This window comes from Tympanuchus pallidicinctus, unplaced genomic scaffold (assembly GCF_026119805.1).
Source record: "Tympanuchus pallidicinctus isolate F22 unplaced genomic scaffold, pur_lepc_1.0 scaffold2, whole genome shotgun sequence".
Taxonomy (NCBI): domain Eukaryota; kingdom Metazoa; phylum Chordata; class Aves; order Galliformes; family Phasianidae; genus Tympanuchus; species Tympanuchus pallidicinctus.
The window spans coordinates 51,716,509-51,822,940 of NW_026294721.1; the positions used below are offsets into that span (position 1 = coordinate 51,716,509).

The 106,432-nt window shown below is 37.5% G+C and overlaps 1 protein-coding gene and 2 long non-coding RNA genes across 4 annotated transcripts; all 3 read right to left on the reverse strand.

The window, feature by feature from the left end:
* Nucleotides 1-36,872: 36,872 nt before the first annotated feature.
* PAPSS1 (3'-phosphoadenosine 5'-phosphosulfate synthase 1) lies at nt 36,873-74,576 on the reverse strand. The gene is made up of 12 exons (XM_052681769.1): nt 74,301-74,576; nt 67,282-67,396; nt 65,973-66,208; nt 64,554-64,692; nt 62,731-62,849; nt 55,901-56,014; nt 53,325-53,436; nt 51,333-51,538; nt 49,673-49,808; nt 47,504-47,772; nt 44,956-45,185; nt 36,873-37,723 (listed from the first exon to the last, which is right to left on the reverse strand). Exons 1-12 carry the CDS (start codon nt 74,358-74,360, stop codon nt 37,585-37,587), a joined length of 1,875 nt encoding a protein of 624 aa, XP_052537729.1. The 5' UTR covers nt 74,361-74,576; the 3' UTR covers nt 36,873-37,584.
* Nucleotides 74,577-80,933: 6,357 nt separating this feature from the next.
* Nucleotides 80,934-84,194, reverse strand: LOC128080017 (uncharacterized). Its single transcript, XR_008206441.1, has 2 exons — nt 83,562-84,194; nt 80,934-82,597 (listed from the first exon to the last, which is right to left on the reverse strand). It is a non-coding gene; the product is annotated as an uncharacterized LOC128080017 (long non-coding RNA).
* Nucleotides 84,195-90,138: 5,944 nt separating this feature from the next.
* LOC128080008 (uncharacterized) lies at nt 90,139-94,690 on the reverse strand. Of its 2 annotated transcripts, none has more exons than XR_008206428.1 (3): nt 94,632-94,690; nt 92,463-92,604; nt 90,139-90,207 (listed from the first exon to the last, which is right to left on the reverse strand). It is a non-coding gene; the product is annotated as an uncharacterized LOC128080008 (long non-coding RNA). The 2 variants fall into 2 exon arrangements; XR_008206427.1 differs by having other exon boundaries at nt 90,140-90,207; nt 92,447-92,604.
* Between the last annotated feature and the right edge of the window lie 11,742 nt (nt 94,691-106,432).

Genomic DNA, 106,432 nt, shown 5'->3' on the forward strand with positions numbered 1-106,432 from the left:
TTCTTGGCCACAAAGACGCATGGCTGTCTCATGGTCAACACACTGCCCATCATGATATGAGGACAGCATAGGAGACAGTATAAAAAACTTTTCTGAAGTCAGGTAGACAACATCTACTGCTCTCTACTGCTGTTATCTATGCAACCAGTTGTCCCATCACAGAAAGGACTTCGATTAGTTCAGCATGATTTTCCTTTGATAAATCTGTGCTGACTACTACTGATCATCTCATCTTCCACATGCTTAGAGATGGCCTCCAGATAACTGTTCCACCTCCCTTTCCAGGGACTGAGATGATGCTGACTGGCCTGTAGTCTCAAGTGTCTTCCCACTTGCCCTTTGATGACTAGGGTCACATTTGCTTTCTTCCAACCCTCAGGCATGTCTCCTGACTGCCATTACCTTCTAAAGATGATAGAGAGCAGTCTGGCAATGTAGTTCACCAATTATCTCAGCACTCAAGGATGCATCCTATCAGGGCCCGTGGACTTAAGGATGTCAGAGTACCGGAATTATCTCTAACCCAATCCTTCTTAACCAAGGGAAATTCTTCCTTTCTCCAGACTTTCTTACTAGTCTCTTGGGTCAGGGATTCCTGAGGGCTGGCCTTGGAGGTGAAAACACTCAGTAAGAATATAAGTCTTTAAAAAGGTGCTGGAACTATTACTACTACTGCAGTTATTTATGAACTGAACTTGTTCTACAATATGCTGACGCATTATAAACACAGAATGTTAAAACTCTCGGAAGACAATCATGCTTCAGCAGAAATTATATATCCATCTGGATAGTTCAGTTATATGTGGTAAAATAAACATTCTACAGCTGTTTGTTTATTTTATTGACCAGGTTTTGAATTGAATTTTAATCTGAAATTGTTAGTAGCTGTAAGAAGACAGAGGGATGGCAATGAGATGTCAGTCTGCACTCTAGAGATTATTTTGAGACCAAATATTTTCATAAAACAGATTTCATCCTTCCTCTCAAACCATATTCCTAGGCAATATTAAGAATATCAAACCCCAAAGGAAAAGAAATTATGATACACAGTTTTAAATCAAGATGTAGTACGGTTGTACAGTATATAGGTAAAGCACATCCACATTGTAATAAAAACAAATGACTAAAGCACAATTGTAGACCGCAGGTAGCTGTGAAGAGAAAGAAGATACCATCGGTGCTATTTTTCAGTGGAGAGAAAACACTTTCAAGAGGATATCTATCTGTCAAACTTCACTGCCAGTTAACAATTCATCTTCCCCTATGCTATATAAAAAAGTGGTAGAATTTGTCTCTTCAGAAATGCAGATGAAACTCTTCCAGCCTTGTTAACAACTTACACTATAGCAAACGAGCTGAAGCTTCGCACAGATTACCTTTAGCTTTGCACAGATGAACTTTTCTGTAACATCACATTACTTTCGTAATGCATTTAAGTTAGCGGAACTAGAAAACACTTATCCAAGATTCATCATGATTAAATAAAGCATTTCTAACATTATGACATCAGCTTTCCCTCACTGAGACTCATCATATGAATGCTGTCAAATTAATCACTTATTCTTGGAATGCCTCATTTGTATAATTGACTTCTCACATAAGTGCCAGAACAACTAGATCAGGACTATCTCCACCAGTGTCTACACAGCATTCACCAGACTTTCTCTCCGAAAGTGGAGGGATGAGAAAAATTCCTGAACGTAGCAACTAGTTAAATCCTTTTACCACACACAGTAAAGATGCCAGACTAACAACTCCATAGCCAACAAAGGAAAGAACTTCCTATAAGCCATAATCCAAACACCAAATTTTTGGGGAATTTGAGGGAAGGAAAGCGCCATCCCACTTAAAATGCGTGTTTTGACCATACACAGAAGGAGATATTTATTGTGTCACAACCAGACAAACAAACCATTTTTTAAATTATGAGACACTGAAAAATACAAAGTTTCAGAATGTGGGCAAGTTCCAGTTTTCCCTGTTTGAAAATTACACTCTTATTTTCATTCCTTTTTTTTGCTCCCTTTCTCCTATTTCAAAGGACAAAGAGTACTGGAAATAAAAGCTTCCTATGCAAATAAGTCCTCAATGGGCAAAAGAGGATATTTCCAAAAAATGCATAATAGTTTAGGGATATGTGATACGAATGGAAGAGTCATGCCTCATGCAAATATTTTGTTTGTATTTTACCTGCCTACGCTTAACCTTTCAGAACATATTTACTGACATAAATAGTAGCATTTCAGGTCTGAACAGCTGCTAATCAACTCCTGCATCACTTAAATCCTGGTAACCATTTGGAAACTCAGCATCTTTGAAAAAAAAAAAAAATGCTTCTGTTTGTATGCTTAGGGCCTAATATCAAGTGTGCAATCTATTAATGTTTCGGCATGGAAAAAAATCAGAACATATAACCAGCCACTCAGCTTGTAAATCTCTCAGGTTTTTTTTTCCCCTCAAGAGTCACAGATGGCTCACATGACCAAAACCAACTTTGCAGCCTGTACCTAAGCGGGTAGGCCTAAGCTGGCATGTCCCACTCACAGCCCAACCCAGCTCTCCCCGCAGCCGCCCCTTGCCCCACTGAGCAGCCTGGCCCAGCCCTTCTGCTCAGCATCTATCAAACCTTGGTGTGTGCCCTCGGCACTGTCTAGGTTGGAACCAGGGCACAAGGAGGGCACAGAGCAATGCTAACTCAAGTTATGACAAATACATTTATGCATTGTGATTGATTGGCTAAACACAGTCTCCGTGAACAACAAAAAACACGCAGCCATGCTTTCTGTTGCGATAACGGAATTTGAGAATGGGTTTTAAGGTGAAGGCCAAAAAAATCATAAATATTTTGCTATTTTTGTGACTCCATTTTCAGTTGACATAAATAAGTTACCTACTTATTCTTGCACGGAATGTACACAGTCGCAGATACTCAAAGAAAAATGCAAACATACTTATTTCCCAGACTTGTGTAAGCCCTCTCTTAACAGAGAGAGCTATCCCTCACCTCACCGTCACACCTTACATCATCACTTCTGGCAGTAGATACAGCTGCGAACTACAGTTTTCAAAACTGAATTACAGGAGGAGTAAGATTTCATCAAAAAAAAATGACAAACACTTTGAGACCTCACTAAGAATTGGAGCCACTGCCATCAAACCAGAGCACCGTGTTAGCTTCAGAAAAATAAGGTCAAGTATCACACTGGTGTTACGGCTTTGTTACTTATAGAAATGAATTATATAATTATGTATTTTATATCCAGTCCAAGATGACTCCTCTTCAATCAGTGCAGCCCAGGCAAGCCAAAAGACTCATGGCCTAAGCTCTACAGTTGTCTTACAGACTCTAATGGCAGCTACGACATTTGGTATAACCAGAAGGATTTTAACCTGTAGACACAAGCTGTCCCTTCCTGCTGAGCATTAACCACTACCATTTTGGTGTCTCTGCCAGGCTAGAAAGATCTGATAAGGAAAATGCTTCCTTAACCATATATTCTCAGAGGTGATGCTATTGCCATTTAGATGTGTTTCTTTCTTCTAAATTAGCACATTAGTGATGTGCAATCTACGGAGCTAAAGGGACCGGTGACAAGTTTCAGACAATCAGTCACCTCCCCCCACTTTCCCTCCAATTTCAACAACACAAGAATATCAAGGGAGAAATGTGAAAACTTAAAATGCCCTCACAGTCCATTGCCTCTTAAAATAAATGTGCAACATAATGCTTAACATTGCACATTCCAGAAATAACCTTCTTGCCCTTCTCATTTTGCCCTGCTTCACACTATTGACAAGAACCCTCATAAACCACCACTCAACAGCAGCATCTGGCAATTTTTAAAGTCCTGTAATAAAAACAAGAAAGTGTTGATAAATTTACTTGACACATAAAAATAAATCTAATTCAGCCATGGATTAATAGAATTTTTATACAAAATAAATTTGCAAGCAGAAGTTTTACTAGAATAAAGGCTGACAATCATTTCTAGTGAACTCCTGATGCTAATTTTCATGATAGTTATTGAGATGGTAGTTTACCTACGTTTTTCCTTAGTACTGCAGAATAAAAGAATGTCAGGTATTTGCTTTAGGGTTAGGTGTTTGCCTGGGTTCTGACCATGTGCAATCTATTTCAGGCTTTTTTTAGGCATAAGTTTTGCCAAAAAGCTATAGGCCTCATTAGTTAGGCATGAAATGTGCTCACAGAAGTTGTAAGACCCACAGGTTGTGCCAACAAAGCTTCAGAACTTCTGTGAGGCTTCCAGAACTTTGCTCATGCTGGTTACAAGTAACACGATTTAAGACAGAGTTAAAGAATAACGTATCCCCATCTTTAAAACATACGCCCCTTAAATGCCACAAAAGCTGGAAATTTGTAATCAAGCTTCTCATCTGTGATCCTATGCTTTCACTGTCCCTCTATTTCAAATCTTTTATACCAACTGTCTTTGGTACAAGATTATTCTCTCCTTACATTTGCTTTCTACATCAGTCAGCAGATTACCCTCATTCAGTGCCTTCAAGTATTAAAGAGATCACAGTATCTGGAGGCAGACTTGCTCTGGTGCAACTGGTACACGTGAGAACAGACTACAGTTTGATATCGGACCTTCAATTTGAAGATGCAGTTTTGTGTTGAACTTCCCAAACAGCAGGCATAACACATTTTCAAGATGATAGAGTAAATCTCTGCTTAAATTGCTTGGTGTAGTGGGTCTGGAGTTTTCTTCACAGAAGCTCAAATAGTGTTGTTTTAGAGTTGTGACCAAAACAATGCTGATAACCCATGTCTTAACTATTGCTAAATAGTGTTTACACAGCATCAAGGTCTCTGTTTCTCACTCTGCCCCTCATTGAACAGAGCAGGAGTTCGCTGGAGGTTGAGAGGGGCCATGACTTACTAAGTAACGTTTGCTTCAACACAAAGTTTTCTTGCTTTTACTTTCTTTCTGCTTATTTGAACCTTCTGAGGCTGGCTGGGTAGAATTGAGCAAGCAGCTATGTAGTGCTTATCTGCCTACCAGAGTTATCCTGTAGCACTTGGATATCATGCTCTACACACAGAGAGATTTCAGAGCCAGTAAGATAAAACATGCCAGAGTTCAGTCGGGATAAAACTAGCTACATTACTTATGTAGCTTTTGCCTTTCTCTCTTTACTGCTAGTTGCTACCATTTGGTTTCAGTTACCTTGGGCATTGGTCCATCCAGCTCAAAATTAATTCTAGCAGTGGCCAAAAACATAGGAGACTTCTGTATGAGGTCCCCAGCCTGTTTTGAGAGACCCAGTAGGCTCAGATGAGCATCTGCACTTTTCACTGCTATCCAAACTAGAAAAAAAACCTCTGAATATTTTGAGATTCACACATCACCACTATACTATTATTTCTTAGACACTCAGTGTTGCCAGTATAAATTAAACAAGCTTTGTAACCTACAGTTATGACTACCCATGTAATACAGCATAAAGTACAATGCAGAGAACACAGCTGCACTCACTTTAGTTCCACAGCTCTACAGAGTTTCAACACTGTGATGAACTCTAATTGCATTGAAATACCTTTCTGTCTCTCATGATCAGAAATCTTCCCCTTACGTGCATTTGTCTGTGTAACACTCTGCACCTAGAGGACACAGGGAGGATGACAGCCTCACCTTTTAACCCCATCCATCCCAAGAGCTGAACAATGGCTCATATCACATTGCAAGCAGTTTTATGGAGACAGGGTGACTCCATGGCCTACTGGTAACGTACCATTTACCACAGGTTTCTCAACTATAAACTAAAATGGAAAAAAAAAAAATTATTCTTCATTTTCCACTGGTTTCCCACACTGAAAATAACGTCCTGATTGACATGTGGGACAACGTACCGTACAGCTTCAGTAAGGAATGTTAACACACAAATATAAAACAAAATGTGATGAGTAGGTAGGACACAGATCATGAGGAAGCCTGATCTGGCTGGAGAAAAGTATAGCTGAATAGTCACCAAGTTACTCTTGCCTTAAAACCAGAACAAAACACCAGAAGGACATATAAATAATAAACAACTCGCTAAACCCAATTATGCAGTCTTTCATCTCTTGCCAGCTAAGAGGAGACAAAAGGGTTCCCAGATAGTTAGAAAACCCATCCATACCAAAATGTTTTGGCTTACAGTAGTCTTTTCATTGGCCAACAGCCCTGAAACTGTCCTCTCACTAGCTTCTCTCTTGCACATGGGAGAAAGGTACACCAGCCACAGCAGAGATGATGGTTTGCTCCACTCTCTGCTCTCTGCCCATCCAGAGATGTGGGTACCAAACCTGGGATCTGCATATGTGTTTTGGTTTGGGGGCTGCTCATAAGCTGGTACAGGTAAATAGAAGGCAGCTAATACATGACACGGCCTGAATAACACTTCAGAAGTAAACCAGCAGTTTAAGGGAACTGTAGGGACAACTTTCAGGATCAGGATTATTATTAGTTTAGCGGGCTTCCACACAAATATCATTATATATATTGAAAGCAATAATTTCATGTTCACGTATTAAGTAAGATGGTCTAACGCTGTTGACTCAAAACAGCAGTCAGTTTACACTGACCAAGAACTATGTAAATCTGTTTGTATTAAAATCACAATAGTTTAAGATGCAAATTCCTCCTTTCTTCTTCTGATCTTGTTCTAATGGCTCACTGCTTTCTACTTCAAATATTATCAGTCCAGGGTTGGCTGCTCTCCTTCAAATTCCAACCAAGATGACAAAAGTGACTGAAGTTAGAAGAATATTTTTATAGTAAGTAAACGCAATAGGCTCTGAAAGGTTCTAAAATAAACATCTATAAAAGCAAGGTAGGCATTTCTTTGTCAGTTGAAGTACTCATGGCTCAGAAGTTAACATATATTTTTATGTGTTGGCTTATTGGATCAGACATGGAGACTTTTATTACAGAAAGTGGAAACAGATTGTGGAAAAGAATGTCAAAAACGCAGATGTAAAAAAATTTTACTCTCACTAAAGTTGGAGGCAGTAACTGGTTTGACTCTGAGGTGTTATACGTACAGTGAAAGTGGACTGAAGTGAGATGAGAGTGGTTTAAATTAAAAAAAAAAAAAAAGAACTTGATTGAAGTTGACTTCCACAAAAAGAACTTCATCATAAAAAATAAACAGCTAGAGACTGAACATCATCATGAAAGGAATGTAACGCAACTGTTACAATACATTATGCAGATTTCAGAAACACTTCCTTTCAAAGTCATAACCTTACATTAAATCTTCAGCGAAATTAAATGCACAATAAATAAAATCAAGTACTCGAGGAGGTCTTCGGATTATTTCATTGATCTACTCATTATCAACTTCTGAAAAAAAGTATTTCTAGTTGCAATTCATTCTGCAAAAGCAAAATGCAGAAATTTCTAACTTTAGTGTGTTTTATGTCAGCCTCTCAGATGAGTAATGATAATATAAATAATAAAGCTTATTCTCAGTTTCTCTTGCTCCTCTAAAATAAATGAGAGCATTACATTAGTCTCCTCTGAACTCTGTGGCTGGTGAAAAACCCCATGAGATGTATCTAAAATTTCATTTCTTACAACTGGTGTATGAATAGTACTTCTGTGGTTATAATAAATAACTTTGCCTGAGACAGTTTTAACGAGAATGGATCTCCTTCTGGTTAGCATAACGAAAAAATTCCATCATTCTACGTAGTTTCATTCTCTATGGTGAAAAACTGAATGCTCTATAAAGAAATGAAGACACGTTCCTTCACATACTCACGAGAATAAAAGTTATGGAAGATGTCCAAATAAAAATGTGGAAGTATCTATTTTTCCAGTGGTATTTACAGATACAAATGCACCCACACAGATTGAATTAACAGTATATTCTGCATAATCTGTGTCAGTTAAAATAAACCGTAAAAATCACTGGTATTTCAACTCAGATTTTTTTTTTTTTTTAAACAATAGGATTGCATGCAGTGCCCTGCTCAACTCGTCAGAAACTGGAAAGGAGCAAATATAACAAAAGAACTCCAAGATCATCCAGTCCAGTCACCCACCTACCACCAATATTTCCCCACTAAAACACATCCCTTAACACAACATCCAAACGTTTCTTGAACACCTCCAGGGACAGTGACAATCACAACATAGCAGTAACTTACTAATGATTTATAAGACCTAACTAGCAACAAGCTTTAAAAAAAAAAGTCACAACTAAAACACGTCAGTTATACCTAGGAATTAATTCTTGTTTGTTTTAGAAGGTTGCGGCCCATCCTGAATCTCCATCAAAAGATTGGCCTCCCTTCCCTTTCCTGGAAGAAAGGCTCACTAGCATCAATGGGTTTTTCCCCCAGTATGCACATACATTAAAAAACAAACAAAAAAAAAAAAAAAAAAAAAAAACCTAAAAACCTTTCACAGAACACAAGAAAAAGTGATAAAGTGATAAACGTTCCCAATTTTCAGAGTGTAAGCAGAGCCTAGGAAAGAACAAGCAAACTTGGTTGTCTGAAAAAGAGAAGATAATTCAGATTTTTCTGCATTTTTCACATGGAAAACTTGTAGACTCTTCTAGCAAGGCATCCAGTGCCACTAGTCACTTCGGAAAATCAAAAGCTTTCACACTGCACTCCTCCAGAACAAAAAGAATAGAAAAGAGTACAACTGCAATTAAACTGAGACATGAGGACTGCCCTTTTCAAGACACAACTCTCCAGCCCCATATTTTAGTGGGATTTTTTTTTTTTTTAATTAAATGAGGAAAAACACAATTTTTTCATAACTGGGTTGCAACAATCTGATGAAGACTGCACAGTGGATGCAGAATCAAATATTTATCTGCAATATAATTATACACAAAAATGTTTGTTTCTCAGTGTTCCAGGAGACATAACAAATTCACCCACAGGAAGAAAGCAAATGAAAGTAATTTTTTGGCATTTGAACTTTTTTGGATGTTTACTTACCAGAAATAATGCTTTTTATTTATATGCATACATACATTTTAATTTTGCCAGAACAAACCTTTAAAAAAACAGATGGCCACAGAGAACGCTACACCCCATTTAACCATTATATTTCAATAATAAAGCCACAACATTCAGAGCAATAGCAACAAAGCCAGTGCCTACTTAATAGTTTTACATGGGATTTGAACTAATAAAGTCATGGTGATATTAATATGCCTGCTGCAAACAGACTAAATACCAAGCAACAGAATAAGTCCAAACAGAAATGTATCTTTGTTCACTCACTGTTGGAATGCCGTTTCACTGCTTGGAAAATGGCTCCCAGCATCATCTTGTCTCTGAGTTAAATAAAGGACCTACACTATCAAGTTTATCTCCTCTGCAGAGCCACCTTCTTTGTGCACATAAACATCAATTTATCAAAACATTGTGTGACAAAGTTAAAAAAATAGCCCTTGCAAAGTCCCAACTACAAAGCACATCATTTCCTCACCTCACTGTTTCCTTTCTATCTTGATATTCTTTCAGTCTTTTCTAGTCCGCATCCCTATCTTTTCCCAAAGTTGCATGAACATAAGTTCTAAGATCTCAAAATTTTATGCCAAATAGAATTCTAGCCAGATGTAACAAAGTCACATCTGGAGAAGATAATGCAATGATGTGACTACTAAATTAAAGCAGAAGATACAGCAGAACTGAAGCCTGAGGCATATGGCGATTCACTTCGTAGCTACATCAGAAAGCTGCTGGTGAGGAGAGAGGGAAAGGCTATTAAGTTCTGCCAAAATCATCAGACTTCTCGTTAAAGTCTTTCCTCAAATATGGAAACGTGAACATGAATAAGTGAATGAGCTTTTATGAGATTCTCCTGTGCAAAGATGGAGATGGATTTCACTGCATCCCTTCTCCTTTATCAGAATTCCATCAACAAGATGCCTCTCACTGAGCACTGCAGTCCAAGTTCAGCCTTATCACAGCCATACACTACGTAACAATGATCAAGCTTCACAGATCACACAAGGCCTTCAAGGGTCTTCACGTTAGCAACCATTCAATAGCATTTGCCTCAAATACCACTTTACAAAATTATTTTTAACTACCCTTTCTCTCCATTCTGTGCTAGGATTTTCGGACTTCTCTGTCACACTGAACATGTGTATTCCTTTTCTTTGTATTTATCTGGTTTTGGTTTATATTTTTAAGCCTTTCATTTGCCAAAGACTATAATTTTCAATCTTTATTTCTAATTTCATGGATTCAGGAGAGCTGGCATTTCTAGATTATTTTCAGTTCAGCGTTGTCAAAAACTTCAGTAATTAGATGTTACCACATCTTTTCTAGGTGATTAAGAACTAAAGGCCCAACAAGCTTGACAGAAGTTGCAAAGTCTGATCTTTATCAATTCTTCTCCCAGTTTCTTCTTGTCAGCTTAGCTTCCTTACATTCGAACAGTATCACAAGTTTTACCAGCCCTTAATATAAAAAAAAGGCACTTTATGACAGTTTTCTATGTAATACACTGAAGCCAGGTTGGTAAACACATCTACTGTAGTAAGCGAGACACAAGTAAAGGTGGCATAGCTACTAACATGCAGAACTTCAAATTAAATGGCAACGGTACATAGGGCTTTATTCTCAAAGTACAAGCCCTGAGCAATCCAGCTAAAGGTGAAACCCCTGACAGTTCTGACAACTAAGCAGCTGTAAACAGTCATCCTTCCCTCCTGAAATTCAATAGATTTTCAGTCTCTAATATCAGTAACGCTGTGCTTTTATGAACATCATAAAATAGATTTAGTTATCTATGCAAAGGAGAAAGTGTTTCTTTGTTTAAGTAGTCCCTCAAGCTTTTCAAGGCATTTAATTGGAATACAAGTAATTAAGTTTGGATCCTGAGTGCAAGTGCAAGAAAGACCTTGTAACTGTTTAGATGTGTCTGCATTTTCTTTCCAACTGACCTTACTCAAATTACAGTGTCAAATTTTTTATCCCTCAAACACCACCGGAGTTTTCTAAGAATCTGTGGAAGGTTACAGCCTTTCACTAACAGCACATACCTGGGGAAGGGGGAGAAAGTGTCAGCAAAAACAGCATTGCAGATTTGTACTGTGAACGTTTATATCTGCCTTCTTCATGTGGTTCCCATTCAGCTCTCAAAATGCAACTAAGGAAAAAAATAAAAGATGTGTTTAAAAGTCTTGCTGTTGCTAAACTAAGTCTTATTTGCATCTGCCGACAAAAAGTTTTATTAGCATAACAGTGGAAAGTCAATAAACCAAATAGAAGCAAAAGAGCAAATTCTCTGACAACTTTTGTTAATGACAAACAGAAAGAGCTATGTGAACACTGTCAAACAAACTCTGGGGCAGATCCAACTCATGCTGATGCCTGCTTTTCAGCTTTTGACTTCAGGAACATCGTTACTAGACCTTGAGTTTGTTACACTGGCATGTATTACAATTCCAAAATATAGATATTCTTGGGAGACAACCTGAATGGACAGATGTATTAAAAAAGTTTGACATTATACACCGTTTTCAAATAGGCTTTATCAGAACTCTAGGAGAAATATCATCTAATTCTCATTCTCTCAGTTAACTATGTTTCTAAGAGATTCTGTATCTTCATTTCTATTTTCTTTCTTGCTTAATGCAAACTAAGTAAAGTATATTTTGTGCAAACTTTTCAATGCTACCCCTTAAATTCCTTCTCTCCCTCCTTCATACACATACGTACATCAAGGAAATTTGTGACACAGGCAGAATGTAAAAGCAGACAAGAGCCAGCAGTGTGCCCCCACACACCAGAAAGCCAACCATACTCCATGATGCATCAATAGAATCACAGCCAGCAGGTCAGAGAGCTGATCCTGCCCCTCTGCTCCATGCTGTGAGACCTCACTTGGAGTAACGTGTCCAGATACGGAGTCTTCAGTACAGGAGAGAAATAAACCTGTTGGAATGCATCCAAAGGAGGGTCACAAAAATAACACAAGCAGAGGAACACCTCCCTACGAGGACAGGCTGAGAGAACTGGGGCTGTGCAGCCTGAAGAAGGCTCCAGGGAGACCTGAGAGCAGCCTTTCGTTATCTAAAGGGGGGCTATAAGAAGGAAGGGGAGAGACTCTTTAGCAGGGTCTGCTGTGACAGGACAAAGAAAAATGGTTTCACACCAAAAGAAGGGAGATAGAAGGAAATGAAGTAGACTTTTTGGTTTGGTTTGGTTGTTTTTTTTGTTTTTTTTTTTTGTTTTTTTTTTGTTTTGTTTTGTTTGTTTGTTTTTACAGCAAGAGTGGTAAGGCACTGGAACACGTTGCCAAGAGAGGTGGTGCATGCCTCATGACTTGTTTTACAAAATAAGGCCGGAGGGTCTCTGTGGACGTAATGGAGCTGTAGGTGTCCCTGTTCATTGCAGATGAGTTGGACTACATAGCCTCTTTAAGGTCTCTTCCAAATCAAACAATTCTATGATTCTATATACAGTCACATCAATACTCCATGCAGCAGAGTATACTTTCTCCAAAACTGGAGAAACGATGACAAGGTAACAGTACAAGAAGAGAACAAGTGCATTGTTACTCTGTCCCAGTGCATATTTCCAGCTGCTAAAATTGCTCAATTTCTGATACTTCAAAAGTAGTATCTTCTTAGTATATTGAATTATGGCTTATAGTAAATGACAAAGACTCACTGACTGTGTTGACTATTAGAAGCAATCTTATCTATAACCATGCAAAAAATAAATATTACCCTCTACAGCTTGCATGGTACAGAACACACAGGCATTGCTACAAATACCTTCTTCCACATAAAGGGAGTAAGGTTAATCTCTGGTAGATAACTGCCAAGCAATATGACAACTTAATCAAGTCTGTAATCAGCAGCTTCCAAGGAAACAGAAGAAAAACAAAACAAAAGCAAATCCACGGTCGCAGAAGGTATCACACTGCATAACAATGTTTCACGTCTCAATTACGTATTTAGCAATCTACTTGTCTTTTAAACTGCTAACATCAAGAAGAAAAACACTGAAGACTATATTAATCCAGAACATGTTCTAAACCCCACTAAAGACTGAGAAATAATTTAAAAATGACCTATGCAAGGTCAATGGTGAATTAAAACACATAGGGGAAGAGGGGGATGGTAAACTAGTACAGTACTTTTGAAGAAAAAATAATTCATAAAGCCAGAAGCAGCTTCTTGGAAGAAGAATGTGCTACGTAAGAGAGTTAACGTTACACATATCTGTACCGCAAGAATGCCTGGGAGGCCTGTTTCAGATCATGGCCTTACTGCATTAAGCATTATATAAATCAAAACAAACTTAATAAATAAAAGAGCTAGAGTTCAGTCTCCAAAGTCTCCTCTGACAGCAACAGGACTTAAAGTTACATCACATCACAGACCAAAGTTATGGTTCTGTGCTGTTAATTACGTATGAAGTCACAGCTGTTAACACCTTGTTATTCCCTGTCCTTCACAGTTACACTACTAGAAAAATAGGGTTAAAGAAATTCAAGTTTGAGCATTAAGAATAATTTGAGGCTAATTTACACAGAAAAATTGAGAGAGCTAATTAGTGAAGGTATTTTAATGTTTGATATTAAAAAAAGATCACTTCAAACATTTAGAGTAAAATCCTGGGAATTTGAACTGAAAATAACAGAAGTAGTTTTAAAAGGCAGAGAATTAAAAAGTGTTTAAGCAATATGAATAAGAAGTCATCCTCAAGGGAAAAATTCTACAGTATCAATGTATCAAAAAGCTCAATTTTTGCTTTCTCCTAGCATAACAAGATCAAAACTTCATATTCAAGCGTAGAAAATTATAACCTACTCTACCAAATACGTAACATTTCCTCATGTAGGTTAATCGCTACAGGAAAAAGATCCTTAAAATGCCAGAGTCTCTATCTCATCTTACACTACTGAGAAATGAGGTTCTGTTAATAGAAATTTGCATTTTTAAACCCACGATACACATCCTTGTGAGTATATTTATGTATATTGAAGCAGATAGCAAGAGACTTTGCTTTTAATTTTTTAGGCAAACGTCCTAACTTTAGGAGCTTTGGCTCCTTTGAAAAGACATATTTTGGTTTTAGAATTTTGCTGGCTATAGGTTTAATAACAGAATTTCAGATAAATGTATATTTTGAATTTTACAGCTGTGGTAGCTTTCACCCCTCTTAAGCCAGGCTCTACTTTTTCTGCCAAAATGTGCAAATACTTAATAACTAGCAGAATCTGACTTAAACTTGTATCCTCATTACTGACTTCTCAAGTGGCTATCACAAATGGCCACTGAAGGGCAATTAAACTGACAAGATTGCAGAAAGTGGGAAGCTTGCTTATCTTGTACTTGTCAACATGTACATAGCAGTTGTCCTCTCTGCCAGGAGCCCCTAAAGCTCTGCAAATTGGAACCTCCTGCTTCAGCTGACTGCTTGGCAAGTTGTTCTTGCACTACAGCTGAACACTGATTTTCTGGATGAAGATTTATTTTATTTAAAATTTCTGAAACACAAATCACTGAAATTAATTTTTTAAACATACAATTTTATTGCACTATTGGATAGATAAGCGTTTTATATGCAATTCTATTCCAATAAAAAGAATTTTAAAAATAATTTTGGATCTCAGCTGAATTAAAAAAAAAAAAACATTTTCCAAATTTCCAATGATTCAACAACGGCTCGGTGATGCGCATCCACTAATTGCATCTCTAATAGTACAAATGATCCAACAGAAGCTGCCATGCTCTTACAAGCACGTTATTTTAAGGAAAATCTGGTAGCTGGGCCAACTCTGTAGTCAAAGACTTCCCAGCCCAAGAAACCATTGTAAATACTGTGCAAATACACACCTAGTGAATTAAAGCCACGATATTCTATGATATTACTCTCATCATATACAACACGATATTCTATGGTACTACGAACTGTGATAGAACTATGGTTCTATGATATTACTGTGGTACTGACATACTAAAATAATTCACTAGCATATCATCATTAGTTCAAACTACATAATCGTGCATATTAAAAGTGGTGCAATTTATCCATTGAGGAGACAGGAATAATAAAGTCATTTATCCTCTGCATTAACCCTGCCAGATGTATCTTCTAATTTCACTACATTAAATGACAATTATTTGCATTACGTTATTCGCTAGTAGTTACAAGAGAGTGGGGTCACATTCATGCATAAAGCTGAGCATTTTAATATTAAAAAAAAATTCATTTTATAAGGAGCCAACAGATAATGCAAGGCTAGATACAAGTAAACATGTAGAAGGCAGATGCCTAAGATTCTCCAACAAAGCAGAATCAATAGCTGTGGTAGAAAAGCATGAGCTCTCCATCCTGTCAGACAGCTACCTCCCATTCAGCTAGACACCTCTGAACATCTGCCCACAGAGCCTTGCTCAAGGTTACATAGAATGAGCAGTAAATCCATTTCCTTCAAGATCCCACTAGCTCTTAATCATTAGAGAGCCCTTCCTTTTTTGGTTTCATTCACTAGGTTTAGAATAAGAACAGCATACCCAAAGCAGTACAACACAGGACTGAGGGACATAGATATACCTCTTTTCCCTTGAAGCAGCTGCAATTGCAGTCAAAAGTTTTGGAGCATTCTTGATTTCTGGGGGTAGTTTGGGGTTATTTCTTTGGGGTTTTTTTGGGGGGGAGGAGAGGAGGAGGGAGGGGAAAGGGGAGGCAGGCAGAGGGATGGTTTCAGGCTTAAGCAGGTACAGTAAGATGGTTCCACGCTTCTTATTACCTTATTGCCACAAATTACAAATGATACTTGTTATCAATTAACCCACACAAAACAACCCACTGTACAAGGACCAATTGTGGTAAATAAAGGACATTCACAACACAGACAAAAGTCATTCTGGACAATAACTTTACAAACTATATCTGACTCACTAAATTCTATCTTGTCATTCAATCAGTATTCCCCCATATTACTTGTAAAGTAACATGATACTCCATGCAAATAATGAGGACAGTGGAAAAACAGTTCTAGAAACCTTTCCATTGACTTGAAGGGAGAGTGAAATAAATAGGTTTCCTGGGAAAATATAAAAACAAATGGTTTAATCCCTGCTTTCGTTAGAGTCACTGTGGAACAAGAAAATCTTTCCAAAACAACTTAATAACTTCGTTTACAGCTATTCATCAGCACTAATCCAGAAGGCTTGTTGACATCAATCTATCCCTCACCATTCAGGAAAATTACTTTTTCTTCACTTCCCTTCTCTCTACAACATAATTTAGAAGTAAGAAATCTGAAAAGTTTACCAGCATAACATCTACATTTAAATCCTTCTCCATCAGCAGCATGCTTTCAGTCTCAGTAGAAAGTGGCTAACACTGTCTGCAAAAGCATTCCTAACACATTCTCCTTGGTTCCTCAGTTAATGCCAGAATAACTGATAGCTGAAGTGCTATATGTTCTGTCTTCCTGTGTAATAACAACTCAGTTTTACCTTAGTTTGGGGATGTTAAATACTGAACAGATGGATTTGATGCATTATTCTATTTACTCTCCGACCCACCCAGAAAAAACTCAGCCAGGAAGATGACAGGCATGATATATTGGAAAACCCAAAATAAGGAAGCAACAGCCAAACAAAGCAGGAATAAAATTATTCTGCAAATTCACTTAATCTAACTCCAAGTTTTAAGGTTTCAAGTTTGACCCTCCTCCCAGCATCATTAAAGCCTTGTTTTGTTCCCCCCAAGTATCAATCAGCAGATACATGCTAAAACCATCCCACAGGATGGGATGAGCTCATGCTTGGACTTTGTGCTTCTGCAACATACTTGTCTGAAAATGAACAAGTAGGTTTACTTTTTTCTATAGACACTTCACTATTTGCTGGAAAAAAGCAATAGACATTAAACCTTACATTCTCATTCCTGAAAAGAATCTTTCTAGTTTCCTGTTTCTAGTTCACTTGGTCACCAGACATAATCTGGATGATGAGTGATGCCATGATCATAAATTCTTATCTGACATGAAAACTGATGTTAAAGTCTGCTTTTAGCTTTTGAGCTCCTTGTCTGTGCACTGCAATGCAAGTCTGCTTTTCATAACAAATATAAAGAATCTTGAAAAGGTACATACAACTGTATTTGGAACTGCAGTGTTAGAGCTAATTAATCTATTCATGTTTTTATTAACATTCTCACCTTGTAACTGAAGCATTATTCAACCAAACTGCTCCCGTTTCAAGAGGAATCTCTGTAAACAACATTCAACCTTCAGTTCGCCACCTAGGAAAGAATTATCCACGTGCATTATTTATCTATTTCTGGTAGATCATAGTCAGAGCTGTTTGATTTGTCTTGGAAGCAATCAATTCACATATAACAATAAGTATATAAGGCATTTATTAACGCATGGATGAACTTATTCTTACAGAATAATTATTATTAGTTTTTTTTGTTACAAAACAAAAAAAAGAAAGAAAAATCAATCTATATTATAAGCAGCAAGAAGGAACAGTATTTACAACACAGAACCAGTTTCATTACTCCGAAACCAGTTTCCTCCCACTGACTTTAAGGAATTAAGAAGTTTTAACTTCCAGCTTGCTTACAAAAAAAAAAAAAAAAAAAAAAAAGCAAGTGGAATATTTTCATTATTTAGTTTAAGAAAAAAAAAAGTATTTCTGAGTCTTTGAAATAAACACTGCTCAAATGAGTCAGATAAATTCACATTAAGAAAATAAAATCAAATTAATACTCTTCATGGTATTTTCTTAATTGTTTTTCTATGTGAATACTTTCCGGGTTCCACCCAACATCAGGATCTGGCTAAGATATTGAAGTAAAGCCAGAAAGGACACTTTCATGCTCTTTCCAGCTCACAATAAGCTTCTGGCATGCAACTCATTCAGTTGCCTGTGGAACAAGAAGAAGAAAGTGGCAGGGAAATAAGCATATGCCTGACAGCAGTTAGTCAGAGTCAGCCACCCAATGAGGAAGCAAATTATAGCATTCAAAGAAGCAGAAATAAGTAGGAAAGAAAAGCACATCCAAACGCAGAGTAGTCATCCTCAGATGTGAACTTCCTGTGTTTGTTCCAGGTTCTATAATATGAACGGGCACTTCAATTGTTCATACCACAAATACGTTTATAGTTGACATTTTGAAGATACATTTCTAATGGCCTATGAATCTCTTTATGAGGTTGATTTCCACACTGCTGAGTGCTTCACTAGAAATCAAAAGTGTTCAGTGCTGCTTGGGATTAGATGCTTTTAAGAAACACAAGAAGATAGGGAATTTGTTTGAAAACAGGTAGTAGCCTGACAGCTGCTATGACAACTCATTAGTGGTTTGTGACTGCCCAAACGAAAGTTCATAGATATTTATTTGGAATGGACGCATCTGGAAAATAATCATAAAGGCCCAAAGAAAAATGAAATAAAGCATTTTTAATAGTTATTTAACACACTTGGGCTCTGACATTAAAAACACTTGATTTTCACACCCTGTAAAAATAGTAGAGGTGAAGGGAATTACTGTTCTGTCCCTTCCTGAGTACGAGTTTATAGTGGGAAATAAGAAGCAAAATACTCATTTCTTAATATTTTAGTTACAGGTATATAAACCCATCAGTCCAATAACCAAAGTAAGCCTTCCTCAAATTCTGATTCCATCCTTTGTCCAAAACTCAAGATTCTAAACCACGTCCTACTTCACGGAAACTCTATATGCCGTGTCTCTTCATCATTTCTCATTTACTTCATTCAAAAAGTTTGATTAATCTAATTTTTACCACAGTCATTAAGCTCAAGGCTAGATTTTGCATTTGAGAATATTTTTGCATAAATCACAGGAAGTCTAAGGTCTGCTAACACTGAGCAGTGTTTGACCTCAAAACCTTTCCCCTTCTCCTAGTTCGCAAGGATAACTTTCCTCCTTAAAGTGAAAGACTACAGCAAGGAAAACAACTGAGATCCAATATGTTTTTTTTAAGCATTTCCTGAAGTTGTTGGCTTTCTTTTTTCCCCACAACCGGAAGATGAAGATTAATGAAAAAACAGAAACATATAACTCCCATGGAACAGATATATTCGTTTGTAGAGGAAGCATGTAATACAGTACAAAGATAAATATTTTTTCTTGTCTAACAGGTGGAAAGTCATACATGCAACTTTTTCAGAACAAAGAAAGGAAAGTCATTTCATTCCAAAGCATGTCCTGAAAAAAAAAAAAAAAAAAAAAAAAAAAAAAAAAAAAAAAATCCAAATCCTTCCATGGATGAGTTTTAACATCACAGCAAGCAATCAATTTTCATCCGAGTGATTTTTTTTTTTTTTTTTTTTTAATTAAAACCTTTTGTTCTTCCCTTTTCTCCTCCAAGGTTCATGGAATAATTTAGGATGGAAGGGACCTCCAGAGCACATTTGATTCAATTCCCATTGAAAGCAGTTTATTCAGGACCTTGACTGGTTGCATTCTGATTATCCTAAAGAACAGAGATTCCACCTATTCTCTAGCCAATTATTTCTATTATTTAACTACTCTGACAATATTTTTTTTTCCTAATAACAATTCCCCTTCTTGCAAATGGCTTTGACTCTTATTAATTGCTACGTACCTCCAATAAAAGCCTGCCTTCGTATTCTCCAAATCTCTCATCAGATAGCTGTAGAAAGTAACAAAGTCTCCCTTTAGCTTTCTCTTAAAGGCTGGGGAAAAAAAAAAAAGAAAAAAAAAAAAAGTCAACTCCCTCAACCTCTCCTTACACTTCATGTATTCATTTTCTGACCATCCTTGCAGCCTTCTCCAGGACTTGCTCCAGAATGTTAATACAAGGCCAGATCCCCTGACTCGTGTTTTCCTTGTCCATCAGAAGTGCCAGATCCTTGCTGGAATAGTTGTCCCCTAGCCCTAAACGAATCATCAAAACCAAACCAACCAACCACAAAGAGTTAACTATATTTATAACATTAAGAAGGCATTCTGGTGAGAGTTCCTAGTGTTTTGCTTTACCATTGTCTTAGAACTCTATTGCTTTGTTGTGTTTTTTTGTTGCTTTTTTTCTTTTAAATAAAGAGCTTGAATTTTGACGCAGAGGTCTCACATTGTAAAAAGATGAATGGGCAAAGTTCAAAATCTTACGAATGTCCTTAGAATATACAAGCTACAATTTCAACACTTATGTATGTACTGGGGCTACAGTGCCATTGCGTGACCAATAATGAATCTGGTATCTTTATTTCTCAGCCTAATGTCAGATCTTAATAATCTCATTTTTACAGAAAAATGAATTGACTCAATGTGAGTAATAAATAAAAGCAATTTACAAATAGCCTTGGGTTGAAACCAAACTATTTAAACTGTTGTTTAAAAAGGTCAGCTAACCAATATTTATTATAGTCAAGGGACTCATTAGCTTACATAATACCAAGACACAGGAGGAATTTATAAAGAAACTGTTTTAAAAGAAAAGCCTTCTGGAGAAAGGTTTCAATTGCCCTCATCCAAACTGAAAAAAAAAAAAAAAAAAAAAAAAAAAAAAAAAAAAAAAAGAGAAAGTTTCCATTAGTCATTAAAAAGTTAGAAAGCCCTTACACTGTGCTTTTAAAACCATCTTAATTGTATGAAATTTCTCTATCAGAGAAGACAACGTATTCTGGTTGCTTTTTTAATTTTGCATGTTATAGAACAAAGACATTCTCCAAAACAGCTAATTAACAAAAAACCCTTGCTTTTAATATTAATAGGCCCAGATGCTGTTTATGTAAACCTCTGACCAGCTCCTACAAAGTATGTAGCATTACTTATCAAAATTAAGCAAAACACCTCCTAAGACCTGGCTCCCAGGGTCAGTGACAGTTCAGTCTTCTTTAGAGCACTGAAAGACTAAGGGAATTCAAAAAGCTTATAGTTTTGAAGGCAGGATACCAAACATTCTCAGCATTTATTTTTCATCATAGGATGCCTTATTACCATCATATTTTCTTATCTTGCAGTATCTTGTTCTCCTACTGTACTGAAAATAGAGATGTAAGCTCTTGGCAGAACTCAAAACACAGAATCACAAAATGATTTGGGTTGGAAGGGACCCTATTGATTATCAAGTTGCAACCGCCTAGTTGCCCCCCACCAGATCAGATTGCCCAGGGCCCCGTCCAACCATGCCTTGAACACCTCCATTGAGGGGGCAGCCACAGCTTTCGCAGGCAGCCTGTGCCAGTGTCTCACCACACTCTGATTAAAGAATTTCTTCCCTGCATCTAATTTATATCTACTCTCTTTCAATTTAAATCTGTTATCCTTTGTCTTGTTACTACACTCCCTGCTAAGAGTCCCCCTCCAGCTTTCTAGTAGGCTCCCTTTAGGGGACCTACATTGTACTCATTTTAGCAGGCACGCATGAGGCATGCCAGAACAGAACAGCTATGGAGAATTCTGTAAGTGCTATCATCCTCAACAGATTGACATAGTAACAGCACCTCTCGTGCCATAAAATTTTACATGCCATCTTGAGATGTCAGATATCAGCTTAAAAGCATGAATAGATATAATATCCCATACATCCTGGATGGACATCCTAGCATAGCAAATACAGAAAAGAGATATTAAGTTAACACACTTTATAAACAGCTTACATCAAATTTATTAAAATTTTGATCTTTTTATGTATAAGTTATTATGTATCTATCCTAATATTCTGTATTTCTAAGAAGTCACAGAATATTTTATGCTCAAGTTTAATGATTCCTACAATGAACAGCAGCACATTTGGGCAACTAGCAAGTGTGGGCAACTGCATGGAATGAGATAATTAACACCAATTCAGAACGACAATATGTAGGCAATGATGTGGTACCCACATTCATTAGATAACATCAGTGTGATTTTACACATACTTCATTTTCAACCAGTGAACGATCTATTCTTTAAATAGCAACCCTGTGATTCTGAATGCTTGTGCTAGTCTGAAAGAACTATAAAGGAGCACTCTTAACTCACATTAGCCCTTTTGAAAAAGGGGTAACTTACCACGAAGCAGTATAAGTTAGAACTTGCAAACCAGTAGCTTGCATCAGTGCTTTCTACAACCAGTTTGAGAGTCTGCACCATCGACCTCTGTGAGTGAATCACTTTTTCCACTGGAAGACATTTTGTGTTCAACAAGTCACAGCATGCAGATGCAGAAGCTCCATTTAAAAACATTAGTGTCAAGAATATATTGAGAGGAAGTGACACACTACTTGATATAAAGGATTTTTTTTTTTTTTTTAAAGCCACAATGAGGAATAATCTGCAGTTTACAGGTAAGAACTTGCCAAAAATGAGTGTTCCAAACCTTTCTCCAGCAACAACAACAACAAAATCATAGCATGCCAGCTGCCAGCTCTGGTTGCTAAATTTCAGCTGGGTATAATTAGAAAAACCTCACATGTGGGAACTCAGGAATTAAGTTTGCTTAGCAAAAAATGCAGCAATCCTGCAAACACTTTTCTCTAAAAGGTTTTAAAGTCCCTCACTACCACAGTTGTTTATTTCCATCTTTATAAACTACAACAAACTATTTTTTGTTCTAGACTTCTCTTAACATCCTGTTACAAGGTAGGCTAATAGTCTCAGAGTCATTATTTTGGTCTTTGCAACTGTATCTTTTGTTATGATCAACTTTTGCTTAACTAAAAGCACCTTCCATCTTCATAAGTTCCTCACAGAAATCAAGGTATGCCTTTCCTGAACACTGTTCTTTATTCAATAAAGTTCATCTGACATCCACAGCAACCTACTGGCAGTCAGCAAAAATTACAAGCTATCAGCTCTTCCCAGCACAAAATGAAAGCAATATATTAGGATCACTTTGCATGCATTACGAATTTCTTATTTGCCAGAGAAAGGCATAATTGATACTATCAGTTAATAAAAAACATATGTCCAAGTTTTAATACACTATTAGCAACAATGGTGGGGAAACTGAAAGCTAAATTTAACAGTAGTAAGCAGCATTGTCTTTCGAAATTAATTAAAAGACTTAAAATAGTTTTGGAATTTTAATCATGAAACTGGAGCTTCCACTAGAATTGCCTGCCTGCCAAGAGAATCACAAAGCCTCAACTACTGCTGTTTACGATTTCCATATTCCAATAATTTTTCTGTAATAAAGCCACAAAACCACTAGATATTTATTCCTATTGGCTTTTCCGAAGTTCACAGATCCATCAAGCATCGTCTTCAGGAAATACGTTGTTCGTCTTTGACATCATTAGCCTACTTACGTTCCCTTCAACCTTTTAAGGAAGAAGAATTTGGTTACAAACCAATATGCTTCTGCACGTCACCTTTCTTTGTCATTATAGCATCAGTGCACCATATGCAATCAAGGAACTTGTTCAGGAAAAACCAGAGAGCAAACGAACATATTCTGCAGATGGTCCCTCCTGTGAACCTAGTCCACATGGCGTAAGTCTGCACAGTCCTTCCCTCCCATATATTTCACATGGATACTCCTACATCATACATATGAAAACAAGACAAAGAAACAATCGTTTCTCTAGGTAACTTGTTCTAGTCTACAACCATAACCACTAAGAAATACAGCTGTATATCTCATCTGAATTTCTTTGACTAGTTTTGAGACACTAACTGTAACTATGTCTCTCTCTAGATTAAAGACTTCTGTCCATCACCAACTTAACCTAACTTGGAAGCTTTCTTTCATTATCAATCAAATAACTTATGAAACACCATGCCCTTCTGTAAAATACTTTCCACTTCTAAATTTATTATGATACTATTCTGATTTTTGGCATCACCCCTCTCCTCTGGGGGAAACATAAGACTGAATTTGATGTTAATCTTTCCAGCTCTACAGAAGTTGTAAAGAACCATTCTTTCTCTCTTCCCTGCTGCTGCTCTGTACTTACAAAAATTAGGAAATCTGCTAGCCGTTACAGTTTCAATGTGTACTGCTGTATCCTGAAGGAAAATACAACGATAACAGCAAGGTAGCAAAGTCTTCGGCTGCAACAAATGAGGACAAGCCCAAACACAGTGGCTACAGATACAGAAATGAAGGAAAAAAAGCTGCTTACCTTCAGAAGGCTTCAAGCATGCAGGAATCTTCAGAGCAAGATACCCTTGCTTCCACTGGCAACCATTAAGTGAAGTCTGGGAAGGGGTGGCTCCTGGCTCTACCCATTCTGGTCACTCAGATAGATTGCATGCACCTGAGCTCTGCTGGGTTGGCCCTGCCTTCCCACCAGGTGGTCAATCACTGGTTCAAGCTGTGACTTAGCATTTCTGCTACACCTGCAAATTAAGTCTCAATATTTTTCTCATTACAATGCCATAATACTTTTTAGCTTTCCCACCCTACAGAATTTTCATTTTATATTGGCCTTTTAACTGTTTGAACCACTGCCCTTGACCTACTTCTTGTCCCACACAAAAACAAAGCAAAACAACAACAAAAAAACGATGCCTAAGTGAAGGTACAAAATTTGCTGCTTATCCACTGAACTTGGTAGCTATTAGTTATGAAACACTAAAGCCTATTAAAGTCATTTTCTGTAACAGAAAGATCTTATATTTTGTTATTACTCTTAGTAAATTAAGGCAGATCTACTTTATTTTTTAGAAAGATAAAAATGTAACACAGAGCTATTAAAAAAATTACTAAATCTCATAGTTTTGTCTATCAGATCCACCATAAATGCTCTTTAAGTTGTATTTTTATATAAGTTATATTAAGTTCTATCTTTAAGTTATATTTAATTTATTTTGAAAGACAAAAGGCACATGCATTTCTCTTTCAAATCTCTCCAAGATATCTTGATACAATGGTCAGCATGAGAGAAAACTACAGCAATAGTGTTTGCATTAAAAAAAAAACAAAAACAAAAAAGACCCAAAGCCACTACACCCACCCATATTCGATTCCCTTCCCTATAAAATTTAGCAGTAGGAATTGAATTACTATCTTCTACTCAGTTCCATATTACATTGCCTTGAGCAGTACAGGTGCTCAAAATACAAATTATACTTAGAGATCATCCACGTTTTCAGAGGTCACATGTTTTGGGTTGTTCCTTTCTTCTTCCTTCAAGTAACCTACAAGATTCCTAACTATAAATTGTTCCTTCCAGCAACCACACGCCATGATTTTGCTGGCTATTTTTATTCATTAATACCAGCTGCTTCACAGTGCCTGGAAGTAACAGAAAAAATATGCATATATGTTTTAACCATATGGTAAAATCTGATGAAGGATGGCCTTTTATGTAGGATAATTCATAAACCTGCAGTAAAATTCAGTCTTATGCAAAAGACAGAGCTAAAAGTATGTTCTCCACTTGAACTTTCAAGGACCTGCATCAGTTTAAGTTTCTGAGACAAACTCGGACACCTGAGTTTGCTCTCATAAAGTCAGCAGAGCAATATCTATTTTCCATCATGATGGACTTTCTGATCAAGTGGAAATAGGACTTACAATGACCTTCTGTACAGAGATAGATTTTACCATTGTGCTTGAAGATAGCAAAGCGTCATGCTGCAAACCAAAAGGTTCTCTTCCAACTCCCACTAGTCATGATACACTTCAGTTCCAAAAATATTCTCTTGCCACTATTTGCAGATATTAAGATATAGATAGAAGTTCAAAAGAGATGAGAGCTGCAAAAACTATGTATTCAAATGACATGCCCTAGTAGTCTAAGAGCAAAACAAAATTAAGAACATTACATTCTAGCACTTAATTATGTACATAAGACTTCTTAAGCAAATATTTTTTTCAATGCACATGAAATGTTTCTTACCTCGTAACCACAATAATCCTGAACACAGAATCATAGGACACATCAAAACAAAATAAATCAAAATAGAGAGGGAACTGGGGTTTACAGAAGAGTAACAACAGAAGGTAGAAAAGAGCCACTTATGAATTAGGAAAGTTAGGATCAGAATCTAAACTAATTCCAGGAAACTAATTCTTTTTCCAGAGGTTACAGACCACTGTAACATAAGTGTTATCTTTCCAGGATGATCTGTCAATTCAATTAATAGATTATTTTTAATTTGCTGCATAGCAAAAGAATAGGGCTTTTGTTTGTCCTCCCTCTACTGTTTTTTGTTGATGTTGTTTGTTTGTTTAAGACTATGTGCACCTGTGAATGCTCTTTCACAGCAGTCTCTGGTATTTTCCCTGTTCCCACTTTATTCAAGTTTAACGTATTTTTTCACTAATATAACCACTATATTCTCCAGCATAAGAGAAATGGATGCTCGAAAACTGCAAAGGGCTGAGCATTCATTTCTGCTGTAGCTAAATCAAAAAACTATAAATAGAAAAATATATTTATATCACCTGGAACACAATGTTTTCAAGACTTACCACTGGCTTAAACAGAAAAAAATATATATAAATGTGAAACAAAATTGTATCCAATTGGATGATTAATTGTCATAGAATTCAATTGTCAAACTTCTTAGACAAAAATTGTCAGACTAGAATTAATCTCTTAAAACGACAACAAATTCTATTTCACTAAGTGGTTATTAAAACCACTTAAAAGAACATTAAAACATTAAAAGAGGATTTTTTTCATTATGTTCTCCATGAACATCAAGATCATTTAAACCATGATTTCTCTATTCTTTGTGTATTACAAGAGAAAGAAATGTAACATCTTTAGAAGAGCCTTTGTGAAACCCTGAACAGTAATTACATCTAACAGCAGGGAGAATCTCTTTATCTTTGGCTTAACAATGGTATTAACTACTCTTTCTTTGCTATTGTGCGTGTACACCATTATATTAAAACCATTGCAGTTGTATGTGCACTGATAAGTATTGCAAGGCCACACTGAGCATGCATCTCCGAGTAGGGAAGGTATTATGCTGAATGCTAAAAAGCTTCCTTTATCTGCTATATGTTTACTTTGGAAATATTGCTCATTGATAAAAAACACAGCACACATTAAGTTTTCCCAGCTTTACAAACCCAGAGGTGTGTATTTTTAAGATTACATTAGCCAGCTAATACCATCTCGTAGAGCCACTGAGAAAAAAAAACTTCCTCAGAGGGCAATTCCAAGAAGGCTTCACATTCTGAATCACCTCATAGAGAAACCAGTGCATGTCTCTTGCTCTCTACTGATGGTGTTAAGGTTTGGTAGGGTAACTTTTGTAAGTAACACTGAGTGACCTGAAAGTGCTTACAACAGTATCTTGTATATTGCCTTAATCTCAAAAAAATCCTACATTCTAAGTCTGAAAAAGACTCTATTTGCTCTTCCTCACTGACTTTTGATATACAAAGCTTGGCTGCGTGGTAGAAATGTTTTCCTAACCAACAGCAGACAAAGAATGACACAAGATCTCAAAAATCATGCATTACTTTTGCCAGAGGCTAACACCTGTCCCCTGCACAAAATAACCAAGCTAACTAACCTGAATTAACTTATTAAGTAATATGGCAAAGAGCTCATTTTTCCATATCAGTACTAGCCTGCAATCCCAATCAGGATAATGAAGTGGATTTGTCACTGAAGAAAACAAATGAAAATCAGTGGAAACATATGTTGTGTTTAAGATACTTTCTCTGTTTTCACATTTCTTTATAAGAATATACATGTATTTACAAACAAGAATACTTTAATCTCTCTTGAATGTGAATATTAAACATATATATATATACATGCTTCCCAACTGTCTCCTCAGAACCAGATTTGTTTTCTTTTGAAAGCAGTGTTTTCAAAAAGCTCCTTTGTATTTCATTTAATCTGATTTATGTATTTATTTACATTTAATCCTACAGTTACTTACTCTTAGTACTAGAAATCTGTAGAACTAATGCTGCAGACCAGAAAGGACCAGTAAAAAAAACCTCACCTCCTGATCAGAAGTTAGGAAAAATCTCATCTAGTAAAACAATTTAATCGTATTGAGTCCACTTTTGGATCAGCATCAGGCAACTTGTCCCGTGGACAAAGGCTAGCATTTCTGGTGCACACTCCCTGTGAATGAAAAAATCACCACAACATGAAAAACAAGTACAAATTCAGTTTGAAATTTTTTACTTCTAAAATTGCTGAAAACTTACATGTGTTCTTGATGTGAATTTAACTATTTAAACCACAAATAAAACCATTTATGGATGATGAAATAATTATCTTCTGCGTATAAATCCAAATAATCCAAAAATAACACAGTGATAGAAGTCAGAAGCAACAATTTCTTCTGAGAAGGGATGAAAAACTCAATCTAACAGTAGAAAAATGAACATAATCTTATGTCCCTCAGGCTCTGGTAAAAAAAGAATTCCTTAACATAAAACAGTATTCTATAAAACCAGGTGACTCAGAAAAAAGTAAACCAGTATGCAAAAAAATTTGCTACAGAGTTACAGAGAGAGAAAATTAATCATCTAATTTATTTTCATTATGACAAAGAGTGTGTGGTGCCATTATGCTAAATATTGGCTTCCACCAGAAGGAGATGAACTGAAGGCCAACAAACCAAAAATCAGTGGCTAGTTGCCTCTTTCTTAAAAAGAAAATATGCAGCAGAAGGGACCATGTTTCAGAAGTTTTACTCAGATAAACAAACTCCACAACTGTCTGAGTAAAAGAAAATTTAAATAAGCCTGTAATTAAATCCTATTTGGTTCCTGCTCTTTTATTTGGGCAAAAGATCAGAGCAAATGCAAATAAGTGTGTCACATATGAACAGCAGGACTAGTTGGTATTTAATTTTGACGAAGACTATTACAGTCCTGCTTGTTCAGCAGAACTCTATAAAATGAAGATTTTTATTTTTCCACACACTTTTAAGGACAGCATTCATTCTTATCAAATAGGACAGAAAGAAAAAAAAAAATCCCTCAACAACCACTGAATTTTTCAGGTAATATCTCAATCAAGTCATTCTAATATGTAAGACAGCAAGGCCTGTTTCACAGCATCAGGAAAAGGTCAAGGAGTGACTCCTGCAGTGAAATTGCAATGTCCTTTTTTTTTGTATTTACAAAATGACTTTGCCATGGATGGATTGACCTCAGAATTCAAGAGGGTATCTGCCAGCATTGACTGCTGTAGAAAAAAGGTCCAAATGACTTCAAAGTCTACCGAGGCAAGAATGCACCAAGCTAGCTGTTCCTACAGCAGCCTGTTCTCGTGGAAGCCCACCCTGCATTTTGCATTACACCCATTAAGTTAATCCCAGAGCATGGCAACAAGGGCAGATCCGCCGTTATCCCATTGGGAATGACATCTAATTAGTACAACATCAACTGGCCCAACGAGATGCTGTGAAGGAGCTCACAAACATGCTCATGTGTGATGGTGATCAATCTGCAAGACTTAGCTTTTTATTTTCACACTGGATTGGTACAAGCAAGAAAACTCTAACACAAGAATTTTTCCACTTTCTGATTGTGCTTTCCTGTCCTTCTAAAACTTAGAAGTGCATTTAAAACAAATGTAGCATCTCTTTGATAACGAAATTCAGTTTTAAGATAAGAAATGATGATTATTATAACAAACTTCACCTCACAGTTTTCACATCATCAGCTCTTCAGCAAAGACCCCTGCTTAAGATCAGTAGCAATGAATACAATTAAGTCCTGTAGCCTTTTCTTGTGTTGAAGTTTTTGTGTCCCCCCAGCCCTCTACCCATTAGAGAATTAAAATGTTTCTACTTCAAAAACAGCGGGCTTCCTTTTTGCTCTTTGCTTCTAACAAAGCCTGTAAAAAATATGAATTTTTCTAATATTTCCCAATTTGAGCATCAGTAATGTGGATGTTGTTATAACTGTTCTGAGAACGCTTTGCAAACAAAGTGCTACCAGCAGCAGCTCAGCCCCACTGCAAACAAAGACGCTTTCCCAACTATGATGATTATTTTAAAATTTTCTTTGATATCCTGAAGAATCGCTGCCTATTTCAAACTAGTTTTAATCTCTTTGATCCATATTGCTTGTCATGGAAACAGTAGAGAAAATGAAATACAAAACTAGGGAGATACCAGGTCAAAAGATGAAGTAAGTAACATTAAAAGGGTAATTGTGAGCTCCTCGCTTCTTTCATTTCAGTTCAGAATTTCACTGGCTTCCATGTCACTTTTCCAATGAAAAAGCAAGCAGTGGAACATTAATACTCAACGTGGCTTCTTCTTATACCAAGGAGTTGTAACATTTTGCGTCCATAAGACTACTGCAAGAAAACATTCCACCACACAATGCACTGGCATTTGCCTTGGCTCCAACTCCATATCCATTGCACAAGAGAAGCACTCCCAAGTTTCAGGGTCTCAATTCCTCTTTCACTCCATTTCGTTCACTGAGTCTTCTAAGACTTGATAGGTTTTTGGAGTTGTCATTGCTTTCACTGGGCTCTCCCCCATGTCTGTAGTAGTATACAAACACTGACTGCCAACACCTATCAACTTTCTTCTAGATGATGAGCATAAATTGAGTCTGGACTAAACAAAAATACAGAAACCTCTCAGATTTTGCCTACTCCATCTGTAATTCTATTTTTTTCAATTATTTTCCTTACGCTTCCTTTGAATGCTTCTGTATTTTGTAATTTTGTATAGACAAAATTAATGAGTTCACTAGCTGTTATTCTAGAGCAATAATTTAAAATTTGTGAGTTGCACTTAATGGAAAAGTTCACAAACGGCTGCTAAGGGAACCTCAGAAGACAAGTGAACAACAAGATCATTGGCTAATACTTACTAAAATTAAACAATAGGAAAAAAACCTACACTCATAAACCATAGTAGTCTGCAAACTAAGAAAGACTACGGGCCCATATTATACCAGCCCTGAACAAAATTAGAAACTCCATATATGAGTGGAATGTACTAAGGACACAAATTGTATCAAAATTACACGTGGAGATTTGAGATATTGAAAATTCCGCAGAAACCAGAAAGTAGATAACACACTTGTGCTGCAGAGAGTCCACTACCAGGCTAGAATTGTTTACAGCAGTGCAGGTCTTCCAGTGGAGCACAGGTCTTTGGGTTTCACAGGCAGGCCTTCTTTGACTTTTATCAACAATACTGTCATCCACTGGCTGAAAAGCTTTTATCTCGTGCTTTCATTTACGATCAGCCAAGATTTTTGTTTGAAACTTACATTATCCCATCTCAGGAAACAGTCTACTACCCTTTCCTGTCAAAAAGGAGACTGTGTATTCCAGCAATCACTCACAAACTTTAAAAGGAAAAAAAAGTAGTGCACTCTCACTGCAATCCGATTCATGCTTTCTTGAAAGACAGTGAGATCTTAATTCATTTTTCGAAAGGATTAAAGTTAAGCTGATATCTTCCAGAATTAATTTCACAAAATCGATGTGGAAAAATATCTACTTCCTCAGTAATAGTTCCAAGATCTACAAACATATTAGGATAATAATCAACCAAGAATGATAAAGAGATTGAATTTTCTTTTTAGCAATTACATAGGTATGAGAAAAAACCTGAAACAAAAAGTTGTTTCAAACTAAATAAAGGTGAAAAAAGTCAATTGAGTCGATCTAAGAGAAAAGGCAAGATTGCTTTTTTTAAAGCATCCAGCGTAGAATTGGATTACATAGGCCAGTATTTGCAGTTCATTGCCAATGTTCAACAAAACCTCAAACTGAAAACAGTGCAACTCTTTGAACATCAGAAAACACATTGTTCCTCATGAAGACACATCTTTACGAAAATGGAAAGATCTCAGTGCTTATTTTTATTTAATACACTAAAAGTGTGAGAAGGAATTCACTTTCATCTCTCCAGAAAACAAGTGACCAAAGAACCTTCATCACTTTCTGCATATCTTGTAGACGGAGCAGGCTGCTTTGAATTTCCATTTATATTTCAATAATCATCAAAGAAAAAGCAAGATATTATATTGAAAGAATTGCATGTTACAAGAGATGTGGCTTTTTTATTGTTAGTGCTTGAATAATGCTGTCCTGTGATCGATACTGATGGATTAATCACCTTTCCCTGAAATTATACTTTTCTGTACTCTTATCCAGCACATGAAGTGTGTCACAAGAAGTCATCACAGCATGAAGGATACACCTGAATGAAAAGCTTTTATGAAAAAGTCAGCCATAGCTGTTTTAATATTTCACAAAAATTGTGTACCCAATCTCTACATAAGACTGAGCTGTATAAAACTTTGTTGCTTTTTTTTGTTTGTTTGTTTAAAGAGAGAAAAAACTAATGGTACTGTAGGTAAAATAGCCAAGACCACTTACAGAGAAAAACTTCAATTTAAACCTGTAATACTCTTTGCAAAGAGATTTTGTTGTGGAGCTCACAAGCATGCCTTCCAAAATACTAACTGAAAATAGTATAAATTATGAACAGTGTCATTCTGAGTGTCTCTAACTACCAAGTAAGGCAAAGAAAGAAGCAGTATTTCTTTCCAGAAAGTAGCAGTATCATTCCTTGTAGAAATAAGGAACAAAGGAGTTATAAATAACTATCTCTAATGAAGAAGAGCCAATAGCAGTTTGCATTTTGCATTGTACTTTTGATGTTGACACTGATGGTATGTTTATTGTTCTGCTGTCACATAGCATGACATTTGCTCGCGTGATTATAACACTGTTGGTTTTTTTTTTTTTTAGACTATGCCACATCTTAAATATAAACTATAATAGTGGTAAGTTTTCTCCTGGCAGAAAGTTATGTTTAAACATAAGTGATCTTATCTCAATTGTCTAGGAAAACAAATGAATCGAATGATCAAAACACTGCTTTTTGCAGTTGGTAGAATATTGTGCTCATCAGCTAGAAATAAGGCAGACCTCAGTGACACATTATCAATGCTCTTCCACGGACTGACTGCAGTCTTCCATTCTACAGCAGACAGCTCTTTCGAATCCAATGCTTGAAAGTCAAGGAGTTTCTTCTGTTTCCACACAAAACCTTTGAGAAAACTGTTGATGAAATAAAATTAATAGTACAAAAACCTAAATGTTTTCTTTCTCTGATTAGCACTCTTGAAATCAGAAATGTTTCTAAGTTAGAAGTGATTTGTCCTTCTGAGTGAAATGTCATACTTTTTAATAAGTGCAACAATGCTGTCCAGAGTGTTAACATCTGGATAATGTTTTTTCTCATCTGTCTCATTCTCAGCTATTGCAATAAACTTAAATATCAAATCATTACAGAAATAATTGATGTGTAGCCCACAAAAATTTGGATGAAGGCTATCTGGGTGGAAAGACTGGAGATATGCAGGTGGTCAGAAAGAAAAATAAAAACCCACAACTTAGACTGCAAGCCTTTTACATTCAGGAGATGAAAATAAATGGACGTGGCCAAAATGCTTATTTTCTTCTTATGAGGTGCAGTTGAGACTGATGAGTGTAGGACTCCACAGACAAAATAACTTCACAGAGGATAAAAGAGATTCAGGCACTATTTCCACTCCACTGAAGATTAGGCTGAAAAGGATGTAGGTTGGTTTTTTTTTCCTTTTATATACAGACATTCTGTAGTAGCATTCTGACTAGAGATATACTTCAAAGTGCTGTATAGTTTGATTTCAACATAAAGGTTGGGTGACAGTTCTTATACTGAATCCAAGGCTCCTCAAGTTTTATGATATATTAAAATCTTCACATTCTCGTTTTAACTTGCAGTCATTTATTGTCTAAGAATTCCAGATGTGGCTTTAAAGCACTGTTTCCTAGCTTTCAGGGCAGTTGCCTTCCCTCTTCAGCTTCAAAATTATATCAAGATGAATTTTCTAGGGCAAAAAGTTCTGGAAATGTTGAAAGTATAACTCTGGTCCATGCACATACACACCCTCCCATAATGAAAAAAAGTGATTTTAATAAAAGACTAAATAATGAAAATGGATACAGGTAAAAAATTTCCAATATCAGAAGAGCAGACAGAGATCTTGCAGGAGACACAAAGAAAACTCCTCAATGGACACTTCAAAAGCCTGCTTAAAATCTAGCGCTATATTCATAGTCAAAAAGCTCTTCATAAAAGGAGAGAGCAAATAAAAATGAGGCCCTGTTACTCCAGCCCTCAGGCTTTCTTCAAGGTAAAACAGTACAACTGAGCAGAAACCTTAGCACTGACTTCCTTTAAATCACATGTTTAGCCAACACCTGCTTCGCTGCTGGCAGGAACTCCCATATCCAACAGAACAGATATGGAAAGCTTTAAAGTTACCCTTGGCAACCTATCTTATATTATTAAAACTAAATGTGAAGAAAATTGCACTAACATCACCTTCCTTCACAGCAACTGAAGTAGGAGTTCTGCAACATAAATTTCCAAGATCAATTAATAAATTAGAAACAAAACATTAATTCTGAGCTCCAGTTGTATTAATTGTGACATTCAACTCAGGCAATTCATCCAGCCTATTAAGTCCGTATTATTTTGTGGGTGGCGCTGAAGGATTCTGCGTCAGGTTTCGAGAATAGAACACCATTCCTACACATTTCTTATTACTGTTCAGTCACCACAGTAAATCAGGTTCCTGTAAAAGAATAAGCACAAATCCCTGCATAGAAACTGAATTTTCATTAACTATCTCATTTCTTTTCTTGTCAATTCTCCAACTTCAAGAACAACAACTTCTTTCCCTGCCTTTGGAGTTTGTGCCCTAGATGCAGTAAACTCATCTTTGACTCATAGAGAAACTAACAAATAACAGAGATGAGAGCTTCTTTCTGTGTTCCTATGATTCGTAGCAGAAAAAGGCTCATAACCAGAGATGACAAGGCATACAGTGTGTATAAATGCAGGAGACAAACACGTAACTGTCTTCAAAGCTGTCAGCTTATACTGGGAAAGGAAGTATATTGATTATCTGATAATGTTATACTGATTAGCACTTTTAATCCAAGGGAAGGGAAAAGCATCTAGACTACTGTAAGAATTTTGTCAGGGTTACTGAAGTATTTTTTATTCCTTCTGTAGCACAGAAGGTTTAAACTCTGTGTGACCCACATGTGAAACTTTCTGAAATTAAGGATACACGAAATACAGAAGAGGTCCAAACTCAGCCACATACAGTGGCTTACTGCCTGCATTGCTCATGCTAATTCTGTTCTGTTTCCACCACCAGCCCAAGATATTCACTCACTTCCTCCCACTCCTGACTTCTACTTAATTACTCCAGATGCATGAGCTTGATATCTCCAAACTGTGTCTAGAAAAAAAAATTGTGACCAGATCTACATTTTCCATTTTGTATGTCTAATGTACTACTAAGTCACTAGTGTTTAAAACCCCACTATGGAAATAAACCAGATAAAACCCAAACCCCTCAGTATATAGCCAGTATTTTTCTATTGAGACTCTCGGATTCTTAATTGAAAAGTCTCCCTGAATGAGCATTTATACCAGTCAAACACAGGCATAAAGTGCCTCACATAGGAAAATAGAACAGTCTTCGTGGGACTATACAAACAGCACTGGATAACAGACAAATTACTCTGCACAAGAGCAGCAGGTAAAGAACCATTTGGGAGGTGGAAGGCAAGGGAAATATTTCTTTTAATCACTTCTAGGGTAGCCCTTTCCTGTGGAGTACTTCTTTCATACACAAGAGAGTAAGAAAAGAGAAAAACTTAGAATTCTACAGTGAAAACATGCATGATATGGAAAAAAGTTGTATAGAGCAAGTCCTACCCACAAAGTGACTAGATGTTCTCCTTCTTAATTATGAATTCCTTAGGAATGCCATGGCTGTTACCTTCAAGTTAGAATAAACACGAAGGCTTCATTAACACAAAGCACTGAAAGGAATGTTTTCCAGAAGCACTGTAAAAACAGAGCCTCAGCACTATGCCAGTTGAGTATGAATATTGGATCTGCTTGTTATCACTGCATTAAGTTGTTTATTCCTACTTCTAAATTAATTTTAACGGATGATTCAAATTCTTGCTCACCATTCAAGTTATTTTCCAGACTTCTATAGTTGAAGTAGCACTTGTAAAATATCTACTTCTGTACTTTTCAACCTGTGCTTGCCGTTCTGCTAAAATACACTGTGATGGATGTTATTATTAATAAGAATCATACCTGACAGCAAAAAGTCCAAACTCTAACTTTCAACAGCAAATCCCTTTTTAGCAGCTCATAACTTTTGTTCATCTTTGTAGCTAAGCATGAAGTACTGCACAAACACCTGCACAGAGAGGAAGTAACTTTTTCTTCTGGATTGTGCACAACCTATATATTGATGGGATCTAAAAAAAAAAAACAAAAAAATTTCAAGGCAAGTTTGAAGAAAACACATTTAGTGATTCTAAAATTTTATGCTATCAAAACGCAGTCTCAATAATCATTGTTGTTTCCTGATAAATATGCCTCTTGTTTTTTTTCCAACTTTGCCTTATTTTCTTGCATCTTACAGAAGCATAAATCGCCCTAAACGTTACTATTTACATATTTTCAAGGAGACAGAAGAAGAAAAGAGAAGGAAGACACTCCCAAAGTATCTGTCTTAAAATTACTTCGAACAAGTAAATGAAGACTGCAGTTAGTATTCATCCCACTCATTGCACTGGTCCCTTCACCACAACCACCCACAATCCCCCCGAAAACAATTCTGTATGATCATATGCTTCGTTCAGGTTCAATAGCAGGCCAGTTTCAATGTTCTAAAAACAATTTTTTACTCATTCCTCCTACGTCCAACTTCTGCTAAAGAAGAGACAGTTTCAGTGAGAAGGATATGAGAAGTTCCTATTCAATAGCTAAGAACAGTTTGACTGTTCCTCTGATTACCTACAAACACTGGAAAAGATGCCAACAGATCAGTACTACTGTATGCTTACTGTTGAGTGTAACAGGAACAAAGACCAGTAAGTGAAATCAAATGGGATCAAATGATCCCCACTGACATTCATTGCAACAAGTACACATGAAAATAAATATCTTAGTTTATTAAGAGAAAATTAAGTATTTTGTTTTATTCATTACTTGGTCATCTTTACAGGTCCACAGCAGAAGAAAACTACCGGACAGAGCTCCAAGAACTCTAAAACTAAACAAAGAAAGCAACAGAAGTTAATTATGCTGCATAATTATGCAAAGAACTCTGCTTTTTGATTACATATACTGAAAAGTTAATTTTAAATGCTTCTGGAGATGCTGATGAGAATAAGATAGAGTACACTTTTAAGGTAGTTTAAAACTTATTTACTTTTTTCATTTATAGAGCATCTATCTATAGTTAGGAGTCTAACTATTACATTTTCTCCTACAAACTACTAAAACCAGAAAATATTCAGCAGTTTAAATAATATGAAAAAAGCTGCATCTATTTAACAGCTGCAGAACTCAGAAGACAGAGGCAGTAAAATAATATAAAAAAAAACAGAGTTAAAAATCCCACTGTAAGAATATTAACTGTAATAAAAGAAAAGACATTAAAAACAGCAGCTAGTTAGGTGCCAGGATATAATAGAACCCATAAGGACAGGCAAAGAATGATGCTAAGTTAGAGAGAAAGAGTCTGTTTTCAGAGAAGAACTTCCTGACAGATACCACAACAAAGCGACATGAACGGTGACTGTGTGGTCCCCTTCTCGTAAATAAATCAGGCGTCAAAGGTTGATCTGCAGTTAATAAGAGGCCTAAGCCTTCTCCAAGGATTTGTAGTATTCTGTCAGCACAGTCCAAGCCTTAGGAGCCATGAAGCCTTCTGGTGGGTTTTGTCCTTCTCGAGCCAGCTTGCGCATGCGGGTCCCTGATATAAATTCGAAGTCTTCATGGCTGAGAGATGGGAGTGGGATTAAGGGAAGGGAGGGAGAGGAGAAGGTAGGGGGAAACAAGAAAATGTTTTAAAAAGCAGTATGAGCTGTTCATATTTCTTCTGCCTTTTTTTTTTTTTTTTTTTTTAAATGACATTTAAAAAAAAAAATGACTTCATGAACATGACTTCAATGACATTTCCTCTTGGAATTATAATTCTGGAAAGCAACTGTTATTTCCAGACATTGTACATCGATGACAGTACATCTCCAAAAATACACACCCTCTACAAATATACATTCTGTACAGCAAACAGCTTAGGTAGCTCCTAAGTTTAGCAGCTTAGTCCAACTGATCTCCTGCAGGTTGAATCAAGTCTGTGCTTCCATCTACCTTGGCTTTCTCTTTAAGAAGAAGCAAGGAAACTATATGCTGTTTGTAGGGTATTTCAGTGCTGGCAGAAGATCATTTCAGTTCCACTGCAGAATGTGGAAGAACAACATGGCAGAAAATTGCTTGATGACAGACAGTTTGCAGAACAGAAAGAAATATAGAGGCAGGTGCTACAGATTCAAAATAAAATAATGGAGTTCTATAATACATTTTTTTTAATAGTAAAGTTAGTAAGGCAGTGGCATGGGTTTTTGCATGGAAAGGGGGTGGATACCCTGTCCCTGAAGACAGCCAAGGTCAGACTGGAGGGGCTCTGAGCACCTAATGGAGATGTAGGTGTCCCTGTTCACTGCTGGAAGTGGACCACATGGCCTCTAGAGGTCCCTTCCAACTCAAACAATCCTGTGATTCTATTTTCTATAGCTTTTGCAGCTTGGCCAGTGCAAGCCACATAGCATGCGTGTATATATGTATATATGTATGTATATATATACACATATATATGGAAATACACATGATATATACAGATCCAAAAAAGAAAAAAAGCATAAAATTATCTGGAGGAATAATAAAACTGCCTTCCCATAAACATGTTTTTCCTAAAAAAAAAAAAAGATTTCAATTGGGCAGATAAAAAAAAAAGGAACCCAGATGAGGATTGTTGATTATTGCTGTTAACATGACAATCTAAATTAAAATGAACTTCTCAGGTATGTGGTAATAAGCAGCAAAAGCTCCAGTCAAATTAAACACTATTCCTCATAGAAGTGAAAAAGTATAACCAAGACAAGAATGCCAGAATTCTACCAAATGTTCCATAGAAAAATGATTTATTCTTAAATTAAATATGGCAATTTTACTTACGCCATTTGCTCAATTTGCAACATGTAACCATTACGCACTCTTTACTTGTCTGTTTGAAATAAAAGCCAAGCATTGATCTCAGATGCATTAGACAGAAACAAGAGCCAAGTGTGCGCATCAGAGGGCAGAACTTGGCTTTAAGTGCTGAGCTATGCTCAGCAGGGTATGGAAGTTAGCAAGATGCAGAAAGCATTCCACAGTTTCCTTTCACAAAACCACTAACCCCATAAATTTTTGATTTGGATTGTGTGCATCCACACAGCAGCAATGCCATACATGCTCTTTTCTTATTGCTTCCAATTTAGGACTGTGCATTCTTGAAGTGCAAAGACAAGACAAAAAACCCTACTGCGCTTCAATTTTGCAAAACACAAATGACACAAAAATGCAAACCCTTCAGCTTACGTAAGCCCATGAAAGAGTTATGTCACTACCACGCAGAACACCTGCAAATGTTGTTGCTTGGTAGGGTGATGCCTAGTATTTACTAATGCTGCTTGAAGGGAACTTGATTGTTTTGAAGACAGCTATTTCTACAAAACATACACAACGAAATGCCAAGTCTGGTTATTATTCTTGCAAAAACAAAATATTAAGTCTCCAGACAACTGGGATGGAAGGAGTAAAGCGCTTTCCATGTTTTTCATGATATCAAAAGCCTGAGCATGAAAAACACATTAGCTGATTTATTGACTCCCTGTCTGTTTGTAGAATGAGCCTTCTAAATGCCCTACAAATTTAGTAAGAAATAAAGCTACCAAGAAACTTACATATACCATGTAAGTTTGCTTCAATAAGACCCTCCTTCCTTCAGCTTCCTCCTCCATAGCTGTGCAAGAAGCAGTTCTAAGAATTAGAAAAAACATATACATGCAAAAAAAAAAGAAAGAAAAAAGAAAATCCATAGAAGCCTTAGAAAAAGAAAAATCTATGTGAGGATCAATTAAGAAACTAATTAGGTACAGTGTTACAAAAAATTTCAAGAAATGTTTCAAAAATACTATTTTAAAAAGCACAGAAATACTGGCTGAGGCCCCTTATCTATGTCCCAAAATTCTCTGTCAAAAAATTTTCTTTAAAAACCTCCTAAATTAGTAATCACTAAACTGACTCCTATAAGGCTTTAGTAATGCATACAGAATACTGAAACGGCTCAGTAAATTTTTGCCTTTTTTGTGAATTCCTTCATCACTAATTTTGGTACTTAAGTTTCCAGCTTAATCTCCACATTCATACCTAAAACAGTCTTTCTATAACACCTAAATACTCAATGCCTTTACTAATTGTGAAAACTCAATTTCCAGAGTAACAGAAACTAATATTTCTACTACACAGAAACATGACTTCTTCACTCTGTTGTGACACCAGAGCAACTGCCATGTTCTACTCAGCTGGCAAACTTTCAGATGCAATTAATTCCTTGAGCAATTCACAGGCTTCTTTTTCTCAGGTTCAGTCTTTTAATAGCTCCACTCCTCTAGCTTCATATTCCCTACTGAACAAGATCAGTCAGGAGGTGAAATCCAACCTTTTAACCACTCTCAAAAGGATTTCCATCAAACTAAAATTTGTCTTTGCAGCATGAAACTGTGACTCCACTTAGGTCTTGGGAGCCCTCTGCCATGCTGAGTAAACCAGCTAGTATCACACAGGTTCCAAACCTAGCTGGCTATTAACAAACATCGTGTGAGAGTAGAACATAATCAACATACTTAATATCAACATAAGGAAAGTAAATCCCTTACCTGACACACATTAAACTTCTTTTTGACTAGAAATGTTTAAATCATTTGAGCTGCTGTGATATCTATCCTAAAATATCCTAAATGGTGCACTAATATTTACTATTTCACATAACGAAATGAAGGAGGACAACCAAGTATGTCTTTTTCAGTCTCTTTACTACCACTTTTAAAATCAGACATCACATCAAACAAGTTTGCAAATGCTACACACTTGGTTGAAACAGCTAAGAATGACTTGACAGTATGAAGGTAGCTGTGACAACCGCATTCTGTAGTGTATTCCCAGGACTTTCAAACTTTAAAAGTCACAATCATTCCTACCCTTCAGATACCCATGCTTCATTCACACTTTACAAAAAGCATGAACAGTCTGCTCCAGTAGCCTTATTTATGAGCTTCTTTTAGCTGAAGTGATCTCATTGGTTTTCCTCAAGAACAAAAAAGCTGTTGTTTTTTTTTTTCCAGACATTGCTGAGGAATTTTTTCCCCTTTTATTAATTTATTTATTGCTTGTGCATGTGTGTTGGCTTTTTATTGTTAGTAACTAGACTAATTTCCTTTCTTAACTGAGTTTTTTTCTCACCAGCAGGCTGTGGCTGCATTTTTAGGACTGATCTTCTGCAGAGAATTGGGAATCTCTGCTCGCCCAAACAACTATTAAGCCACCAATACTAAATTACATCTGCCTGTGGTAACTGAGCGGCCTTGCTGGCTGAAGAAACATAGTGACTTCTTCTGAAAGGATTTCAGCATTTGGTGGTAGTTTGTTTTTTTACTTTAGTTGCTTTGGGGTTTGGGGTTTTTTTGGTTGTCATTTTGTTTTTTTTTTTTGCGGTGTTTTGTTGTTGTTGTTTGTGTTTTGTTTTTTTTACACTTCAGCCTGAACCACTTCAGTAGTTCTCAGATCAGACATTTGTTTGAAAGTTCTCCATTATAACAACAATTCCTTCTGTGCACTTCTTCAAATCATGTTTGGACTTACTCAATTATTGATCCCCTTTCAATTTTCTCTTCCGGGAGCGTTTGAACTTAGGCTACTGAAGTGCAAAGGGTTTCTTCTGACTCCTTTTTTTGTTCTTACAGACGTTTCTATTTCAGAATGCTGTTGGTGGCCTTCTAACATCTGTTCCATTGATTTATTGACACTGTGCAAGTCATACAATGAACAGAACAATGGCAAAAATGGCAAAGAAATGACGGAACTTAAGCCTCTTGTTTGCAGTTACCAGTGCACATGCCACATGTCGTCCAAAGGAACTTCCTTGGTCACTGCTTAGCTGGAAAGTGATGTGGCCCCATGGATGACTGGTGAAAAGTAGGTACAGCCACTAGAGGAAGCTAGCAGGGCAGCACCTCAGATTTCAAGGCATGAGCATAACTGCTCTTGCTTGTAGGACAAGAACTGCAAAATCAGAAGACTAAAGTCTCCCAGATCAGAATCTAGGATTTAAATATCTATAGCGGTTTTCCAATGTTGTATCATAAAACGTACCTGCTGTTGTAAAATTAAGAAGCCCTAGGGGCAGCAGCTAAGAGAGATACAGCTCAGATACAGCTTAGTCTCAAGAACACTCATGTAATACCTGCTTGGCATAACCTTCCATACCTCTGTTAGTGTTGCAAATTTTTTAACTGGCTATTGGCTGTGAAGCTTCCAAGCCTCAAGCAGTTAAATAAGATGCAACAGAAATCAAGTTATCCAATTCTAAAATAGGTCAGAGTAGCGCTTTTTTGCAAACGAATGCCTTCTCCGCATTTTCAAGTTGTGTTTTTCATGAGTTAAGTAGTGTGCTAAGAAAAGACTTTCATGAGGAGTCAAGTCGTTACTTTATTCCTGAGGTCCTCCACCAGTACTGACCCTCTCACATTTCCACACAACTCTCTACTCCCTACCATCCTTCTTGCAGAGTTGAAACACCACTTGGTCCAGGAATCTGACAGGTTTTTGGCATTACATCGAATACCCTGAAATACAGCCAGCTGCACCCACCCAAGCTCTGTCTGTAGCCTACCACAGTGTTCTGGCTACGGTGAGTAGGAACAATACTGGCTTTCTCTTTAGGGAGCTTGCATGCAGCTGCATTGCCATCTAGAGGATTGCTGTCACACTCTAGTTTATCCCACAGTTAGCAAACAACATCTAGAGGATGAGACAAGTAGTCCTGCATTCAAACAGAAGAAAGGTAAAGCTTCATGCTAACAGCAGCATTAACTTTTTTCCAAGATAGTGGCAGAAATAGAAAAAGCTCCTGTTGTGGTTTAACCCAGCAGGTAGTTAATTATATATATATATATATAAAATAAAATTAAAAAAAGACACAGTCACTTGCACCTTTCCCCTTCCCAGTGGGATGGGGGAGAGAACAGAAAGGAAAGAAAAGAAAGAAGTATAACTTACAGGTTCAGATAAAACTATTTACTAAGACAGAGAAAGGAAAAAAGATAGTAATTATGACAATTTTTTATACATATATGTGTATATTTACACACACACACACAGACACACAAATGTATACCTAAATGTATATAACAAGTGAGGCACAAGCGATTACTCACCATCCCCCAACTGATGCCCAGCCACCTCAAGTGGCAGAAGAGAGTGAGATTAATTCCCATTTCTTTCAAAACTGCTTCTGCTTGATGCCATACAGTATGGAACGTCCCTTTGGCCAGTTTAAGTCAGCTGTCCTAACTCTGTTCTATCCTAGCTCCTTGGGCCCTTCAGTGAGAATAGCCTTGGCTCTGTACAGCACCGCTTAGTAGCAACTATATACATTGGTATTTTATCAACAGTGCTTTTCTCCTAGTAGCAAAAACATGGAACCATAGCATCATACTAGACACTCTGAAGAAAACAATTCCATCCCAGCTGAAACTAAGACAACTCCAACTCAAGGGTGCATACAGATATCACAAAAGGATAAGAGTACACATTCCACAGTCTGTGATCTAAGGCAAAACTTGTTACAAGGGGTTTTGTTGGGTTTGGGTTTGGGTTTGTTTTTTGTGGGTTTTTTTGTTTGTTTGTTTGTTTTTGTTTTTAATTAAATCATCTGGTCCAACTAATGACAGAGATAAAAATTTAATTCCCCTCAATCTAAATCAAACCTATCCTGCCAAGAGTACAGTATTAATAATCACAATCAATATACTATACAATTTTCCTGTTCTGTGCAGTGAGAATTCTTGTGTCTGGTATCGTTAACCCTATTCCAACATAGTAGAAAGTGACACACCGTTAGACCTATTCCATTTTGATCATGGTGTGCTTATCTTTCAAAACAAACATGTTGAATCACTTGAATAACAAACAAATAGGACAAATACCCATTGAATCCAATACAACAGCCTTTTGACTCTTACGTATAAAACATACAAGTTATAACAAAGCCAGCAAAATTTACATCACAGTTTAATTACTGTGCACAGCAATGAGAATTTCTAGGTGCATCTCAGATAACAAATTGCACACACACACACACACACTTCACTCAAGTGTTCACGAGCTAGCTGTCTAAGTGGTAATAAGCACAGGAACAGATTTTAATGTCCTATATGCTAGAAGAATGCTTCCTTCTGATGTTATTCCTTCAAGTAAAAGTATCATTATGTAGGTCTGGTCTGATGCTACTGTTGCTTCATTTACAAAAAAAAAGAAATCATGCTGCAGTGCTATCCAAAGAGATACTTCGGAGCATTGAGGAGAGCCTCATGCTGGACTGCTGCCTAGATGGGAGTTAAGGAAGAGCAAACTGCAAACTACAAACTTCCTTGACTAACTTCTATTTCAAAACATCTGCAGTACAGCAAATCATCAAGTTTCTAATCACCTATGAACACTGTAGAGTAATACACAGTGAAGCTCCATGAATTCTTACCAGGTTTCAACACATTTGCCATTGTCCTTCCACTCATCATTTCCAAGGACGCAAGAACATAACATAAGATTAGATTTAGTTATGCAAAAGACAATAATACTTTATAGCTTTCAAAAACAAGAGCAGGTCAACTCAGGTGCTTGGAATTTAAACACAGGAGCTTCCAGTAGTAATTAAAGTTGGATCAAATAAGTTGTGCTGTGAAACTACACCCAAATCATCACTGAAGTCAAGTTGCATTAGTGATCTAAAAATGTCTCTAAAAACTGATATATTGTAGCAATATTCATCTAATACTTCTTTTTCCTTGAGGAGTCAGGGCAGGAGAAGACAGCTGTTGTTTAAAATGTTTTAGAACTAAAATACGACTTACTGCTCAGAGTCATAGTAGTCCATGGACTTCTTTTTCTTATTATAAGCCGCAACCCTGAAGGGTACAATTTCCAGTGCTCGGAGGCCTGGGGCCATTGTCAACACTTTGGCACCATGAGTTGGTTCATACAGATCTTTCCCAGTACCAGGGTGCGGCATCCCTGCAGGATCTCGGCCTACAATGTAGAAGTTAGCTCCTGCAACCATCCGCGACCTGCAGTGCCACTGAACCTAGAACACAGACAAGGTAAAAAGTTAAAAGAAAACAGTTAAAAATACAATCCTTAAAACATGAGCACTTTCCACCCCCCAGCCAAACAAACATTCTTTTCACTACAGAGTCACACCCAACCAATTATATGAATCACCAAACATACAGCTAAGACACACCATTCCCTGTGTCATTCGCACAGCAGAATGCTATAAAAAAGACTTCAGTACAGAGTTTGGAATAACATCTTCTGAGGATTTAGGTCCAGCCTAAAGCTGTCTCAAAACTAAATTATTAATAATGGTTTAGTAAGAATTTTAAACCATGAAACGTCTTGATTCTTACATTCTTGCTTGGGAGACCACGGTACAGCTGTTCTTAGGAAAAGCAGCTACATTTTTCTACTGCAAATAATTCATATAAAACAAAATCACGATCTTTCATATGTTGTTCTAACTTAATTTTAGGTAAGGAGCTCTAAAAACGATATCTCAAAAGAGAAATTCTTGTTCTAGTCATTTAAAGTTCTATAGCTAGTTGTTAGAAAGACATCAAGCAGGATAGTTTACAATCAGTTTGAAGATTCCTTTAAACCAGTACACATATAATGGAATTAGGAAGCAGCCATAAGTAATGAAGCTACTGGTATCAGTTTTTGCTTGGACCACATCCAGATGCTACACCTGATGGACTCAACTGCTATTCAAACATCTGAGTTTTATAGATGCCGATAGATGCATTAACTACTTCAGTATTTATGTCACAGGCACAGAATGGGCCAATCTCACCAAATGCCAACAAACCACAACAGTAGGTTTTCCAAAACAATCCTACTACAGTTTCAGAATTTAAATTTCATGTTGTCATTTGGGTAACAGAATGGAGTTCTTAAATGATGCTGTTTGACTAACTTTAAGAAAATTTAGAGCAATGCAAATCACGTTTTTGAGATACAAACAGCTTGTCCATTGCTCTGTGCTACTACAGAACACATTTACTTTCTTATACAGCTGAGCTCACTGCAGTCTGATACAGGATTTTTTCTTTCTGCTTTCTTTCAAAGTAGTTATTAGGAAAGTTAAAAACAGGAGAAAAAAAAACAGGAAAAACACTAAATTCACACTCATGAAACATATGCATCAAAATCCTACAAATTGAAAGGTGATATCCACCCTATTGATAACCATGCTGACTCAACAGCAGCTTGTATTCCTGTAAATAATGCATGCTACTGAAATAAATCTGTATGTATGCCTTTTAAATGACCTACAGAAAACCATTAGAGGAAGAATCTCTTATTTCCTGGCTACAGATGTTATTGTCAGTTTGTATTCTGAAATTATTGGCAACATATTAAGAAAAATTCTTACTCTATTCAGAATAAAATTTAGGGATTTAATTTCTTCTTGTACGCTTGTGAGTATGAAATTGAAGTATAATGTTTCTATTAATTCCCACAGGAGGTCTACAGGGAACACTGAAGATTCCTTACAGTAACTCAGTTACATACCTCATCTGGATCTGGACTACAGTTCTGGGTTGAAAAGTAATGCAAGCACTGTTTGACCAGTCAAACAATCACTAGAAAAAAGTGCCAACTATCTACTTTCTTCTCACCTAAGGTATCTCCCCTTTCTATCAAAAAGCTACCACAGAGTTAACCACTTGAACCTGGTCAGAATCCTGTGACTCACAAAAGAAAAAAAAATTTATGAGGTGGAAAAACAATGCTGCCTAAATGAATTGCCCTCAAGCAATAGCATTTGTTTTTCCCATTGCTTCCCTCAACCTATGCGAGTTTTAACTCAAATCTTGGTTTCTAAATAAAGCATTCCCAAATAATTATTTCACATAGAAGCCTCAAAACAATTCTAAATTAAGCTTGCAAAAGTAAAAACAACAAAGCCTTTTCTTCTGAATTTGTCTAACTCTCCAATATACACATTTTTTGCTTAATAGCAAAAGCTTAAGATACTTAACATTCAGGATATCTAATTCTCGTGCTAATTGATCTTTTGAAAAAGGTTGTAAAAAAGGAGGAAAGATTAATTCACTATTACACCCTTAAAACTCTTAAGAAAAACGAGCACACAAAAACCATATTGTCTCCTTTCCATAAAAATTCTGCACTGTAGAGGTCTCTTCAATGGATATCATTTTCATTGATGATGGAGAGATCCTTTAAAACCTGTTTGAACAAAGGAAATTAGCTTCTCTGCCCTCTAAAAAAACCACAACCCACAGGAATAACATGAAATATTTCAGTGCACTACTAATTTAAGTATGTTCTGGTTTTGTTGCTGCCATTACTGTTGATTTGAACTCCTGACATGCTTACCTCTGTTGGTCCAGCATACATCATGGGGGAAGGGAATATGGCCACTACGGTTGTTTCTGGATTCAAGACTCCCTCTTCCAGTACTGCAGCATGCTGTTTCATGCGCCACATGAGAGGGACATCATCCTCCTTTGTCCAGCCTCCAAGTGGGTGCAACAGCAAAACTGGACGCCTGTAGCCACGTTCCAAAAGCTGCTTATGAGTATCCTGCATTAAAAGTGCATGGCCGTTGTGCACTGGGTTGCGTAACTGGAATGCAAAGACAGCATCTATGGAGAGGAGAAAAAAAACAAACAATAGAAGACAAACAATAAGGAAGGCAACTTATTTCATCAGAAGTTGTACAACCAAAGAAAAATCTTCAAATGGTACAATATTTCCTCTGAACTTCATTAAACAAGTGTAACAGTAGCAGTCACAGGTCATTATTCTCAATAAGCAAATCTAATAAAAAACAAACTAAAACATTTACCTGCTTCCTTCATTTCTGAGATTTCAGTACAATTACTTCAGTTTCTCCAACAGCAATAACCTCTTTTTCTAACTGCATGAGCACATAATACAGACCTAAATTAAATTGTAAGAGGAAAACAAACTACGCTACCTATCCAGTAACTAGCAGTATCCCCAGGAGGTCAAAACTCAGTCCAATCCTGTTTAATATCCTTCACTAATGAGATGGATAATAAGGCAGAATACACTCAGTAAGCTTGCAGATAACACAAAACTGGGAAGAGTGAGTAGTATCACAGGAGAGCTGTGCTGTCATTCAGAGGGAACTCAACAGGCTGGAAAAAACGGGCTTAGAGGAACCTCGTGAAGTTAAACAACAGGATACACAAAGTCCTGCATCTGAGCAACAGCTTTGTACCAAGCTGGAAAGCCACTCTGCAAAACAGGATCTGGGTGTCCAACTGGACACCAAGTTGAATGCGAGACAACAGCGTGCTCTTATAGTAGAGGCACCTAGAGGCACCTATAGAGGCGTACCCTAGGCTACACTAGGTAAAGCAGCAGCATGAGGGAGGTGATCCTTTCCCTCTCATTGCTCAGCAGTGATGAGGCTACAGAGAGCTGGGTTCCTTGGCACAAAAGACTGGAGAAACTCTCCAGTGAGGACAGGCTGAAAGAGCTGGGGGTCATCAACTTAGACAGGGCTCAGGGGGGAATCTTATCAATACGTATAAATATCTGAAGGAGGGTACAAAGAGGATGGAGAAAGACTCCTTTCAGAGGCACCCAGTGACACAACAAAAAGCAGTGGACACAAACTGAAACAAAGGTGAATCCACTTGAACAGCAGAAAAGATTTTTATTGTGAGAGTGAGCAAACACTGACATAGGTTCACAGGGAGATTGTTGATTATCTCTCCAGATAACAGCAGCCATCTGGATGTGGTCCTAGGCAACCAGTTCTAGGTGGCCCTGCTTCAGTGGGAGGGAGTGGATAAGGTGACCTCCACAAGTCACTTAAAACCTCAACCGCTCAGTGAAATATAAATAGTAAGCTTTTTTACAGGTATCAAACGTGTTCATTTGGGGAACAGTTAAGACCAAGACTGGTATATCTCAAACCTGAAGATCACAGTAATACTGACAATACTGAAAAAAAACAGGATCTCAAGACCAATCTCTTTGCATTCTTCATGCACTTTTGCAGCCTGTGTTCTCTTCTTTCACACTTCAAGCGCTTTGTAGCTGTCTGCTAGTTGCTGGATTTAGCTGGCTGTTTGTGATACTTAATATCCATTTATTTACAAAGCCATCATAAGCTTTACTCCCACAAGCAGCATGTAGCAGACTTAAAAACAGAAGAGCATAAAAGCCCAGCAATCAGCGTACCTCCACACTTCTAGTCAAATCTGATGATTTTTAAATCATGCTCTACCACATTTTAACGTTATCTTTTCTTGCATTAATAATATGTTGAGCGCGCATGGAAAAAACAAATTCAGAAACTTAAGGGTTACCAGCTTCTCTTCTCATTCAGGCAAGGCAAAGCAAAGCCTGAACTTATAAAAATAAATACCAGCAAAAGGCAAAGAACACCACTTAAAAGAGGGTTCAAAATTAATATCCCTGAAACAAGGCTTGTCCTTGCAGTATCAAGGCAGTAGGTATTTGGATAAACCTTTGTATAAAGAAACAAAACAATAAAAAGTTACTTACCAGCATTCATTTCTTTGAACTTCTGTCTTAGTTCAGCTGGAGTGAGACGGTACTGATCAAGTCCATCATTCCAATAAATACGATCAAGGACCTGTAGATCTCCACCTACAAGCCAGTTCCCTTGCTCCATAACCATCTAGGAGAAATAAGGAAAAACAGCGTGTTTTGAGCATTTAGACTACTGCAAAGGACACGATCTTCACAAAGGAGAGAGTTCCAGGTTCATTGCATTTGATATTCTGAAGCCAAGCACCAATGTTAAAAAAATAAGAAAAAAATTATGAGCTGCTGGGGTTCAGTGGTACTGCATTCACCATACCTCTCCCCAAGTAAATGTCAGATTTCACATCTCAAATAGGAGGAAGGGGAAGGCATAAGACAGATAATGAAACTGAGAAAACTCACCACTATGTAAGCTCTGAGGCACCCAAAGATTTCTGACAATTTCAGAAGGGCCACCAGATGGATGCAGTGTCATGAAACTACAACACACACGTTCATATGCTGTTGTGCTACTACTATACATGCCAATATAGACACCAGAACATGGTTTCTCATCTTCTACGTGAATTTCAGTAGTGACATTCTGTAACTGTTAATATATTGTAACAAGTCACCCAAATCTTTTCTGCCCGAGATTTTCTCAGCATTTCTTATATTTGTGTTACTTTTTCAGTAAAACAAAAATCTTACATTCATCAGCACAGAACACACTGAGGACACACCTTTCTCAACACTCTTAATTGTATCTAGCAGATGTCCTTTCCAGATACATTCCTAACTGCATAGTTGGTGTTGTGTAACTTTATTCAGTAAAATTATGTGATTACACGTTAATAAGAAAAACAACTAAGATGTCAAAAAAAAAAACCAACCATTTTTCACATACGTATAACTATTGGTCATACAGATGCTTTTAGAACACACAGAAGGCTTTATCTTTCCATAGGGAAATAATAACTGGAGTTTTGTTTGATTCCTTTCTATCTGATTTTAAATCATATAGTAAACAAAAAGATACTATAAAGAGAAATAGGAAGAGTAATACATTGATGGCTCTTCAGAGCTATAATGTAACATTTACATCAGCTTTCAAAACCAACTGCAGCATTGCTTTGAGTATGTTATGATTAAAATATTTCAGTATGACGTGCACATAAGGTCAAAATAGTAAAACATATTTAACACAACAGATGGGAAATAACTCCTCAGAGAGTTAAATCATGAACTCTTCAGGAAGGATGTCTGTTTCAAAAGAATTTAAACAAGGCAATTCTCATGTGCTCCACACACAGCCAGAAAGGAACTTTTCTTGACTTCACACTGCATATTAAGGAGCTTTGATGATCCACCTGGGTCCACAGGGGAATGGATTTCTTAGGCACACAGTAGGGCAAAGTCGCCCCCTCTGCAGCACAGATTCTATATCCCAAATTCATTTCACATGTTCGTATTTTTATCAGGTTTTCACACTAAGCACAGACTACTCAAGAGCTACATTGAACAGAAGAGCACCGTTGTTTCCATTCAAATGTTTTAATTATTTCTCAAAAAAGTTCTGTTCTCAAAATACACAAGTCACAGACACCAACTTTAACTAATTTGCATCTCCATAGACAGGACAATTTATCAGACTAGCTTTTCAACTTCACACGCATACCTTTATGTAAGGATGATCCTTGCATGTCGTTCCCCACTGCCTCGCACAGCGTTCCTCTTTCCTATGCTCATAGAATTCTGGGTTACGGAGAATGGCCACGCGGCGACCCTCATACACTAATGCAATTGCTGTGCAGCCATCCAGTCTGTCTTTGTCTTCCTGCGTCGCTGTCAGCACTATAGGCACTGAGAGATTAATGACTCCCCCTACAGAGTGAGAAAAGCCATTACCCATATTATCAGCTACAGTCCAGACATCAAGTTTCCTAATAAGTTACAGTCTAGCTGTTGTATGATAATACAACAGGTAGTTCTAGCTTTCACAACAAGGACGACTTTATAACACACTTTTGCATTGGTTTCATGTGCTGTAAGGATGTGCAAAGACTGAGGTTTGGGAAAGAGCAAAGACACTACTGAAAATGGCAAATACTTACAGCTGCACTAAAGTATTCATACTGTGAAGAAACTATGTTTGGGGGATCTCAAAACAATGAATACCTTGTTCAGGCAGCAATACAGTAAACTGAACCAGGTAACTTCAAGCATTACTCAAGACTACTATGACTATTACAAATACAAATATCACCCTCCGTAGCCCTAATTTCAGTCTGTAAGAAAAGCTCACTGTGATGGAAGCAGCAAAATACATCTTTGTAGTTAGCATATGTAAATCAAATATTTCAAAAGGTGACTTTTGCTGTTTACACCAAATTAAGTTCAGTCTCAAATGTATCTACCTCAAAAGAAACTGCAGTCAGATATTTTGCATAGTTTGTTCAGCTGAAAGTTCACCAACTACTAACTTCCAAAAATAACCCAATATATCTGAACTCAAATGTTACGTGTCCTTCATTTTTAGACATTTACTTCACTGCTAAATCCCAGAAGCGTTGTTTTTCTTGACTACACGTGTAAGATCTGAGAAACCAGCAGAGTAAATACTCTAAATATCAAACAGTGGCAAAAGTCTAATAAGTGCAGGCATAAAAAAAAAAAAAAAGAGTGCAAAACTCTTAGGAGTTCTCCAAGAGAAAAGTCATGGCCCCCTTGAAATTAATAGGAGTTTTGCTATTGGTTGTAATTGAGGTGAAATTAAATACAGCTGGTTTCCTTATTATTTGAGCAGTGCATTTTTTAAACCTTCTTTTAATCATATCTTAAGCAAGATAGGCAGTTACAAATGACAAGGCTGGGTGAAAAGGATAAAAAAAAAAAAGAGTCCAAGACAAATGGCAACCTTTTTCTGCCATTTGGTTTCCAGAAAGAAAATAGTGACACAGAAAGAAGCAGGACTCTTTGCTATCCCTTTTATCATATAAACTATGCAAAAACACAAAAAGTTGATGTAAAACAATCTTCAAAGAAGAACAAATGAAATAACAGAGAATCACTATCGAATTTTAAACTCGATGATGTTATCACTTAACTGCTTCAACTGATGTTTGCTCTTAGCCTATTGGTAATACAAAATAAAACGTATTTGTTAAAACTAGGTAGTTATTAAGGCACAGTCATTCAGTGTCATGCAACAGCCATCCAGTCAGGCCTTCTTCCCAATTCTGGTTTTATACCCAACAGAGCTACAGTACTCAAGTCACTTCATTGTCTCTTCCTTCATCACCGACAGGGAAGAAACCTTTTTGCATTCTTTGCACAAAGCTAAACAGCAACTAATTTCAATTCTGAGTTCTAAAACAGATTTCTTCAACACAAATTAGAAATGTTGATTTCAGGTTTAAAATCTTCTCCAAAATGTAAGCATTTAAAAAATGTAAATTTTAATTTGTACAGGCAAAAATATAAGGTGTTGATTTTTCAAACACGATGATACAAATAAAAAGTTTAAAAGTAATGATTTCACAATTCTATCTTCTTATCTCAGATTGTGCACAAACCTGAGAAATTTTCACTACACCATTACTAAGAAGCAAAGCATCAATAATATTTTACAAGTAGCATTTGCTCAGATTTACTAGTGGAAGTACTTTACCATCAAGCAGACAGTCAAAGTGAAGGCACTGCAGGTATTCTCTCTCTCTCATAAAGCCACTCAGGGGTGTTGCCCAACCTTCTGCCAACACTTGCACCCACTGCATGTCCACCTTGTAAAGAAACAGAGAAATTGAGCAAATAAAAGGCATTGCTCAGTGACTGACGTTAGGTGTTAATCATAACAGAAGATGATTTACGCATAAAACGCAACATGAACGGAAGATCTCTCAGTTGATGGTCTCAATCAAAGAATTTCAAATCTCTGTAAGTAAGAAAAATAACAACTTGCTCCTTAGTGTTTATAACTACTTTCCAATTCTAACACTAGATCAAACTTGATAGCGTTAAAAACAAATAAGCTTTACTCATAAACATTTGATAAAGTTTATCTTACCAGAACTAGTTTCATTTGTATTTATTTTTCAATAAAGCAAGATAAAGAAGAGCTTAAAAAAAAAAAAAATAAATGACAATAACACATACAATAACTACAAAACAGAATTAAGGAGAGAGAAGACTAGCGCTTCTGATCTTAGCACGGATTAGTAAGGAGATTTTTATTGCAGAAAGTAGTAAGAAAATCCAGAACTAAAATTCTTTCAGGAAAGTATTTATTTTAGAGTAAGATGCAACATTTTACAGGGAATTTCCTTCCTTAACATCAAAACTGTCACACTGCGACTTAGAGTGCAGCCTTTATTATTTTTGCATGTGCATTACTAAGACTTCGTAAGAGTTTTTGACAAAGGACAAAGTCCACTGACTCCACTTGTCTAAGTCTCTCTTGCAAAGAGCATGACTAGTTTTATTGCATCATTTAGTTTACGTTCAGACAAATAAAACACATTTTCTTCCCTAGCTGATGTTATATACTTGCTGGTATCTGAAAAAAACACCAGTTAGGAATGGAGGGGGAGAAGGCTGGTTTTGCTAGATGAGAAGCATTTCAGAATGGAACCCTACAGAAACTCAATAATGATGACCCTAAATACTTATTCCTCTGCAAAGCAATATACAGTTTTACTGATGCACGCAAAAGGAAATTTCGTAAGATGCAGTGAGAGGAACCATTAAAATATATTAGAAATCTAAGCAGTTTTAAAACTATTTAGTTTAGTGCTTGGTGTGATGTCTCAGAACTTCAAAGTCATTCGCTGCACATGCTTACTCAGGTCCCAGATACAATACTTAAAAGTTTTAATAGAACAGAGAAGTTTAGTTGCAAGGACCATATGAACATCGAGTGCAACTAACCGGCCAGATCAGAGACAAAAAAAAGTTAAAGCATATCAAGGGCATTATCCAAATGCCTCCTGAACACTAACAGGCATAGGCTATCAACCACCTCTCTAGGAAGCCTGTTACAGTGCTTGATCACCCTCACGTTTAAGCAATCTGTCCTAATGTACAGTCTGAACCTTACCAGCACAGCTTTGTGTCGTTCCTACAGGTCCTGACCTCAGCTACCAGGCAGAAGAGCCCAGAGTCTCCCTTCCTCAAGAAGGTACAGAGAGAAATGAGGTCACACCTCAGCCTCCTCTTTTCTGGAGCATCCACGCATCCTCAGCCTCTCCTCACAGGACGTGCCTTCCAGCCTTCCAGCTCTGTTACTAGCTTTGCTGCCCTTCTCTGGATGCTTTCAAGAACCTTTTGCATTGCGGAGACTAGAATTGCACATGAAATTCAAGTTGAGGCTGCACCAACACTAAATACAGCAGGAGAATCATCTCTTTTGACCAGCTGACTATGCTGTGTTCAACTCAGCCCAAAGCGCAGCTTGCTTTTTTGGCTGCCAGGGTACGCTTTTAAAATAGAACCATTAAAAAGTCAGAAGTCAGTGAAAAAAATCATCTGTATCTGTGTTTAGGCCTAGTTCTTCATAAAAAGATGACCAGGAAGAACAGAAACACAGTCAGAAGCAGCTTTGTCAAATTAAATACCACACTGGAAAATCACACATTTAACTTAAGTAAAAGCATTACACTGATCCACGCTTTTCCAAGTTATTTTTGTCCTGGAAGCCAGAAAATGTAGCATGAATTCATTCCAATTAGCAAAAAAATTAAAGCAAAAGCTAATGAAGTAGGTCTGATCACCTACAGACGAAAGTTTGCAACTGTAGAAGCCTGATATACAAGGTTACTACTTTAACCTGAAGGTTACTAGCAAGGATAATACTCCTTGGTCACTACAATTCAAAATAAAATTGCGTAAGCAATCTAAAAATGTATATATTAATAATTCATCTAGAAACAACTATGCACAGGATGCATGCAAAGAATGGTTTGGTCAATGCTCAAATGGGAAAAAAATGACCAAATTTTAATCTCCAGACTTAGGACAAACTAAGTAGCATTATCTGAAATTCCAGCCAATACTTATGAAGTTATTAGTCAACTGCTACCTCTAAAAGACGACAAAAGAAAACATGCTATTATGCTCCTCAAGAAAAGAAGGACAATGTGTGTCAAGTTACAGTCTGTAACGAGTACAGGTGTTTTGACTGTACACTGTTCTGCCTAACCACAGACTGTTTTGTCAGCTTCAGTAAGGAGATAAATGAACACACAGTACCTTGTTTATTTCCAAGGTTAACAGAGACTCAGCATCAGTTTTAGCCAACTTCAGTTTGTTTTCTGGCACGTAAAGCTCTTTCACCTCATACGAGGCATCTACTGGTACGATGTCCTGTACAAAAGGAATAATCACAATTTTACGTTTGCAAAGAATGCCTCTTGGACACCAAATATACAGTCAAGAAGTAAAATTCTATGTTGAGCTGCTCGCTAGCAAGAATATGTGCAGTAAGGAATTTTTATTAACTTTTTAAGAGCACTGGTTCAAGATTTGTATATATTACCAGCAGAGCTGCTGGCTTGAGTAGCAACAGTGTCTGCCAAAAAGTATTACTAAAACCCATATCACTATAAAACATTTACCTATTAAGTATTTAAGTACTGAATTAAGTGCAGTTTTCATGACTTATTAATGTTTACATTAGCCATAGCAGAAAGAGCTTACATTTTTATACATGCTAAAGTAGTAAAACATACACATAAATGCTCAGTCTCTGAAATCTTAAGTAATCAAGTATATAACAGTGCTAATATGAAAATAAAACTGAAATTGATTAATACACAAGTATAAAGTGAATCTTCTGACAGCTAGGGAAATAAAAGCAGTGTTCTAATTATAACTCAAATACCACAAAATATCACTAATAAAAAAAAGCATTTTTCCTCTATGGTTTTTTAAGCCAAACATTCTCACTTCATATGATCTAAATTTTAAATCCCTCATAAGGATAAGGACACAATTCCAAGGGAAAAAGGGGAAGAGAAAGGAAGGTCATCATGACAAAATTTCCAAGAGCCTCGTGACACAGGGTGATGCCCACTGTCAAAACCCAGTCAAAGTGCTCCAGTGGTGTTTAGTAGGAAAATATTCTTTTGAGAACAGTAAGAAAATGTTCTTTTCAAAGCAGGTTTTTAAGATTTTTGAAATCTTCTGTGAAGTAACTCTTTCTGGGGTAGAGGGAGGGGCTCACCCATACAGCAAGGTATACACACACCTACAACAACAATACACCGGAAAACTAAAAACGACTCCTGTATTTGCAGCCCACAGTAAATAGGTGTGTCTGTAGAAACACAAAGTTTGCCCAAGAATGTTAAAGCAGTTAGTCAAGCATTTATCTGATGTCAGGCACCAACTCCATGGAAACTCAAAGGAAATGGCATGAAGAAAGAGAGATAAAATGAATGCAGTCATGAGTGAAAAGAGCCAGTGTGACCAGCAAACTGTTACACTATTTGTGTCTCCAAAGACAAATAAAAGAAAAATAAACTAGCACTTAGACACTGTGTTATATTAGGAAAAGCTGAATCCATTACAATCAGATTTTGTTTGAGAAGTGATTTTACTAGAAGGTAAATGAGGTAAAACCTGTCTTGTCTTCTCTCTGTTTGAGCAGAAGATTTACAGTCCAAGACAGCCATAGCAGACTCTCCACAGCAGTAAGCCTGGAATCAAATGAAAGTGCTGCCTGCTGGTAAGAACAGCAGATTTTATAAGCAAAGAGTAATGCCTGGGTACACATTAGACAGCTTCAGAGAATATTCTGCTCTGGACCCTAGTTTCTTACCACAGTACAACGTTCTTATTTTACAAACCACCAAAAGCTTTAAATAAATGTGTCTATTGAAAAGTTTTCTCCAGTATTATCCTACGTTTAGTGTCCCTCTAGTGGGCCAAACAGCGGAAGTAACAAACGTTACAGAATGTATTTTCTGTGAACAATCTCTCTGCCTCATACTGAGGGCGTAGGCAGCAGGAAGGCAGCTCTACACACAGCGAAAGGCAATAAATCCAGAGTAGGCAATTCAACCTTGCTTGTAAAACAGCTCAAGCCCCACCACCATTATCTAAAGCACTACGTAGAAAACTACAACTACAGCCATGGCCACACATGCATTTGTATTTCTACCCAAGTAGATAAAACAGCCGAAGACATTTTCATGGTATTTTTAATCTAGAGTTACTTATGTTTCAACTGAAACCAAGGAGGTTATATGGTTAGATGTGGGATTTTGATGGTTTGTTGGTGGTTGTGGTATTTGGTTGTTGTTGTTGTTTTTTTAATTTAGGTGTTTTTTGTTGGTTTTTTTGTTTGTTTGTTTGTGAATGACACAAACATTATGGCGCGCTAAGACATTAAATAGAAGCTAAATATCTAGAGGACTTGCAGGATGAGTAAACCTAGACTCATCAGCAGACATAAAAATGGGATTTAAAGCAGTATTTTTGACTTAAAACATCAGCAAGAGAAGCTCATAGGTCGTTGAACTGAATGAATTTTAGATAAATATTAGGCTAGTAGGCCACCTAGTGACCACTTTAACGTGGTGACTGACATCTTAGACTGAGGTGACAGTTCCTTGCCAATAGCAACGCCCTTCTCAGTCTGTTAAAAAAAAAATAAAGAGCCTTCAGGCAAGTTTCCAATAGACAAGCATTCACAAATGTCAGCTTTTATAAGATTTATAAGACCAGCCATTCAGTAATGTAAGTTTGTATTAACTAATGGGTGAGGCCACTAAACAGTTTACATAAAGAAAGAGACAGAACTATTTGCTTAAGTGTAATCACTGTTTCACACAATTACTGCTATCTAGAACTTGCAGGGAGGTTTATCAGAATATTAAATACGGGAAAGAATAAAAAGTGCAGTGACAGTTGCAATCTTACTAAAGAGAACTAAGATTTTCTGTACTAACACCTGTTTTGTTCCCATCTCTGTTACATTTCCAGTTCACTCGAGCCACAAAAGCACTCCTCCTTGTGTCAAAAAGAGAAATTTCTGGCCCCAGTCATTCACTGCTATTTCTGCCCTGACTATGCTTTTCACACATTTGTTTTGGTCAAAATAAGCCATGTTTAGCTCAAATAGAACACCTTAACTAAGACAAAACTTTTAGACCCCAACACATTGAGGAAATAATCATATAAGCCAATTAGTCAGGAAATCCAACTAGAAGATTACCTTACAAATGGACTCTCTGAAGCCTACCAAGATTGTGAACTAAAAAATTGCCACTCCTTTTTCCCAGAATTCAGAAGTTAAAAAACAAAGAAAGCAAAAGTAATTTAGCAGCAACAAAAGTGACACCAGCACTGTCTCTAATTACACAATTCACCATAACTGAAGTTTTGTTTTTTAATAATAACCACAAAATCATACATGCTTTTTCAAAAGAAAGAAAACACACTTGGAGCTGCTGAAATCCATTTCAATAAAATCACTCTGTGCTATACTTCCAATGGAAAACATTAATAACCAAAGTACACCTACCCCATAGTAAGAAATCCATAACTTAAAATACAGAAGGCTGTGCTTACTTCCCTAAGCAAGAGAAGAAATCAATGTTTTATTGATGCAGGAATTACTGAAGTTGAATACTGAGGTGGGTGGGTTTTTTTTTTTAATTATACTTGAAAGCTGAACTCATTTTCTGCTCACTGTGGATATAACAATAAATACGTATTTATTGTTGTGTGTAAATCTTCACTGCAGCAATACAAAACTACCAGTACAGCCTTGTATATTGTTTAGACTGGACGTGTTGGGTTGTTGTTTTTTTTTGTTTTGTTTTGTTTTTTGTTTTTTTTCCATTGCTTCTCACACAAAATAACTACTGGCCTTAGCAGAGAATCACACAGGGACCTCTGCAGGTCACCTAGTTCAGTTTCCTGCTCAAAACTAAAACAATTACAAGAGGCTGCTCAGAAACTTGCTCAACCACTTTTCAAATATCTGCAAGGATGAAGTGCCCACAAACTCTCAGGGTCACTTGTTCTAATCACTTCCCTTAATCCGTTGTTGTATTAGCAAGAGTACAGCCAAATTTGCTATTGCCCTCTTTGTTGCAAAGGCAACTGGAAAAAAAACGTACTTACACAATTATAAATCATTTTAAATCCTCATGATTTATCTTACAAAACCCAGAAAGTCCCACTCAGTCACCTACTGCTGTAGGTATTTGGTATTATCATCATGGTCAAAAAAGTAAGAAGTTGTATTCATACAAATTTTCCACTGAAGTAGTTTTGAAAGGAGATGGAAAACAAGGCTGCATGTAAAACAATTATTCCATACCCAGCCAGCAGGTGAGTACAATCAGCTGTGTCAAATACACTCTACTGACTGTATACTTTGTAGTCAATTGTGAATTGGGCTGAAGATGTGAAATGTCTGCCCTACATAAAGGTTAAGATACTAAAAATACTGATCTGCTATGTTTGTAGGTTTCTCAAAAAACACTGAAAGATGGTTTCTGGCCTGTTGCAACCCAATTTCATAACCAAGATGATCACACAGAGTATTCGTTGTTACATTTTTGACCAATGAATAAATGAGGAACTTAGATAAGACAGAGAACTTTGATCCAAAAAGAATAATTACGTGACAGTGATAGCTGTAATATCAACAGAGGAAAATATATAGAAAGAGATTATACAGAACAGAAGAATTGATTTCTGTGTATTTTCCTGGAATTGTTACTCTCCATTTCTACTTTGTTCTGAATACACTTGTAAAGAACTGTATGAATACAGTCAGGAAATCAACGCTTTAAAGGACCATATGGAGAGCCTCCCTCCAACAAGTGCAGCGCTGAGTCTCAGAACAGAAAGTCCCTGAACTTAGATAAGAATTCAGTTCTTAGCTATAATTCAGGGGCTGGGTGGTAAAAGGAAGAGTGAAGGTTTATACTCACAGTAGATTGATCTAAATAGTAGAAGTACAAAATCAGATTCCCAAAATTTGTAGTTTGCTTTTGTGGTATTTCGAGAGCTGTGTTTTGTCCCCAAGAATGGGACTTTTGTACAAAAGCTGTTAAAAGACACTTTTTCTCAGCATGTTGAAAGTTACATACTAGAAACCCAATACTTTCTTTATACATTTTTGCATTCCTTAATAATAAAGGTGGCATTCCTGAGAGGTGACTTCTTGAGAAAATATCTCCCTGGTTAAATATTGAGCTGATATAATTACTGCAAAATCCCGGCTTTGTTTAACGAGGTAGATCAGCTACAATTGTTGACAGGAAAAAAACAAATGGAAACAATGAAATCTCTACAGCCAAATATCTGCACTAGGCGTGTTTGACTCCATTGGATGGTATCAGCGCACTAAGAGCCAAATTTATCAAGCCCAAAGCCACTCATGCCTTTCTGACTGGGGAAAAAAAAATAAAAAAACATTAAGCAAGAACATCTTTGTATAGTATTGAAAGCAGTTAGGAATAAAAGGAAATTTTCATGACTCCGACTCAGTAGCTTTAAGAGATACTCATCAGTAGCTTGCATTCTAACTCCCTGAAAAGAACTTTGAAGTGTTTCACTCATTGCATTTACATGTAAAGAAACCTATCCAAATGCTCCTCAAAACTGATTTACACCACACAGTAACTTTCCAGATTCAACAGCTGCTTATTAGTCCTCTATGGGGTTACTTCCCTTTTCGCCCAATAAAGGAAGAAACACATTTCTGGTGAATACTGGATACATTTGTTAGAGTTCTTCGCAAATATTATGAGAAAGTTTTAAGAACTAAGTCATTCCATTTCCTACGAAATAAAAATATTCCAAATTCTCAATATATATCTGTGTACATCCATCTGTTTAGCTCAACACACACATACAGTTCAGCTGTGTTTCAGCTCTTGAAATTCCAGTATCACCAATACTGAGTGGACTTCTGAACCATGTTTTTCTCAGATGATTTTTAATGCTGCTGGTTTACAACCCTTTTCCTAACTAATCATGGTGAATTGTTTAAAACCACGACCACTGGTCTGTCACTTCAAAAAATCCTATAGAAATTATATCGTGAGGGTATCATTGGGTTACATATGGCCTGAGAACAAGATGTGCCTGTTCAGCCATGCCTTGGTTTCAATGTCTTATTGAAGTAAGTAACCACCAAGACATGTTTCTATTCATGGCACCATTCTCCTAAAAGAAAATAAAATACTAAAATGTGCTTTAAGCAAGGGATAGAGCCAAGCTGACTGGGCCAGAAGCCACCATTCACTATTGTGTACCAAATGTACCAACGCAAGACACTAGGGATCACTATGTTAGCACACTGGTTTATAGAATTATGAAATGTACTGAATTGGTCTTCTGAACAGGAGGCTCAGGGCCTCTCACAGTCAGGAAGTGCCCCCTCCCACAGTAGGACTCAGGCAGCTCTTTCCTTATTCCCTCCAGAAAGTATTCAGATGAGCACTAGGATACACGTCTAGCACCCTGTTGTGGCTTGTTGTCCTGCCAGAGCTCCCGAGCAATACTGATCAAACAGTGAACTGTTAAAACCATTTTCTTGAAAATTTGGAAACAGGAACTAAATGTCTCCAAAGCTGTACTGGCAACAGTAGAGTAAAATGAACTCAATGCTTTTTATATAATGAGGTCTTTTTTTCTTGGTGGAGCATTACTCAAGCTATTACCAACACCTTAAATGTCCCGGACATCCACCTCACAAAAAACATGGGGACCAGTCTGTTGGAGAATCTAATAATAACCTTCTGTAATTCTCCTATGCTAGCAAACAATTTAAAAGTTAGCATTCACCATTTCCATATTCTCCCTTACATTTGTTATTTATTATTCATCCCTTACATTGCATTTATGGCAATGACTATAATTCTGTACTTCTACAGAGCTTATTTCACTTGGTGATCACTGTTGTTGCAAGGCTTAGGTCAGAAGAAGACAATTTTAAAAGTTGAAACTTAAACATGTGGAAGTCTAACTCAAAAATTCCATCTGCATTTTTCAGTGTGCACATCAGACCTCATGCTTTGAAAAAGTCACTAAGATACACCTGCATTGCTGCTCACCCTCTCTTGAAGAAGTTCCACAACTTGTTGTACACAATCATTCACATCACAGGAATCAGTTTTAAGCACAAGCTCTGGGGCTTCTGGTTTTTCATACTCAGAGTCAATCCCAGTAAAGCCTACAAAACAGAAGACAAAGATCTGAAATGATTTCTTCAGAAACATGACTGTACTTTAACAGTGTTCATGTAGCAGTTTCCTTGATATAAGCCAGGCAGGAGCACAAAGTTTTAACTTCATTAAGAAATGATTTCATAGGGAAAACAACTGCTTTTTTCTTTATTGAGCCATTTGCCAATCCCTACCACATGACTGCATTTAAATTCAGCATTCTGCAGCAGGCAAACTGTATGTTTGCTGATATTCAAGGAATCAAGAAAAGTGCAAGAAAGCCAGAGAGCTGTTGGAGAGGGTCCAGAGAAGAGCCACGGAGATGATCAAGGGACTGGAGCACCTCCCCTACGAAGACAGGCTGAGGAAACTGGTCTTGATCAGCCCGAAGAAAAGAAGGCTGCAGGGTAACCTCATTGCAGCCTTTCAGTACCTAAAGGGAGCCTACAAACAGGAGGGGAATCAACTCTTTCGAAGAGTTGATAACTGCAGGGCAAGGGGAAATGGTTTTAAGTTGAGAGAGGGAAGATTTAAGTTGGATGTCAGGGGGAAGTTCTTTGCAGAGAGTGGTGAGATGCTGGCACAGGCTGCCCAGAGAGGTTGTGGATGCCCCGTCCCTGGAGGTGTTCAAGGCCAGATTGGATGGGGTCCTGGGCAGCCTGGTCTAGTATTAAATGCGGAGGTTGATGCATGTGGCAGAGGGTTGGAAATTCATGATCCTTGAGGTCCCTTCCAACTCTGGCCATTCTGCGATTCTGTGATATTCGATTTACATTGTGAATACAATAGTAGCACTTATAAAAGAACTGCACTACAACACATTCATCAACTGTCTGTCACTATTAGTGATTTCTTTTTACTTTTTTTTTTTTTAAGTAGGTTTTAGATTTTTATTTTTTTTAAAAAAAGGTCTGATTTTCAACAAGTTTATATTTAAATTCACACAAGCAATACCTTGCAGAGTAGGGAATTCAATCCTCTATTGAATTAGTTTGCAGTTAACATACCAATTCTAAGATAACTAGATAGAATAAGGTAGACATCTGACTCCTTTGTTTGTAAGGACTGTTTTCACAGACCACGTAAGCAATTCACAACACGTCTTAGAAGTCTGCTTTGAAACAGGAGATTCTAACAAACCTGCTGCATGTATGCACAAGCAGCACCAAAAAAAAAAAAAAATTAAGCCCAGTGGCTAAGCAATCTTCACTCAAATGTGAGGGTCTTAAATCACATTCATGGGCACTAGTACAATATCCTAACTTCAGAATAGAAGTTATTCTCTTCAGATGCATTTTCAGTGAAGAGTCTTTACAGAGTGATGGTGACTACACTCTACTTTTTGGGAGGAAAAGACAGTAATTCTTACTAATACCATTTTTTATGGACACAAAGAGAGAATCAGGCTCTTTTTTAACTAGTCAATGGACACAGAAAGATAGACTAATCTTTAATTCTGAGAGTCTGCAAATAAAAACCTGGAGCAAATTATATTTTCTATGTGAGGACAGACGTTTTTGCTCTGTTACTGTATTTTGCTTTTAAAGCAGTCAGCTCTCTCAGCTGGAAGTTAATCCCAATATCTTGCTCAATCCTATCCCCAGTTCACCTGTTTCTGCTTCACATTCACACACTTCAGCACAGTCACTTATGTGTAGTCCAATCACAACATGTCACTTATATAGGAAGGATGAAACTATATTCGGGTTTACCTTTAATTTCTCCAGCTCTGGCTTTCTTATACAGTCCCTTAACATCTCTTTGTTCACAGACATGCAAGGGAGCATCCACAAATACTTCAAAAAAAGGCAAGCTGGCCCCTTCATGAATTCGTCTAGCATTATTACGATCCTGAAAGAAAATGGGAAAAGAAATATGAAAGACTGCACCCATATAATATCTGTATTGCTTTTCTGCTTTTGAGCTTCATTTTAAAGACACTGATAGTAAAATGTAAGCAAGTTTGAAGAAAAAGAACAAAAATGTAGCTCTGCCAGCTAGACTAACTTTTCTAAAGTTCTTCACACGTTAACAGTTGACATGAAGATAAAAGAGGTTTTACATTAACCAGTTTTGGTTTTTATTGACAGCCACAGAGTACATAATTATCTATACCTGCTCCAGTACTAAGAATGCCAATCCTCAGAGTTCATCTACCTCATGTAGTAAAGCCAGAGCAAATACTACCTGCAGCTCCTGTTATGATCAACTTTCTCTCCAGATCACCAGATTTCTGCACATTCATTATCGGACAGACTTGTACACTCCAAATACTTTATTTGCATGGCTTACTGATCGTTGAAACAATTTGTGAATGCCATACATGAATTCAATAAAATAACAAAAAAAAAAAACTTTCCAAAAATCTAGTAAAACCATCTTTCATAAAAGAGAAATGAGAAAAAAAAATAGTCATGTTAAGTCTTACTGCAGGATCTCAAGTTCCACAAGTCATTATCAAAAGAATTGTTTGTTCTTCACTATGACCAAAGAAATAACATCTTCTCATGCTATGTAGCTGAGCTACAGCCATTGGGCTGTTCTTCAAGATAGTTTGCATTCATGCATTCTACTTGTCTCAGCCATCCTGTTCTCATATATAAAAAAAGTCTTCAAAAACAAAATGAACAAGGACTTCAGCTTATCTGCAGATTAGCTAATGTCTTGTTGAACTAAAGAACTAAGAGCAACCACATGCTTGTTACTTGACTTGGTAAAATAGAGTTCCCACCATCAATTCACTGAAGGAAGAGCTGCTTTTAAAAAACAGTTAAACTGAGGATTCAGGTGAAATGTATACCAAGTTGTCGCATTTATAAAGTACTGGCATTTAAGTGAAGCAAGCAAGATATTGTAACTTTGGACAATTTTTTATAGTATCTTTTGCTTCTATTCCTAATGCTAAATTAATAATTCTACCTAGTAAACTGAAGAACTGTTCCAGTTTTAAGAGTATTCTAAATTTTTTTGATGTTTTAGTTTAGTGCTTATGACTTTTGAGTCATTTTAGAAGAAAAAAAGGAAGCGTTTCATCCTGTCTAAGTTCAGTGAGAAACTCCTAAAAACTCAAATTCAGAATGATGCTTTGCATTTTGCTTTCTTCACAATATCTGGAAGGTTTTTGCATTTACCTGAGCATAAGGAGAGATGAAACTAGTGATGCACACCAAACCAGCATCTGCAAACAGTTTAGCAACCTCAGCAATCCGACGGACATTTTCTTCTCTATCTTCTGGTGTGAAACCCAGATTCTTATTAAGGCCTTGACGAATATTGTCACCATCCAATGTGTAGCACGGAATGCCATGGCATACTAAATATTCTTCCAGGGCCATGCTAACTGTGGTCTTCCCAGCACCAGAGAGACCTAAAATATTAAATATCATTATGTATCATAAGCACAGAAACAAATTAGGGAAAACTGCAGTGCATGTACACTGCTGGTTTGAAAAGCCCAATAAAGTGACAGCAACAATGCACGCTTCTGGCCTTTGAAGGCATTTATGTGCAATAAAAGCTAAATGCCTAATACAGACAAGAGATATAGGGAGAATAAACACAAAGCTAAGTTTGCCACTTGAGAAGAGTTTGGCCTTGACAGCTAGAGGTAGTACCTAATCCCAGCTGCTGGCAGTTGTTTTTACTTGAGCAAACTAAATTCAGAAATCCAAAATGAAGTTGAGGATATGTCACATTTACATCAGAAAAGAAAATCTCACACTGAAGAGAATTTCAGTCAACAGAAAGGGACCATACCACATTCCTTGCAGAGTAACAGCACTGAGTTAGATACCACACACACACAAAAACAAAACACGTTAGTCTGTTAGTCAGAGAAATCTAAATAAATGATGCTCACAAAACAAAGCCATCTTCCAGAATTCATTTCTCCTTCTTTTTACAGACAAAACAATTCAGTGGAAAAAGACTATGCTGAAATACCTCATCATATGCATTGCATCAACATGCAATTGCCATTAATAGGTAAAGGTTCATGTTAAAGTGCTATTTCGACCCAAAGAGACAAGAAGAATATAAAGAGAGGAAATCTTTGCAGAAGAGACTGAGCAACATAAACTCTTAAAAGAAAAAAAAAAAAAAAAAAAAAGTCATATATTAATAGGTGAAATGGGAAGTAGGACGAGGCAGAATGGATTTTAAAAAAATAAATAAATCACAAGAGGTACCAACATGGTCCAAGAACTAGAATTAAGCAAAGGACAAGGCTAAGAAAACTTAAAGTTCCTAGAGCACCAAACAAGGTGGATTCTCAAGTTACTGTCCCAAAGCAATTTCTTGACCTAAAAATAATAATAAAATAGCATCAAGGGCTCAGGTGCCACATTCCACTTTGGATGAAAAGAGGAACTACAGTTAAACAGCTTTCCAGAAGAAAAACTAAAACAAAACACAAGGAGCCTCAGAATTCCATAAATGTACCTGTTAACCAGACTGTGCATCCACGGAAACCACTTCTTGTTCCTACCACTTGGCCTCTCTTATTTCGGCTGACATGATGAGCTTGGTAGGTAACATTGGTTGCCCTCTGCATTCCCTGTAGAAATAGTAGTTGATTAGATCTTTAACTTCTAAAAAGGTAAGCTGGCACACATAAACTCTTATTCACAGGCACAAAGACTGAGAGACCTGCCAGTGGAAGCAAAAACAATACCTAATCCATCTGCTGCAGCAATTCAAAGGATGAAAGGAAGTTACAAAAGTCACCCACAGAAAACCACTTTGCGCTCCTTCTCTGACACCTGGGTTTACAGGCTAGTCAATTACTGTTTTCAAATGCAGCTGGCTTAAAAAAATTAACCAAAGAGAGATGAACTGCTATATTTGAATCCTACTCGAGTCACTTAAATCTAAGAAGGTCAAGCAGATTCCTCTTACCTCACAGAAATTAAGGTTCCTGTCATAAACAGACTAACATTAGCCCACTTTCAACTCAAAAAAAGACACATTTTCACTGCAAACTATGCATGCGATTCACCTTTCAGTTCAGCAGTCACATCTCTGAACCACATTGCCTTTACCCAGATCTTAAGTCTCCAAAATTACAAGGGCTGCTCTGAAGGTAATGCCTCCTATTTTACTATATTGCCCCAGGATATCAGAGATGGATGTTGGTGGTATGGCAGCAAAGGTTGAACCTTGCCACCAATATTCCCTTGCACGCTGTTGCTGTGTGACAGATGGCAGCAGCGGTCTGACAAAATGGCGTCTGACATGGAAGTGTGTGTGAAGCAAAGGTGTGGAGCTGAATCCTTCCATGGGGAAAAAATGTCATCCATTGACATTCATGTACACTTGTTGAATGTTCATGGTGACCAAACACTGGATGTGAGCACAGAGAGGCATTTCAGCAGTGGCAACAGTGATGTGACAGACAAGCCATGCTCCAGTTAGACATGCAAATTTTTACAAGCATGGCATGCACGCTCTTGTTCATTGCTAGTGAAAATGCATAGCTAATGGTGGTGACCATGTTGAAAATAGTGCTTTTGTAGCCGAGCATACATGCTTTAAGTGGTGCTACTGAGTTCTGTCTGTTGTAGTTTCCATGGAAACAAACGCAGGACCTTACTTCCAGAGTGACCTGAGACAGTTACTGTATATTCTGAGTCTATATCAAATAATGTTTCTAAATGATTTTTTAAAGAACTTACTTACAAAGTAGATTTTCTGACAAAATTCTCTCATAACAAATCTGGTTAAAGACTTTCTTAAAACTATCGAGTCATCACAATAAGCTGCTGCATCATCTTACACAAGATGACAATGTTGTCAAGCACCTTTCTTAGTGTAAGCCAAAGGAACAGGAAAATCAGCCTCAGCATCCCCTTGAGTTTTGCTGGTACCCGGTTCCAAGAACTTTGTTGGTTCAAGATCAAGATCTTAGATAACCAGACCCAGTACAAACAACCTAATAAACAGAAATGAAAGCTTCAAGAACATGCTGAGGGTGGGACTGTTTGCTTATGTAATGTTGCTTTGACTTCTCTTGCTTACAGATTGCAAAATATTTGTATTATCTTCTCTTCCATCACTATATCAATGCTAGCTGGAAAAGGTGACAATGAAAAAAAAAAAAACAAGGTTGGATATCAATCAATGGAGTACAAGCAGAGAGCTGCTCAGAGTTTTAGCGCCATCACAAAACAGGGTTAACAGAAATACATTATCTACTTATGACTTCAAGAAATACCGTTGCATCATTCTTTAGAACAGTTTTTCAAAGTTCAGCTTATTATTAGAACGTAACAGGATTGTATTTATTTGAGTGGTTGTGTCTGTCCCTGCACAGCTGGGCTCATAGCTATTAAAGAAACTCAAGGTAGGAACAGATGTTCAGATTTTTAAATAAATCAACTCTGTAACTCAGCAGTGACAGCATCTAAAATAAGAGGAAGACTGAGTAGCAATCCATAAGAAACCACCACCTGCACAGGGTATAGCCACGTAGAACAACATTCCATTCGCCAATTGCATTGTCCTCAAACAAATTATCTTCTACTTGCAAAGCTGTTTTGCAGATAAAGTGAGTGCAATAAAGCTAACTAAAACTAAGTCAAAGAAAAGTCCAAAAAAGCAAAAGTCAACAAGTCTTTCTTCTTGTAATAGAAACAACGATGCACTACCTAAAATCAGAAAGCTCTGAGTAGACACAAACTGTGTCACAAAAAACAATGAAAACTGTTTAAGAACTCTGTCTTTAGTTAAAAGGAAAGATACACTGTGGGCAATGAATGCACACATCAGTCCAAACTAATAGGTTACTAAGAACATTCTCTCTCATTTAGTCAAGCTTTACCATACTGTATAGTCCCACAACACAGCTCCCCTGCCACTGTCTCAGTAGAGCTGCAGTAGATATTCATAACAAGTAACATTTCCTCCAGTTTCAAACATGAGGTATCTTGGTTTGCCTAACACAACTGCTTTGTTATATGTACTTAAATAATTTCCAAAAATAAAGAATTTCCATTAAAATCTCCCACCCTTCAAAACAAAATTATATTTAAAAAAAAAACACACCCATGCTTTGCATTCAACTCATAGCATGGGCTCAGTTATCAGCATAAATACTTTGGAAGTTAAGTGTGCCATACAACAGGATTTCTTCCAGTCTGTATTCAGTGAATTACATTAGGATTTTGATTCGTTTTGTTTTCCAGAACTAGTAAAGCAGCAGCACAACTGATCCAGATATTTTACTAGCCCTACACCTAGAAAACACATAAAACCCTGAAGAAGCAGGCAGAGGTAATTTTTAAAATGATAAGAAGGACATAACTTTAAAAAGAAAATACAAAATAAAAGGCATCAAGTAAGGAATTAGCAAATAAGACAAATCACAGCAATGAAAAGGCCAAAAGATTGCTGAAACAAAAAGGCACACAAGTGCAGTAGAACAGTCAGCAAGCTCAGTGGTAGGACAAAAATACACCTCCGAAGCAGGCATCTGAAAACTAAAATGCCCAAATAGTTTGCACACATTCAGAGACTCACCCATGCCCAGCAGGATGGGTGCACACACATGTACACCAACTATGCAGCTCAGTGGCAAAATCCTCCTTAACTTCCAACAGAAAAGAGCTTCTTATGGAAGCACATTGGAGTGTTAAAATCTAGCAAGTTATTCTCGTTGCTGACAAAAACAGCAATGTTTTCTAATCTCGTCTACCTTCCTACTAAGTCGTCCACTACCAACACTGAACAGCAAAAGCTGAGCAATCAATCACTGACAATTAATTACTGGCACACACACTTACTACAAACACTGCTGTGGCACAGAAGAGTACTTAGGAGCAGAGAGTGGTTGTGCTCGTAAGTTACTTTGCCAGTCTTCAAATTCCTGTACTTAAAATTTGATGAGTATCGATTAGTGAAATTTAATGGTCATCCAAAACAACAGCAGGAAAAAAAGAACAATCATTTCATTTTATTCTCTAGCAAAGCACTGCTTACCTAGGAGAACACTATAATGGATGTTAAAGGAAGTGAGGCATATTAAAATGAGTAACAGAAAAAATATTAATGTAATATCAATGTTATGAAAAAGAACTTTTTTTTTTTTTTTTTTTTTAAAAAAAAAAAGCTAATTTAAATTTTCTAGCCTAATTACAGTTCTTGTAATAATCTCTACTGAAAAGATACACTAGACAGTTTGGGCTTTACTTTGGTTGTTTTTTTTTTTGGTTTTTTTTGTTTTTTTTTTTGTAAGGAAAAATGGCATCAATCTCAAAGGCCTACTTATCTCTTTTTTTCCCCACAACCATTGGTAATTTCATCACTTGATTTGCCCACAGAATTCTTTCTCCCCATGTTACAGTTCAAGGCTTCCACACTGCTTTTAAAAACACTCCCTGTTCCCCATGTTAAATAATAATAATGCTTCAGTCCCCTATTACACTGAAACTGGAATGTCAGACAAGAAGCGTGACATCTTTTCCCTTTCTTCCCTCCCCTCACTATGCCGGTTTGTTTCTCATATGAAATCTGAAGTGCCATCACAAGCTCATATTTTTGCATAAAAGATGGGGGGGAAAAAAAAAAAAAAGAAGAATTAAAATAAAAAGTTCCATCATGCTTCAACAGCCACCTGTCAGCAAATCTTAACTTCTCACAAAAGCAAGACCTCTGGGTTAAGAAGCAAAGCTTCCAATGTCAAGTAGAGATTTCCCAAGCTACAGCACTAACTCCAGACAGTCAGCTTTGAGGCTGGAAGCATCAGGAAAGCACCGTGTACACAACAGGTGAAGTTTCTAAACAAATCATTTATATTCAAGAAGCTTGGACTAATTCCATTAAGAACACAGTGTGAATACTCCTAATACTGCTAAAAATTTCCACAAGCTAACAGCAAACACATCCACCACCTTCTCCCTAGAGTAGTCTTATCTTCAATGCCCTCCCCACTTCCCAACCACTCCAGACATTTTCTAGGCCATTTGCTTACTTGTTCACCACCCATCCCTTGTAAGACAGGGATATCTTGATAACAATATATTTGTATGATATTTATACTCAAATTGTATGTTTCTTTTTCCTTCCAATCTGTTCTCTTCAATAGCCAAACAGCAACTTAAACACACAGAACATTTCCCATCTTCTCCGTCTGCACACAAACAACTTAGCAAAATTGTAATGCCACATGTGCTACAACAAATGCACTACAGCCCACAGTCTGTCCGCTCAACTCTTCAGACGAGGTATGAAGAGCTGTTGGCTAAAAAGATCTGCCAAGAACGCCTTCCGAAACTACCTTTTCAAATTCAGGTTTGAAAATTTGTGCTTTGGAATGAAGGGCGAGTCTAGAATTGACGGCCAAACGCTAAGATTTTTACTATTGTTAAGAAACTTACAAAGCACCAATCCATATTCTGCCATAGCCTACAGCATTACATTTTCTCCCACCAAGATTTACAGCAAAAAAATCTTACTTTCATCCTGATATCTGCTCGCTGGAACATGTTTCACTACAGCGATGCTCATACACTATGTACTTACGTATGTACCTTCGTACATCGCCACCCAATTAGCTAAACACACGCACCCCTGCCACCTACACAGACTAGACTCACACAAGGCTGCCTTTGTCAGGAGTCTGAATGCTGCGGTGGTTTCAAAAATCACGGTGACAGAAAGCAAGCAGAACATTTTGAAGCACTGTGGATATAAGTGACTCTGCAACAACCAGATAGCAAACGAGTTTATCTTTACCCGTCAGCTGCTGTGACCACCATCAGCAGCTCATTCACCAGTGTTGAATCCAGTCATTAGCTGGCAGAAGGAACTAATCAAAATGAAGTACTAACTGCAGAAATGCCTCAGCCAAAAATAAATACTGGAGAAAATTATCATTGCCTCATTTTGCAGGTAATTCCTAACACTGCAGGACTTGAAGCTGTACTAAGGAAAGCGTTACACAAGTTTTCCAGCGGAGCGAGCCACAAATACTGGCATTGTACTGTGTTGTGTGCTGCTCTGTAACTCTGAGCACACTGTGCTCAGAGGTAGGTCTGGCAAGTCCACGAACACACACAGGGGTTTACCCAGATGGAGGGGCATTCTGAAAAGCACCAGATGCCCAGACAAAGTCAGGACGACACAGCTCTGCCTGCTCTCCTAAGGGCTGCCGGTCCCAATGGGACATCAGAAGCTGCTATGACCTCATTCTCCAAGGAACAGACACAGCCAGAAGTGCCAGGACATTTGAATATTTGCAGAGTGCACGAATCAGGATATTTTTTTTCCAGCAAATCATATTGGATTTAAGAGAGCACTTCAGCTGAGGCCTTCTGAAGAAAAAGGAAGAGACGGAAGACTTCCTCTGCTTGCCACGTATCTTTCGGCCCTCGCTGACATTCAATGAACTCAGCAAACAGCTAATGTTAATTAAGTTTTTTTAGCACAATCTCCCTGCTTTGAGCAAAACCATCACAATTCTGCTTCAGACAAACTAAATGATGTCGTGTAACTTCAGAATAAACTTCGCTGCCTCCACCTAGAAAGGATTCATTTCACTTTCTTCTTGATAATATTTGATTTCAACTTTTCCTCACAGGAGCTGGAAGAATGTGATTTACCCATTACTCTGCTACATAAACAAGTTGGAACTCGCACACAGCAGAGGAGGACCGGAATGGCACAGCACCTACTTAACCTCTTATAGTACAGAAGCAGCTTCCTCATTTTTCCAGGACAGTGATGACGACTTCTTACTCTTTTAGTAGAAAGCTGGGGCCTGTTCTGCTCACAGCAAGCATCAGCGACAGCTCTGCAATGCTGCTATCATACCAAATAACTTCCAGACCTTATCTCTCATCCGCTTCAGCTCAGAGCTCTTTGACAATAATCACGCATCTATTTCTCTTTTTTTTTTTTTTGCCTCTTACTTGCTTTGCATCATCAGAAGTATCAAATGTGCCCAGTGAAGGCCTTCAATGTGTCTGCTAAATAGCTGCATTCTGATCTGTGCTGTAAGCCAATCTCTCTCCTCCTTTGAATGAAGGCTTTAGTTAAGTTTTTTCTAACCCCTGTCTCGACAGTTTTCCACAGAACACCCAGCATACAAAGAACCTCAGTCCTGGCCACCCTAGCTGTGTGAATGCCCGCATTGTGCATCACCTTCTTGACTCTGCCTTCTGCCACATCGCTGGAAGAAGAGTGCTGGCGGCGAAAGCGGCGGGGACGAAGCCCCCAGCCCTTTCTCACAGGCGGCCCGGGCTCCCCGGGGCAGGACGGTGCCTTCCAGGGGGGGACCGCGGCGACTCCGCCTGAGGGAGCGCGCGGCCGCTCTGGTAACGGTCCCGGCTCGCGCGCGTCTCTCCTCATCCCTCCCTCTGCGGGGCAGGGCAGCACCCAGGCCGGCCGCCACATCACCTCAGAGCCTTGGCCGTGTCTCCCTCCTCCCCACGCTCCTCCGCCCGCCCGCCCGCCAGCTCGCTCACCCAGCTCGGCACCCTGTTGCTCAGCTTCGCTTTCTTGCACTGGCTCTCGGGCAGCTCCATGGCCGCGGGAGGACGGATGAAGGGAAATAAGGAGGGCGAAGACGCGCGGTGCCCGCTGATGCTCGATACGGACGAAGCTGCTGCTGCTGCCGCCGCCGGCTGCTGTGCCGCGGGTAGGGCAGGGAGGAGCCGCGGCCCGGCGGGAGGGAGGAGGAAAAGAGAGAGGGAGGGAAGGAGGCGCGGTGGGAGACGGCAGCCCGGCGTGCGCAGCGCCGTGACGCGCCCGAGGGGTGGAGGCGGCCGCGGGGCGCCGCCATTTCCGCTGCCGCCGCGCTGGGCGGAGCGCTCTCGGCTGCCCCCGGCGGTCGGCGGGGCTCTGCCGGCACGGGGCTGCGTCCCCGCCGACCGGCACGTCGTCGCAGGGGAGGAGGGGTCCGTGCCGCAGAGCTAGGCTTGGAGCGTCGCAGTAGTGGGCGCTGGTGGCGATGTGGCCCCGGCGAGTATGGTTTCCATTCACCCCCTGCTTCAGCCGGACTTCTCCATCGAGTAAAGCTAGGAAACGGCTCTTGGCCTGAATTTACAACTGTGTGTCTCTGGATTCTTAGTTCAGAAGGGAATTGCTCTCACACACCCAGGTGCTAAGCTTATGGTGGAGGTGATGCTGTACTGGCATGAGTGGCATTTACTGTGTAAATATTGACCTAGTTATACTAGTTCAAGAAAGGCACTGCTTTAGCACTTAAGTGCTAAAGGTGAAAACGGTATCGTGGTAACCCAAACTGCATTTTGTGTATACGTTAGACCATTTACATCTGTAGATTTTTTGTCCTCTGACGTTTTCAACAGGAAATTGAAAGGCCCTACTTGCATTTACTGCACTTTGTCAAGAAGACATCCTTGCAAAGGTCCTAATGCAAGGTAAATGACCTTTCTGAAATCAGGAAGGGAAAAAAAAAAAAGCTGTCAGGTAATTTGAAGGACAGAATTATCATTGTGTAACTAAGATATACAGTGACTGAAGCTGATTGTTTGGTCTTGACTTAAACAGTAACGTTGTACTGCTCGGTGCCCTGAAAAAAATTGTCCAGCAGACGATCCCTTGTTGTATAGAGACATTCTGACAAACAGTGACAGGGAGAGGCCCTGGATTTTATGTAGCCGAATTTCTCACATGATGTTCACCCAGGCGTGGAATGAAAACTATCATGCTTCTGTGGAATAGCAAGTTGGGAGCTTCTCTGTTGAATCACACTGAAGGCAGGCTTGGTTAACTGCACACTGCACAGTGTTGTATTATGTGGCTTAAGAATAATCCTATATCTTATTTCCAATCATAAAGACTGGAAAAAGACCTCTAAGGTCATCTGATCCAACTGTCCACCTATAACCAACTTTACCCATTAAACCACTTCCCTAAGTACCACATGTACACGTTTCTTAAACACCTCCAGGGACGATGACTTCAGGGAGCTTCATGATTCCTTCAACAAAACATTGTGAGAAAGCTGATGAATGGACCTTATGTTAGCGAAATATATAAATACACAATCAGAGAAGGTACTTAATCTTGAAGGTAATAAGCAAACATTTATGAACAACTTTTAAAAAGACCACCTTTTTATCACACTAATTTTATAAAATTGTGTATACTTGTGTATGTAGTATAGTAAAATATTAACAATATAGTAAAGCCGCACACCTGGATTAGATAGATCAGGCAATCTATGTTTACCTGCTTTACTGAGGCTCATGTGACAAGCATAGGCCATATTTCATCAGTTCTTGTTAACCATTTCAGTGAAAATGTGATGATGGTTTTGATATAAGAAGGTAGATGTGTAAGTCCATCCAGAACTGCCCATGCATTTTGCTTCTCTAAGATCTTAACCTCCTCAAGCTGTTGAAGAGGGAGATAAGAACAACATTCTATAAATGTAGGAAATAAATATGTGTTTGTTTATACAGAGATTTGGAGAAAAGGCACAGCCTATGAATTCTTTGTGAGGTTACATGTATGGCTGCATGGCTATTAAGGTGTCAGTTCCAATACCACTTTCCTGAAATCTTTCTCAATGGGATGATTTAGATATACAAGCCAGCTGTTTTCTGGACTCCAAAAACAAATTTCTATGGGAGCATAGTGAAATTCATAATAATATGATGAATCTGATGAATTGCTGTTATTTTCTTAGTATGATTCCAGTCAGAGTTCAAAAACCATTCTCATGGTGGCAGATGCTCTTGCCACTGTTCTCCATCATGCAGTGTGCCTGTGCCTTACTAAATGTTGTCTGGCAAGAAAATGAGGGGCAGAAATGATAATATGACCTACAGTCTTTGGCTAGTCTGAGGCCCCAAAAGAAAGTGACCACTCTGCCTTTGAAAGAACCACCAAGACTCAGTATTCTGGAATGGATTGTGATGCTGAGTACTTCTGCCAAACAGCTACTCTGTAAAATCAGCATAATGAGTTTGAATTTAATGTTCTTTTGAGAGCAACAAAAACAAACCATCCACTACTATTTGTGATTAATTTCAAAAAAGTAAATCACATAACAAAAGAAGATATTTGTGAGTAGAATCTAGTAATTACTAGAATCTAGCACAGAGAATAATGAAAGAAACTGTGTTGGATTTTAATTTGAAAGCTGAGAAAAAGAGGCTTGAGCACAAGAGAAGTTTTAGACAAAGTATCACAGCACAATACTAGGAAAGGACTGAAAAAGGACTGTCAGCTCAGAGCACATTTTACATACAGAAATCAGAAATCATAAAATAACAGCTCACAGGGAAAACTTTAATTTTACGTAGGGAGAATGCCACAGAGAATAACTCTACTGAGCCAGCTTCTATGTGGCCACTTACACAATGCAATACAAATCAATCCTAAACGTACAGTAAAAGTCTCAATCTGCACTGCATTACGTATCAGATACATGGCACCATAACACTGTATACATAACTGTATGTTGCCATACAGTTTCAGTCTTCAGAAAATTTGAGCTAGGTACTAACAACAGTAGGAAAAGGATAAACTGATTTATTTTTAGTTATGTTCTGAAGAAACGCAGGAAAAATAACCCAATTGTTTTAAATGATTTATATAGTCAAAATATTGAAATATTATGTCTGACATTCTTAATGTAGTGCTTCAGGAGGCAACCTTTCCCAAGATTTCAATGAAGCAACACAGCTAAAATCAGTCTATAAAGCATCCAAAATTAGGCAAGATTATTTTGAAAGGATTCCAGGTATCAATAACATAAAAAGAATGCCTGAATTAGAATATATATTAGAATTCCTTCTCTGGCAGCCATCCAGTTCCAATGACACGACGTGTCCACGTAAACATGCATACATTCAACACTTGTTTTTTTCTATGGGGGGAAAAAAGAAGGCAAACTACAACAGCATAACTCAAGTAGTCAGGCAGACAGGTTTTTGTGTTTTATTTGAGAAGGGTAACTTTAATATAGATATTGCTGCCTTGCATAGAAAAGGCTTGTTGCTGTTCTGTCAAATACTTTTAAAAGTAGGACCTGGAAGCAATCTTTAATGGCTCTTAACCATTGGTTGCTTATTCAGTGGTCTCCCACTGGAGGTGCAGTTTTTCCAGCATACAGACCTTCTGGGGGAAGAAAAAATTGACAGCAAACACCACTTTTAAATTGTTACCTGACTTTAACCAAATTAACATGTGGATAGCTCTCTTGTAATGCAGCTCATGTTTGTGGGCAACATATGTTCATCTAAGTACAGAATACACAAATATAGGAAGTTCTTTGTATACCTGAGAAAGATTGTAATACAAGAAATGTTTCTGGGAGCCAACTCTCCATCTTCAGCAAAAGCATTTAATAAATTCTCTTGTGTCTGGATTGATAAAAGCATCCAGCAGAACAATCCAGCTCAGCTTTTTAAAGAACCCACAAAAAGATCAGCAGAATTGCTAATCAAAATCCTTGGTGATGAGAATGCCATTTGCTTTCCAGTGTGCTGCTGAACGTTCAGCTGAGATTTCTTTTTATGTCCTACAATACAGGGGATTAGAGATCTCTGTCCGATTACGTTACCAGCATTTCCTCTGCTGCGTTGGCTCTTTGGACAGATGAACTCAGTCTCTGTTTTGAATGAAGTGGTCAGCCTTGATCTATTTTAGCTAGTGGTGAGAGATTACACTTGGTGGCCATTTGCCATCTCTGCAGCGAATCTGAGAAGTAGATGAGGGAGGTATTGTCTTGCAAAGAGGGACAGCAAGGGGTGGGAACAGCTACTCGAACTCAAGCTTAAAACTCCCATTGAAGTAGTAGAGTGCTCACTCATTAAAGTGGCATTTAATTTCACTTCACAAGTACAAGGAAGACTTTCAGGTGTAAAGCAAAAGCACATAGTGCACACTCCATATGTTGCAAAAAATTACACAACTCCTCTGGAGAATGACCACTAGGGGTCATTCAGTGAACAAGAAATATTTAAGGCAGTTGCTTTTCACTTGGGTGATGTTCTGCTTTGCATTTCAATTGTTTTATTCATAATTAAAAACAGTTAAATTTACAAGAAAACTAAGTACTGGATTTCTAAGGATAAATGTCTTTTGAACAATTGTCTATCCCTGTCTCTTATACACTAAGTGACTGCTGACATTTTCAGGAGTGCTGCTTACTTGGACTGGAGCACAGGCATACAGCATGATACCTGAACAGTCAGTCTGTTGTGTACTTCTGTCTTTAGGTAAGTAACAGCCTAAAAACTCTGGTTCTAATTCCAACGTTGAAAATTGTGAAAGTATTGATCTGTTTGGTAGCTATGCATATTCCAAATTACACTGTCTTTTTAAAAATTTTTGTTTAGTATATAATTTCACTGTTTTATCAGTCTTTAGTAGATAAAAGGACCACTGTGTTTTTTCCTTAAACATCAGGAGCAAGATGGACAAGTTGCACATAGGGTTTCTCTGGTGAAATGAAACTAAAGATAGGACAATTAAAGATTTTCTCCTCTGTTCCAGTTTAAATATTTCTTAAATATGTGAAAAAAGTGTGTATGTGTGCAGAAAATGCTTTTTGTACGGGAAAACAAACAAGTGAACAGACAAAAAAAACCTCATGACAATCCTGCAAATAAGCTAGACCTGTTTGTAACTCTACACTTAAGACTGAAACAAAAGAAGGCAGGAAGACAGGTAGGTGTTTAGAGAAGAAAACTGGGAGAAGGATGAGCAGATTCAGCTCGTCAGGTGAGCAAAGGCTAAAAACACAATAGCTCTTACCCAAAAGCCAAGGAAGGAAGAGCTCTTTTGAGCTATGAAACTGCTAGGAAAGATGAGCTGGGAAACAAAGCAAACATGTACTAACAGCTTGTTTTCTTAGGGAAGAGGGCATACAAAGGACTTTCACTCTCATCAACAAGTGTAGGACATAACGCCCTCAAGAATGTTTTGCCAAGTCGGTTTTGTTTTCCATGCTGAAAGGGACATTCCTCCCATTAGAAGATGGTTTTCATCTGAAGTAAAAATACTGCACATAGAAATCTGCAGAGTAAATTCTTATGTCTCTGTACTTCAGAGTTGCCTTCCCACCAGTTTTTCATAGCTGTTCAATCACTTTCCTGCTTGCTACTCACTGCATACATATATCATTATAGTATTTATAATTAGAATGTAAACAACTTCCTTAATGAGAGAAGAATTTCTTTCAGAAATATTTTAATGTGGTTTCTTCCTCAGCCATTTGATTCAAATGGAAACTGAGCTATTAGAATGCTTTTCAATAATTTATTACTCGCAACATACAAGTCCATCAACTAAGTATAAGTCATTTAGGAGCAAAATCTCCATCCTGAAAAGATTTTTGGGCTGCTAAATAGAGAACTATCTCAATCATACCCACCCATTGGGTAACACCCAGTTTGCCAGTGCAAAAAATGGCACAGCTCAGGAATGCAACTTGATTATTACCCTTGAAATTATTTATTTGAAAGAAAATTTAATAAAAATTGTCTTTATCAGTTTGGGTAAATACATGGACTTTTAAGTTCTAAAGTATTCTAAATGGAGCTAGCAAGTCCCAGGATAATTCATACTCAAACACTGCAGTTACAGCTTTAAAAGACTGAAAAACACTCTGCATGAAAAAGTTTTATAGCTAGAAGTGCTGTACACAAGGACTGTAGTAGATCAGTGAATTGCCACAGAATCACTAAGCTTTGAAAGACAGGTTCACAAGAGTCACTGCTGAAAAAGTGCATAAAAGGCTTCCAGAAGAGTGTGATCTGCTTGTTAGAAAGCAGGATGAGGATCATGGAACGCATGCTAGCAAAGAAAAAAAGACATTTACACATTGAATCTCCATTATTTGTCGCTGAATATCAGACCTTTTGATGTAAATTTTGGAGAAAAGCCAGGAATTAAAAGCACATAGATGTTAACCACCTTTGAAAAACAGAGCACTTCAAATAGGTCTGCACAATTAGTGCTTGACTGTAAGGATTTCAGACTTAGCTTTGAGTTTCAATTTTTTGTTCTGTAGCATATGAATATTCATTCTTTTTAGTGTTTTGCGTTGCTTTAATTAGAGGAAAAAGCTTTGAAAAGGAAGACATTTCATCCTAAATATTATTGTCATACACATTAAATAAAGTTTTCTAGTGTGATAGCATTTATTAGTATTCAATTACAGTGAATGCATTTCAGTGGAGAGCATCCAAGGGCCAAAGCTAACAGATTCAAAACACACTAATTCAGTTCAGAAGGTGCTTAAACCCAGCAATTCAAGTGAAGAGCAGACAGAACTCTTCCATAATCCACGTTTTCACAAACTACAGAGTTTTCTTAAGGATTAAAAACAAATATTTTCCAGATGTGCAAGCTTGAAGCAGCTTTAACTGGAGGTCTTCATTCAAGACATCTCTGAGGAGCTTAGAATTCATATTTTCCCAGTGTAACTGCCTGCATTACTAACCAGGGTTATGGCAGAACCACTGCAGGCTGTTTTGGTGTTACGCCATACCGAGATTTGGTCACTTCCTGCAGACCTGCCACTGACTAAAGGTGCCAGCAGCAACTACTGGTTAGTTAACTGACAGCTAACTACATTCCCAAGTAGCACTGGTCTCACCTCTCTGCTTGACCTTACTGCGGCTGTGAGCAGAGCAATAGAGAACAGCCTGTGAAGCATTTGCACCCAGATCTCTCACCATGACTTAAGTTGGAACAGATGATTAGTGCATGTAATCAAATCAAAAGGAGCTGAAGGCTTTAGCCCCTTTTAAGAGGCTTTCAGCCCAGTAGTTAAGGATCAATCTCTTAATGCTAGAGTAAGCATTTATTTTCTTTTGCTCCCTTCAATGTTCAAGATACTCTGTTATGCTGACAGACACACAAGTAAAACTGAAACTGCAGAACTACTGGCAGTTTAGAGCTTCTTGCAGACACGGTTTTGATCAGACTCATTTACCTAGTTACCTGCATTCCTCTCCATCTCCTCAGATGTTCTCTCTTACAACTAGAACCAAGGTAAAAACTGGGAGGGAGCATTTTATAAAGGTCTCTGAAAAGTAGACCTTAGAATTCTTCACAGTTTTGCAATCTCATTGGAATAACCTTTTGAATCAGTAGAGGTTCCTAACCACAGAGCTAAACAAGATCACAAGGGTGAGACCTGGAAAAAGGTCTAGGAATTGTTGTTACTGTCTGAAATAGACTTGCAGTATCTTGGGCAAGCTATGCAGGCCAGATAGGATTGCATCCAGAGTCTGACATTTTGTTCAGAGGCAGCAGATGTTTCCAGGCTGGTACGTGTCTGTTCTGCAAAGCTTCAATTTTGGCAGAAGAAATTCTGAAAAGCACAGCCCTGTGAACAATGCATTGGAAACCTTCAGAACAGCACATACTGAGGTGGGAAAAGAATAGAAAGAGTTCCTTTCATTGCCATGCAAAGAAGGGAGAGAAAGGGAAGGAGGCAAAGAAACAGAAGGTGTGTATCTGGTTAGAAAGTTCTCCTGAAACTGACTGTGAAATATCTCAGTAAGAACGAATCATTACTCCATAAGTACTGTAAGCATTTGTTGTTCTTATTATTTCTTTGTCATAATACTTTCCTGCCACTTTTTATCCTATCAGACCTTCTCTCTAATGTCAAATAGCTAGAGATGTGCTACAGAATTATTCACTGGCTACAGTCAGAATGAGACTGTCCTCCTCATGAATATTCAGCAACTACAGTGAAATGTCTTGATGTTCATCTTTTGCTCTTTCTACCATTCAGAACTTCAAAAGTGGAACAATTTCAGTTCCTTGCCTTCAGTTTAGTTTACCACAGCATTATTTACAGACTTGCAAAAACAAACAACTTGCACAAAATGCAACAACTTACTTCCATATCAAGAAGAAAATATTAAATACCAAATGCTTAAGCCTGGAAATTTCTATTTCAGTTTCACTGTCCACCTAGAACCAATGGGCATATATACATCCTGCTTCTCTCCAAGTTATTAAATAAGAATCTCAGCTTTTCTGAATAGAAATTCCAATCAAGTAATCTAGATGACTGCTAAACACGGTTATGAATAAACAGTATTTACATAGAACACATTCGTACTCATGAAGCAGATATGTAAAGTTTGTCTGATTATGAGCTGTGTTTATCCTGGACTTCAAACTTTGATTCTAAGGCATGGGCCATTTCTTTACCTGCTTTTTGAAGCAGAGTTCCAGGGGAAGTTGGCACAGGATCACAGCATTTTGGCTATGATCTTTTGGACAAGGAGATGCCTGTATGACAGCATATCCTTTCTAGTCTGCAATGGGAGAAAAAGACAGTTTAAACCACGTATTACTTGGTTAAGAAGATAAAGAAGAAAAAACTTACGATGGAGAGGCAAAGAGATTGAAAAGTAGAAAGAATAGATCTCCTTGGGCATTTTGTCCAAAAGCAGGTAGATCAAGTGCAGGAAGAAGTCCTTCATGCTGAGCAAATACAATTTTAGATAAAGAGAAATGCACATCGCGCTTGGATATTGTTTTCCTACCAATAAATTTGGTACACTGTAAGTACTGACAGATGATATTTTAGGGTTTTTGGGCAGCTTCCTAAGACTTTGCTTCTACATCTATGCATGCCCTGAAAACTGAAACACTCTCCATGTGAATCAAACCCCTCTTGGAAGTTGTTTAAACAAAGAACTCTGAAGCGTCAACAATAGGCATAGGTGTCAGTTTGTTGAACTGCATGTTCGGTTTCAAAAGGGAGCATTGGTTTGCACCTCACAGTACAAATACAAGCACCTGCAGTCTCTTTATACTACAGAATCTTAACATATATCAAGCTCAGTGGACTGCGTGCAAACAGCACAATCTGGTAAGAGTCCAAGGAGCAGGCTGACCTGTAGTAGTAGGCATCTACTCATTTATTACACTGTGTTTCATTTGGTCATGAATGATGTGATTGCATTTTGTTTGGTATCTCTCAATCCTTATAAAGGTTGTATTTGCGCGTGGCTCTAAAATCCACACTCAGTGTTTAAAATATATTCACGTGTTAATTTACAAATGACTCAAGTAAGTTTCAGCAGAATGCTCAATAGTTACTAGGAAAATTTTAGGAGATTATTATGATAAATATTTCTTCATATTTACAGTATTACTCAGACTTGGATTGAAATGATTAAAAAAAAGAACCATGCAAGACGAAAGAACACTTCAACAGTATGCCTTTGTTCACAAGAAAATTAGGTTGCAGAATCATCTTTCAAGATGCTATGATAGAATGAAAAACAGAGGTCACAGTAACTTGAAAAAAAAACAAAAACATTTGGATAGGAAGGACAAAGAAGCATAACGGAGGAAGTTAAAGTAGAAAACAAAGAAAGCTTTGGATTTGTAGAGTGAGGCACTTCTAGCAAACTCATCACTGAATTCATAGCCAGTTATCCTTTCGTACAAAGTCTCCTATTTCAATTTTCTGCTAGTCTGATAAAATGACAAGATAAAATTACTTGAATTATAGTTATTTGTGTACAGTTTCCTCTTCTTTCTCAATTAAAATTGTTCTTCCCAGGTAAATTTTAGAGAAAAGTGTCAGCATCTCATAAACATCATTTGCAACATTTCCAGTGTTATCATATTCACTGATAAATTAGGGTAATTAATAAACATCATGGTTGTTTTGCATAGGAAAAAATTGTTACATTTCATTTAGCTTAACACATCTAAACACAAGCTATGTACTCACCCCACAGTGAGTCAACACAGTGCTACCTAAATTCAATCTAATAAATCAGAGGGGTAGCAGCAAGAGGCTTGAGTTGGTTAGGTTGTAAGGCAAGATACTCTGACCTCAATAATTTGTCTAAATAACTATATTGACTACACAGAAGTAAGGTACCTTTAAATTCCCTCTGTTGTAGCTGGTCAATGGAACAGATGGAAGAGCACAGTCTTGTTACTGCAACAAGGTTGTTTACTGCCAAAGGACTACTTTAGCCATCTTTCAATCAACCAGGTTTTTTAGAGGGGAGTGGGATAATGCTGTCATTTAGCCCTTTGTACAAAAAGAAACCTGCGATGATCACAAGGAGGGTCGTGACAGGAAATACAGCTATTTCTTGTTTATGATATGTACAATCTCATAAATCTCTAGTTAACCCAAAATACAGTCCAGACAGAGATGGAATAAGTTCCTTATAACTGAACAATTTAAACAAACTGCTTGTTAAGTTTTTGTTGTTGTTGTTTTTGGTTTTTTTAAGAGCATCATTACTGTTTTGTCAAAATGCTTTGGTTTAGAAATAGTATTTTCATAGCAACCCATTAAACTTAATTTCAGCTCACGTTGCTTTTAGTCCATAGTTCGGTAAAGTTGTTACATGACTTAAACCAGAACATGTTTTCAAAGCTGCATACGAACAGCTGGCTACCTGCTGTGGGGGTAGCTCCATGTGATCCTGAGCCTTTGTGTCTAGTACTTTTGTTCTTGTTCAATTGACCCGTATCATAAAATTACTTCATTTCTTGCTGCCATTCACATTCACCTTGCCTCGTGTGCCTGGAACAGTCTCCATTCTCTTGCATCCCTTACATTTGTCTATACTTGCAGTTTTACAGCAGAGCTAATAGTGACCTGCCCTCAGTGTGTGAAGAGAGAATTTAGCTACAAAAGTGCTTGTTTCAGAGTGCATTTTTAGCACCTAGTTGTTCTCTACAGATTTTTTTCTGTTTTGGTATTGCAGAGCTGAAAATGAATAAGGAGGGTTTTGTGGAACCTGTCATTATAGCACTCCATGAAAACTGCACTAGATGAAAGCCTAAAGCAACTACTGTGGGAAACCACATCAAGATCCAGCCTGTGTGTACTTACACAGCAGCCTATTAAAATTTATTCTGATCTGATATATGACAATGTCCTCCATAATCTTCCTGTGTAATCTAAAATTGTAAAAGTACAGTTGAATGCATCTTTTTTAGCCCAGAGAACACATTTCATACATTTCTTGGAAAAATTCCCAGAAGGGTAGTTAGGAAGGGATGGGCTAACCTGATTAAAAAAAAAAAAAAAAAAAAAAAGAAGAGAAAGCCAAGATAAGCAACTTATACACTTGCCTTTAAAAAAAAAAAAATCTTTTTAGGTGTGTAGGAGAGGTATAGATACAGTTGAACATTTGCATTCAACAAAACTATAAAACCAGTCATTTCTTTCCTACACATGTCATGAGAGGGCTCAAGGCACAATGTTCACTGCCAGTTCTTTCATACAGAACAGTTTGTTTGACACATAGAACACAAACTTCTTGCAGACTTTCCCACTTTTCCCTGAACTTCAAACAATGCAAGCTTTTCATATTATTTACTCAGAAAAGCGTAGCTAAGATCCAGCATGCAGTTTTCCACCTTTCCATAAGATTCACAGCTCAGAGAACAAAATGAGCAGCCATCTTGTTCTGCAATGACACAGCAATATATCTTCTGACTGAAGGAAAACATGGGAGCATCCATCCCTGTGCACACACTTCTGCATACATGGTACTTCTTAGTCTCTATATAATTTGGTAGGTTTGGATAATTTCTTTCTCTCCTCAATTCAGCCTCACCCTTTCCATCTAAGACCACAGTTATCAAACCATTAGCTTGAAAGGCTCTCTTTTAGGATTAACAGTTATAGCCACCCTTGTGATACATCAAGACAGTCTTCCCCTCGGAATCCGTAATCTTTCGCTTCATTTGAAGCCCCTGATTCACTGTGGTTTAAAAAAAATTAGAAGGAAAATGCATTCTTTGGCACTAAGGAAACCCACAAGCTTCTGGCCTTTGTGATTAATCTATCTGATGCCCAGGAAAACAGATGCCTTCCTTCACCTTAATAGGCATGTCCCTGAAATAGCAGGCATGGTAAACATTGACCATCTCTTTACATTTCAGGACATTAACAAAAAAAAATCTCATCCAAGAGACATTGTTTTCAAAAATGTAGGACAAATCACTGTATCTCTTTGAATATTACTGTTTAAAAAAGGCATCAGTTTTCTTTTCAGGTGCTCTGGCTTCAAGAGAAACAGCTCTGATCTGTGGTCAAGGCTTTGTAGTATCCATGGCAGAGTAAGACAAACAATGATGGGAGAGCCAGAGCCTAGCGGGAAATACCAAGGCCTTCTATATTTCCAGGTGAATGGTGAAACTTCACACTCATGCCTTACAGAAACTTTAACTTGATGTTCCTTCTTTAGTAAGCAGAAATCAGATTTCACTGGAATCATTACTGGGAATGCTAAATGGCTTCATTTGCAGATGCCGCTGAAAGGGAAAATCCAGTTCCTTTCTCAATGAGCAGGAGTCCAGATTCCTTCTTGAAATTTTTGCAGTTCTCTTTGATGGTCCCTTTCTACAGCACTGGACAAATGGTAAAATTATTTCACCCTGGAATTGTATTTTTAAAATAAATTTCAGATGAATATTGTGAGGATCTAATATACAAGTTTTAATATTTCACGAAATAATAGAAATGCAGGATACCTTAAAAATTTCAGTTCTCCAGTGCTGTACCTAGTTGGAAAAAATCAGTTTCAAATATCTGCTGCACAGCAGACATTTGTACCATTCCTTACGGAAATACCTTGATCTTTGTATTTGCTTGTGCTTTCTGCAAATTCTGACAACAACCTATAGCACGATGGCCAGTAAAATACTGTGCAGTTGATGCATCTTTTCTGTTCTGTTTTGAAGTAAACTCTGATAAAAAAAAACACCATGAGCTAATGAGGAAGTGCATTTGAGAAAGTCAGAATAATATAAAAAAAATGAAAAAAACAAGTGGCATCTTTTAAGAATGTAGAATATAACAGTGATACATATGACCAAGCTGATTAGCAATTGTTATGGTAAATCGCAGTGACTTCTAATAACAAAGAGAAACAGGCATTTCTGTTCTAATGTTCTGATTAACTCAAACAAGACAGTTATAGCAAGCCACCTTCTTTTATTCCCTAGTTTAGATACAGCCCCTGCGGATTTACTGACCATTAGGCAGGCAGCCAAATGCTTTCCATTTATGTGCTTATTACCACTCATGGAGGGTAACCTTTCTACCATAACTGATTTTAAAAGAACATTTCTAAGTTCCCTTCAAAAAGGAGTAATTTGCTTTAAATGCAGTATAGGATTTTCAAAGTTATCCTTAAACCATTTATGCCTTCACCACTGGTAGAAAGTCTACCTTTAACCAAATTTGAAATGACTGTTTTTTAAAAATAAAAATATGTGGCTTCTCCAGCTTTTCTAATTTACTTTGAAAGTTTTTCACTTTAGTAGTAACTAATTTAATAAAAATAACATGAATCCCTTGGATCCTAGAGAACACACATGCTGCTTTGAGAAATACGGTGTACGAGATGCATTCTTTGCTATATTAGTGATCAGGATGGCTCACTGAAGGGCCTAATGAGCTCCAGAAAAAAGGCAAGAAGGGGACAAAGCTTGGCAGTGAGCAGTGGAGAGAGGACAGAAACAGTGGGAAGGAGGAAAAGAGAGAAGGAAGACAAAGTCCACTGTTTGTAGACAGCATTACATTAGAGCAACACAAAGATTGTTTAATTGGAAGCTGAAGCAGCTGAGCTGTTACCATTCCTCTTTTCTGTGCAGTTTAAGCATCTTCCATGTTTTCATGTAGATATCACAAAAAAAACCACCAGTACATGTTAGTTAGAAAACACACCTGAGAAAGACAGCAGAAACAACAAAAGTGGTGTTTTATGAGACCCTCACTGTTCTCTCTGCTTCTGTCTCCTATCACTTACATTTATAATTCAGGCAATCTTTCCTCATGCACTGCCTGGCTTAACTTAATGTGTAGTTGTTTATTCAGGTAGCTCAGTCCTGCTTCAATAGCACAGTACTCCTTCCTGAGCACATTTTTATAATACATATATTTTACCTCTGTTACTGTGCCTTAAATAGTGACCTGAAAAGCAGGGGACTGGTTAATAAAGCAAACAAGGCAAGTACTGTGTCATATTACTCAAGATCAACAAATGAAATATGGGTAGAGAAGAGAAAGTTACCTAGTAAACTACAAGCCTATTAAACTTTAGTAGTATGCCAGGTTTTAAAACACCCAACATAAGAATTACCAATACATCAACTTAAATGTAAATTTGAAAAGAAGTGAAGGGTAAAGAAGTCTTTCACAGGAAGAGGACTGTACGAGGTCAACCTGGATGCCTTTTTCAGATAAATGCAAAACAACTCCTTTTTTTCCTTGTTTAAAATAAAACCAGTAAGCCTAATTTTGATGGACATCATGAAACCTTTTGATACACAAGTCTTTCAAAACTTAGCTGAAAATGAGAAAGATTACCATGTAAGAGAAAATAAGAATTTAAGGCTAAGGAATGAACTGGAATCAGATCAAAATCACAGAAAAACATAGATTTCTTGGTGTTGGACAGACTGTACTATCTTCATTACCAGGGCAAAAATAGAAAGATTCAACGTGTTACACTGAAACGGGAAGTATATGTTTGGAGCAAAGTTACCAGCTGAATTTTCTAGGATTAGTTTGTAGACTAAAAATAGTGGATAGTATCATAACTAATTTTGGCACACCGTAAGTGTGCTTATGACATTTTCTGATGACAAAGTTTGGAGGCAGTGCCAAAGCAGAAAACGCCTAGAACATCATAAAGGTCATTGAACTTCAGTTACAGAAAGTGGGTGAGTTTAAAAGTACAAAGTCCAAAGTCGTCCCCTTTCAAATCACTAACAGGAATTTTCTACTACCTGCTAAAGGTTTATGATTTAGAAAAGAGGCTTAGGTAAATAAAAAAAAATAATAAATCAGTATTTTCATCTGTTGGAGCAAAATCACATCCCCTCAGGCAGAACTAGTATGAAAAAATGTTACCCTATAGACATGCAAGTGTTCAATCCATTATGTAAGATTTTGGTATGGCCTTTTCTGGAATAGTGCCAAATGGACAACAATCCTGATGAAAGAGATTTAAAAGGATTTATATTATATAGTTTATAATCTTATTATTATTTATCCACTTGAAATGTGAGGAAATGTGTATTATCACTCTCTGAATATACTGGAGATAATGAAAGGGGGAAAAAGAATACCACCAGAAGGAAAGAATTTAAGAACAACTCAGTTTCAGCATAAGATCACCTGCATATATTGTAATTTCCATGATACATTTTTATGACAAATATTTTCATATGTCTGGGATAAAAACTACTTCAGCAGCTTCATTACAAGGGTATGCAGTAGAGAAAAAAAAGACCAAAAAAAAAAACCCTTCCAAGTTGTTTTAAGATGAAAATTTCATAAATTTACAAGTGGGGTTATATTATCAGTTAAGTTGCAGGAAGAAGCTGGACTCCATAGTCCACAAGAGTTTCTCTGATCCTACCTTCTTTCTAGAAAAAGAAAAGCAGGTAAAAAGGCAACAAGTTTTCTGTCCAAATATAAAGAAATAAAATTTAAGTGATATGCAGCTGTGATCTGATCACCAGGACCTAGGTTAGCTGGCAATAAACTGGGCTCTCTTACTTGAAATTTTGGAAAACTTTACTATTCTGTTCCTTTCACAGCATACCCAGCTGCTCTTATAACTACTTCTGGGACATTTCCAATGCAGTTATGGGAGGTCGATCTGTGTCCTATCTGAGCAGTTCTACTTTCGTTTCCATTACAGCAAATAAGGAATTGTTTTCACTATATAACAATTCAGAGCCAGAACCTCTTCTGGTAAAGCTCTTGTATACCACCTATGAAAACAATTTGCTCCCCAGGGATAGCACCTCAACAGAAACTGCTTTCAAGTTTTAGTGAGTTTTTGGCAGAATGGAAAGGAGTTCTTGAATTTTATGTACCTATGACACAGATACATCCAGAGAGGGAATAGTCAGTACAGCAGAGATGAGGACTTACTTGAACACGTGCAGAGGAAAGCCACAAAAATGGCCCAAGGGTTAGAACACCTCCCTGTGAGGACAGGCTAGGTGAGAGAGCTAGGGCTGTGCAGCCTGGTGAAAAAAAGGCTCTGGGGAGACCTGAGAGAGCCTTTCAGTATCTGAAGTGGGAATGTAAGGAGAAAGGGACAGACTCTTTAGCAGGGTCTGCTGTAACACAACAAGGGGAAAAGGTTTCACACTAAAAGAGGGGAGATTTAGCTAGGACATAGAGAAGACTACATTTACATAAAGGGCATAGGTGCACCAGCACAGGTTGCCCAGAAAGGCAGTGGATGCCCCATCCCTGGAGACAGCCAAGGTCAGGCTGGAGGGGCTCTGAGCTCCTAACAGAGCTGTAAGTGTCCCTGTTCAGTACAGGGAGTTGGACCAGATGGCCTTTAGGGGCCCCTTCCAACTCAAACAATTCTATGATTCCATGACAGCTTTCTACAGCACAAACCCAGAGGTTCTGTTTGTCCTAAAGCTCAGCTGGTTTTGCCAACACAAGCAATTGGTCTAATAAAAACCCTTTCTCATTAAAGCCTTGCCTTAAGCATCTTGTAAGCAACAGGGGAAAGCCAAAACTTAAAAGCTCTTCTTTGACCACGTTGTTTATGATGGAAACAGTTTATAAAAGTCTAAATAACATAACTGATGGACAGCTCTATCACTCCCAGTCTTGGGCTCTGGGTTTTGGTGCCCTTGTTCAGTAACAATTGACTTCTACAGTTGCACTGCCCTCAAGGCAGCCAGTAACTGTACTCATTCCCCTGGAAGGTCCATGGAGCAGCTCCCTCACATCACCTTTCCTCCCATCTACACAGCACAGGCAAGCCTGGGCTGTGCTGAAATCATGTGGCTCAGTGCCAGCATACAGCCCACTGCTGCAGCTCTGACCTGGCAGCTCTTGCCTTCATGGGCTCCAGGCTGTTGCTGCACATCTTGGGGCGCCTGCCACTCAAGCCTTCCATTCTGGGACAGACAAGTTTTGTCACAGGGCCTTGGCATTGGGGCTTGATGCTGCCACAGACAAAGCAACTATCAAGGAGGCCATTTCAGTGGTGCTGTTGGCTCTGCTGGGTCAGGAAACGCAAAAGGCAGTGGGCATCCTGGGGCCTCACAGAGGGAAGACCTCAGAGCTCCCAAGAGGCCCCTTGGTCCTACAAAAATGAACAAGTTTATCCACCACTCCCTGATGCAAATTCTGCAGCTTCTGCTTTTCCAGAGACATTTAGCACTAGGTCTGAGCTTGTAAACTCTTCGGGTGGTCTCCTAAGGCAGCCAAGCACATGGGCTATGCTTTTATTTTAAGGAGAAATGGGAAAACCATTTGATTACAAAGGATGCTCAAGCAGGCCTCTTTAATTTTGATTTCTTCCCTCTTTAAGCTATAAATACAGCTGAAGATTACAAAGGGTTCTTAAGTAAATACCAAAAGACAACATTTACAATTTTCCACAGAGCTACACCCTAACCAATAATACAAGGGAATCTGTCCAAAACTTTGAAGTGTTATTATAGTTTGCAACATGGCAAAACACAGGAGTTTCTGTGTATTTATTTAGCCAGCCACCACTCCCTCAGCAAGTTTCTGTATCTGTTTATTTGCTACATCGAAATACACGAAGTTAAGAGTTGTAGTATTTTCAAGATATTTGTATCACAAACTCACATTCGCAATGTCTCTTTAGCTTTTACTTACATGATAAAAATAATACCTGCTTTTAATCTATTTTGAGAGAGAAAGGAAGCCTTTGATATGATAAATCTATTTTGTCCTTAGTTGTTTTCTTCCCACTGCATGTTTTTCCCATGGTTCCAGCAAGAAATTTTTCCAAAAAATATTTTCTGCATTGGATCCTATTAAATAAACAAAAGAAAACAGAAGATGATAGATTTGTATTGTTGTTTGTGACCATTTGGTAGCACATAGAAAGCATCAATTGGTACAAATGATGTAGTTTAACCAAACAATATAATAAAGCAATTACAATTAGGGTAATTTATTTTAATTGTCCATCACTTGGATTACAGTAACTCGTGTGCCTTCCAAAATCAGATTCAGTAACTGAATTATTTCAGAAGACCAAGTATCATGGTTTGTTTTGTTTTATTGTTGGTTGATTTTGATTTGTTGTTTATTGGTTTTGATTTGTTTGTTCGTTTAAGTTAAGAATTTGTCAGGTTGTACTGCTTATGTTACATTTTGATCTTTTTCCAAAATGACTTTCACCTGCAGTAATGTTCTGTAATAAACTCTGTAACATTCATACCCCAAGGAAAATTGCACCCTCCCTTCTGGTAGATGTACTGCATTGCAATTTCACTTAAAAGCATTGTCAGCATATTTAACATGAGTTAGATCCCAGCTCTCTCCTTGTATAGTTTAATGTACTAAAGTTTATGGAAACACCTTAACAGACCTCAATATCTCAGTCAGGTGCAGACTAAAAGGTCAGAATATTTATTTCTCAGAAACAAATGGTGAGCTTTCCAGCAGCAGTGAAGTTGATATTTACCATGTATTGCAGTTCCTCTTTGCTACAATTATAAGGTAGCCATTAAGTTTATGCAAGAAAGCCCAAACATAATCCACTAAAGTCATGTGCAGTGTGGTTTCTAAGGCTTTTTATGAAAACTTGAAAGAAAACATTTGGGTAAAACACTGAATTGCAATGTTAGGTTCCTGGAATGAGAACAACAATATTTTGCTATTAAATGAAAATATTTTAATTACATCAGAAACCACAGAGTTTGTGATGCCTGCTCACACCCCTGTTTCTATAGAAATGCATTAACAATACATTCCAAGTACTTTTATCAGATGGGTGCTACATATTTGACAGGGTTCTTAGCACATAGAATTCCACAGAATTCCAGAGTAGTTCCATCCCAATGTTATTAAAAGCTACGTTGCTTCATTTTGAACTGTTCTAACAGATCCTCAGTAAAGTATATGCATACAAAAGTTAGTCAGAATCCCAGTGCTATATGGATGGCTGCGCAGCAGCACGGACAGGTGTTTGCTGTACGCATCCCCAAGGCAGCAAGTTACTGAAAAAGTTAAATATGCTTTTTATGGACATGTAACAAACATTTTTGAAACTCAACATTTATAGGCAAGCCAAACTGAAATACTGTGTTTCTGCAATAGAAAGTTGCAGTTTGCAAAAAGCACACAGTTTATTTCTTCTGTAATTTTAGACAAGTACAGAGCAATGCTAAACCAGTTAAAATCACAAAGCCAACAGCAATTATTAAAGTAATTTACTGGGACTACCCAAGGGCATAAATGCAGGTATTTGGAATGTTCTGCAGCACTTACTACACCCATAAGTGTTCTCACTCTAAAATGTTCTCTACTGTAAAGTTCAGAGATAGAGAGAGTAATAATTTTCTAGTAATTTTTCTTAGCCAGTACAATGTGTTAGGTGTAACACTAGCTTGATAGATTTACAGCATGTTGCTAAAACAGAATATCAGTTCATTGCCTAGAATTACTGAAGAATATTTGAACTGCAGCCATAGATAGGGAAAGAAGAAAGCACTTTATGAAATAGAAAGAAAAACTTCAGAAAAAAAAGAAAAAACTTTTTATTTCATATTACATATAACACACAGGCTGGCCAGATAAGTGATAGATTTTCCTCTAAAAATATTTAAGTATTATCTGGATGCTCACATGTGAGACCCACTGTAGAAACCCTATTTACCAGGGAAGTGAACTGAACAAACTCTACAGAGCTCTTCCAAGCCCTGCAATTCTATAACTCTTCACAAAACAATGAAAAGCAACAACATAGTAGCAAAGCTCTAAGCTGCAACAAGTGAAGACTTACTCAAACACAAAAGCCATTGACACAGACTACAAGAACAAAAACACTCACACTCAGAAGACTGCAAGTATGCAGGAAACTCCACCAAAACACCCCTACCTCCACCACCAACCCTTAAATGAGGTCTGGGAAGGGGTGGATCCTGGCTATACCCCTTCTGGTCACTCAGGTACATTGCATGCACCTGAGCAGCCCTGAGTTGGCCCCACCTTCCCACCAGGTGCTCAATCATTGGTTCAAGCCCTAATTTATCATTTCCACTACATCTTTGAATATCTCTAATAGATATTTAAAGAAAACGGCTTTCCAAACACTTACTTTGTATAATAATCTTGTGGGTATCAATATCGTCTGAAAGCTTATTGATACGGTCATCTGTGTGGGAGCTACTGAATCATGGCCTGAACCTCTGATTGATCACTTGATACAAGCAATGAGTCAGCCAGGTGAAGCACATTGCTGACACAACGAGTCAGCAATGAGCACAGGTGAAGGCAATTCAGCTGTGTGACCAGAAGGGGTGGAGCCTGGCTGCACCTCTCCTAGGCCCCATTTAAGGGCTGACTTTGACAGAGGAAGCTTTTCTCTCTGGAGATTGCTCCTTTTGGGTTTTTTTCTATAGGCCTAGAATGTGGGTAAGCTTTTTCATTCTTTTCCAATTAGCTCTTTCTAGTGTGGTAATCTAGTTATGTGCTCTTTAATGGTCAGCTTAACTTCTTTGTATGGTTGTCGATTATATGTCATTGTTCTCAACTAACATGTTATGGGAGGTGTACATACAAAAACTGCTCAATTTTAAGAACAGTTAAAAGAATTGCTTTTACTGGTTTTTCTGAAAGCATTACTGATGGTAATCCTGATCAGACTCCTCTTTTCAGTACTGACAATTTTGTGAGTTCTATGGATTAGGTAGAAGAAAATCAACTAAATTTGGAATGAGAATTTGTTTATTACTGTCTGCTAACTTCAAGGTCAGATTATTTTAACTTCAAGCTTTAACTCACTGCCTCTTTCAGGGTGCAGAAAATAATCTACTAAATTGTTCTTTAGAGAATCTAGTTCTATGTAATAAAATTTGCTCAATTTTATTTAATTTTAGCAGATTATGCATCAGAATTAAGATGAATGTCTAGTCTGTGTCTTTGACTGTAAGGAGGAAGTAAATGTTTTATCAAAGTCGCTTTTTGTGGATTTTCTTCTTTTCTCTTTTTAAACTGGCTAAAGAAAGTTACATGATATACAGTAAATGTTGAAGTTCTAAAACTTCAGTCAGTAAAAATGGATTTTATCTTGTATCTTTGTATGCATCTCTTAACCAGTCTGGAGCATAACTTTAAAAGTAAATTAATCTTTAAGAGTTATCTACTTGAATGTGTTTTTGTATCTTGATTTTTTTATAATGAACAATAACAAATATATGTAAGTATGTAGAGGGCATTGTACTGAAGAGACAAGTCAAGGAAAAGCTGCAATAGGATATTTAAATCAAATTATAAACTATTGTTATTTGAATAATGTTGATCTATTTTTAGGATAAAAATGGAATGATTTAAATACAAAGCAAGATAGATGGGGGCAGCTGAGAAACAGTGGGTTTTGTATTGTATTTTGTAAGACATAATTTATTGGTCTCCTCCCCTTTTATGTGTCTTTCTGGACATACTTCCCTGAAATAGAGGGTGAATAAATATATCTAGGTTTAGTGCAGGATGGTATAGATTTCAGCAAACTGAAAATTAGTCTAAATCAAACTCTGTTTTTAAGAATGTAGTCAGTTTACCCATTCAATAGCACATCTTTACTTGTAGTAACAGGATCTGTAATATGTTAACTGTAAGAAAGGCAATTTTAGAGCAGGAGCAATTCTTAACAACGAAGTTAAAAAAAAAATAAAAATAAAAACCTAAATCCAAATAGGTTTTACTGATAGATGCTAAGTTCCAATACTAAGAAAACTAAGTTCAAAGCATGGGTCAAAATCTTGGAATGCCTTGAGTATTCCCTGAGGAGTTAATGTTGATGAGGCATCTCGAGAAACAGTTTGAAATCCAGCTGTTTTTTTATGGCTTAGCATGTAATTCCTCCACAGTCATCATAGAGTAACAGTGTGTTACATGTAAGGTGTTTTTCCTTGTTGATATATGTAGCCTACTATTTCAACATTTTATATGTTATGGTATGCAAAAAAAGTAAGTCAGTGGCAGCTCAAGCCATGGATGTTGTAGATTTGTGAAGTTATTTCTCTGTTGTTTTAAATAGAAACGAGAGCTGCATTCAAATGAACTAGCTCAGCTACTGAAAGTAGTGTAGCTATGGCAGCATGCAGTTCAGTGTCAGCTGTAAGATGTGCCTGTGAAAGTAAGTAAATATTTGGACAACTTGTTGGCAGAGTTCTAGTGCTGCAACAGTACCCAGCCAGCACATGTGGCACTCAGAAAGAGCTGGGCCTAAGAGTGTTGCTATACCTGTCAGCTGCTCAGTGCTGTGGAGCGGGCCCAGATGCTCTCATGAACTGGCAAAAAAAGGAAATAAAAATCTCTATTCTGCTTATGAGTGTGTGTGTGGTAATCTCTTAATCAAAAGTGTAAGACTAACAGTTGCTTCTGCTCAGCTTTGAACCGTCAGTACTTTTCTCTTCCGTATACTCTGGTATAATCATTATCATCATCCAAACAGTATTACTGCTTCCTCTGTATACATGTTTTCTATAAATAAAGTGTTTACGTATTCATCTAATTATTCAGATGATCACTTTACAAACTTCTTTTTTGTTTCAGTACTACTACACTGAGGAGCCCAAGAAGATGGGCTTTGCCAGGAGTGCTTCAAAATGTTCACGGAAGGCCAGATGCCATTCCTCTAGAAAACTGCAAACCTGGATCACTTCACAAAGTTTCTTTGTAATGCAGTCTCAGCTCAGGGCAACAAGTATGTGACCAATGTGTGCTAGTTTCAAACATCTAGGGATGGTCATTTAATATCTACATAGGTTTGTTTCCTGCTTGGGAAAGTGTAAGCATGCAAATGCTTTGAGGGCAAACAGATATCCCATTGAAGTGCATTCTAAGGCTTGTCACTTAAGCTGACTGCACCAGTGCCTTTACCTTCGGTGTCTGAGGGTAGATTTAACGAGGTGATTGAGGTATTATTAGCAACTAAATGATTGTTAGAAACAGCTCTAGCTAAGTCAGCTGACTTTACAACTCTGCTGCCCTTAAAATTGATTTCAGGAAAGCTTTTTTTTTTCTAGCATCTAATTTGTTTTAGATATGAATAATTTACAGGCTTCTTTTATGATATGCCACAAAGGATCGATACAAATATAAAACATACCACTGTATATGCCTGCTATTGCAAAATCTGTGCTGTTCTTTTTACACAACAAATCTCAAATATATGTACCAATTCAATACAAATTATTTTCTTTAAATCATATGAGCTATTAATTCAATAGCTAGTAGTGTTTCTTAGCTTTCTTTTATCTTCCTCCTAATTACAAAGTCAGATATCCCTGTTACTTTTCAGTGCTCAGCATGGGTAACAATAATAACCATTCTCTTCTCAGGGTTTATTTCTAACTGCTGGAAGTTTCTGCTGGGGAAAAATAAGGCAAATTGAAATAAGGACTAACACTAATAGTTAGAACCTGTGTTTCCAAAATGGTGGTAGTAGCATTTTGTTTGATACATATTTTATCATATTTATGCTTTTAGGTACTTATTATGCACAGACATTAGGAAATACTGTTATTTAGATGGCCTATACTCATTTGGCTCTGTGGTTTTTGTCAGACAAAGTCATAGAAATGCATTTGCTCGAGAACATCTAAGCTCTGCAAAATGCACAGTTTGGTCTCCGTACTGTTACAACGGGGCTTCGGAAATCAATATTAGTATGACTGATGATAGTTTGCTCTGTCCAGAATGGCTTGGATCTGATCAGAAGGTTCCACAATTGAGAACTGAGTTATACAGTGGGGGCAATTTCCATAACGGGATTGAAGGGAACCTAGAGCATAGCAGTGCTTCAGTTTATAGCCTGAAAATTCAATTAGTATCTATTTGGAATCTAGTTGGTTAAACACAAGAAGTGGACAGGAACAAATGAAAGTGGTTAGTTACTATAAAGAGCAACATCTTCTGAAAGTACATGTAAGCAGTGAACACTGGGTACATTATACATTTTTTCCTCAAATATGTATAAGCAGAGTTTGCCACCCACTGACACAAGATACTGTCAGAGCCAAGATTTGCCTGGTTCTAAAAATAGCATAAAATAGATGTATTTTAAGCTTCCTTTAGGTTGGAGACAATAAATATTTAGAAGTTAGATTTATTTAGCTTATAATCTAAACAAAATTTCGCCAAACTTCCAAGTCTGGCAGGTTTTACTAGTTGTTCATTTACAAGCTTGTTTTCAGTGATGAATTAACAGAGCATTTATACTCAGGGTAATTGGTTTGGATAATGTCCAGTATGTGGCTATCTGGAATATAATACGAAGCCTTCATAGGTCTGGCCATTGTTGTTATATGCATCTACGCTTCATTTGACCCTGGCAGCTCTCTGTATTCTAAACTGTATTTCTCCATCTCCTCTGTTCCTCAGAGATTTTCTAGTGCATTTTATTTTCCGTATTAAAACCAGTGTTAGCTGCATACCCTTCTGGAGGTGTATACTTCTATATAATATTGGAATGACTTACATCCTCCTGTACAAGGTCCTAAAACATAGCCACTGCTATGGTCTACTGCTGTGTTTAACTTGCAATTTTTCCTTTAAAATTCAAAAATATCCTTCCATTTTACCTTTTCTCATTCCTACAGCATGTAGCAGAATGAAAACTGAAAACAAAACAACCTCACTTCTGTTCACCGTGGATACTTTAGTTTCATTTGTAATGTTGGCAGAAAAGTGCATGGCTTTGGAAGGGATTAGTTAACTACTACTTCAGTGCTAGGAGCTCCGAGGTACCACAAGCTGTGCATGTAGCAGCAGTAAAGGTAGGCCACCACTGGTAATACCAGCTCTTGTCCCTGGGTTGGATTAACGTGATTTTGAAATGTTTCACTGACCAAGAGCAGTGTGCGTACCACAGAAATTCCCATTGGAAATTCCTATTCTAACAGCAAAGCAGAAAGCATGTCTTCTGAGGTGCCATGACAAAATAAAGAATCCTACTTCTTTTTTTTACTCTAATAGTTGTAAATATTTTAAAATACAAAATACAGAAGACTAGGAAAGTCTTCAGTTAATACTGCTGTTGTCTAGTAGACCTTCAAGAAGCTCTTTATATTTCACTTGAGCTATTAAAAAATGTATAAAATATCTCTACTGCTGCAGTGTGCTAAATCACAAGAATCTCTATTTGCCATCCTGGGAACTGTAATGTCAAATTTAATTGAGAGTACAAAATGACAGTTCTTCAGAATAAAATGGCTTTTACCCTTGCATCTGCTTTTCAGGGATGAGAACATCTTCAGGAGTTGACAAAATTTGAGAAAGTTTGACAAAGCCCCATAAGTTTTCTCATTGATCACAATTATAATGTATAGAATAACTGTTAAAACTAAACAATTTTAGAAGCTAAATTGACTTTCTCTACCTGTACTATCTCTGTGCAAATTATACACAAATTGTGCACAGCTAGCTTTGTATGTATGTGTCATTTTTTTTTCTTTTCCATAGAATTGCTCAGGTTGGAAAAGATGATCAAGTCCAACCACAACCTAACCATACTATCCTAACAACCCTCTGATAAGTCATGTCCCTGAGCACCACATCCAAACAGTTTTTAAACGCATCCAGGGATGGTGACTCAATCACCTCCTGGGAGCCCATTCCAGTGCTTCACATCCCTTTCTGCAAAGAAGTTTTTCCTGATGTCCAACTTTAACTTACCCTGGTGCAACTTGAGGCCATTTCCCCTCATCCTGTTGCCAATGAGAAGAGACCAACCCTGCTCTTGCTGTAAGCACCTTTCAGATATTGGAAGAGAACAGTAAGGTCTCCCCTCAGCATATGGTTTACCTTGGACCACTGATCCAGTTGATTCCATGTACTAGCACTTTATCCTGTTGTTTGATGTATGACCACTTCAGCAAACCATGGAATTCAAACAAAGAGTTTCATCTTTAATAAGAAAGCATAACCATTATAAAACATCAAAGATGTTTGCCAGAGCTGTTTTTTCAGCTTTAAGTACCTGACAGGATTTTTATGTTGTATAACAGAAATTTGTGATATAACAGAAATTGTGAGGTACTTAGAAGAGAGGAATGTCAGATAGGTAAAAATGAAAAAAAAAAAAGAAAAAGTCCCTTTTGGGTGATTGAGCGCTGGAACTTCCTGACCAAAAAAATTATGGATTAAAAAATGATTATCTACATCATTAGAGCTATCCAAAAGTTGGCTGGACAGTCCTAAGCAACCTGATAGAGCTTTAAATTTAGTTCTGTTTCAACAAAGAGTTGAACTGCATGATCTCCAGGAGTGCCTCCAGCACAAGCTTTGTTGTGATTTTATAGTTATTTATCTGTGTCCTAAATTATCTTATATTTCAATCCGAGGAAGAGATGAAAATACTGTAGGCAACAATTTATAATAAGAAATTAATGCTCAGTATAAATTTATTTATGTTTCCACATGTACTATTTTAAAAGTTAGTTCCCAGGCTAACTTGTTTGAAATATACTTTTTTAATGTGTTTATAGGCTCAGCTGCTCTGTATTAACTCTAAAAAAGGCATTCATCGTGGAAAGCTTGACCCAGAGTTAATTTTAGAGGTGCTAGCAAATGCTGCTGTTACAAAGCCTCTTTTCCTGTTTATGGTAAGAACAGATATTCTCTTCTCCCTATACTTACTATCTTGTCAAAACCAGGGGTCGTTAGCAAGGTGAATCTTTGCTTTTTTAGTGCTTCTGTCAATAAAAATAAAGGAAACACACACAACACTTCTACAATACTTTTTTTTTTTTTTTTTTTTCCAAATAGAAATCCATGAAATATTTAAATAGTTAAAGAAATAATGTTAGTCTACATTTTTCTCATGACCACCACCAATGTTATTTGTATTTAGTAGGAGGAATATAAAGATAACTTATTTTTTTCTAAATGGCATGCAATTTATTGTTGAAACATGAAGAGGTCCTCACAGTTTATCTTGCATGGATAATTTCTGTGAAAAGATAAAGGTGATCACAAATAAGACAAAAGTATACATCCATTAGTGCTTAGGATATAAGGCCAACTGCCTATTTAGCAAACAGTCATGCAAAACCCTGGGAAGTCAATAAATATATATGGACAACCGTAACTTTTCACCCATGTTCGGTAATAGAAGTGCAGACATACAGTCAGGTTTCCATTTGCATCTGAGGATCTCAAAATTATCTGACAAATGGATGGAGAAATGGGGAGAAAAATAAGGGCTTTTCAAATATATGTAGAAATTATGTGCGGATTTCAAATACAATCCCAAACTCTGAAAAGCTTTGATGGAGAAGGCTGGTCTCAGGTCCCTTATAAATACATTGTCAAAAAACACTCCAAAAATATAGTTAGAAGCAATATGCCCAACATCAGTATGGAGCTGAAAATAGAACTCCAGTATTCTATTTAAAAACCCCAGGATAAACACTAGATTTACAGTGTTCCCAATAGAATATACAGTTGTTGGGTGGTTTTTTTTGTTGTTGGTTTTTTGGGTGTTTTTTTTTTTTTTTTTTTTTGGTTGGTTATTTTTTAAGGTTCTTTTGGCAGGCTACTGAAGTTTAGCATTACACTGTGGGCTTATGTGACCTTCTTTCCTTCTGTGGCGTTCTTGGAACAGTGTTATAATATGGTCATATTAAAAGGATTTTTCCATTGCCTTTCTGATTCTAAGATTGTTCTCATGTTTTTGTGTACCATACTGATCTGCCTTGCATCTTTGCAAGCACACACGCAGCCATTCTCCGACAGTAATATGATTTATTCAAATAATTATTTATTCTCATTATTATTATAACATTGTAATAATTGTTATTAAAAGATTTATTCTAGGCACCCTGTACTTTTCTAAATAAAGTGCGGATGCATATAGATTAAAAAAATACTGAATATTATCTTACAAATTACTAAATTCTTATAATAATTAACTGAGCATCCATTACACGTTAACCCTTCCAGCAGGTATGAAAACTATAAAACTTTCTTTAATGCTTAAACTCTTAATACCTGTATGGTATATGAAAAAGAGTCTGATTTTGATTCAGGGTAACATGTCAAAGTGCTGCTTATTCTCATTGATTACACTTGATCAGTAACTTACCAGGTATATAATTGTCAGGCCGTTAGATGCCAATGCTTCCTCCTAGCAGTTGCCTGGTTTCTGTAAGTCGCTCAGTTATTGCTGAGTCAGAAAGGAGCACTACTCTTGAGTAAAAGCATAATACACTTTATCTTTCTTCATAATATGAGAGGAATCCAAGAATCCTCGTATTTCTGATTCCAATACAGTTCCTTCTTCAAAGCTGATCATCCTGTAAATGTTTTATACTTTCGTATGTTTTATGCCTATATCTGAACTGGCGTAATGCCAATTCAGCTCAGAACATAATTAATCAGTATTGATCCTATTCAGACTAGACATGAGAGTCCCATCAGCTTCAGCCTGTAGAATACTCTTCGATTGCCATCATACCTTATACTGCCTTTCCTGGTGTGTGCAACAGCTACAACTCCTTACGATTAATTCATAAGAGAATGAACCATTTTCCCTTTTAGCAATGAGAACACCCCAAAGGTCTGCCTACATATAAATTTGCAGTATCAAAATCAAGGTTATGCTATGGTGTTTTCCATTGAGATGTATCATAGAAAATTGTCAGCCTCCTCACCTCTTCTAAGATTTGCCACTCTTAACCTCATTTACTATTCATCTTTGTCTCACCAGATGATAGGAAGAACCCTTCTTTCTGTTATGAGTCACCCTTTCTGCATTCTCCTCCAAATCAATTAAAAAATATTAATAAAAGGAAAAGACACATTAGAACATTCTTTAACTACAGCAAATGTACATTTGGCAGGACATACCACTTCCCAGATCCCTTTACGTTGGCTTCATGCCCATCGTAAACCTTATAGTCACATCTTTGTGATGATACATACAAACTGGCGTAGAGACTTGTCAGGAAATGTTTTTTCAATCTAAAAAGTCATCCATCTATCAACTGTTTCTCAACTGGGGAATTTCTGCCAAATTTCTTGGGCATGACTTTCCATAAGTAAAAAGAGGTCATTTTGCTGTCACGTAAGAGAGCTCAGAATTACTTCTGATACATTTCAAATACAGTGGAACAAACGTTTTCATGCATTTTTTCACCAAGCTCATGCATCTTTTGAATCCTTTAAAAAAGAATACACATTAAAGGCCTGCTAATACACAGAATATCAAAAGAAGTGTGTCATATTTGAAATTCAGACTGATCTATGAGTCAACCATCTTTCACTTGTTCATATCTCCATGGTTCATGACTTACTCGCTGTCTTGAAGGATATTTGTCAAAATGTCTTCAGCCACCATTTGGCTTTCAGATTTCATTCTACAACCCTGTCCAGGACAGTGGAGAGATTTCATTTGAGATTATTTGTGTATCCTCCAGTATTTTTAAATTATCAGAGGAATAGGTTTGGGCTTGTATTAAGGCATTACGTATTTGAGGAACATCACACTACACTCAAAAAAACTGCACTAAGAGCAGCAATTTTTTTTATTCAGTGTATAACTGGAGTAAGTCCAATTTGTTGGTTGCTTGACCTTTTTATTTAAAAGTTTTTAAAAAGCATTTCTGTTTGTTCTAATCAGAAAGAAGAGAACAAATGAGTACTATGATAAATAGACAAGCCGCTGGAATAGATAAGCAAGTACTTATTCTGCCACTTCTGAAGCTTCTTGCATTGCCTGCTATCAGAGCTGGAGCAGCAGATTAGATTGGAGGTTAACCTAGTATTCTATTTCTTACTGTATGTTCCATTCTGAATTTACGTTCAGGTGACAACAGCAGTCATATTTTTTAAGTAGACCAATTATCCTTCGTGCAGTAATGTCAGCTGCTTAGGTTTAAAAATAATTGTGTCTAAAAAAGTCTTCAAACTAATAGAATCCTAAAATGTAAGACAACGAGATGAAAATGACACCACATACAAACCTCAGTGAGGTGTGGTAAAGCTTAGTGTTTTTGGATTGCTCATCCACCTTTGAGTCTTACTTCTTTCTCATTCATTTCTTCCTCCTTTCCCAGATGAAACTCTCCTTCATACAGGGAGACAAAAAGAGATTATCTAGCAACTCCTGTATGCAGCTACTGCTAGTTTGTATTAGAATTTAACTGCTTTTTGTTTTGCATTACCAAGGTGGAAGGGAGGAAGGGAGGAAGGAAGGAAAATACTCTAGAGTTCTTGTTGAAGAGAACAACTGCTAGCAGTGAAAGCTTTAGCAGAACTATTCTGCTTCAGAGAGGCCTGCTGCTTCTGCAAAAATAAAGAAATAAATAAAAACCCCTAAGCTTAGGAAAAATCAGCTGAGATCCCTAAAGGAAATAAAAAGAGAGCTACACAGGAAAGATGAGGTCAGAGAGATTAGATAGGAAAATCCTTCTGAAGTATGGTGAGAAAATTAAGTAGGTAAGAGTGAGTGTCAAAGAAAATGGGCTAATGGTATTGCCTGTTGACTAAGTGGTAATTGTTACAGCTATGCCATCTTCTTTTAGTTTTCATGCATTTCATGTCATGTCCAGAAATTCTAATGATGTTAGAGAAGAGCTTTCATAAGCCTTTTCAGCTGCCTGGCATCTTTCTTCTGATATACTAGTAGTTTCCATAAATGTCACCTCTTTTCCTAAAGAGGTTGAGAATATTTCCTATGTTTCTGCTTGACACAGTTTCCTCAAAACATCTTGATCTTCTGACTTGCAAATACAGAAGACAAACTGGAACTGTTTATCACTGATACCGTTTCCTTTCTATACCTTTTGCCAGGTATCTGTGCTCACACTGTTTTTTCCGAAGGCTTGTTTCATATGAGGAAAGCTTTTATTATGTCTGGAGAAGAGGAGGCTCAGAGGAGACCTCACTGTACTGTACAGCTTCCTGTAGGGAGGTTGTGATGAGGGTTTTGGCCTCTTCTCCCAGGCAACAAACAGGACCCGAGGAAATGGCCGCAAATTGTACCAGAGGAGGTTTAGGTTAGACATAAGGAAGAACTTTTTCTCTCAGAGAGTGGTCAGGCACTGGAATGGCTGCCCAGGGAGGTGGTGGAGTCGCCGTTCCTGGCAGTGTTCAAGAGGATGGATGAGGAGCTACAAGATAAGGTTTAGTGCTTGTGGTGATGGGAGGACGGTCGAACTAGATGATCTTGCAGGTCGTCTCCAACCTTGTGATTCTATGATTCTATAATTCTCTGCCAGTGATACTGTGTACAGAAAGTGCTCTGAATCACAGAATGGTTTGGGCAAAGGGGATCTTACAGACCATTCAGCCCCAACCCCTGCTGTAGGCTGGGTGCCCCTCACCAGCTCAGGCTGCCCAGGGCCCATCCAACCTTGTGCACCTCCAGGAATTGGGGACCCACTGCTCTTGGCAGCAGTGTCAGCACCTCACCCTCCTCTGAGTAAAGAATTTCTGCCTAACATCTAACCAAAATCTTCTATTCAGTGATTTGGTATGCACGTATTTTTAGACAGACAATCAATTTTTGGCTTCAATAGTATGGGGAACTTGTTTAAAGACCGTTACACATCCCTTTTATTTCACAGCTTCTAAAGCACTTTAGATAGTCTGAATAATAAAAGCACTCCCAAAGCAAACAGGCTC

Excerpts from the sequence above, each read along its gene's own strand:
- PAPSS1 (XM_052681769.1), bottom strand. The coding sequence starts at position 74,360 with ATGGAGCTGCCCGAGAGCCAGTGCAAGAAAGCGAAGCTGAGCAACAGG. Across the intron at positions 53,437-55,900 it reads TAACCTTGGAAATAAACAAG|GTGGACATGCAGTGGGTGCA; the intron begins GTACTGTGTGTT and ends TTTCTTTACAAG. Across the intron at positions 49,809-51,332 it reads AGGATCATCCTTACATAAAG|ATGGTTATGGAGCAAGGGAA; the intron begins GTATGCGTGTGA and ends TATTTCTCCTAG.